Genomic DNA, 144,179 nt, shown 5'->3' with positions numbered 1-144,179 from the left:
ATGGATATCCCGCCCACTTTATTACAGATGTTCTAGGCAGGGTCATACAGGGATAGAAAATAGGTCGAGGCACCTAAATAAATCTGGCACCCATTGGTGAATCAGATAACTAAGAAGCAGCCCGTATTTGTAAACTGGGGCCGTTGTGAACTTTTAAAGACACTCTACATAGTTGTTTTGTAAGTTAGGAGAGTGTACATGCAATTGTGCTTGCTGCAGGCAATGGTTTTGGTAATTTTCGGGAAGCCAACAGTGAAAACAGGCCCACCAGATCATAAAACAGGCCCATAAATAGACAAATAACCAGCCCAAACACACTGACCTGTTAGACCAGTCCATCTGGCAATGCCTATTGGCCAGTCTGATACTGGCTATAGGATATAAAGCACTGTTAACAGAGCTAACGGAGCAGATGGGTTTTATGTGACATTTGTGATGAAATAACTCATCTGAAAAGCTCTAAATCAGTTCTTTATTACATTCAAATCAGGAGACACCTGTAAATGAGACTTTTCACCAGTATGTATGAAATGATTATGTTTTGTCTTTTTGTGTTTGCATATTTTATGTGCTTTTTTTGTTATATGTTATGTCACTGTTGTGTTTGCTCATTATTGTGAAGCTGTTTCGTTGTATTGGGTTGTGGTGTGTAGCTGAGTTGAAGATGCTGTGTTGTTCATGTGTCGTTTTGTAGATGAGTTGAGTTGCTCTGTTTTCTACTTATGCTGAATTTGTGTTACATTGTGTGTTGACCAGGTGTGTTGTCTTTTGTTGGTATGTTGTATTGTGTTGTTGTATATTTAGTGTTGTGTTATGTTATACTGACATGCTATAAATGCTATATTATGTTGGTGTATTATGTCATGTTTTGTGTTTGCTTTTGTGTTATCGCTTTGTGTTTTTTTTATTCAATTGATGTGCTGCTGTGTTTTGTGTAAAGAACTTGATACAATAATGTGACTTTTTTGTTGGTGTGTTATTGTGTCATTATTGTATGTCAGCTGCATTATAGTGGTAAAAACAGCTTGCACCATGAATTGTTCTATTTAAAATCAAGCCAATCTAACAGGGCTTGCATTGATAAAGTTGACCTATACAACAGATGTGTGACAATATTGAGCAATATTCAACATACTTCTGTTTTTTTTGTTCGTCTGTCTGTCTGTCTGTCTGTCTGTCTGTCTGTCTGTCTGTCTGTCTGTCTGTCTGTCTGTCTGTCTGTCTATCTATCTATCTATCTATCTATCTATCTATCTATCTATCTATCTATATATCTATCTAAATAGCTAGCTATGTGAGTGTGTCTCTGTCAGGAATTGGGATATTAATTTGTAAAGGGGTTGCCCTTACCAACTCAATAAACCCACTATGGTTAGGGCAAGTCACAGTTCTGAGAGAATCACTCCTCAAACACTGGTAGCTATAGCACAAGCAGCTGGCAGTTCCCCGAGAAGTGTGTGTTTAGTTAAAGCAATGACAACAAGTCTGAAGGAAAGAACACAACATATTAGAATTCCCAAAATTAAATTAAAAAAATGGAGAAAAATGTAATGAGCAAACGCCAGGCAAGGCTCTACCAGGCTGGGGTCCTTCACTGCGAAGTCCAGCAGAACCAATTTTCAGCATAGCATAATGGTCCTAGTGAGACAAGATTTGTTTTCTAGTCCACTTTTGCCTACCCTGGATGCAATCTCCGTGGGCAAGCTTCAGCTCCATGTCCTGGTCCTCCAGAGGCAGGTAAAAGTGATGGAAAAGCTTTCCAGCTCAGTTTTACAGCCTCTAGTTCCTCAAGGCAGGTTTCTAGGTACTAGACCTCTCTCTAGTGAGGTATCCTGCTAGAGTCTATGGTTAGCTGTGCTTTCTTGGAATCAGGAGTCATACTGCTATTTGTGTCCATAATAAAGCAGGCACAGAGAAGGCCAACCACTTGACGCTTGAGGAGCACTTCTGGTCCTTAGGTTCCAGCAGGATCTAGGAGCTCCTGAGACCATCAGCTCTTGAATGAGTCATACTAAAATATCATGTTCACTAATTTTATAAGTCTTGTTTCTTAAAGGGTCTGATAGGAATCCCTTGTACCTGGTTACAAATTAGGCTCAATTTGTATTTACCACTCTAATCAGAATTTCAGAACCTAAGTGATTTTCAATAATTTTGTGAAGAGAACATGGCAACACCGGTTTAAGAAGTAGGATTCCTGGGCCAATGCTATAATGTCAAGTAGGGTTTGAGGAAGGCAATCCGATTTCCTATAGAGGAAGTTAATACCAAACGAGAGTCTGAAATGAAATGCAATGTTTATTTAAACATATTAAAATCTAACTTCAGAATAGGGAGAGGCAATAAAGTGGGATTAACTTGTTGTGGTGCAATTAAACACGGTTAACACATTTTCCTGAATCATCCTAAAGATATTTACATATCTTGAAACATTTTTTCAAATCAAACAAATTGTTGTTTATTATTAACTTTAATTAATTGCTGTGTATTTCGTGTAATCCTTATACCTAAAATATTGATCACGTCTGTTATTCAGATTCAGCGTGTGCTTATGGTTTCTTTGTTGGTGTTTAGGAGATTTAAGAAGACAGTAAAATAGTGACAGAAAGGTTTTGGTAATCATTCATTATTCGCTGAAAATGCTTCTAAACTTATATGCAATTATATGGTAGCTAGTCCAACTGATAAAAAAAATAGACCAACAATCCTAGATCTGCTTGGGATTATTAGTAATTATTGGCTAAGTGGCCCTAATGTATGTCCAATGCTAGCCCCAACCATGGACCCGCTCATCCCACCTACATATCCTTATTTAAACAACAGAAATGCATATACAAGGTTAATCACAATCTTCTTTGTGGTACTCAGTCAAAATATCGAATCTTTAATTTCGACTTACACTTATATCGAGTTGCTAATATCGAAGGGATAGAATATCGATGTCCAGAATATCGATGGACAGAATATCGACCCTAAGGTAAGTAATATCGAGATTATTTATATCGATAGCATATATATCGATGTAAGTAATATCGACATTACTTATATCGATAGCAAATATATATATGTAAGTAATTTCGATTTACTAATATGTGTTAGAAATTTTAGTTAAGTATTTAAATTAATTGTTAAAATATGTGTTTAATATTTTTTATATAAAAAATATATATAAAAGTACATTATATGTTTTACTACCAGAGCGGGTTGTGGGTTTTTAGGGGAATAGGGTGGGAAGTAATTTATTTGTAATTAATTAATTATTTTTTAATGATTAATTTAATTTGTAATTAAATATTAATTGGCAATGAATTATTTTAATTGATTAATTGATTAATAATTGATAATTAATGTATATTTATAAGTAAATTATATGTTTTACTACTGGAGCGGGTTGTGGGTTTATAGGGGAATAGGGTCGGAAGTAATTTAATTGTAATTAATTAAATAATATATAAGCATATTTTAATTTGTAATGAATAATTAATTGGTAATTAATTTTATTAATTGATAAATTAATTATTTAATTGGTAATTAATTTTTTTAATTGATAAATTAATTCTTTAATTGGTAAATAATATTTTTAATTGATAAAGTATTTATTTAATTTGTAATTAATGTAATTTTAAATTAAATGTTATGTGTTACTACTGGAGCGGGTTGTCGGTTTATAGGGGAATAGGGTGGGAACTGATTTAATTACAAATAACTTATTATATTTTTATGTATATTTAATTTTTTTATAAAAAAATTAATTGCAATTAATTATTTCAATTGTTTAAGTAATTATTTAATTGATCATTCATTTTCAATTAAATGTTATGTGATAGTACTGGAGCGTGTTGTGTGTTTATAGGGGAATAGGGTGAGGTTGGAATAGTAATATTTACCCTTACGCTATCCAACACTTTCCCTACTGTTGCACCCTCTGGAGTGGGAATAGTAATTTTTACCCCTACGCTATCCAACACTTTCCCTACTGTTGCACCCTTTGGAGTGAGAATAGTAATTTTTACCCACCCGCTATCCAACGCTTTCCCTACTGTTGCACCCTCTGGAGTGGGAATAGTAATTTTTACCCCTACGCTATCCAACACTTTCCCTATTGTTGCACCCTCTGGAGTGGGAATAGTAATTTTTACCCATACGCTATCCAACACTTTCCCTACTGTTGCACCCTCTGGAGTGGGAATAGTAATTTTTACCCCTACGCTATCCAACACTTTCCCTACTGTTGCACCCTTTGGAGTGAGAATAGTAATTTCTACCCACCCGCTATCCAACGCTTTCCCTACTGTTGCACCCTCTGGAGTGGGAATTGTAATTTTTACCCTTACGCTATCCAACACTTTCCCTACTGTTGCACCCTCTGGAGTGGGAATAGTAATTTTTACCCCTACGCTATCCAACACTTTCCCTACTGTTGCACCCTTTGGAGTGGGAATAGTAATTTTTACCCACCCGCTATCCAACGTTTTCCCTACTGTTGCACCCTCAGGAGTGGAATAGTAATTATTGTTAAGTAAGTTTATATTATATATGATTTGTTAAATTGAATTTTTTATTTAATTAAATATGTTTATTATTTTTAACAATGTAAGTATTATTTACAGTATTTTTCATGTTTTTTTAAACCCAAAAAAAACCCGATATATTTAACAACGTTATTTTTAACATCGATATTAATGTTTCGATATTTTGGTACTTACCATGTTGTACATAGGGCGTCAATATTCTTGCAATCGATATAATTGCGCCGATATTTGTGTAAGTCGAAATTCTGTCTGTCGAAATTCTGTCATAGATCCCTTCTTTGTCTCTCAAGATTCTTGTTGGTAGTAATAGTTGTTTCAAAGCAGAAGAGGGGGAACCATTTTGAAATTAGTCCAGGCCTCACAGAAAGGTATGTGTCCATCTTAAAATTAGTGGCCACATAGCCACTGCCCTGCAACACAATTAACCATTTTAAAAGAATTGTAGCCGCACTCCTTTGAGCATATTCAAGTCTCAAAGATGAAGCTGGTTGAAAATAATATACGTTTTGCACTTTTATCTAACAAAAATCACCATTCAAGGGTGCCGAGCACCATAAACCACTGGCACAAATTAAGCACCGAGCTTATCATTCAGAAACCCTAAGTAGGTACTAGCCCTGTATTCAGAGAGCATAACATCTCCATGTGATATGATTCATCACCCTCCAACATCCCCTTTAATTGCAAACGATCCCAACTCATATCAAAAACAGCGGCTATTGATATAGCCTGCAGAAATTACACTTTGGTCCAGCCACGGTCCGTGCAGGTAACAGTGGTGGGCAATGGGGCAGCGGGGGGATTTTGAGGGATGATGCAGAGGGAAAATTAAATAAATAATGAATTCTCCCTTGGCATCGTCGCTCGAAATCCCCCCAACGCGGCCCCACCACTGTTACCTGCACGGACCGCGGCTGCTTGGATCTTTATCCTCAGGGAATATATTGAAGATCTTTACCACAAGTTGCATGGAACTGGAGGGGTGGTAAATCTGCATGCAACATGTACATTACTGTGTGGTAACACCATGCCAGTACTGTGCACTTATTGTATGTTTGAATGCCATGGAATGGGGAATTACCATGTGGAATCAGATTTACCAGTCATAAAACCACATGAAATTCCTAGTGCTGTGGGATGTAAAATATATTTACAGGTGGAAAATGTATGTAGAGGCATCTGTGTGGGATGGGGGTAGACGGATAAAGGGAAGAAATGAGCTTGGGGCACATATGGCCTAGCAATGGAAAGCAATGACTTTTCCCTCCTTCCTGAAAGAAAATCAGGGAATGCGACTAGGTTACTGTAGAAGCTGAATACTCATATGATTACCACCTGCTAAAGTCAGGCCCAGTGTTACAACACCCAGGAAAACCGCTAATGATCAGGCAGGGTGGAATTCCACAGGGTAATTCCAATCCTCCCGACTCATAATAAGGGTCTAAGTGGCTTTAGATATATAGTAGGGAAGAAAACGTAAATAGCGGTATTTGTCAACTTAGTTTGCAAGTGAAAATTATTTGACTAAAGAAAAATGTAGGCATCATTTAGACCAAACAAAAATCCTCGGTATGAATAGGATGAACAAGTGATGTGCGTTTAATATGTACACAGCAGAACTCTCGTAATACTGAAAAGGTATAAATGCAAAACTCTTGCCTAAACACCTAAAGCCTTTCGATTCTTATGACGTCCTTTCCCTTGCCAAAGCCCTCCATTATTTAGCAAAACTATAAAGAAACAGAAAAACTTTCGCTACTTTTATGCCAATGTCGGCTGCTGAGAGAACAGATTGGAAAAGTGTTGCCTAGGCTACTAGAAAATATGCGTTTGGTCAAACGCTCTGAAGCGAGAGTGTGTAACACGCTGGAACTTACATACATTGGCAAGGTTGTAATAAGAGGCTATTGAGTTCCCATTACAGCCTCGCATTTCTGCAAGTCGGAGTCGTCAAACAGATGCTTTTTCTGCCAAAGAGCAACTATAAGGGGATAATCAAGGACACAAGTGAAACATGAATATCATCATCATCCAAAAACTTTATTTCGGCTATTACAGCCATAAAAGCACATTTAAATTTACAGCACAATAAAATCTCAAAAATGAATATCACAAGACGCAAAGGATTAAAGTTGAATTATTTTTCCTGTAACAAACATCATTAGCGAATTCTCAAGAACATGTTGTCCCTCTTCAAGTTGTCATTTACTATGCATTACTTCTGTAGGGTACTGGATAAAAGTATGACAGGGTATTTTCACACATTTGCATAAGTAACACGTGTTCTCACTCATCAGTATGTCCCAAGACAATAATGTCCAGATATTTCAATAAACAATCAAGAGTGAAACGTGTTAGGAATGCAAAATACAAATCTATTGATTGAGAGTGTAGACAAATGTTTTAGTGATTAAAGAAGACAGTTAGTATGTTAGAGCAGGAAAGTAGACGATAGTTAATAGTAGTCTAGAGATTTCCATATGCCACCCTAAGAAGATTAAAGTCTTACAGCAAAAGCTAGCAGTGAGTTAATATGTGTACATTTCTCTGTAAATATGATTATCATCCGGAATGGAATGCTGGGAGATGACCAGCCAATGAAAATGTAGCTTTGTGGGTTATAACTTCCATTATTGGCCCATCAGAATGCTTTCTGTGTCTCCTAGATCTCGTCGCTCCGTTGTGCATTGTCCCCGTGGTCCATGGTACCGCTGCCCCAGATTACCCTGCCCCTGCGTTCAATGTCAAATTACTTTGCCTCATCTTTTAACCCTTTCGATGCTGATGACGAGCTCAGCTCGTCATCACCCACGGGTGGCGTGTGCTGATGAAGAGCTGAGCTCGTCATGTAACGCGGTTATTTTAAAAAAGACGCACAGCGCAAAAATCGCCGCAGCAGCGATGCGGTTAAAAGGATCAAGGGTCATTTTTATGAGAAATGTGGCGCAGGGCAGCACAATGAGTCACCTTGTTGCGCTGCCCTGCGCCACAGGGAAAGTGCAGGAATGCACCTTATTTATCCAATACAGTGCGTTCCTGTCCTTTACCCCTGTGCAGGTGCCGTTTCGGCAGCCTAGTGCCAATGCAGTCAAGCTTGCACCATGGTTCAAGGGTGCCTGGGTTTCAGATAGGATTGTTGTTGTGCAGGAAGGGGGACCTTCCCGCACAACACAAAAGTGGAGAAATAAAGATATTTCTCCTTGTTACGCCTCACTGGGAAGGTGTATCTTTTTGGTGCATTCCCAGATTTACCAGGTTTGATAAATATGGCAATGTATTAAAAAACATGGGATTTGAATCGGAACGTCCACAACAGCACCCATGGAACTCCCCTCTTGCGCAGAGTAATGCAACGTAGCAAATTGTGCTGAGTTGCATTACTCCATTTTATGAAGCTATTCAAAGACCTGCAAAGTGGCTTTGCACGGCTTCATAAATATGACTTGGAGCTTTGTGTCGGGCATGTTCCACATTGCATGGTGCAAGCATGATGCAAGGCCCTTGTAAATCTGCCCTCAAGTGAGTGGCGCACCCGCAAAACATATGTGCAGGGAAAAGAAGCTCCTCTACCCTGCAGCACCCAGAGGCTCTCTCTCGGACACAGTGTACACACCAACCCTCTGCTTTTCTAATGGGAATGTAAGCTTCAAATCCTCGGATTAGTTGCAAATCATAAACAAACATGGCCATTTGGCTTTTTTCTTTGTGCCTTGCTGGGGGCTGTTTGGGCTTATTTTCCCTCTTAGCGCAACAAGGAGTGGAGCCAGAAACCTCTGCCCAGATTTACTAACTCTTAATGCAGTGCAGCAGCCAAAAATCCTGCACTGCCTGAGAAAGAGAGAGCACCACGGGTAGCGTGGTGCAGAGCGGGCGGGCCAAACTCCCGAGGAAATGTGTAAATTATCCACGCAGCACACACAGGCGACACACAGGTTAGGTGAAAAACAGTATGTGTATTGTAAAATAAACACATCAAAAGAGAATCACAGGTGAAGATAAACTGTGCCAGCCTGCACGGGGAATAATTCACAGGTGGACTATATACAGGGCAGCGCCAATCGGGCCGCTGTCAGAACCATCACAAGTCCAAGGGTAACTGAGAGTCCATAAGCAATAACGTCTTACCAGCCGTACCTACTGGTGAGTAGACATGCACTTGGCATAAATCACTTTAGACATTTGTCAAGGTAGGCCTAAACATGAAACCAACCAAGTAGGCATTAGGGAAAAACAGTAGCATAAAGGCATTAATCATGAAAACACATTATGCATAACTTCAGACATAATTCATTGTTGCCGTAGACTGGAAAGGTTAGGCATAGTATGCAGAACACCAGCATTGCAGCCTTAGGGAAAATAAACCATTGGCACTAGGCATAAAACACACAGTGGTCAGGCATAAAGCCTGAATCAACACCTTAGGCTTACCGTCAAAGTGGACCTGAAAAGACGAATACATTAGGCATTACGGGTGAGCATATTCTGCATATCATTAGGCACACCATACTCAGCTGAGACCTTAACCATGGGAGAATTAAATCACCTTAGATTAGGCTCTTTATGCAGGACCCCCACAAGGTAGCATTAGTGTAAAAGTATTGCCAGCATTAATGCATTAGGCATACAAACAGTATGAATAACCTATTAGGCGGGAAAAGCATTATGCATCAACCTGTGGGCATAAACATAGTAGGCATGAAGCATTCTCTTTAGGGTAAAAACGCTAGGCAACATCACCTTAGGCATTAGCAGATGCATAAGGCACCTCCTGTGGTACATGGGGCCTAATCATATTAGAATGGGGCATACACATGAGGCATTTCATCATTGTGCACGTTAGGACAGAACATTAGCATAATGGTGCATCCCTTGTAACCCCCAAACATCCTGTAAGCATAAGGGGGGAAAGAAACCATTAGCGATATAATCACATGCATTAGGCATAAGCAACATTAACAGTACACTTTATGTAAATACACCTGGAATAGCTGCCCCAAGGTTCCAGATTCGCTTCTGGCGCTACTGCGCCTTGGGAGCCCCTACTTGGGGGCTCTCAAATTACCAATGGCCCAAAATCAGCACTGTAAACCAGGGAAAAGCATTAGGTATCATCCTAGGTACAAATGCATTATGCAACAATATTATGCAAGAAATCATTTGGGGCAATAGGCCTCACCAGCATAAAAACAGTTTGCCCCAATCAGAGGTACAACACTCTGAAACTGGCCCCAGGCCAACTGACCTCTCTCCGCAGCTCAAATGCCCTATGTCCCTCAAAGTCAGGGCTGGCTGCAAAAATAGCAAAAGCAAAGTGTGCAAAGCACTGGGGCAGGGCAGGAGTGTCTCTCACTCCTCTCTCTCTTCTCCTGAGGAATACAATGCCCCCTAATACGTTGCAGCTGCCTACTGTCAACCAAGCAGGCAGAGGGGAATCCCACACGCAGGGATCCCCTCGTAACACTTTAGAATCCCGGTGCTGCAGACATCCGCTCCTCTTCTCCTGGGCACAGTTGTAGAGCCTTGGCAGCAAGCAGAGCACAGTCAATGCAAATATGGCACTCTGGCAGCACCCCAATGCAGCACACACACAGGGTAATTGAAATATAGCACTTGTGAGGCACTAGGTCCCACTAGAAGCGTCAGGGACAGAAGATAGCGTACCTCTTCCGGTAATCAGGAAAACAGTGCCCACCAGGCGCTAGAGTGTAGGCAGAGTAGCACAGTCACTTCAAATATGGTGCTCATCAGGCGCTAGGTGACTCACAGTTCCCGGGGTCAAACCCGTGGGAGTAGCGCCTACACTCCACACCTCCTTGGAGTTCAGGCAGTCAAAGTATAGCACTCACAAGGCACTAGGGCAGCAGAGCAGGCGGGCCAGGCTGGGCAAGATCAGCAGACAGTGGGCACTCATCAGTACAGGACAGCAGCTCCTAGAAGCAGTCATCTCCCATAAAGTGGCACTCCTCCTGACACAGCAGTCTTCACTCCAGCAAAGGCTCTCACTGGCCCTGTGGACAGAAGAGGGGTACAGATGGGCTCTGGGGCCAGCACACAGGCTCATGCGGTGCTACCTCCTGGCAGAGTGTCCCCTCTCATTCCAGTTCACCCTCAGTCTGCGCACATGGCATCTCTACTGCTCTACATATACACCCCTCCTCCCACCTACCAGAAAGAGTTAGAAGCTTCTAAAAGGTCCCTGGAAGTTCCAGCCTCACTGTCACTGGGGGAAGTGTAGAGCACCTTTTCACTTCAAACACTAGACCGCCAACCCACCTCAGGCAGGTGGCACAAGCAGACAGAAATGGTGTCCATTTTAAAAGTGACATTTCTGCAATGGGGAAAATAAAGGTGTTTACACCCTTACACAGCATTTATTATGTTCTTCTCACACCACACATGGCACATACATTTCCTACCATGGGGGAGATGTCCCCTAAAGGAAGGGTTCCTAATATACCTATGTAAGGCAGAAAAAACACATTTTGCACTACTAACAAGCGCCAAAGTGTCCACCATCCTAAACCCACCAATTCCATCACAGCAAAAGGACTAGAGGAAAGGCAAAAAGTTTCAGGATGACCCTGCAAGCAGGGCCAAGCCCAACAACCATGTTTACAGAGATATGGTACTCTCCTCCCTTCTCCCTAGTGCTGGTGCAGAAATGTGCTGCCATGCGTCATGCACACACCTCTACACGATAGTGTAGGGTGTAGTGCCTTTTGAGTAAGCAATGACCAACCCTTTTGGCTCCTGATAAACTCTGAAGAGCTGTGACGTACTGGCTAGCGTTTGTTACAGTGAAGGTTGATTTAGAATGTTTAGTCAGTGGATACACGCACACGAATAATACAAATCTCCATGTGTGGCATAGTCTTTGGTGGGTACCCCGGCTAGGAAGATGGTACAAGTGGTGACAAGGTAGGGGATAAGTAACCCGTAGTCCAGACAAAGTGCTCGTGCAATTGACGTTTAATGCATGTGGAGTCATAGTGCAATACCAGCTGCTGTGAAGCAGTACAAAAATTAAAGTAATTACAGAGAATCTACAGGTCATTGGTCGAGAACCTGTTGGACAGGCCATACATAAAGGCACTGTGCTACTAAGCAAAATAGAGCAATGCAGAGTACAGAGTGCTAACACTGCCATTACAAGTGCTGCCAGGCAGAGATCAACCCAGATGTCAAAAAGTACAAAGCAACAGCCAAGTGCACAAGAACACTGTGGTTGGAAGCAGATAATCACATACTGTCAATATACTTACCAGAGCCTTGAAATGAAAGAGCTCAACGACCTCAGAGATGGACAAAGTGACCCAAGTAGAAGCACAGGATTGTGTTCACTGAGCTGTCCAATACCTGAAGTGGCACACCATCAAAACTGCAGGGTGGCAACTCAGAACAACTCCAAAGGTCTCAAAGAAAGTGAAAGGCTTCAATGGAGACCAAGAGAGAGATCACCATTCCACAGACTGTCCATGACAACCCAAAGGCCAGCAAATCACAGGGTCTCAGAGATGGTATAGGTTGCAGACAGAGTTGGGGAGAACGCCGCTCTCAGTGTCAGCCACTCCCACAAATAGTTACAATGCTGCCACCTTCTTGAAATCACCATCATCATTCGACCCTGCCAAAAAGCAAAATATTGGCTATCAATGGACTACATGGATTGAGACATTTTGAGATTTAATTGATGCACATGAAGAGAATGGTAACAAAAAGATTATCAAATACCTCAAAAATCTTGCTGATGATGGCATAAAGGAAGTCATAAAGAAAATGCCATGAACCGACGAAGAAATCACATACCGCCAGATTAAAGGAACTCTGAATCTCAATGCCCACTGTTGACTACAAAGATATATTGTCAGTCAAGAACAACAGAAAGTTGGTGAAACCATTCATGAATTTTTACAAAGACCTGACACACTCATCCAACACTGTAAGTTCAATTAATGTAATGACCAATTAGCCATATGACTCATTGTCATTGATGGATGCTTGTCCAATTCATTCAGACTGCGAATGCTGAGAGAAACCCTGAGTCTGGAACAAGTGTTAATGGATGCTAGAGCAGAAGAGCATGCTGATTGAAAAGCTGCTGACATGGAGTCTGGAGGCACCCAATATGAATCAGTCATGAGTGTGAAAAGCAAGTCAAAGCAAAAGACTTAAGGACACAAGGTGATGCCTACACATAAAAACAAGTTATGTTTTAGATGTGCATTCTCATTTTCACTTGAAGACTAATGTCCCACCATTGGACAGGTATGTAAGGGCTGTGGGAAAGAGTATCAATTCATGAGAGCTTTCAAGGCAAGAGGAAAAACAAGTGCATCATGACACGACGTCAGAATGGCTGACCAAACGTTCCAGAAGCAACGTTTGATGTGTACCCACAAGGTCCAGCGAACACGTCAGGTATGACAAATTGAAACTGAACTAAGTTGATTGTCATCTGAATAATTGTTAAACAGTTCTTCTAATTCAGTATCAAATGAAAGTAAAGAAGATAGTAGTGCCATGTCGATGTTTACCTCAGAAAAGTGTGTGCATGTTGGACAGGCTGCATGTGGAGAAAAATGTCAGTCGAAGCACCAAGGTCCTTCAAACATTGTCCAAAAATTATTCTGAAAGTAAATGGTTGTTCGATACCTATCATCATCAACAGTGGTGTGTCAGTAAACATTATGTAGAGGATAAATATAACTAATTGTATCCTGAACTGCAACTTGTACCATCGAAAGCCAAAGTGTATACTGGGCTGCAGCGACATCCTTAAAAAGTCAAGGTTCATTTGTAGCAAAGATCAAACACAACAAAACAAAGGTGCGAGCACACATCCATGCTCTTCAAGAGACAGCATCAAGTGCCTGTCTACTCTGCTTCAGCACAGCTGCTGATGTGGCACTGATTTCAATGACCTACAACATGAAGGCTCACCATGAAATGGTAAGTCATTTCCCTTCATTGTTTATGGTTTGGGAAAGCTTATGACTATGAAAGTACAGTTGCATAATAATGAGGATGTCCTCCTGTTGCTCAAAGACATAGGCAAATTGCTTTTCATTTACAACATACTGTAAAAAAGGAACTTGAATCTTTAGTTAAGCATAATATAATTGAGCGTTCTACTGGTCCAATGCCATGAGTTTCTCCCATCATGGTAGTGTCAAAAAATGACAGTGAACGAGAGCTGACATGTGTTGACATGCGTCAGCCAAATAAGGCGATTGAACAAGAATGACATCCAGATTCACACATTGCTGATATGATAACAAAAGGTTCCTTTTTACCAGCATTACTATATGCTGATGATGGCGCATTGATGGCCAGCACCCCAAAGGCGCTCTCTCTCTTACTGAGTGGCTTTGTAAAGCTTATGGCATCATTAGATCTGTGAACAAATTTCAATAAACCCTTTATTATGTCTTGCGACCCCAAAAAACATAACATGTCATCCCTAAAAGTAGGTGACTCAAGTTTATATTGCACTTGCACTTTATCTTATCTTGACATGACCTTAGCGATGATGGCGCCTGGAAAGCACACATAGCAAATAGTGGAAGTAAACTCTCCAGAGCCATAGGCTTGTTACTTAGCTTACACCGACCCAGGAAGGGGAGTGCCCTAGCACCCATACTTTAGATTTACAAGTCACAATGCCTTCCCATTGCCACCCATGGAGCTAAAGTCTGGAAAATCGAGAACTGCCACCAAATCCAAATTTAGGAGCACAGATTCTGTAGGAAGATCCTAGGGGAGCCAATCCCTACCTATAGCTTTGTGTGTCCTAGTGAGTGTGAGTAGGGCATCCCCTATGTTGAGGACTATATTGGTGCCCGCCTATTGCTTTCCTGGTATGCAATTTGGAACAACATGGAGGGAGCCCTCACAAAAGATATAATAACAGATGACCTCTCCTTTGACAAAGGCAGAAAAATCCCGTGGCTGATGTTTATTTAATATTGCATGCACAAGATGCATGGCTATAAACCATTGTTTGAGAATCTAGGGAGCTTTCACGCCACTTATAAAAAACAGCTGCAGACGTGCGGGTTTATATTTTCTCATGAGGAGAGGCTGAAGAGGGAGTGTGAAAAGTCGGCCTGGTATATGCTGTCCACTAATTAAAGTGGACACCCTGTACCAGTCCAAACAACCCTTATGGTGATTTAAGAGGTCAAAGATACCCTTAGAAAGCTATCCCAGTGGTAGCTTTGGAGAGCAGCCTCCAGGCTTAGTCTTGAGGGATTGTTAAGCAGCTTCTTTTACCAGAATGCCATCTTATTGTTTTGATTAACTGAAAGGAGAACCACACAATAGTTATAAAGATATGTATTTATTATTATAACTCACTCTAAAATTGTCACAGTATCTGCTACACGCAGATAAACACAAAACAAACAATACTGTACCACAGAAACAATCACAAGTAGCACTAATACACAGTGGACTCCAGGGAGAGACCAGACCACATACTACAATAGTGGTATAAGAACCACAACTCGAGTGAAGACAGTGTCTAGAGGATGTAGAATCATTGGGACCCCAAGGTGAGTAAGTCGGGACCCCACAGAAGATGGGTGCGTGTGAGAACATGAACGCGTGTTCCATACAATTCTACGGGAGAGTCGCGGTTGTAGTTTTAAAGTTTAAGGACCCTTCCCAGTGGATTACAAGGAAGCCCTTTGGATCATAGGACATTGAAGAGCCATCCCACCCATGGATACTGTAGTACTAGAGTTACCTATCCCAGGGAAGCTGGGTGCATAGGGCTGAAGTTTTGTCAGAAACAACTGTCGATCGCAATGGAGGACTCCAAGGAAGAGCCACTGCTGGGCAGAATAAAACTGTCCGTTGGAACCCAAAGATGGATTTGGGATGAAGAGTACCCAAAAGCAAAGGGGACAGAGTCTGGATCACTCAGGAGTGTCCAGGGGCTTGGCAGACGAATGCCCACTGATGTCGGGTGTTTAAGGTGCATTGAGGGGGTTGTTGACTCTGCAGCCACCTCGTCCTGGAGACATCGAGGACAACCAGAAACTGGACACTAACTGTCCCATGAAGGATGTCGAGTGCTGAGGGGGTCGGTGTCTGGCTGGAGCACCAACAAGCCTTGGCAGCGGCAACCCACGAAGGTGGACAAGAAAGGTTAATGTTCAGACCAGCAAGGTCCAGGAGACTCACCAAACACAGGGGAGTCGGGGCAAGCCTGGAGCAACCAGTGTTGACCTTTAAAAAGGACCCACTGGCTGGAGGCACAGGATTTGCAAGGGGACCTCGAGCAGATTTACAAAGCAACAGACCATGGAGCATTCGGTGTGAGGAGGCCGGAGTTCTTTGGTGGAAAGGATGCCAGAGGTTGGGGCTACACCGAGCCCAGTGCACTTGTTTTGGTAATGCCAAAAAACATTTGCACTTGTAAAAGTACATGGTGCTCAGGAGAAAGGGTATTGCAGCCCCCACAAGGGATTCCAGCCATGCTGGGAGCTGCACCGACCACGCACACAACCTCGGGTTCATCCTGGACTCAATACTTTCTATGACCCAGCACGTCAACGCCGTCTCCGGCTCCTGCTTCAACACACTCTGCATGCTTCGCAAGATCTACAGATGAATCCCCACCAGAACCAGAAGGACGCTCACCCAAGCCCAAGTCAGCAGCAGGTTGGACTATGGCAAGGCCCTCTATGCAAGAAACACGGCCAAACTCCAGAGAATACTTCAACGCATGCAGATCGCCTCCACTTTCCTCATCCTTGACATGCCCCGTCACAGCCACATCACCGCCCATCTGAGAGACCTGCACTGGCTCCCCATCAACAAGAGGATCACCTTCCAGCTCCTCACCCACACTCACAAAGCACTCCATAACCCTGCACCGGCATACCTCAACAAACGACTCACCTTCTACACCCCGAGCCGACGGCTCGCTCCGCTGATCTTGCCCTCGCCACCCTGCCTCGCAGATCATTCTCCCACCTCGCTGCCAAGACATGGAACACCCTCTCCATCTACCTGCAACAGACCCAGGACCTGCTGACGTTCAGAATACTCAAGACCTGGCTGTTCGATCAGTAGATTTACTCAGCCCTTTGGCGCCTTGAGACTCTCACGGGTGAGTAGTGCACTCTATAAATGCTTTGATTGATTGATTGATTGACTATGCTTTGGATGGAGAGGGAGATGAAGTCAGGCCCAAACGAAGTTCAGCGAAGTCAAGAGTGTTCGGACGGTCGAAGATCAGTGGTTTCTTGATCAGAATCTTGTCCACATCGAATCTAGGGTCCTACAGCCAGGAAAGCCCTTTTGTACCCAGGAGAGAGGGCTGGACAGATTTAGGGGGCCCTCTCAGGGCAGCGTCAGGACAGTAGGGAGGCTACTCCCATGTCCTTTGTCCAGTTTTGCACCAGAGCAGGAGCCAACATAGGACTGGTTTGAACTGAACTATGCACAGGGACACCAAATGTGACCCTCATGCAGACTTACGGTACCTGGCAAAAGCACCCACCCAGGCCTAATACACTAAATCCTGTCTGGGAGGAGGTCACACCTCCCCGTGACAGGATGCCTATTGGTCTGCCTTTCTCTGCTCGAGCTTGGCTCAGCAGCAGAAGGGCAGAAAAGTGTCTCTGGCTGGCAGCAACCATTTTGGACTGCCAAGGACTAGAAGGCAGGTACCAGGAACACAAGGGACCTCAAGAAGCTCGTTTCTGAGGGGCGTAATCATACCTCCCACACCGGTTACCAGTATGGGGGTATGATTTCCCAATATTTGATACCAAACATGATAGGGTTACTTTCATCCGTTTTAGAGTTGGTCATTATGCGGTCACATAATGCCACTCTATATCTCGTAAATGGCTGATACACTGACAACCTGGGAGAATGGACTCCATAGGCTGCAGGGGTGTCCTGCTCATGCAGGGGCACCCTCTCACTTAGAAGCAAGCACTCTGCCTTCAGGATTGTTAAGGAGTGCTATAGGGGTGACTGGTTATAAGTGCAGTGACCCTTAGATATAGGAATCCGATATCTAAAGTAAGAGGTGCATGCACCATCTTACACAGACTGCAATGGCAGGCTTGTTGTTACATTTTGCATGACCTCCCATGGGTGGCTAATACATGCTTCAGGCTATGGGAGGCCTTTGTGGTACCTATGCCCTGGGTACATGGGTACCATATACTAGGGACTGCAATGGGTACCCCAGTATCCAATCTGGAGTGTACCTAAGTACATGCAATAACATTGTGAGGAGAAAGCAGATAGACTAGGGTCCTTATTAGCAGGATCCCAGTCAGACTAGTGAAAAACAGTGTAACATGAAGCAAAAAAAGGGGGTTAACCATAAGAAACAGGTCCTACATTCCTACAGGGAGTCTGACAAATCCAGAGTGACAGCCTATCTGGGCAGAAACCCGGAAGGACATTTCCCACCCCGATGCTACTTGACTAGCCCCATGGGTCTCTGGGAGTGCAGTCTGTTGTTCTGATTCAGGCAAGGCACAATCAAGTACCTGCTACGCTTCACTCTTGGTTTTCAAGTAAATCTAGATTCTCGCCCCTGTCCATGTAATGGGAGGTCAGGCCCATTAACTCTACAGTTTTTATTGTTCTATAATTTTTATTTACTGTATACCAAAATTGTTTTATTAAAATGAGTTAGGAGGCTACACATTACTGATTTTAGAGAATTATTTTATAATGTATTGCTCCAGTTGAATACAGAGGATATTTCTCATTGTGTCAGACTGTTCTTGAAAACTGCAGTTCGGGCATGGCAATAAATGTGTGGCTTAGAGTTTTAACAGCACACTGTCTAGAGATTTTTAGATTGTTCTATTTAGGTAGATAATGACTGACACAAAAGAATTTGCCTGTTTTTGTATTATTTATTTATTTTTTCATGAGTGTACTTTTATAGTTGCTTATGTAGCCGAAAAAAGATATGGTGCAAAAGTCTTCTCTCGCCCTGAAGAAGGGTTTACATATCTCTCAGTCACTTGTCATTGTGGATCTTGGTGGAGAGGAGCAGGGGTAGGATAGCACAGATGGTGTTGTTGAAGGTAGGTGGCCAGTGTTTGATTTAATAATGGTGGAACATGATGGGGTGACAGCTGCAAAGCGGGATAAGGGAAAGTGGCTCAACACCAATTGTTGAACCTTAATTAATTATTGCAATGGGGTGAGTGAGATTTTAGGGAGAGGTAGGAGGTACTTTTTTAAATGATCTCAATTGGGTGGCAGCACTCCAGATTAAAGATTTTTTTAGAGATCATCTAGGGGAGGGGCTGAAAGTAGTAAGGCCAATACTATGTATGACTTTTTGACTTTGTGACTGTTAAAAACAGTTTGTTGGAGAGTAACCAGTGTTTCACTGTCAGCTTTTAAAGAAACAACAACAAAGTAGTCTTTTGTTTTTAAAGCTAATCCCATTTCCTTTAAGGAAAACTGACTGTTTTAAAAAATAAAATAATAGTTGAGGTTATTGAAAGACAATCAGACATACATGGTGGTCTTCTGGCCAGCAGGCCGCCATTCCTTTGATGACCTCTAATTGTAGTGAGTCTTAATTTGAGACGTACCTCTTTGATATTCACGAGGTAGGTTGGATTGTGGCCCACAATGATTCGGATTTTAAAAACCGACATATTTGTACATAGGCCAGTTTCTGCAAATCATTACAGGTCGCAATTTACAACCAGTATTTTACCACCATATATTTATACATCTGGTCCTATGTCTGTATTTTACAAACAAGCAGCCACATGCATCAACAGAAGGAATTGCGATTTCTAAATAGCGATTGTTAAGGAATCGCTATTTAGGAATCGCAAAAGCCTATGCATGTAGGAATCTCTATAAAAATAGCGATTCCTACACATTCCCTAATTGCGTCTCGCAAATTGCGAGTCGCAATTAATGAATGCTGTCCCATTCATTCCTATGGGCCTCCAGGCCCATAGGAATGAATTGGAGATTGCATGAGCAATTTGCGAGGACCAGTAGGTACTCGCAAATTGCTCATGCAATTTCAAGGGTACAAGGGTGTCAAAATGACACCGTGTAGCACCCCTGAAATTGATCTGTGCACATATGTTGCACGCACACAGGCCCTCAGGGCATGTGTGTGTGTGCAACATGAAACTTTGAAAAATGCACAAAAGTGCATTTTTCAAAGTTTTTGCAAATTACCATGAAGTTCAACTTCATGGTAATTTGCTACTCCTATTAGCGAATTCGCTAATTGTTTTTACTTTGATGCATTGCATTTAAGGAATCTCAATTTGGGATTCCTTAAATGCAATCGCAATTTATGGAATCTCAATTTAGAGATTCCTTAAATTGCGATTTTTGCATTTGGGCTGATGCATCCCAAATGCAAAAATACTGGCCGCAAAGGGGCAGATTCTAACCGCCTGATTCATCAACAAACCGTTTTGCGAGTCTCTAATAGAGAATCATAAGGAATCTCTATTAGAGACTAGCAAAACGGTATTCATGTAGGAATCGCAAAAGAAAATGCGATTCCTACAAATTCCTTATTTGAGATTAGCAAATTGCTAATCGCAAATAAGGAAAAACTCCCCATTCATTCCTATGGGCCAAAAGGCCCATAGGAATGAATAGGGAGTATTCCTTATTTGCGATTAGCAATTTGCTAATCTCTAATAAGATAGCGATTTGAAGGGTGCCAGGGGTGTCCAAAGGACACCCTGTAGCACCCCTTAAATGCACATTTGAACAGGTGTTGCGCACACACATGTCCAAAGGACATGTGTGTGTGTAACATGCAAAAGAAAAAAATGCACTAAAGTGCCTTTTACTCTTTTTTCGCAATTTACCACCAAGTCAGACTTGGTGGTAAATTGCGACCAAATATTGCTATTTTGCATTTTCAAATTGGTTGATGAATTGGATTTAAGGAATCTCTATTAGAGATTCCTTAAATCCAATTCCTCGCAAACATGCAATTTCTTAAATAGAGACTTTTGCTTTTGGGATGATGAATCCCAAAAGCAAAAATTGCACTTGCAAAGGGCCAGATTCTCAGAATCTGGCCCTTTGCGAGCGCAATTATGCTTGATGAATCAGGCTGTAAGAATCTGCCCGTTTGCGACCGGTTTTTAGCTTGATACATGTGGCTGAAGGAGTATTGGGGCATTTTCCTTATTTGCAAAAAGGCCAGTGGCACGCTTGCTATGCCACTGATTTCTGGTAAGTCTTTTCAAAAGTTTCTTAAGAGTGATGAGGGGGCCTTTAGTGCTCAGAGGTTTACGCACTTAATAAAATTCTGTTGCCACAATGCTTCTACGTTTCTTCCCAGAGCTACATTTCCGTACAAATCGGACCGCATAATACTTGTTTTAACAAAGGGGAATTTCATATGCTTTCATGAAAGTCAGGCACCCACTGAGTGCAATTAGCATCATTCTCCATTTGCCTTTCTTCGTTTCATCTGTTTACAATGTTAAGCTTTACTAATCTTGAAGTTTTCATCTGAAAAATGTGATAGGAATACCACACAGGAGAATGGCGGTGAGGTCACTTTTTTTCTTTTTTTTAATCACAGATCAATAAATTAATATTGCCAGCAATTTGCTTGATTTGCTGCCTTGATTTCTGCACAGTAACCTCAAGTGAACTGATATCTAACTTTGCTCTCCATGTTGTCTGCCACTGACTGAGAAGAAAACAAAAGCTGCATTAAGGCTGAATGGTGTGGTGCTCCACAGACCAGTCTGGCTTGGATGACTCGGCCTATGTGGCTTTTCTTTTGCAAATGCCTCCATGAATGGCCTCCTTGTTGTCTGACGGGGCCCCCATGGGGTTACATGAGTACCATCTCAGTTCAATAGCTGTTCTCTCCGCCGTTGTCTTTAATATAGGTTAGTGGTCCCAAGGATATATGCTGCATTACAATGAGTCATAATGTCCTGCCTGGCTGAAGCCTGTTTGCAGGGACGGGTTCATTGCCCTGCGCGAGGCGGACAAAGGGAACCTTGTTTGGAGTTGTATACAGCAGGGCAAGCACAATGCATGGCTTCTGAATAATGTAAAGAAGTAGCATAATAGTGGGATTGCAATGGCGATGATGTTGTCTAAACAGCTGAGTCCTGTTCCCACTGGCCCAAGGATTTATTGAGGCCTTCGAAGGAAACATACTGCAGAGAACCTTGCTGTTTCTGAGGGAGCCTTGTTATTGTTTCACTCTATTTATGCGTGACAGCGATTGACTATAAGATATAATACATAGACATGATGGACGTATTTTAGCAACAGATATATATATATATATAACATTATATCATGTTGTCATGGTTTTATGTATGTGCGTATATATATATATATATATATATATATATATGTGTGTGTGTGTGTGTGTGTTATGTGTTCTTTGTCATCTTATGTTACATTATATGACCGTGAGCTCCTACAGAGTCAAATCCCACTTAAATGCAGCTTTAAGTTGCTTGTAGCGGTTTCTACAGGCAATAAGAGTGACAGGCACACAGGGCTGACTGCAGTGCTATCTCAAAGGCTTTAATGAGGTAGGTATAGAGAGGCTTCCCAACCTTAACGGATGATGATTTCTGAGAGGACTGAGGCTTATCGGTAGAGGGAAAACAGAATGTGACCTGTTTGGCATAAAATGTGATATGTCAAAATGAGGCTTTGGAACCCAGTATAACATTTTCACTGGGCAATTGCCTTGGGGGCATATTTATGTAATTGTAACGCAGTGCAGGAAGTCACCTTGCTCTGCTGCATTACAGGGAAAGGACATGAATGTGCTGCATTTATTACAATATGGTGCATTACAGTCATTTCCCCAGGACTGGTGTACAAAGGGCTACTTAGCGCCAAGGCAGGCACCCTTACACCACGGTGCAAGGGTGCATGCATTGCATGGAGGATTGTTTTTGTGCAAGAAGGGGGTCCTTCCTGCACAAAACCAATCCTGAGAGGCATATTCCTCTTTCTATGTATGCTGCAGAATGCAGTATACAGAGAAAGTGGAACTAACGAGGAGAAATGAAGATATTGCTCCTTCTTGCCCCTCCCCTGAGAAGGTGCAACTTTTTGGCACATTCCCAGGTCTACCAGTGATGGTAAGTATGGGGATGCGTCAAAATCCATCGGAGTTTGTGGAAACACTTATGCAACGCCCATGGAAAGCCTTCCAAGGGCAAAGTAATGCACACCAGCACTTTGCACTACATTACTCCTGACTTAAAAAGCCATGCGGGGCCACATAAAGTAGCCTTGTGTGACTTGATGAATAGCATTTTAGGGTTTACGACGTGCATGCACCATGTTGCATTTTACAAATGCGATGCCAACCCTTAATAAATAGGGCCCTCGGTATTGATGGTGTGGTGAATAACTCAATGTAAAAGAAGGTATCCTCCGTGTGCGTACCATGCATAAGATATTAGACTTAATTATGTGTTTACTCCAAGGGAGTGACAAAATGTGGCCCATTCACAGGCTATTTAAAGAAACTGTACTAATACATGCACTTTCGCATATTTTTTGCTAAAGTACAAAGGTCGAATTCTATGTTATTACCACAATACTTAGAAAGACTGCATGTATAATGTACAAAGCCCTTAACTCTCATACACCTAACTACTTAGAAAACAAGCTGACCAAAGCAGGAACCACTAGATCATTGAGAAGCTCCAATGCTCTTCTGCTCCTACCTCCCATTCTAAAAATGACAGCAACCAAGTTGTGCTCTTTTTCTGGAAATACTCCAAGCATATGGAACTCACTACCATGTGACCTTCGATGCAACCCTTCCTTCCCTTGCTTCAAGAAAAACCTGAAACTCCTACTCCTCAACAAATACTTTAACTCCTAGTCTACGGTTCTTAGCAAAGTATTGCTTGATCAGATCTAGACCATCTGTCTGAAGCAGCGGTTCTCTTTTTCTTTTTGTGCTTCTCTGACTTTTAGATCCTCTCGAATTGTGTCTCTGGTGTTGGTCACTCAACTTGCACCTTTGATGGGTACCATTTGTCTATTGAACTACTGTCTCATATGTTCATTGCATGCCTGCATTACTGTTTGCTATCATGACCATATAAAGCGCTCTGACACCTACGGGTCTAGCTAGTGCTATATAAAACTTATAAATACATAAAGTGACATGACACAAATGCTGTTTAATGCCTCACAGATTGCTTGTTACTATAACTTTACACTGGAAAACAACTCTCCAAATAATTGCAATGCCACTTCAATATAATTTTACCTTACTTCACAAATCTAACCCTTTGCATAAATGTTTTGGCTAAATACCTTCTGTGAGAAATGTATTGTTGGTTTAGGGGGATGATATCTTGCTCAAGCACAGCCACAATCCTTGTCAGGGTAAATCACAAAAAGTCAATAAATTAACTTGTGCTTAACCCTTTGGTAGCTTGGTACAAAAGCACTCCAGTTTAACTTAGAGGCAATGTGTAAAATATTTATGCAGCACACAAGCAAAAACAATGTGAATATGCAACAAAAGAAAAACTCCACACCAATTGAGAAAATACAGTATAACTGTATAATTTATTTGACACCAAGAAAAACAAACATCCAATCAGTAGAACCATAGTTATGACATTTCAAAGATTTAATCTTAAGTATTGTGCCTAAAAGCACAATGCACAACTCGCAGTCATCTGGCTGTGCACGATCGGCTGAAAGTCTCAAGTTCAGGCCGATAACTATGGAGCGTGTGCCAGGTATAGGGACCAGGTTAGTCCTGCTGATAAAATTACCTTCTCAAAGTCCAGCGTAAAGAATCCAGTTCACAGTGGAAGAGGCTGCAAAGAGCAGAGAGAGCATTGAGGATGGTAGTTGATATAACGTGAAAAGTAGGCGGGGTGTTGTGGATGATTGTTGTTGTAGCGCAAAGATCCAGTTGAGCAATGCGGATGGTCGTTCTTGGGTCTTCGTATTGGCGGATACCACTCTGATGCTCCAGCACGAAGTGCAGATCTTGCATTGCTAATTGTTGCAGGTGGTTACTGTAGCGTGATGAGTCGGGTTCACCCGAGCTTCGCACTGATCTTCACCAAAGGTGGTCAGGATCGTGGCACGAAAAAGCACACTTGGGGTCCCAAATTGCCCAAAATTTCTGGATTTCTCCATTTTTTCCAGGCAGAAGTCAAATGATGTCAAACCAAAGGTCCAGGTACTGGGAGGCATGGCTTGGGGATTAGAAACTCACTCCAGCAGAGGCCAGCAGGAATAAGGCAGGTCCAGTTGCAGGTCCAGGCATGCCCAGTTGCAGCAGGCCGACTGGACAGTTGCAGCGAGACCTCTAGCTCTTGTTATGTCCCTGCAGCACAGAACAGGCTCTTGAAGGTATTTCTTCCTGGGATAAAAGGAGCAGGTCCAGTCCTCCTTCCTAGTTAGCAGGACAGACCTTCAGTATATCTAGTTGCAGAACTAGTGCAGCAGATCAGCTGGCCATTCCTTCTTTTGTAGTATCCATAGGTGCAGTAGTGTACTGAACGGTGGGTCTTTGGGTCCTAGTTTCATACCTTGTGCCAGCATTAAAGTGGAAAAATCTCTTGGAGTTTTTGCCCAACAGAAATTTATGGAATTCCATGCCTGCCTGTCCTGGTCCCAAGATGTCTGGTCGACTATAGTCATATCTGAAGTTCTTTGTGGGGAAGCTGAGGAAATGTGTTTGAAGTGCAAGTGTGACAGGTGAGAGCAATTCCCCCCCAATCAAGTTAGCATGGACCATCCTGCAAACTCCCAGTCCCTCTTTTGTGTGGTTGTCTGGGATGAATAAATACATAAAGGCCAATTGCCAACTACACCAAGTCATGCGACCCAGGAAACAGACTGCAGGCACCAAATTGTTAGGAAGCATATGGCATTTTCAGAATTCTGACTTAAAATCCGGCTTTTCCATTAAACAAGATTTTGAATTACAATTCCTTAGACACAAAATATGACATTTCTTCCTGACCCCAAACAAAAGTTATCACTAATTAAATGTAATAAAGTAACTCAATGTTATCTTTTGGGGGTGGGAGGCCTCACAGTAGTGAAAAGAAAATTGAGAGTTTTTCACTACTAGGATACGTAAAACATAAAAGTACATGTACAACCTTTTAACGCACCTCGCTCTATCGGCTGTTTAGGACCCCCCTTACTGTGACTTATATGAATGAAAAGGGACTTAAAGGACTGGCAAGGGATTCATTTTGCCCAGTAAAATTGGCAGTTTAAAACTGCAGTCAGGCAGCAATGGCAGGTCTGAGACATGTTTTAAGGGACTACGTAAATGTGTGGCCCAACAAGTGCTGCAGGCTCATTAATAACATTTAATTTATCAGCCAAACGTACATGGCAGACCACTTTAATGGGGTAAATTCAATATGCCAATTAGGAATAAGCTAATTTTACCATGTTTTAGGGAGTGGTCAAATACACTTAAGCACTCTTTTGCAGTGGTAAAGTGAGCAAAGTACTAAAATCCAACAGAAGTGGGCAAAAGGTTTGGGGTGACCCTGCAGGGAGGATCGGGCCCTGCACCTTCTTTTTTGAAATTAAATAGGCTTCACAAATTCTATGGCAGAAAGCATATATGCAGATGCACAGAATTTGAAATGGTGTTTATTATCATTGTTTCAGCAGGAGAAGAGAAAGAAGACCGACTTAAGGCTTCGTATCTCATGAATCATAACCCTTCCACACACTCAACAATAAATAGCCTATTTCAAAGACAAATAGCATAGGATATTCAGCGTATCTCCACAGGTCTCTGTGAAGTATGGAAAATTGTAATGACTTGAAAGCCTCAAACCACTCTTAAGCAGCTTTACTATTGATTATTTCTAAATCAACCTGTCTTCATTAAGCAATCTAATTCCAATCAATGCCCAAAATAACCTGGACCTTACAGTGAACAGTTTGAAAATATCTACATTCTTGTCTTCATCTCCCTTTCTCTCAAAGACCAACTAAAGGCCGCAGAGGTCATTGCCACGGACCACGGGGACCATAATCCTATCAAAATAGTACTTAGCTCTGCTCCTAGACCCGAGTTTCAGTTAACGCAGGGCCATGAATCTGATACCCTCAACTGACAACTTAAGATTAAAATGGAAGGGTGTCGATAGTGGCGGAGTTTAAAAAAAATGAATCAAGGGCCATATGCATCTTATCAACTCCTGCTTGTCACCGCAACCTATATATACTGAGGTAATCCAGGATTTTAGCAAACTTTGTCAGGCTACGAAAACCCTCCTGTCAAAACCTGCACTGCCAGCAGGAAGCACCCCTTGATTGTTTGATCCAGAATGTACATTGGCCAATAGGAACTTGTCAGCCAATCCGAGGTGTGCTTTAGATGTTCAGCTGGCAAGGAGGGAATATAATACTTTGATTTCTAATAGGAAGAAAGTTCTCTTTACCGAACGCTGGGAAACCCTTTCTGAGGCGGCTAGTATAAAAAAGGGCAATATCTTTTGGTCCTCTGTAAGGGACCTTCATTCAATGGGTCAGCTATCAACCCCAATTAGCTGTAACATCTCCAGCGAATCCTGGGAAAATCATTTCTCAAAATGTTATGACACCCCCCAATCTGAGACAGATTATTATGAGCCTAGTCCATTAGCTACCATAGAGCTAACTATTATAGAAGTGGAAGAGGCCATCCACCAGAGCATAGGGAACAAGGCACCTATGCCAGATGGGTTGCCAATCGATCTAATCAAATAGAACCCAGATTTTTGGGCTAAGAGCATTATAGTCCCAATTTTTAAAAAAGGAGACCGGTCTCAGCCGAGTAATTACAGACCAATATCATTGATTGATAATACCCTAAAAATATTGGGGAGCGTTCTGTACAACAACATTTTAACCTGGACAGAAGAAAATGGCATTTTAGAGCCATGCCAGCTAGGCTTCCAAAGCAAGGTGGGTACAATTGAACAATGCCTTAACCTTAATTTGGTATTGAGAAATACACCATTGCACTGATGTCTCTGGTCTATTTGGCCTTTATGGATCTGTCCACAGCTTTTGACCTTGTCAATAGGTCAATGCTGTGGACAATCCTCTTGGCATATGGGCTGGACGAGCCTTTGGTACATTTATTAGCGTACCTTCATAAAGATCTCCAGGCACAGGTGAGGATTGGCATGGGTTGAGAGGTCTTGGGCCTTATCAAGGTAGGAAAGGGGTCAGACAGGGTTATGTCTTGGCCCCCCTTCTCTTCATTATTTACATCAATGGGTTGAATAGCTCTCTGAAAACTGCAACTTATAATGTCCCCATAATTAATGGGAAACCTCTTCTTGTTTTATTATACGCAGATGATGTAGTCCGCATAGGCTGCACTCCAAATTCTCTGCGTATTTTACTACAAAAGTTTGTAAGATATGTAGACGGCTTGGACTTTTGTGTTAATTTAAAAAAAAATGTTTTTAATGTACTGTGGTCCTGGGAAGCGAGAGATGAGCTCCACCGCAGTGGACAGCCAAAAACTGACATGCATTTGAACATTCCCTTATTTTGGGTTGGTCTTTGCTGCGAACAGTTCCTGGAATGAGCATCTCACCTATTCCAGGAGCAAGTTCTCAAAGGCCACCAACTTAATTCTTGCTGTTCCCCGTCCCAGGACCACCGGAGCCATTTTAGCTCTTCAAAAAATCTATAAATTACAGTGCACTCCTGTGGCCACATATGGGGCTGAGATTTGGGGTAGTGTAAATAGTTTATACATCCAGCAAGAAGAAAACAGGTTTTGTAGAAAACTGCTGGGTATTCCAATCTCTACCCCACAATATATATATTACAGAGAACTTAACCTCAATTTTATATCCGACTTCATACGTGCTCAACCTGCTCTTTTTTGGCTAACAGTATGGAAGAACCAGGCAGCCTCCCTCACTCGAGAGATTATCAACGACTGTATTATGTGTGAGAAAGGGATGGATATCCCTTGGTTGAGTGGAGTGCAAAAAAGTCTGTGCAGTATCAATAGGGAATCCATTTTCTTAGACCCAAGTGTTGGACCCGGGGTCACCGGTACACCTAGGGTAGCTTGGCACCAAGTGGAAAGGCCTAACTCCAAGACTTTGGTGTTGTACTTGCGACACACTTAACACAGCAACTCCGTGCACCCCACTCCAAAAATTACACCACACCGTCTTTAGAGAAGTAGAAAAGCTTTATCTTTTCCTTAAGTTTGATTTCATTTGCATCAGCAGTAACAGTTCATCATTTTACATTCCGTGTTCCAGACCCTCTGAACACATGACATGACATTAAATCCTGTGTTACATGTATTACTAGTATACCTTAGTTAGACATAGTTCTGTTCAACAGGATAGATGCAAGAATACAGTTTAGGTCATAACTCATTTACTTATTAAAATAATTAGAGAAGGGCCTAGAACGAATCAGTTGTGAGTCACTTCAGTAAAAATCAAGTCGATAGTGACATTAATTATCAAGCAAAGTAATGCCTAGGATGGAGAAGGCAGGTAATTTCATGAAGACATATCAGCACAAAACAATTATAATATTCTTCCACCTGGTTCTTGGAGAACTCAGCTGAATCAACAGTTGCCTCTTTGTTCGTGGATTTCTGTCACCAGGAAACCTCCCCAGTATGATTCTACTGTTTATTGTTTCCATGCCCCCACCCCTTTCTTCATCTCTTTCTTCATGGAGCAGGAGTAACTTATAACCACACCAGTAGACCCAGCAGAAGTCTTTGTGAAGTGCTCCTCCCTCCAGCCCCAATTCCCTGCTTACTTCAGGGCTGGTCGTTCTGTCAGTCGAACCGGCACGGCAATCTGGAAAGGGTTTAGTCTTCCCCACTGGGGTCCCTGACTGCCATTGCCCAAATCAGCATAACTAGTCCTCTGGAGGCAGGACCCACACTGGAGACCGGACGCACCTCAGACACGGCTTTTCTGGCCGCGCCCGCGCTACTCAATCACCCACCCACAAGGAGGGCAACTCCACCCTCGGCCTCCTCCAATCCCGCGTCACCCCTTCCGTGCTCTCCTCATCAACGCCGGGGCGGGCTCTATCCTGCCGGGAAACTGTCTTCCTGACGCAGCGCTCTCCCTGGCGATGCCGGCTGCCCCAGGTTCTTCTCAGCAGGGGACCGGCACAGCAGCAAGGCCAGCTCACGCTCCCGCCTCACGCTCTCTTCACCGGGGACCAGACTGGAGGGCGCTGCCGATCCCGTTCTATGACAGCAGCGCTCCCCCGCCCCAGGAACTCCAGCAGCAGCAGCAGCGAGGCCACACAATTACAGCGAGCGCTGAACGGCTCAAAGTCTGAGGAGGTGACACTGTAAGTTTCCTGTCACAGGAAGCCGATTCAGGTAGGACACATCAGGCAGCTGGGAGTGGGGTCGCGCCGGGGCACTGGGTGACAGCCGGGGTTAGAATTTATCTGGCAAAGGTGTTAGCCTCACGCAGGAGGCAGTCCCACTCACCCTCACCTGTCGAATACCCACAGTCTACGTCCTGGCCGCCCCACCACAGGTAGCCTAGGGTCTCTTCCACATTGCCAAAGGAGACGGTTCTGGCTGGGTCATGTCAATGGGCATGGGTGGCATCAGCAAGTAGAGATAGCAGCCCCTAGAGGCAATCAAACACTCCACAGTGCACCAACCTCCTCACTCCACAGCCTTTACTCCAGTTGGATCACTCTCCTCACACAATAATAAAATCGCCGCCCAACATTCCACCTTTAATAGCCTGGGCCCAGAGTTTCTAGAGTGGATCAGAAGGTTCTGGAACCCCTCATGACAACCCTATGGCCCCAGGCTATGAGGTAATCTGGACAGGCCACCATTTTGTGAAGAGCTCCTACTCTTCCTCCATTTTAGAGGAGCACCTCCGCTTCATTGTTAATTAGTAACAATGAAGTGCCCAGAGGTCAACACCCAAAAAATGTAGTGGACAAAAATTCAGAAGGCCAAAAGGGTAAAAAAAAATAAGGAGGGACCACCCAAAGGATTGTCAGGTCTAACACGCGCCCCCCCCAGCTGATAGTGGGGAGAGCTACCCAACCCCTTGGGAGGTCTCATCACTAAGGCGGAAATACCTTGAGAGACCGTCAGCGTTGGCGTGGTCCACTCCCGGTCGATGTTCCACCCTTAAGTCCATTCCCTGTAGAGAGATGGACCACCTTAGCAACTTGGGATTCTCACCCCTCACTTGCATTAGCCAACGAGGGGGTCGGTGGTCAGTCTGAACAAGGAACTGTGAGCCAAACAGATATGGCCGCAACTTCTTCAGAGCCCAAACCACTGCAAAGGCCTCCCGCTCAACAGCACTCCACCTCTGTTCCAGGGGGAGCAGTCTCCTAGAAAGGTAAACCACAGGTTGGTCCAGACCCTCCTCATTGAATTGCGACAGCACTGCCCCAATGCCATGCTCCGATGCATCTGTTTGGACGATAAACTCCTTGGAGAAGTCATGGGCCCTTAGGACAAGAGCCACGCACATAGCTTGTTTTAGGGTGTCAAAAGCTCATCCAGACTACCCGTCGAGGTTGTTTCTTGGATGTGAACTCAGTCAAGGGAGCCACCATAGTACCATACCCTTTGACAAAGCGGCGGTAGTATCCTGTGAGGCCAAGAAAAGCTCGGACCTCAGTTTGGGTCTTGGGGGGTACCCAGGCCATGATAGTCTCAATCTTAGCCTGTAGGGGCTGCACCTTACCCCGGCCCACCAAGTGGCCTAGGTACACCACCAACCCCTGCCCGATATGGCATTTGCTGGCCTTGATCGTCAAGCCAGCCTGCTTCAGGGATTGATGGACAGCCTGAAGGTGCCACAAATGGTCCTCCCAGCTGCTGCTGAAGACAACAATGTCATCAAGATAGGCAGCAGAGAAAGCCTCCATACCGGCAAAGACCTGATTCACCAACCGCTGAAAAGTGGCAGAGGCGTTCATGCGCCCGAAGGGCATCACACAGAACTGGTAGTGGCCCTCAGGAGTGGAGAAGCCTGAACTTTCCTTTGCTCCATCTGTAAGGGAGATCTGCCAGTACCCTGATGTAAGGTCAAAGGTACTTAGATATTGGGCAGCACCCAGCCGGTCAATGAGCTCATCCGCCCTTGGGATAGGATGGGCAACAGTCTTCGTCACAGAGTTCAGTCCCCTGTAATCTACACAGAACCTCAGTTCTGGAGTGGTGCCCGGCGGGTCAGCTTTTGGTACCAGAACTACCGGACTGGACCAGGGGCTGCTTGAAGGTTCAATCACTCCCAGCTCCAGCATCTTAGTGACTTCACTGTGGATGCTGGTCTTCACCTTATCTGACGGCCGGTAGGACTTGGACTTCACAGGTGGGCTGTCCCCTGTGTCCACATCATGGGTACACAGGTGAGTCCTTCCCGGGATAAGGGAGAGCAGTGAGGAATACTGCTCCAGGACTTGATGGCAGTCTCTCTGCTATTCGGGAGTCAGGGATGGTGAGAGGATCACCTCCTCCACTGACCCATCCTTCTCTTGGGACGCAAAGAGATCAGGGAGAGGCTTACTTTCCTCTTCCTCTGTCCCATCAGTCACCATCATCAAGATGACCTCGGGGCTCTCATGGTGGGGCTTGAGGCGGTTGGCATGGAGCACCCGATGGGGCTGCCTGGGGGTCTTGAGATCCACTAAATAAGTGACCTTGCCCTTCTTTTCAACCATTCAAAGGGGCCTGTCCAGCTTCCTGGAGGGCACTAAGCTCTCCAGGCTCCATGACCCACACCTTCTGCCCAGGCTCCAACTCCACAGGGTGAGCATTGTGGTCATACCACTCTTTCATGACTCCCTGGCTGGCTTCAAGGTTGTCAGAAGCTTGCTTCCACAACTTAGCCATTTGGCTACGGAAAGCCAGCATGTAACTCACCACATCCTGGGGAAGCCTCCTGGGAGTCTTTTCCCATCCATCTTTCACCAGGCTGAGAGGTCTTCTAACAGAGTGCCCGTGCAGAAGCTCAAAGGGGCTGAAACCCACTCCCTTCTGTGACACTTCCCTGTGTGAGAACAACAAACAGGGTAGGAGGATGTCCCATTTCCTAGGTAGGCTCTCAGGCAGACTCCTGATCATGCCCTTCAAGGTTTTGTTAAACCTTTCCACCAGACCATTGGTCTGGGGGTGGTAAGGGGTGGAGAACCTGTAAGTAACTCCACATTCCAAACACATAGCCCGCATGTATGCTGACATGAAGTTAGCCCCTCTGTCAGACAACTTCCTTGGGGAAACCCACTTGGTAAAAATCCCCATCAGGGCCCGAGCCACCGCAGGTGCGGTAACTGTCCTCAAAGGAATAGCCTCTGGGTACCGGGTGGCATGATCCACCGGAACCAGGATAAACCTGTGACCGGCTGAAGTAGGTGGATTTAAGGGCCCAACAATGTCGATGCCCACCCTTTCAAAGGGGGTGCTAACGATGGGTGGTGGTTCCAGGGGAGCCTTCAGCTTAACCCCTGTTTTCCCACTGGCATGACAGGACACACACGTCCTACAAAAAGTGTCAGACGCAACCCTCTTCTGAGGCCAATAGAAATGGGGGACAAGCCGGGCAAAGGTCTTGTCCTGTCCCAGGTGTCCTGCCAAGGGAATCTCATGAGCCAACTCCAAGAGGAAGGCTCGGTATCGCTGGGGAACTACCAAGGCCTGTGACGAAGCGTGCACCGGAACCTTGGGTTCGCTGTAGAGGATGCCATCTTCCCAGTAAATATGAAAGTTCCTGGAAATGTTACCTGCAGCCTGGGCTTCGGCCTGTCGCCTCAGACCCTTAAGGGTAGGGCACCCCTTCTTCCCTTGACAAAACTCCTCCCTGGTAGGTCCTTTCTCCACGTGCCACTCCGCAGGGAAAGGCAAGTCCTCCAGGGAGACAACTTCCCACTCCGTGGACTCCGGGACAACCATTTCAGGTGCCCCATCCATCTCACGGGGTATGGACGCCGAGGCAGGTTTTCCCCATCCCCGGATCTTCCCCTTGTTAGCAGCTGGCTGTACCTTTGTTCGAGGCTCCAGCCCTTGCGAACTCCCCCTATGGGCAGTCGTGGACTGTGTGCTTGCACAGGTCCAATCAGGTGAACCCAGCATTTCTGTATGTTTCCGGAATTTCACCTCTTTCCAAGCATTGTGCTCCAGGTCATTTCCCAACAGACAATCGACCGGCACGGCAGAGCTCACCGCAACTCGTAGAAGACCCGGGACCCCTCCCCACTCAAAGGGAACTTCGGCCACAGGATAGTGACCTATTCTGCCGTCAACCATCACAGCTGGGTGGAGTACGTCTGGAATCACATGCTCTGGGGACACCAGCTGACTCCTTACCATGGTCATACTTTCACCTGTGTCCCTAAGAGCTTCCCCTCTATGTCCGTGGATGGTGACCCACTGCCCATACTTGGTGGTATTTGGGGGCACCTGGAACCATCTCACTGTCTCCCAGGGACACTAGGGTTATCCCTGCCCACTCACCTCCCTTGTCTAAGGGCAGTTCCTCCCCGAGCACTACACTTGCCAACCCAGGGATTTGTTCCTCCAGTGAGAGGGTGTGGTCTCTTTAGGGACTTGGTATCCCCCTTATAGTGCCCAATCTCACCACACTCATAACAGTGGACAACCCTAGGCTGCTGACTACGGTCAGGATAAGGGGGTTTTTGTTGGTTAACCTTAGGAGTGAAACCTGACCCCTTCCCCTGCAAGCAATGTTGGGGGCCTTTCGAGAACCCCTTCTTTTTGTCTCCCCCCCCCTCTTTCTTCTGGGGAGTGCCCTGGCCAGTCCTTTGGGAATCCCCTCCAGTCCCCTTTGAGGACACCCGGGTACTAGCCCAGATGTCCGCCTCCTCTGCAAGCTTCCTAGGGCTAGTCAGCTTGCTGTCCACCAGGTGTTGGCGCAGTTCGGGAAAACATTTCTCGAGGAGGTGCTCCTTCAGGAACAGATTGTACAACCCCTCATATTCGATAACCTCACTGCCTTGCACCCAACCCTCCAAGGCCTTCTTAGCGTAGTCCAGAAAATCCACCCAGTTTTGTGTAGTTAGTTTGTGGCTGTTCTGAAATTTCTGCCGATACTTTTCAGGGGTCAGCCCAAACTTCCTGATCAAGGCAAACTTCATTGTAGGGTAATTGGTCTGTTCCTCCTGTTCTAAAGTTAAAAGAGCATCCCTCCCCACTGGAGGCATGTACTTATACAGGCCACCCCCCAATGACTCTCTGAAATCCCATGGGCTCTTGATGAGACCTCATAGGCAGCCAACCATTTGGCAATCTCATCGCCTACACTAAAACTGGTGACTACATCTTTGGGCAAGTAGGGTCTGGACTCCCTAGTAACTTCCTTAGGTACGCTGCCACCAATAGGATTACTGGGGGTCCCTATCTGTAGGGCTTTGAGGTCGAACTCCCTTAAGTTAAGCTCATGGGTGAGCATCTTCTCCTCCCTCTCTTTTTCCAACTGGGCTAACTCCCATTTTAGTTGTCTCTCCTGCCAGCTACCTCTGCTGAGGACAGGCTTCATCCAGACACACTACTGCCTGCCCTCGAAGGTGTCCCGGGACCTGGTAACAGATTCCCCCCTTCGGTTTGGTACAGCATGTCCACTTCTGTGATGGTGTCAGGGTCCCCTTCTTCCTCCCCCCTTTCCCCATCTGGGTGAGCTGTTACCCATGCTCTCAAGCTGGTTTGGAGTTCTGCTTTCTTCGCACCACGCTTAAAGAACACCCCTTTTTCCTGGCAAAATTCCCTAAGTTGCACCACTGAGTAAGTCTCTAACTCATTCAGCTCAAACTCCATTTTGCCAGACGGGTCCTCAGACATTTGTTTGGGTTACTCAATAGAGAGGAGTCAAATAAGAACTATTTATAACCACCACCAGAAAGGATTTTGGAAAAACCAAAAATATCCAATTAGGGAGACCAACTAGGAGAAAACTCCAATCAGAAAAAACTAAACTTCAGGTGTAGGGTGCGTGGTGCACACAGGGCCACTGTCAAGTGAACGCAAGCACAAGCCCTGATCCCACCACTGAACACCAATATGTGGGACCTGGGGTCACCGGTCCACCTGGGGTAGCTTGGCACCAAGTGGAAAGGCCTAACTCCAAGGCTTTGGTGTTGTACTTGCGGCACACTTAACACAGCAACTCAGAGCACCCCCACTCCAAAAAATGACACCACACCGTCTTTAGAAAAGTAGAAAAGCTTTATCTTTTCCTTAAGTTTGATTTCATTTGCATCAGCATAATCAGTTCATCTTTTTACATTCCGTCTGTCCCTCTGAACACATGACATGACATTAAATCCTGTGTTACATGTATTACTAGTATACCTTAGTCAGCCATAGTTCTGTTCAACAGGACAGATGCGAGAATCCAGTTCAGGTCATAACTCATTTACCCATTAAAATAATTAGAGAAGGGTCTAGAACGAATCAGTTGTGTGTCACTTCAGTAAAAATCAAGTAGATGGTGACATTAATTATCAAGCAAAGTAATGCCTAGGATGGAGAAGGCAGGTAATTTCATTAAGACATATCAGCACAAAACAGTTATAATGTTTTTCCACCTGGTTCTTGGAGAACTCAGCTGAATCAACAGTTGCCCCTTTGTTCATAGATTTCTGTCACCAGGAAACCTCCCCAGTATGATTCTTCTGTTTATTGTTTCCACGCAACCACCCCTTTCTTCATCTCTTTCTCCGTGGAGCAGGAGTAACTTATAACCACACCAGTAGACCCAGCAGAAGTCTTTGTGAAGTTCTCCTCCCTCCAGCCCCAATTCCCTGCGTACTTCGGGGCTGGTAGTTCTGTCAGTCGAACCGGCACGGCAGTCTGCAAAGGGTTAAGTCTTCCCCACTGGGGTCCCTGACTGCTGTTGCCCAAATCAGCACAAATAGTCCTCTGGAGGCAGGACCCACACTGGAGACCGGGTGCGCCTCAGTCACAGCTTTTCAGGCCGCGCCCAAGCTACTCAATCACCCGCACACAAGGAGGGACAACTCCACCCTCGGCCTCCTCTAATCCCGCCTCACCCCTTCTGGCGCTCTCCTCATCAATGCCGGGGCTGGCTCTATCCTGCCGGGAAACTGTCTTCTTGACGCAGCGCTCTCCCTGGCGATGCCGGCTCCCCCAGGTTCTTCTCAGCAGGGGACCGGCACAGCAGCAAGGCCAGCTCACGCTCCCGCCTCAAGCTCTCTTAACCGGGGACCAGACTGGAGGGTGCTGCCGATCCCGTTCTATGAGAGCAGCGCTCCCCCAACCCCAGGAACTGCAGCAGCAGCAGCGAGGCCACACAATTACAGCAAGCGCTGAACGGCTCAGAGTCTGCGGTGGTGACACAACAAGTTCCCTGTCACAGGAAGCCGATTCAGGTAGGACACATCAGGCAGCTGGGAGTGGGGTTGCACCGGGGCACTGGGTGACAGCCGAGGTGAGAATTCATCTGGCAAAGGTGTTAGCCTTACGCAGGAGGCAGTCCCACTTACCCTCACCTGTCGAATACCCACAGTCTACGTCCTGGCCGCTGGCACAGCAGCAAGGCCAGCTCATGCTTCCACCTCACGCTCTCTTCACCGGGGACCAGACTGGAGGGCGCTGCCGATCCCGTTCTATGAGAGCAGCGCTCCCATAACCCCAGGAACTGCAGCAGCAGCAGCAAGGCCACCCAAGTACAGCGAGCGCTGAACGGCTCAGAGTCTGCGACGGTGACACAACAAGTTCCCTGTCACAGGAAGCCGATTCAGGTAGGACACATCAGGCAGCTGGGAGTGGGGTTGCACTGGGGCACTGGGTGACAGCTGAGGTGAGAATTTATCTGGCAAAGGTGTTAGCCTTATGCGGGGGGCAGTCCCACTCAACCTCACCTGTCGAATACCCACAGTCTACGTCCTGGCCGCCCCACCACAGGTAGTCTAGGGCCTCTTCCACGTTGCCAAAGGAGACGGCTCTGGCTGGGTCATGTCAATTGGCGGAGACTGGCATTAGCAATTAGGGATAGCAGTCCCTAGAGGCAATCAAACCCCCACAGTGCGCCAACCTCCTCGCTCCACAGCTTTTACTCCAGTTGGATCACTCTCCTCACACAATAAAAAAATGGCCACCCAAAATTCCACCTTTTATAGCCCGGGCCCAGAGTGTCTAGAGTGGACCAGAAGGTTCTGGAATCCCTCATGACAACCCTATGGCCCAGGCTAAGAGGTAATCTGGACAGGCCACCATTTTGTGAGAAGCTCCTACTCTTCCTCCATTTTATAGGAGCACCTACGCTTCATTGTTAATTAGTAACAATGAAGTGCCCAGAGACCTAAGGTCAACACCAAAAAAATGTAGTGGACAAAAATTCAGAAGGCCAAAAGGGTAAAAAAAAATAAGGAGGGACCACCCAAAGGACTGTCAGCCGTTTAGTAGTTTCCATTTTCTTAGACCCAAGTACAGCTGAAACTGCGTCCAAAAAGGAATTTAGAGATGCCCTCTATTCTTTATATAACACAGAAAGGATTGTTCTGGAATCCACGAAATCTTCTGTTCTTAGTTATATGTCCATCGAACAGTATTAACACCCTTTACCTATATATCTCATGTTGGGATCTGGTTCTCCCTTCTGGGAACCTTAGTGCATGAGTGTTCCCTGCGTGGAACACTCTGCGGGGAATGTTCTCTCATCGGCAGTTGCTGCTGGGGAGCTCCTGTGTCTGGCTGGAATAAAGTGTCTTCCTTCCTACCTTTCTGTGTGGAGTCTCACCTCCTTTCACTGGCGACGATTGATGCGGTCCTGCTCCAAAAAAAAAGTGATGGTCGCGAAGAAACAATCGCCTTTGCTTCTAGAACACTGAGGGGTGCTGAAAGCACTTATTCAACTATTGAAAAGGAAGCTTTGGGTTTGTGGTGGGGCGTGCAGCATTTTAAGAACTTCTTATGGGGTAATGAATTCATTTTGAGGACCGACCACAAGCCTTTAGTTGACTTATTCACCACAAGGGGCGGTGGCAGGGCTACACCACGTGTCGCCAAATGGCAGTTCAGGCTGCAAGAAATCCGCTATCGTCTTGAGTACGTGCCCGGTGTTAAGAATCATGTGGCTGATTGTCTGTCTAGATTGCCCCTTTGTTCTGAGAATGACATTCTTGAGCGGGATGATTTGGAAATGGTGTGTGCTGTGTGTTCTTTGTCCGACACTGTTGGTTGTGCTCTTTCTGAGCGCGAGTGGTTGGATGGAGTAGCTGAAGATAACGTGGTTTTGAAGGTAATTGATTGTTTATCGGGGGTGTGGCCATGTGATAAGGATTGTCCTTCTGAATTGGTTCCTTTTAAAAGGGTCAAAGATGAGTTGTCTGTTATGGATGGCATATTACGTAGGTGTGGTTTGCTTGTGGTTCCTTTTTCGATTCGGAGCAGAATTCTTGATTTGGCTCACGAAGGCCATCCTGGCATTCGTGCCATGAAGCGTAGGGTTAGACAAGATTTTTGGTGGCCAGCGCTCGATAGAGATGTGGAACATTTTGTGCGTGATTGTTGTACGTGTGTCACTAGTGACAAGTCTCAAGTGACAAGACCTTCCCCTGTTGAACCTATTGTGGTGAAGAATTTACCTTGGTCAAAATTGGCTTTTTATATTTCTGGTCCCTTTGGTCTCATTGGTTGTTCTCCCAAGTATGCCCTTGTTCTCGTTGATTACATGTCTAAGTGGCCCGAGGTGAGGTTTGTTGACAATGCCAACTCGTCATCCATCATTGATTTCTTTCTTGATGTTTTTCTTAGGGAGGGTTTTCCGGAAGAGCTGGTCTCTGATAACGGCACTCAGTTAACCTCTTTTGAGATGCAGGGTTTTTTTAGGGATGCGGGCATCAAGCATGTTTGTACGTCACTTTATCACCCACGTAGTAATGGTTTAGTCGAGCGCTTCAACCGGGTTGTCAAGGAACAGGTGCAACTTGCTTTGGTGAATGGGTTGCATTGGCGTGAAGCTCTTTGTGATATGTTGTGGGCTGTGAGAACTACTCCTCATATTAGCACTGGTGTTGCCCCATTCACTTTGCTTCGTGGAAGGGTGGCTGGTTCCAAACTGAACAAGGAATGGATGTCTAGAAGGGTGGTCGATTCTTGTAAATTGTCTGGTGTAACGGATGTCAGAGCTGCTGTACAAGTGAAGTATGATACCAGGCCTGGTGCGAGTCATCCTTTGGATATTATGGTGGGTGATTGGGTGCGACTTAGGAAACCTGGTTTTCTCCGCAAAGGTGAATCTCGGTTTTCATCCCCTAAAAGGGTGTCTGTGGTGAAAGAACGTGTGGTGGTACTGACGTACGGTAGAGTGTGGAACAAGTCTTGCATTTCCATTGTTCCTAAGTCTATGGTTGGCGAGGTCAACAAAAGATTGGGCACACATTCTCCTCCCGTTGAGGCGTCTTCTGATGTTCTTGGTAGGGATGGTGTTGTTCCTCCTGGTCGTGCTTCTCCTTTCCGTGTGTCATCCAGGCCCTCCACGACAAAACATTTACCTGCTAAATTTCATGATTACAATATGTAGCTGACTGTGTGTCATCCAGGTTTTTCTGGACGAAGCGTTTACCTGCTAGTTTCATGATTATAATGTGTTGTAGTCTGGGGTTCTGCCATCACTGTCCTTTTCATGGCTTTTGTTCTTTCTGGATATGTTCTCTTCCTGGAGTTGTGCGTGTGCCTCTTTTTCTTGTTTCTCTCTATTCCGTTTCGCTTCTCTCTTTTCCTTTTCCTCTTCACTCTTCTTTCCTTGTCATTTTGGTTCTGTTTTATTTTCTGTTGAAGGAGGGGAGGTGTGTTGGGATCTGGTTCTCCCTTCTGGGAACCTTAGTGCATGAGTGTTCCCTGCGTGGAACACTCTGCGGGGAATGTTCTCTCATCGGCAGTTGCTGCCGGGGAGCTCCTGTGTCTGGCTGGAATAAAGTGTCCTCCTTCCTACCTTTCTGTGTGGAGTCTCACTTCCTTTCATCTCAATTTGCCTATGAGTAGTTCGGAAAGGAGCCTATTATATCCTCTAAGAGCAGGAACTGTCAGATTTGCACTGTGTTTTCCTTTTGGTTACGACCCTAACCTCAACCACACGCGATGGGAGGAGTGGTCAATCAATTATACATTTTTTATTCTTTTGTAAGTACTATATCATATTAAAATTCTGGGGAAAGTAATATTGGCACGAATTGATGAGTGGGCTGCTAACAACAATATTTTATCTAATGCCCAATATGGGTTTCAAAGGGGAAGAGGGACTGAGGATCAGTGCCTCAACCTACACCTGATCCTAGGTAAATATACAGTGGCATCCAGTGGATCAGTCTACTTAGGGTTCATGAATTTGTCCACAGCCTTCGACCTGGTCAACAGGTCCAGGCTGTGGGAAATTCTCTTGGACCTGGGGATGGACCATTCCTTGGTACACTTTCTGGCTGAAGCACACCGGGACCTGGAAGCCTCTATTAAGATGACACAGGGGGGAGCTTGCACTGCTGGTTTCAAGTCCACCAGAGTGGTGCGACAGGGGTGCATCCTCGCCCCAGTGTTATTTACACTATATATAAACCATCTTGAATCCACACTGGATCTGGCGACATTAGACGTCCCGCGTTTTGGAGGACTGTCCACCCCGGTCCTCCTTTAAGCGGATGACGCCGTGCTTGTGGCACGTACTCCCCTTGGGCTACAAAGATTATTGGCGGCCTTTGACGCCTTTATGACCTCCCTTGATCTAAAAATTAATACAGACAAGTCACACGTTATGTCAGTGGGCGGGAGAAAGAACAAAAACCTGAAGTCCTTTTTTTGTGCCAATACACCAATTTCCAGTGTAAAAACTTTTACCTATTTGGGGGTGGTTTACGACGACAATGGCACCTGGGTACCCCAAATAACGGTAAAAGTTAATGCCATGAAAAGATCTGCAGCTGCTATCGCCGGTTTTGCGAAACGACTGGGCGGCAAACCTACGGAAGCAATGCTTGCACTCTACAGAGCTAAATCTGTTGCAGTAGCAAGGTACGGGCGTCCATTTGGGGCTACACCAACAACGCAGAAGCGATCCAGGTAGAAGAAAACAGATTTCTACGTATATGCTTTTAGGTTTGCCACAATCCACGGCTACCTTCTCCGTTCATACGGAACTAGGCCAGGGGTACATAAGTGACATTATTAAACAGTCCCCAATTCTGATGTGGCTAAGAACGTGGTTGAACCCTAACTTAACCTTGAATCATACAATCTTAAGGGACTGCTTAGGCATGGACAACATGAAAAATATCCCGTGGCTTGCATACATTAAAAATACCCTAAGCTCCCTGGGCCGCCCTGATTTATTCTGCAAACCGGAATGTATCGTTAGAGCTGACCTGGAATGGTTCAAAACGACTTTTACCAAACAAAGAGAATTAGAGCGGGAGAGCAGCGAGCTTGTGAAACCCACAGTGAGGGAGCACTACATTTCCAAGACAACCATGGCCATTGAACCTTATTTAACGGTTGTGTCAATCCCGCTACACCGCTGGTTACTAACCAAACTAAGACTTAACCAGATTCATCTCCTGTTAAATGATTCTAAGGTGTGGGCTAAGCCTGAGGATTTACCCATATGCAATTGTGATAGTTATTCCTTGCAGGATACTTTACATTTCATGTTTTTTTGTAGTATTTATGCCTTGCCTAGGAAAAAATATATTATTCCGTTGCTTAAAAACAAGGGGTTTGTCCAAGCCAAACCAGCTCTCCTTTACTTAAAAAGGCTAGACTCCCCACTAATAATGTTTAGTGTCGCAAATTTTTTGGTGGCTGCTTTTCGCCTTAAAAAACGTACCGGAAACAGACAACATAACATCACTGGCGATAACCTATGAAATTACTGAAAAACTGTTTTACTTTTTAAAATTTGTAAATATTTTAATTGCTCAATTTTAATAGTGACATCAATTCAACGTATCTGTATTCCCTTGATTATGTATTTGTGTCTGTGTGCTTTTTATGATTTGTTATTAATCGAAATAAAGTTGTTTTGAACTTGAAGTACTATATCAAATAAGTGGCTTTTAAGCCCATTTTTTAAAAAGAGAAGGCCCATTAGTTTGGATAAGGCTTATTTTTGCATAGTAACTATGGATGATCAAGATCTGATTTTTCATATAAGCACCTTCCTCAGAATTGCTGTTAGAGCACGCAAGTCCATGTCTAATCCCTAGGACTCTATTTCTGTATAATTGTAGGATGATTTAATGTTTTACATATTAGTAATGTATTTATGTATTTTTTACCAATGAAGTCATTCCTGATCTGTAAATTCGACTTATCAAAACTTTCTGTAATATCATTGTAAACTTTTACATTGCTGTGTGTTCTCAAAGTCTCTGACTGTTATTTTAACTTGTTATAATATTGTGCTTTTATGGGTATCAAGGTACCCGAATAAAGTTCTGAACTGAACATAATATCTACATTCTAAAGACAGAATTTCTTTTACCAAAACAAAGGGTGTTCTTTCAAAAAAAGTTAACGTGTTAATGCATAAGTATTTCCCCTCTTTTTAGTTATCGCCCATAGACTGCTTTAGCTGTCTTTTTTTTAAAGAAGTAATTCTTATGTTACAATACATAGAGTAGGCTTTGGCCCTTGTTCATTATTGGATGGCTTTCTTGCTTTACCTCAATTCGTTGCTCCTAATTCAATAGCATTTCTTCCTTATCCTGTGTTTGCTCGTTCCACCCCTGGAGCATTGCAGTTGGATATTGCTTCTGATTGTATGCGTTGTGTCATTCCACTTCCGACTTCAGGCCATTTTATTTAATTTTTCAATCAGTACTCCCAGCATGTGCATGTTTTTCCTTGCTTTTTCTCCTCCAGCCTATTCCCAGTAAGATATCTGTGCTATTCTCGTTTCCTTCCCTCCTGCTTGAATGTTGATCCACATCCACTTCACATCTTTTTTTTTAAGTTTAACAAGCTTTATTGAATAAATGTTACACATAGAACATAGGCTGAAGGGCAACACGTTAATAATTAACATATGAGATACAAAACATAGCAGAAAGCTGTTCACATTTTAAGGATTATATTGGAAGGGTTGAGAGGAAGGAAGGCAGAAAGGGAAGATAAAATATACTTTGCAACTAGGAGTTGAACAATAATAATACTCTAAAGAACATGAAGGGTATAATAACCTATTACATATGATAGGAGGCGAAAGCAATATCCAATCGATGATAGTGGCATACAGTGTTCCACCAAGATTTGATTGAGAGCTTTGTTGAACATTTACAATGTACTGTAATTTGTTGAAAGGCTAAGGCTAACATCAGATCAAACAATCCTTTTTCGTGAGATAATCAACCCAAAGAATCTTACAAACGTCACACAAAAACAAGATCATTTGATATAGGAATATGTAGATTAAAAATGGTTGAAAGACTGGACCAAAGGGGCAGATGTATCAAGAATCCATTTTGCGAGTCCGTAATTGCGATTTATTGCGAATCGCAATTTCGGAATCGCAAAATGGTATGTAAGAAGAATTCTGTGAGAAATGTGCAATTTCTTAAAAATTGCAGAATTTATTGCGATATTTTTGCGATTTCTTATTTAGCGAATTTTGCAATTTAAGTAATCGCAAAAACGTGAATCATGCAATGCAGGAACAGCCTGATGACATCACAACCAGGAAGTTCCAGTGATTGCTTGCACCTGCTACCCAGAGCCACACCCAGTGGCAGTTGGAAGAGTGTGCTGAGGCAGAGCTGACCTGTTTGGAGAGCAATGGAGTCACGGAAGGCACAGGAGGAAATGACATTGGAAAAGAGGAAAAGAAAGCAGAAGTTTTCTGAAAAGGAGCAAGAAGTGCTCATTGAAGAAATGGCGTGTAACCATGAGGACCTGTTTGGCAAAAAAGCATTGAAAGTACCTGACTCCAGGAAAAGAAAAATCTGGCTGGAGATCCAGGAGAAAGTTAACTTTGTAGGAGTCACCACTCGCTCCATTGAGGAAATAAAAAAAGGTGGTATGACATGAGACTCAGATCCAAAGAAAGACTTGCTGAGAGAATCAAAGAGGCAAACCAAACAGGAGGTGGAACTTCAGCGGTGGACCAACCCACACCCCATGAGGAACTTATTGAATCCACACTGTTACCTGAAAAAGTGAGTGAAGTGGCTACCATTGATAGCTCTGAACCCACAGCAACTACACAAGTAAGATGAATGCAAATTGCATCCATGTATGTGTACACAGAATGTGTGTGTGTGTGCTGTGCATAATCTCATAGTCAGATAAATAGTAGTCCACTTACACTGTAAAACAAGAAGTGAGGAATCCATTATGGTAGTGGTAGTCCTATCGAGATAGTAACGCTCATAATCATAGTAACTCATGTTACTTTACAAAGTAGTACTTTGGCATGCTGAAGCAGTGTAGTACAAGTAGTAGTCTGCTATGAAATTATTTAATTTTACATGAACACAAATTCATATTTAACACTCTACATCCACAGAACATACAAGTGAGTCCAGGACAGAGAATGATTTTGAAATTTCTCCCCCTCATGTGACTTCAGAAAATGAAGAAGAAGTCACTAATGCCCCTGTACAACATCTGAACATACACAGGAAGCGCAGACGTGTTGCACCTCTGGAACCAATGGGACAGGAAGAAAATTCTGAAGTTGAATCAGTCCCCAATGAGACAGTTATAGTGTCCTCTCAGGACGCAAAACAGCAATCCCAAACTCCAAGGAGGGCACGCTCATTCCGTCTGGAGGCATGTGGGAGCAACACAGGACAAAGTGAAGGAGGCACAGTGTTCGCAGGCCTTGAGCAGAACATGCTTCAGGTGCAGCGCCTACAACACAAGGCACTGTGATCAATTAATAGGCAGCTACTAAAATCAAACAAAAACCAGGAAAGCATGGCTGCTTCAATTGACAAACTCTGCGTGACACTTGTTAAAACTGAAAAAGCACAAAACAGGGCTGCACAGGCTGCGCAGGATATAATGCATGCATACACCAAGGCCATCAACAGGCTATGTGCAGTCACCAGCAATTTCACACGTCGCAGTATCAACATGCAGCGAGAATTAAGTGACTGCACACATGCAGTTGCAAAGAGTGTGGACAAAAGGACATTGGTCTTGGAAAGCATGCAAACCACCAACTCAGGTGCAAGCGCTCTCCTCTGCTCTGGAGAGAGTGAGGACAACTCCATTAGGAGTAGAAGCAACCCCACCCCAACTAACATAATGGTACAACGCAGAAGTGGAAGGCGTTCCACTACCGGACATGAGCATGAGGCCATGCCTCCACAGGAGCAACATGCTTCCACCCGCCAGCGTAAAAAATGACTCTGTGTTCAATAACCTATGCAGCAGAAATGCATTGAGACAGTTTTTTCTTTTCTTTACCACGTATGGATATTTCATTTTACTAAAATTCAAAGAAATGAGTCAAACATATAGTACAACAGTTTGCATGTTGTGAATTAAAAGAACAATAGCAAACTTCTATTGGTGTATAGTTTTTTCTTACCTAAAAATAATTACGTGTAATCTCTGTCCTTCTTTGACGGCCAGCCATGGATCCTACTCCTGCCACTGCCATTCTTGGTGGAGGGTTATCATCATCATCAGATGAGTCAGAGTCACTCACTTCAATTTCTGTGCCTTTGCGAATTGCCATGTTATGCAGCACTGCACATGCTGTCACAATTTTGCAACATGTCTCTGGATTGTATTGCAATGCACCTCAACTTTTGTGTATGCATCTGAAATGGCTTTTCATGATTCCAAAAGTACGTTAAATTACCCCACATGTGGATCGGTGTGCCCTGTTGTACCGTCTTTCACTTGCATTTTTAGGATTTAAGTATGGGGTAAGTATGAAATCACACACTGCGTAGGCACTATCACCTGCAAGTTAGAGAGAAAAAAGTAACTGTATTTTCCATTCCATATTGATGGATGGATGGATGGATGGCTGTTTGCATGTGTCTTACTTACCTAGAAGGTATCCATCTCCAAACTGATCAGCACTGCGACGTCTATGAATTGCGCTATGTCTGAAGAGTTAAGAGTCATGTGTACTCCCTGGAAACTTTGCTACAATGCCATTGATAATGTTTTTGGCATTGCATATGATCTGCATGTTTAGCGAGTGGTAGCTTTTTCTATTCCGAAAAACATATTCAATGGCTGCAGGTGGAGTGATGGCAATATGGGTTCTGTCTATGCATCCAATCACATGTGGGAATCTTGCAATTTGATAGAAATCCAACTTTGTTTCCTGTATGGCTTGCTGTATATTTGAGAAATATATATGATGTTGGAGTCTACTTAGCATTGCGTCCAGGAAGACATGAAAAAAACGTGATAGGGCACTCTGTGACACTCCACCAACCTCTGCAATTACAGTTTGAAAGGAGCCAGAAGCCAAAAGGTGCAGTGAGCACAATACCTGCACATGTGTTGGTATTGATTGTGTTCTGCCTGTTGGGTGTGCCAAAAAAGGTTCCAATTCATTTATCAGGTCAACAATGGTGTGAGGATGTAGTCTGTATTTTTCATAGATCTCCTCCTGAGTCTGCAGGAACAGTGTAATGCGTATACTAAAGATTCTCTCCTGTCTTTGTCTTCTCTGGGCAAGAGCTTGAATGCGCAGCCTCCTGCAATCAGGTACAGTCCAGCCATTTTGGAAAGAAAGAAAATGCATTCTGGGAGACTTTTTTATATAATTTTTTTTTTACCACCTGCTTCTACTTGGTGTTAATAGCGATTTCTTAAATTGCGATTTTAGAGAAATCGCAATTTGCGAATTTTTCTTACATATTGATGCGATTTCTTGCCTTGCGATTTCTTATTTGCCATTTTCGCTAACTTAGCGAAATGCAAAATTAGAAATCGCTATTTATTCTGCGACAAATCACTTCTCGCACATTAAGAATTCTCAAAAATGTGAATTCTTAATATGAGATGCGATTTCTTTGATACATGCCAATCGCACTTTTTCATGTCGCAAACGCTGCGAAATTGCGATTCGCAGCATTTGCGACATGCAAAATACTTGATACATCTGCCCCCGAATCTGTAACCAAAAAGAAGCTGCTGGAGGGCATAAAAACAAAAGGTGGGACAAGTCAGCCACGGGAAAATCACAGGACCAACAAGTCTTATTATCAGTGTGTTCAAATTTAGCTATGGAGATGGGAGTGAAAAACAATCTGTGATAGAGAAAAAACATAGATTGAGTGGTGGATGCAGATCTAGAGATTCTTAATGACCTAGCCCAGATCCTGTTCCATAGATCATTGCTCCATTCACAACCCAAATCTGTCTACCAAGCAAGTTCCATCTTAGTCTTAAAATGCTCTGGATCGGCGGAGTAAACGTATTTATAAACCAAGGAGGCTATTAGAAGTAACAGCAGAATTCTAAGGAGTGGATCTGTGTAGACAAGGAGTCATTACGAGAAAGAGAATAAAAAATATCCAGAAATTGCTTCTATAAATATCGAAAACTTTTGTAAAACCGAGCGAGGACATTTAATTGTGGCTTGGAATTGAGGAAAGGAACAAGGAGATATACAGTCAAACATATCCTGAACCCAGATAATACCTCTAGTCCTCTACGAATTCCAAAACAAAGGTCTATTATTGATAGTAATAAGACAGTTATACCAAAGAGGAGAGCGTAAAAAAGTGTTTCTAGATTTTATTTTTGGTTGACAATGAGGCCTTAATAATGAGCATGTATGTTTAAATAGTGGAAGAGATGTGAGAGCGGTCTTGGCTGTAAATGTTAGAATCTCTTTGATAGAAAAAGGGGCTAATAAACATCGTTCAATAGTGACCCATAAAGGAGTAAAGGGAGAAGCATCTGTAAGAAGCCAGAGAGAAGCTTGTTTAAGACAAAAAAGCTTTATGTATGATATAAGCGAAAGTCTGGAAAGTTTACACCTCTGGCAGATTTTGGCTTTCTCAGACGAGACAAAGAAATTCTACGTTTTTTATTGTTCCACAAATATTTGGAGAGAAGGGAATCTATTTTTTTTAAATAGATGAAAGGAACCACTTCACATGTTTTAATTTTTTTAATTTTTGCATTTGTTTAAGAGGGCCCTGTTGCTGCAAGGTGCTACCAGAATGCTTGCTTCTTATTTGTTACATCTGGCAGTTTATTTAAAAAAAATTAAATTATAACTCTAAAATGGTAAATTAAATATGGGAAATGGGTATACCTCATGTATCAAAATGTTTGTGAATGGATGCAAAGTCATGGCATTCATCTTGCAGTGATATTTACATTTCTTCAAGGAAATAACCATTCTAAGAAGCCCAACCATGCATGGTGGTGTACCAGTAGCCATCTATGTTATTTTCTCATACAGAAAAAGAAAGACCATTCCATGGTAATCTTCATGTGTGCTGAGGCATGCACATACATCGTGAGGCAACAACTGAAATTGACACATTTTTTTATTTACTATTTCAAGATAGTCCAGGGCCATGTTAAAACAGTGAATTATAACAAAAAAATTCAAGAGCACCCATGCAATACAAACAAGCATCGCCAAAGACAATTGGTTGGTGCTTGCCTTTTAAAGCGGTGATCTATTGGATTTGACAATGCTTGTTTTTGTAGAACTCAAACTGCATGGTCCAGTATATATTTATTTATTAACCATTTACCTTTATTAAAAAACATTGCTTACATGATAACTACAAACAAATAGATATTTAATACCATATGTAATATAGTCCTATGTTGCCATTTCATGGTTCTAGTGCTTTCTGGCAGTTCTCATACCCAATGTCATTGAGAGCAAAACCCCTTCATTTGTTGTTTTTGGATTTGTTAACAAGTCCTCTATTGCTCGCAATCCTGATACAATTTATTTTCTGGTGATAAAGGGCAAGCCCATCCTTTCTGCCACATACACTTTTCACTCAAGTTCCTGTTTACTCTCTTTCCCTCACATTGCCCTTCCAAATTTTTGCTATGGAGTTGCGTTATTTAACCCAATTCTGATGTTTGTGAAGATAACAATGGAAATTGTATTGTAAAATTCTATCCCTTCCATAGCAATTCAGGAGCCTACCGGCTCACAAACCAGCAGGCTCAGATTTACAAAAATGTGGCATCAGGTTTGCTTTACTTTTTTAACACAAACCTGAAGCAAAGTTACTTCTCTAGCTACAATGTCACAAGTGCTATTATATATGGGAAACAATAGTCTTAATACATTTTTGCTTTGAAAATCTAATGCAGTAAAAAGTGCAGGTAGACATGGCGGGGAAGGTATGTGGGTAGGAGCCAAATCAAAGCTCATTTAGGGCCAGATGTACAGCACATTTTACTGATCGCAAATGGCCCATTGTGCTGTTTTTTTGACTGGTAAAATGCATTTTTCTATGTACAAACCCTATTTTTCGAGTTGATGACCTATTACTGACTTGCATAATAGCGTTTGTGAGTCGCTAATAGGAAGGCGTTTGCCAGGGGCGTCCCTTCTTAATAGCGACTCACAGAGGGATGTACAATTGTTTTGCGACCCAAATGCGTCGCGAAACATTCAGAGTTTGCCACCTACTTCAAATAGGTGGTAAGCCAGTCACAAACGAGAAGGAGTCCCCAGGGGACACTTTCCCCTTTGTAAATGGTAGCAAAAACGTTTTTTTAAGAGCAGGTAGTGGCCTAGGGCCAGATGTAGGTAGCCCTTTACCGATCGGAATCGGCCGAAAATACCGATATTCGCCCGTTTCCGATCGGTAAAGGGCTATCGAGATGTAGGGGCACATTTTCGGTAATTTTACCGAATCGTTATCATTACCGAATCGGTAAATTTACCGAATCGGTAATATTTACCGATTCGGTAATGATAACGATTCGGTAAAATTACCGAAAATGCAATGTAGGTAGCCAATGTTCCATCAGCACATGGCTTACAGAATCGGTATTTTACCATGGAATACAAATCCATGGTAAAATACCGATTCCTGTGTACATGCACATCTGTGCATGTACACATGTGCCATGTTACAGACAGACGTGCCCTTAGGGCATGTCTGTGTGCCACATTGCACACATGCCCGTTTTGGGGGTGCTAGAGGGTGTCAAAGTGACACCCCCTGCACCCTTGCCAAATTCGGTATTTACCGATTCAGTAAATACCGATTTGGTATTTGACTTTAATCCTATGGGCTTCAAAGGCCCATAGGATTCAATAGCAAATACCGATTCGGTATTTACCGAATCGGTAAATACCGAATTTGTAAGGAATCGGTAACGATTCCAGATGTTGGGACCTACATCCCATTTACCGATTTTGAAATACAGAATCGGTAAAATTCGGTATTTCAAATTCGGTAAATGGGATTTACCTACATTGGGCCCCTAATGTGGCACTGCCTACCCTTAAAAAATTGAACAGAAACATTTAATTTTTCTTTATGAAAAGCATCCCATATGTGTTTAAGGAAGACGGACCGCATTTAAAAAAGAGAAAGTTGCTTTGTTGAAAAGCAAACACAGAAATGGTGATCTGTTGTCCCCTGCAGGCGACCATCCCTGTGTTATGGCCCATTCCTAAAGGTCGCAATTTACGACCTTCCTATTGATGAGGTAGGATGATTTCTAGCACTGTGGGAATCGCTAATGTGTCTGAGACATATTAGTACATTTCCTTTTGAAAGTCTCTAATTGCGAGTGGCAAAAAATCGCAATTAGAGCCCCGCAAAATGAAATGGTTGTGCATCTGGCCCTAAGTTACCACGACTAGGGTATAACAAACGGTAGCATCTCTGGCCGATATCTCTGCCCTGTTGGAAACTTGTGATTTCAATTCTCAAAATCACACTTTTTGTGCCCTCCTCCTTACAGTATGTTTGGTTGTTGTGCCATAATTTCCATGCCATTTTTGGAAGCTACACATGTATAATTCCACCTGTGACATTTGCGATAGTGGCATATGTTGCAACTTTATGAAAATGGGATATCTGTCACATTCATAATACTTTGCGGACAGAGAGCAAATATTTTTGTAAAAAGTCTGTTCCAATAGAACTTCAGCACAATGCAGAATATTTTCAAAGATTTAACAAAATAATCTTGACAAAGCTGTCAAGGGTCACTCCTATCTTATTTTTTTTGTGTACTTGTATGGTTTTCATCCCTCTATTTGGTTAGAAATCGTATATGGGTGTATTTGATGGCATCTAAACTTGACTTAAAAAAAAACCTAAGCTAATCTTTGATTTGTGTGGTTGGTATAAAAACTGGCCATACGAAAACTACTATCTATGTAAGGCTAGGCCAGAACAGCATTGCGCTGCTCCCAGTGCAATGCTTTGTTTAACCCTTTCTATGCTGATGACGGAGCCGCTCCGTCATCAGCTGCAGTGGCGCTGTGCTGATGACGGAGCGATTCCGTCATGGCCCTGCCGCCGCGCCTACGCGGCGCTGATTTCGCGCCTGCGCTGCGCGTTCTATTGAGCGGGCGGGGCCATGACGGAACCGCTCCGTCATGAGCACAGCCCAACCGCGGCTGGTGACGGAGCGGTTCCGGCATCAGCATGCGGCCGCCGAGCGGCCGCCCCGCCCACTGAGCGCTGCGGTGGAATTCCCGCTGCAGCGATGTGGTTAACACTGTTAGCGACCTAACCCTTTGCGCAGCAAAGAATTGTTGATTCCTTTCCATTGTCAAGTGAATTTGTTGGAGTGAGGTGTAACCCCCAACTTAATTAATATTAACGAGGGCGGACTCAGGTTTGCACTTCTGTGTGAACAGTAATGAGCATGAGTCGGAGGCGGAAGCTTTCCACCCCAGCCCTAGCATCGGTATATATTTAAGGCTTCTGTCCCGACACAGGGGCATATTATAAAGAACGGCGATAAAATTATCGTCGCTTTAGCGGCAGGAAACTGACGCTAAAGTGGCGATAATGGGCTTAGTATTATGTCCTTGTGAATTCCCATAGCAGCCCAGGTTCTGGTGTTAACCTGGGCCTCTATGGGAATTCACAGGGGCATATTATCAAGCTGGTTCTCGCCGCTTTAGCAGCAGTTTCCTGACGCTAATGCGGGGATAATTTTATCGCCGTTCTTGATAATATGCCCCTCAGGTTTCACAACACCTCAATAATGATGACTGCTCGTCGCGATTTCTGGATTCTGGGAAAAGACAGGAATGCGCTGTATTAATAAATAAATACTGCTGCGTATTCCTGCCACTTTCCCGTAACGCGGCGTAGCACAGCAAGGTGGTGACTTCCGGCTCTGCCGTGGGTTACAGTCTCATAAATATTATCCCTTTGCACATTGCATTCTAGGACTTTGCTACCCTCTCTTTGCAAACGCATAAGCTTTTTATTCATCACGTCCTAAAAATCTAATTCGACTAGAAGTGAAGATCGGTATCTCTTTTGTATTCACTGCCTGCAAAATGTTTTTCCGTATGCACAACACTTTTCTTAGATGTTTTATTAGCAAACTTATTTATTTATTTGATTCTGTAAATTATCTAATTAGCGGTCTCCGTAGTTGACGGAAGAGACGCCGTGAATATTTACTGCGCACTTGTTTGCACATTCATCTAAGGAGGTGGCATGCCTGGGCTGTGTAATAAGGGATAATGAATCCTCAGATGATTTGCGCAAAATTATACATGGAAGAGAGTTGTTCATGGAAGGCTCTAGCTTGTGAAGCTACCCGAGATTGAGGTATTGGTCGTAATGACACCAAATTTACTGTAAGAAGTAAATCTAGGCTTGTTCGACTGTGGGGTGAGATACTGCTTTTATAGGCCTTCCTGTGTCTGATATAAATCCGGAGGAGCTGCAACTGCCAGTGTGTTAAATGCCAACTGCTAGAAAAATGTGCCAACTCTCCACAACGTTGTGCACTGCATGTTATCCATTCACATCACTGCACCGACAGAGAAGAGCTGCTAAAAGTGATGGGATAGGTAGCACAATGAATGACTGTATTACAATGAAACCTTATGCGGTAGTCTTTGCCAAGTCGCTCAAATTATGTGGCTGTTTTTCCTTTCATCATACATTTTTAAAGAGTCCTGTACATGAGTTAAAATGACATTTTATCTGATTGCATTTTTGTCCACCTAACCTCCTCTGCTTATTGTGTGCCAGTGATTGCAGCTGGTAGGCGCAGCACTCATTTTTCAGGGAAGGGACTTATTTGTAATCATCAGACTTTGACTAAGAGCAAGAGAAAGGGAGAAAAATGTAACTAAAGTAAAAAGAGAACAATGGGAAAACTGTGGCAAAGAGGGAAAACAGGGATGAAAAACCACCTGCAAGTAAAACCTATAGAGACAGGAAATAACGGGTGGTGAAAAAGGGGCTATGAAGTGAATTTAAAACTAGGCAGCCTCAGTACAAAGCTGTAACACAGGCCCATGTAGCCCCTACAGTGCAGGGGTGCATCCTTCAAGGGTCACCCATTGGCTTTAAAGCTTATGGTTATTGGTGAGATGTGGGTTTCAGTAGTCCCTATTCACTTTCTGCACGGGGGCCCAATTGTTTTTCATTCTGCCACTTGTGAGGATCTGGGTGTACTATATGATATGGCTGTGGGGCCTTATTGTGGTGTACACTGACAGATACCGTCTTGGGTCCAGTCAGTATTGTTTACTTAATCTTAGCTCAACCCTGGGTAGCTATGGCTTCAGGCAGTAAGGCATTGCAAAGGAACTTAGCGTAAAGCATTTAACAGCACAAAAAAACGTAAGAAATTCACATACCAATGAAAAGACACAATAACAATTTATGAGGATAGAGAGTGTTTTTAAAAAAAAAGTTTAACTTTACAGGACAACCACCATAGAAGTCAATAGAGTGGTGTTGATGCTGAAGGATGCATGCAAAGGTGCTCAAAAGTAGGCAACTGGGGGTGTCTCGGTGGTTGTTCCTTGGACAACAGGTGATGTGGGGCATCTTTTGCCACAGAGATTGAAGTCCCTTGAAGTCCTCTACATTGCAGTAGTTGGACAGCTGATGCTACACTACTCATCTTGCTGCACTGTGGTTGGATGCAAACTCTTTGGTGGGGGCTGGAGTCCCTTGTGAATAACACATACAAACTTGGACAGCACTACCAGGTCCGCCAGACTCGGGTGCAGGCATATGCTATGTGAGATTTGTCCTTTGGTGTGGCTGGCGACTGGTAGCAGCAAAGCATCTGCAGTGCATGCAAGTTGGTCTGTTTGGGCTCTTTCTGCTCTTGTTCTCCCGGAGCTGGTTCCAGGATATCAACAAATTAATCCTCTGAGTCACTGGTCGTGTTGGAGCTGGGAAATCTACTTTTCTCAAGAGTAGGAGGGGTATGCACAGTCCCAGTCTCACTAACCTAAGTGTGCAGCATGTGCAGTCATCTCGATGTTGCAGCCTTTCTTTGCCTGGTTCAAAAGCAGCAGGGCAGTCCTTGTTCAGTCCTCCGTTCTTCTCCAATGTGAAATGAGGGGCAGGGTGCAAGGGGTGCCCTCTTATCCCAGGAAAGTGCTCCTGGGGGTCATGTGGACACTAGTCAATGGGCTACTGGGTCTTCTCCTCTCTAGTAATGAAGTTTCCCTGAGTTGTGGTATCTGGCTATCCCCGAGTTCTCCATTCTTGCTCTCTTCATGATGGCATGATCCTGACCAAGCCGTCTGGAGCAGGATAGCCCACCCTAGAGGTGTGGCTACCAGTGGGCTACATATCCACAGGAAAACCGGCTTTGTTCCAGGTTTTCTTTCCTTAGCTCTGTCTCCTAGTTATCTGCAGGGACAAACAGCACCCTGCTCGGGATGTTGTCAAAAGTGGCCCTTCAAATATGACTTCACCTTTGAAGCTTGCTTTTTTGCCCTAAGACCCTGAGTGGTGATCTCTGTGGCAACTGTCTTTGTTCCTGGGCCTGGGATTCATTTACATGTCTCCCAGGTGGTCAGAAACCTGTCTCTGTGTCAGTTTCTTTTGAGGCTATTGGACTAGCTGGACTGAAGAGTCGTGACTTTCTAAAAGTTGATTAACGTTTATTGTTACTTTAAATTTTGCCAGGGCATCTGGTCCGGTTTAATTTCAAAATTAATTTGATACTTACTTCACTTTATTAGGTGGTCCCATTCAGAAGTTAGCCAGGCTGGGTTGCTAGCCAGTAATCCTGTGTTAGCCAATGTGGCTCCTAACCTTTCTACCGATACACCTAACAATAGGTTCAGGAGAGCATCACAATTTAAACAGAAAAGAAAATAAACGTGAAATAAATCAAGACAAAGGAAGCAACAGAATGAAGAAGCCTTTCAATCCAAAAGAACTGTAGAAAATTATTAGTATTTATTATATCTGGTAAAAAAAAAAATTTTTTGTAAAAAAAGAGGAAGAGCAATTATGCTCAAGACAAGGTGCTGGTATACAAAAACATGTCACAAACCAGACAGGTGGCAAACAAAACCTTATATGTTACAATAAAGGAACAACATACAGACAAATATAATGTGTCCTCCTACAATTTTAGGCCACAAGAAGCGTCAACGGCGTTTCGACCGTTATGTTACTCTACGGTCATCTTCAGGACTCATAATTTGCTTGAGCGTTTAACAGTCTGTGAAAAACCTATAGGCCACTCGCAAAATAGTGGTCATCTACACAGCCAAGAAAATTATGTGCCACAATAGTAATTCAGGCACTATATCAAAGGACCCAATTCAATCAGTCCTGGGTGGCAAAGAATCCAATTAGCGTTTGCCCATTTAATCGGCGGCCATTCAGGAGGTCTGTGCACGGACCAAAAACTGGTGCTTTCTACAGCAAAACAACAGTTTGGAACTTTTGCCGCTAAGACATATAAAAAATCATGTCTTACTTAGTAATATATAGCTCCATGCCATTGGACTGTAGAGGCCTTCCTTAAGGGAGACTTGCATATATATTTACAAAAACCTGATCATACACTAGTATAACTTTTCATCACTTACTAAAAAATATAGAGTACCACTTTTAAAAGAATGACACACCAACATAACTTTCTAAAAACCCACTCACTGCTTTGTAGATCTACACACACATCTAAAAACTTACATATATATTTACTCATACATGCTGACAAAGATCAATATAACACTATGAAATATACTTGCAAACTTATATTGACATTACCCATCAGCACACATTTTATTAATTTATATAGTCATCCTACTCACTTATGCAAATAATTCATTATACTTACATTTACTCAGCTACACACTCTTACAAACACCACTTTATTTATTCATATAGATAATAACTCATACTTAGTGTGTTATAACATAAGTATTACAAGTATACAGTTTTCCATACAGTCACTCAGACAATGTCTGTCTGTTATATATACTCATTTATGTAGAACAACTGTCACATACACTGCATTTATGTTTCTACTCTCTTGGACATGTATCATTGAGAAATGTATTTAATTATCAACACATCCATAAAGAGACTCACTCACCCAAACAACTGTTTCCACATACAGTCCTAACCTCATATATCTACTAAATCAACTATTTACACATCTTTGAACAGTCACACATACCTCCCACCCAACCACACACACATTTACTATCCCATACAAATACTCACTTAACTAATAATTAACTAATATAAAGTTTACATAGCTAGTGATCAACTTATACAATAGTGTACACAACTAGAGACAGAGTGATACAGATATTCACACAGTTTAATCACTATTGCTTATATTTAGTGAGACACTTTAAATTAGGGACTTAGACAGTCAATTCAAGTGCTACTAAATTCTTCACCCAGTCAGTTATACATTCACTCAACCTTTAATGCAGATTCCTATGTATATGATACTTATTTATTATGGAAGCAAACCACATTCACTGGATGATGTCATCAGTGATGTCATTTGAGATGTCATCAGTGATGTCATCAGTGATGTCACTATGTCATGAATGATGTAATATGTGACATTATCAGCAGTGGATTGCAGGTGCGCGAGTTACAGTTAGTACAACTAACTATAACAGAGGAATTTCAATGGTTTTGTATGAGTGAAATGTCCAGCTAACTATAACAGCCCTGAAACCTATGTTTTTCAGTAAATTTCTAAGGTTTTTTAAATGTTAATTCCAAATTATAACATATGTGAAACCTATGGTTTTTTCAGTGAATTTCAAAGGTTTTTTTAATGCTAATTTCTTAATATAATGTTCATTAAGCATATCTGCTTTTTCAATCTTTTTTAATTATCAAGCCATTTTCAACCTAGTAAAAACTGCAAATATCACCACTCTTCAGTTGATTCCTTCCGCCAATAAAATCGCCACAAATAAAACCACATCTAACGTTAATGATATAGAAACTAGGCGTTCCCGTAGAAAAAAAACACAAAAACACCACTTCCCCATATTTTCAACAACAAACCAAATCTGCAATACTACCTAAAAAAACAGGCGATAGCTCCGCTTAGCACTAACAAATTAACATAAACATTTATCTGGTGTAAGGAGGTCGACTATGTACTGCGTGAATTACATCTAACTCACACCGATATTTAAAAACAAATATGTGACAGAGGTACTAATTATGCACGTCCGACACCCAACAAAATCACAACACCCAGCGCCACCATCACTACAACCACCCCTCCTGACCCCTCTCCCCCTACTATCTCAGAGGCAGCGCAAAACAGGACAACAAACCTTCCCAAAATAATATATCCCCTCAACAGCACACTTGCTGAATGTTCAGGGATATGGCAACCAAATATGTATAAGGGAGGGCACTCGCATATCAACAATAATTTACACAATCCCAAGACTACCGTTGATATGCTATACACAACTCACTATACAAACCAAAAAACTTTTCCGTGTGTAGATATACTATTGATACGTGTAGTATACTGCACAGTGGGCGCAACCATATTATCTCAGACACTGGGGAATATCTCGGTCATGTAGCTGTGTTGTCCCCCCCCCTTGAAGCAGAAGCGGAGTGGGCTGGTCCAACGCACGCAACTCCAGGGTAAGAGTATAAATACATAGGCTACCTCTTGGGCATGGTTCCCTTGTGCCAAAGCAAAGGTCCTCACCCTGCCACATGGCTGCCGCCATGAGCACGTACCTCCTCAATACAGGCCCATTGCAAACTCAGCGCCACAGCACCGCAGACTTATGTCTATATCGACTATTGCCTTCGATCTACTAGCGGACATCGGGGTTCACAACTTGAATTCAGATTTGGATCTAAACTACGGACAGCATGAAATTCAGCCTTGCTTTATTTAATGCAGACAAGTGTACTATATGTCTTCAGATTTTGTTAAAGGATGTGACAAAAAGCATTCCTCGATGTCTGTCTTGACTACTGACTTTGATCTACACTGTGGACAGCAGGGTTCACAACTTGAATTCAGCTTTGGATCTACACTACGGACAGCATGACATTCAGCCTTGCTTTATTTAATCAAAAACCACCACTGGGTCTGGGCCCCCAACAGTAAGGCTGAGCCACGAAATACCAATGAACAACAGAGTGCCAATACCGTCACAATTCTCCCTTATAAATCACAAAACCATAGGAATTCTTCACTACGGTAGAATACCATACTGATGTCAAAAATCAATCTTTTTATTTTATTTTGAATTTTTCTTTTTCAAGGATTATTGGTTATTATTTTACCAATTTGTTAAACATTACAAGACCTCAACATATATGTATATATACAATATTCACAAAACTCTTTTGTACAATATCAACAATGTGACAATTAACACAAACTATTCATAAACACTCATACCCTCACTCATTCACATCCATACATATCATCATGTATTTACACAAAACCTGGAATCAGAAATATTCACAGTAAGCCATATACAAAAAAATGTTTTAAATGATAAGACATTTTCATGAAAGTTTTTACTATTCCTCCTTTTTAGATGGCAAAAAGTTGTCTACGCGTTTCGAACTCACACCATTCGCGGAGTTCTCATCAGGACAAATAACTGTGAAGAAAGGAGAACAGAAACCTTCCTTTAGGGTCATATCAAGAAATGATGGTAATTGTAGCAGGGGCACGGGTTCTCGCCCTACAGGGGGGCCTCCTTTAACGATGTGCGACCCCCCCCCTTGTCTCCACAGGCTCACCTTCCCCTTGGTTGGACACCGACAGAACGTTACAGCTGTGATGAGGAGGAAGAAGAAGGATGGGGTCCCTTTAAGTGGACGACGGACCTGATGGAGGAGGAGGAGCCTGCGGACGTTCAAAAAGGCGATCACAACAGCCCACAGGTGTGTCTATTCACCGGAGGAGCGGACAGAGTGAAGGAGAGCGGAGTGGCGGGAAGCAGCGAGGCGGAGAGGAGCGAAGGAGAGAGTTGGCGGAGCGGAGCGGAGCAGGACGACGGATCAAGCGGATTTACGGAAGCGGACTGGAGAGGCTACACCAGGTGGATCAGCGAAGAGGACGTACAGGAAGGACGAGAGCCGGCAGGAGCCACGCAAGAAGCGGACTGCCCAAGACAGGAGACAGCGTCAACCGAAACGGAGAACGACGAGACGGGAGCTGTGAAGCCAGGAGGCCAACCCCACGAGCCGCCCAGCCGTGCGCCAGGAGGTGTACGGCTAGCTGAGGTACGTGCCAGGGTCCTGGGGTGGTGGAGGAAGAAGGGTAGAAGAATCAAGTAAAGTTAACTCGCCCTGTTAGTAGTAAAACAACACGATCCGGCACAGAGCACTTTCCCTACCTAGTCGAGCACCGTTTGTAAACTCGCACTTCTCCCCCACGCCTTTCCCTTTACACTCGAAGACAGCGGCCATAATCGCTGACTGTGTCCTCTCTTCTGTTTTACTTCTTGGTGGCCGGCGAGGGTGTGCAATACGGAGCCTCCGGAGGAGCCCAGCTGTAGGAGGAGGAGCCCCGTCAGGAGGAAAGAGGAGGGAGTACGCAGGAGGAACCGACAGGACCGAAGCAGGTCCCCCAGAAAGACATTCTTAAGAAAGAAATGTACTGATGACCTACTGTCTAGAATAAACACCACTGCTACGAAAACACGTTTGCTTCCAATTCCTGGTCCCGCCGTCACAGTGGTGGAGAATGCGGGCACTCCGTCCGTCTGCATAGAGAAGATGGAAGCAGTGGTGCAAGCCCTCGTGCATGGGCAGGAAAGACTGGAGAAAATAGCGGAACAACAACTAAGAGCCGCCGAAGCCGATAGAGAGCTCATCAAGGCAGCCGTAACAGCCCGTACCCTGGACCCTCCTGTTACCATCGCCCCAGCAGCAGTGGGAGGAACACCACACTCCATAGGAGGGGTCTCTCTTCAGAAATACCAACCTGGGGAGGACCCGGATGCGTTCCTCCTAAATTTCGAGAGAGCAGCACGGGCCTGTGGCTGGCCTGTAGTCAAATGGCCGTTCTTTTTGGCCCCCTTACTGGTAGGAGAGGCTCAGGCGGCCTACCAGGTGGCCAACCCGAGGGGGGACACAACTTACTCCGACATTAAAAAAATAATACTGGACCATCTTGGCTTAGATAAAGAGGCCTATAGACTGAGGTTCCGCAAGGAGAGGGGCATACCAGGCGAGACCCCTAAGACTCTATTTGTACGGCTTAAGATGGCAGCGGACAAATGGCTTCAACCGACCGAGAGTACAAAAGAAGAAATCATGGATAGGATTTATCTGGAGCAATTCCTGGAGGCTCTACCCTTTGCCACTCAGCGGTGGCTGAAGCAACATCCTAACCTGACCACCGAGCAAGCTGTCGATATGGCCAATACCTTTGCCAGAGCTCCCCAGAGGACTCCCTTTATAGTGGAGTCAGACAAACAAAAGTCAGTGGTTAAACCCGATAGGAGATCCACCCGGGTGCCGGAACAGGGGAGGCCCAGAGTGTGGAAACCTGAGGCACTGCCCCACAGCGGACCCCAGTGCTTTGACTGTGGAACCTGGGGGCACATCGCTAGACACTGTCCTCGCAGAAAACAAGAGGAGGAACCCATGGAGGTCGGGTACCTGCCCCGGACTGTACTATACTCGGCCGAGATGGGACAAGCTTACAGAGTGAGTATCAGTATTAACGACCATCCTGTAAAGGCGCTTCTTGACTCAGGATGTAGACAGTCCGTAGTCCAAGCACAACATGTACAACCCCAACAGATTGTTCCCCGAGAATCGGTATACATAAGATGTGTCCATGGGGATGTAAAGACATATCCAGTAGCAGTGATCCCCTTGGTACCCCAGAATGGCCGGCCCTCTAGAGTCAAGGTGGGGGTCTTGTCATCACTCCCCGAGGACTTGATAATCGGAACAGACAACCCTGCCTTTCTTGAGATGTTCAAGCAGAGTCTAAAACCCTCTCCTCCAAGCAAACTCCCCTCGACAAAACATGTCCCCGCGCCTGCCCTGGTGTCCTCCGAACCTTGGGTTTTAGATAGGAGTTTTCAATTCGCCCAAGCGAATGACGCAACTTTGATGAATGCATGGGAGAGGGCACACCAGACACAAGACCAACTCCCCATCACGTATCCCCGCCTCTACATAAAGAATGATCTGCTCTATAGACAGGGGAAGGAAGGTGACCCCGAACAATTGCTAGTCCCTTTGGCCTTCAGGGACCAAGTACTATTCTATTCACATTCACATTTAGTGGCAGGACATACCGGTGCGGAAAAAACGACCCAGAACTTGTTACAATGCTTCTACTGGCCAGGAATATACAAAGATGCCATGGTATACTGCCAGGAGTGCGACATATGCCAAAAACGCAACATGACTCGTCCCCCTGCTGTCCCCCTACAACCCCTTCCAATCATCGGAGTGCCCTTCGAAAGAGTAGGGATGGACATCATTGGCCCTCTCCCAAAGACCAGGAAAGGCTACCAATACGTCCTGGTCCTCGTGGATTATTCCACCCGTTTTCCAGAGGCCTTCCCGCTGACGACTACTACCACAAAGAACGTGGCGGACAGGATGTTGGAGTTGTTTTCCCGGGTAGGATTCCCAAAAGAGATCCTAACCGATCAAGGGACCCCCTTTGTGTCAAGACTCATGAAGGAAGTGTGTAACCTGCTCAACATACACCAGATAAGAACAGCCGTATACCACCCTCAAACCGATGGCTTAGTTGAACGATATAACCGTACGTTGAAAACCACTCTTCGCAAGATGTTAGAGGTGAATGGGTCTGAGTGGGATCAGAATCTCCCCCTTGCACTGTATGTTATTAGGGGACAAAAGCAAAGTAGCCTGGGCTTCTCATCTTTTGAGCTATTATACGGCCGGCAACCGAGGTCCCTCCTAGATATGACCAAGGAGGCATGGGAAAGGGAAACCCACGACGATGTGTTGAATACCCTCGAGTATGCCCGAAATCTTAAATCTAAATTGGGCAAATTACGGGACTTGGCATTCGCAAATTTAGAGAAAAGTCAAATCAGACAAAAGACAGCCCACGACAAAGGAAAGAGATGGAGAAAACTCTCGGTGGGGGATTGGGCCCTGGTGTTATTGCCGTCCTCAACGCACAAATTCAAAGCCGAGTGGAGTGGGCCCTACAAAGTCATTGAAACCATTGGGAACACAAGCTACAAACTGAAGATACGTGCACATTCCACTCAAGTGTATCACATAAACATTCTGAAGAAATGGCTAGGTAAACCCCCGGCGGAGGTTCATTTGACGAAACCTGTTTGTTCTAACCCACTCAACACCATGCAGAGTCTGGTGATCAACGAGGACTTGACTGAGACCGAGAGAAAAGAGTTAGGAGTGACTCTACAAAAACATTCACATGTCTTCTCAGACATACCGGGAAAAACCAGCCTGGCAGAACACTGCATCAACACCATCCCCGGGCGGATAGTGAAGATCAAACCCTATAGGATTCCTGAGGCAAGGAGGAAGGGCATACAGCAGGAAGTGGAGGAGATGTTGAAGCTCGGCGTGATCAGACCTTCCCACAGCGAGTGGTCCAGTCCCATAGTACTGATCCCAAAGCCTGATGGATCAAAGAGGTTTTGTATGGATTTCCGTGCCCTAAACGAAATCTCCACTTTTGACGCATACCCCATTCCACGAATAGATGAACTAATTGAAAAATTGGGAGAAGCAAAGTACATAAGCACAATAGATCTCACAAAAGGGTATTGGCAGGTGCCATTGAAAGAGGAGGACAGACATAAGACAGCATTCACTACGGTCAACGGGAGATACGAATTCACAGTCCTACCATTCGGACTCCATGGGGCCCCTGCGACCTTTCAAAGATTGATGAACACTGTACTGAAGAACCTTTCATCGTTCACATCCGCATACCTGGATGACATAGTCGTCTTCAGCCCGGATTGGAACACTCACCTGACCCATCTGAATAGGGTATTCGAAACCCTTACCATGGCCGGGTTAAAGATCAACTCCAAGAAATCCAGGATAGGGTTTCACAAGGTCAAATACCTGGGTTATGTACTCGGTCATGGTATGATAGAACCACAAATTGAAAAGGTCAGAGCCATCATGGAAACCCCTTTTCCGCAAAACAAAAGAGAACTAAGAGCGTTTCTGGGCCTCATCGGTTATTACCGACGCTTTATCCCGGGATTCGCGGACTTGGCGTCCCCACTCACGGATGCCCTACAGACCAAGGTGAAATTGTGCGACTTGAGAACTCCCTCACCTGCCATGTTGAACGCATTCGTTTCACTGAAAAGAGCGATAACCTCGGCCCCGGTGCTCACTTCTCCGGACTTCTCGCGGCCCTTTTCTCTACATACCGATGCCTCCGACTACGGCATAGGTGCAGTACTATCACAGGAGAGTCCGGACGGTGGCGACCATCCGATCGTGTTCATCAGCAGGAAATTGTTCCCCCGTGAACTCAAATACCCTACTGTTGAGAAGGAGTGCTTGGCCATAAGATGGGCCGTGGACAAGCTGGCCTATTATCTGGAGGGGCGACGATTCCGGTTATACACAGACCATGCTCCCCTTCTCTGGATGGTTCGCAATAGATCGTCCAACGCGAGGGTCATGAGGTGGTTCCTCGCTCTGCAACCCTTTGTATTCACAATATGCCACAAACGAGGGGTTGACAATACCGGGGCAGACTTCCTGTCCCGCAATCCACTTCCCGAGCGGAAGTGTTCAGGGGGGGAGGTGTGTAGCAGGGGCACGGGTTCTCGCCCTACAGGGGGGCCTCCTTTAACGATGTGCGACCCCCCCCCTCTTGTCTCCACAGGCTCACCTTCCCCTTGGTTGGACACCGACAGAACGTTACAGCTGTGATGAGGAGGAAGAAGAAGGATGGGGTCCCTTTAAGTGGACGACGGACCTGATGGAGGAGGAGGAGCCTGCGGACGTTCAAAAAGGCGATCACAACAGCCCACAGGTGTGTCTATTCACCGGAGGAGCGGACAGAGTGAAGGAGAGCGGAGTGGCGGGAAGCAGCGAGGCGGAGAGGAGCGAAGGAGAGAGTTGGCGGAGCGGAGCGGAGCAGGACGACGGATCAAGCGGATTTACGGTAGCGGACTGGAGAGGCTACACCAGGTGGATCAGCGAAGAGGACGTACAGGAAGGACGAGAGCCGGCAGGAGCCACGCAAGAAGCGGACTGCCCAAGACAGGAGACAGCGTCAACCGAAACGGAGAACGACGAGACGGGAGCTGTGAAGCCAGGAGGCCAACCCCACGAGCCGCCCAGCCGTGCGCCAGGAGGTGTACGGCTAGCTGAGGTACGTGCCAGGGTCCTGGGGTGGTGGAGGAAGAAGGGTAGAAGAATCAAGTAAAGTTAACTCGCCCTGTTAGTAGTAAAACAACACGATCCGGCACAGAGCACTTTCCCTACCTAGTCGAGCACCGTTTGTAAACTAGCACTTCTCCCCCACGCCTTTCCCTTTACACTCGAAGACAGCGGCCATAATCGCTGACTGTGTCCTCTCTTCTGTTTTACTTCTTGGTGGCCGGCGAGGGTGTGCAATACGGAGCCTCCGGAGGAGCCCAGCTGTAGGAGGAGGAGCCCCGTCAGGAGGAAAGAGGAGGGAGTACGCAGGAGGAACCGACAGGACCGAAGCAGGTCCCCCAGAAAGACATTCTTAAGAAAGAAATGTACTGATGACCTACTGTCTAGAATAAACACCACTGCTACGAAAACACGTTTGCTTCCAATTCCTGGTCCCGCCGTCACAGTAATCTTACTTGCAAACTCCATTACTCTAGCCACCTTGTCTTACCTCTAAGTTTTATGGAGTTGACTGGGGTTGACTGGGGTTGGAAAAATCACCAGTCGAAGACACTAATCCAATATAACCATCAATCTATGTGGGAAAAGGAGACTCAATCAGCGATCTGTGCAACTGTCATTCTTTTTCTAATTCTAAACAGACACTATTGTGTGCGCACTTACTTTTATCTATAGTGGAGGTCAAGTGTGTGATGTACCCCAAATATGCAGTTCCCTTGGGATATTCACAAGACGCGGGTTGTCCCTGGAAGAAGGAGAGGTGGGCAACCAGTTAGTTCTATCTGATCACTGCTGGTAATGTGGCCAGATGAGTGGATGTCTCCTTTGTTTGTATCAAGGATCCCACCTGATAGCAACGTGTTTGCAAAATTCCCGCTTGGTTTATCAGTGCTGTGTTAAATACCAGCGCTGGTCCCATGATCTGTACGGCCGCTGGAGGGGACCACCGGTCTCTGCAAGTGAGAGTGCAACAGAGCAGTTAGTGCGCCTACTCTTGTATTCTTGTCAAATCTCCTCGTTCCCGCGATTCTCCACAAATTGGGCAGACTTACCCGTTTGTTTCGGAGCGTGTTGCTGTTGTCGGTTTAAGCGTCGGGAATCAATTGCCGCCATACTTCCGGTTCTGCAAAGGTTCCTGGGAGTGGTAGTACTACTGCCGTTTTGGATCCTTATATTCTCACCTAATGATACGAGTTTTATGATTCCAACGCGTTATTTCAACGCGTTTTTTGGAGATAACACAACCACTTAGCCAATGGTACAATGTAATTCGTGTGATTCTTTCGTTTTCCATTCTATGTGGAATGTCTAATGGGTCAGCCATGATGGAGTGTATTCCTGATGGGTTTATATTTGATGTTTTCTCAGAAAAAGGAAGAAGAACTGCTGATAGCACACATTTACTAAGGCTAATTGGCCTAAGACGGGAACATATGTGGATTCTCCTTGAAAAAGAAAAATTCAAAATAAAATAAAAAGATTGATTTTTGACATCAGTATGGTATTCTACCATAGTGAAGAATTCTTATGGTTTTGTGATTTATAAGGGAGAATTGTGACGGTATTGGCACTCTGTTGTTCATTGCTTTATTTAATGCAGAGACAATTGTACTATATGTCTTCAGATTTTGTTAAAGGATGTGACAAAAAACATTCCTCAATGTGTGTGCCAACTACTGCTTTCGATCTACATTGTGAGGGCTCATGATTCAGGTGGAATGGCGATTGCACATGATGCATTCCAGTAGGCAAGAGACATTGACCCAGTGCGACCCACCCAAACAACGAATCATCGCAGGGTGCGGACACACTGAGTTCTTCAGGTACCTCTAACTCACTGCACCACAAGTCATCTTCATGTGGCCTTATTAAGACAGAATTCACTAGGCAAAAAACATTGCTCCCAGTGCGGCCTGCCCGGATCTCGCATCATCGCAGGTTACGTACGCGCTCAGTGTCAAAAGTACTACTAACTCAGTGCACCATAAATCATTGCCACGTAGCCTTATTAAGGCAGAATTCAGTAGGCAAAAGACATTGCTACCAGTGTGGCTTGGCTGGAGCATGCATCATTGCAGGCTCCACAGAACCTTGTTGCTCCATTTGCCAATTACTCAGTGCATCACTTATCATCACTGGTTGCAGACATGCTAAATTACCAATACTGTACAGCTCTACTCAATGCCACATGGCCGTGGGCTCTTGCTAACTGCTGCCTCCTGCCTAGACTACGGTCATCTGAGCTCCCAATTAAATTGACTCTTTATTCATTACTTGTAGAGTGCAGTACCAAACTAAGTATAACGTCCCTCAACCCTACACAATATCCCTTTAGTATCCTCCTTTCAAGAACTTCTTTTATATCAGTTATGAGTTTAGTTCAATAACAAAATTCTCCCTGCAAGTCTAAGGAACACTGAATACCAGTCTACACTGCGGAAAGCACAGGTCACAATTTGAACTATAATGTCCCTGAAACCTACATACTTCAACAATGTATTCCATATATGTTTCGTCTTTTATTTGAATCATGTTTACAGATGATGCAGTCCAGTAGGCAACAGACAATGCTTCCAGTGCAACCCGTTCGGACCATGCATCATCACAGGGTGAGCACACGCTGAGCACCAGAATACCACTAACTTAATACACCATAAATAATCACCATGTAGCCTTATTAAGGCAAAATTCAGTTGGTAAAATACATTCTTACCAGTGCGGTCTGCCTGGACCACGCATAATCGCAGGCTCCACACAAACTGCCCCTGCCTCAGTGCACCACAACTCATGAACCCTTTACGATAGAATCTTCTGTGTATTATTTCACATGTAGTGTTCCTACCTTTGTACAGCAGAAGTCATAAACCATTTATGATGAAATATCTGTGTATGATATGATGATTACTATTGTACTTGTTACCAACAACAACGTAATAAAATGGAGTTGAGCGCATGTGCCCGCACCCACTTCAACTATCTATCTGTGTCTGTGTATTCATTATGTTTGTAAAATGCTGCCCCTGGGTCTTAACACATTATATTCTGCTGTAAACAGTGTATGCAACCATCTTACCTCTGGCAGAAACAAAAACTTTGGTTATACAACTTTCTCTTGCTCATTCTACAAATACGAACGTAGAAACTGTATTATTACAATACTGCAAGCAAAGTGTATATTACATTTATAAGTGTGTGCGATTGCTCAAGTTTTAAAGTTTTTTTGTAGCATATTTATGTAGCGTGAAGTCGACCCAAAACTATTTCAGCGGTTTACATGAGCACCGTATTTACAGTACATTTTCAGGCACTTGTACATTACATGATTAGTCTACAATAACAAGATGGGGACGCAACTCCGAGTCTCGAACACTGATTTCCAGCACCAAGTTCGACAGCATACCCGAATGACCACATAAGACTATATATTAGCTGCCCTTCATGTGCCAAAAACTGCAACCTAAAGCTTTCATAACCCTGTATTTCTACAGCTACAACACTCCACTGAATGTACAACAAACATTCATATTCACAGAAATGCGTCATGTCCACCATCTACTATGTATGGAACTATGGATGAATATAGGGTCAGTGATACCCCGTACTTTCCATGTTGTGGGACTTCACAGACATAATGACACATTTGCGTTTAAGACCCGGGTGACGGCAGCACTACAACACAGACACCTGAATCAGTTGATTTCTCATATAGCTCATGACGGAGCCACGCCCATAGCTCCGGAGTCATTGTTCACAGCCTCGAGCAGCACTGGCATATGTCAGGCCAGACGACTCCGCTGATGCTTACAGGAAAACACAACAACGCTACATGGCCCAGATTTTCATGGTAGTGATTTGCTAGTTCCAGGTCTAGTTGTCAGAACGGCACACACACACTCCCTCATGGCTGGTATACACCCACAAAACACCAATCCAGCACCGGCATCACAAGACACGTGACTCTACCAATAAAAACGACCGGGCGCATGTGCCCTACGCCATTTTAGAGTTGCTCCCATCGCAAGAGCTGTGATGGCCCATCCTCGTAGTTAGGACGCCTCATATAGGCCTGAACCACCGAACAGGGGGCCCCACTACCACGTGCTGTGTTTTCTCACGCATTCCAACTTCTCTTTGAACCACGAATATTACTAACGATTAATCGTACTTCAAAAACGAAGGATGAACTCAACTCCTATTTTCTACCAAGCATTAAATAAACATTCATTTACCTGAAAACGTTTCCACCATTAAATTACTTCTCTCTTTACAGAGATTAATTGATTGGCTGACAGGGGCTGAGAGGGAACCCTCTCCAGCAATGATACCCTGAGCATTCTAACACCTTCCATGGCAGTTTCAAGACCGTTCCATTGTGGAGACCTGCTCTTCCATACAAATGTATCCCGGACTCGAAGCTTGCACCAACACATCGTGGGACACACCAAGGGTTGCAGGTGAGCTGTGAAGCTTCAGTGTACAAGACCTGCAATTGAGCACATTGCGGGCAGGGAATGAGGTGCATCACTCTAGGTGCACAGGTGCATACAAGCGATTTTTCAGTAAGTAATAATGTAGGACTATATTATCAAACAACGGCGATCTCTGGCTTCATGTATTTAATTTTAAGGACTTCTTAAACCACACTCTATCTTGCAGATCCCTTCGTCCTAGACAAACAAGTGACGAACATTAAACAATAAAGACTGAGTGCAATAAGCCGATGCTCTATCTCCTCCTGCCTCTCTACTTTTACCTCTCCCTCCCCTTCTCACTTTCACCCACTACCCTCCCTTCCATTTTCACTATGATCCTTTAATTCAAACTATCTTTTTTACCTCTTCATCATAGCTCACATACTTATGTTTCATTTTTGTCTTGCAGGTTACCTACACTGCTACCACTGGAGTTGATCCAATTTTTTGTTTATTACACTGTTCTATTAAAGTTAAATTTCTATTTATTTATTTATGTTTTAATAAAGGATAATTAAAAAAGAAAATAGCTGAGTGTATAAGTCTTCTTTATCTGACAACATTTGACTATTATTTACTCTGATAATCATCTGCTTAGAGAAGTTTTAAAGTCAAAACTATTTAACATTACATTGCACCTACAACAAATAATGTAAGTAACTCCTAGGCACATAAATCATGAGTAATTATACAACTACAAGAGTTCTATGAGTGTATCACTGTATAACACCATAAGTACTCCCGTGTGATTACAATACAAATGAGACACTGCCTAGCACCACTGAGGCTTCAGAGATTGCCCAGGCACACCCTGCATATTACAATAAAAATCCTGAGTATGACAATGCCCGGACTTAAGTTGCCTCGAACTCCTCGAACAATTAGTAAATAATTCTCGGGATAGTGGCCGTCTCCTAGACAACAAAACATCTCTGTACCCTTCCGTGCCCAATTCACATGTGACACTAATACAGTACTTGGAGGCATATTTACAAGGAAGCCATTAAAATTATACCCCTTAATTTGTAAAAGAATAACTGACGGGGCTCAAAGTTTTAATCAGGAAAGAATGATGTTTATAACCAGAAGTGTAATACCGGGGCTAACTCTTTACCAGCTCCTTTCCAGAGGCTGTAGCTGCAATTAACAGTTCCTATGGAAAACATTTTTAAGTCAAGCACAATTGATGTTTTGATTGGCAACATGTGTGCGGAACTTGTGACCTGTTTGCTCAATTGAGTGTTCCATGAACTGATACTATGGTAACAGGCAGTAAGCAGTTTGGGGGTAGGGTTCAAAGGTGGTAGGGTTCAAAGGTGCTGGCTGTACCATCATATTTACCCAAAATCCTCTACATGACAGAGGAGAAAGCAAACAGAGATGACAGAACACTGTGTACATTAGTGGCAAAAGAAGTACACAACTCTTTGAATTAACCTCAAGAGAGGGCGCAAGCAATAGCCACTGGCATTACAAAACGCCAGGTACAATTTGCCTTCTCTGTACTCAACAATGGGCAATTCTTTATCAATCCCAATCAGACACTACTGCTTCACTGTCACAGAGTGCACTTCACTAAATACTTTGTGGCTATTTAAATGGGGGACGTGATTGTTGACATTCCAAAACTTAAGAGCATATTTACAAGGACGGTGTTAAAATTATTGCCGCTTTAGCGGCTGCTAACTGCTGCTTAAATAGCGATAATGGACTTGAAAATCCTTTGTTGTCTTACCAGAAGATTTTTTCTACACTGCTGTTTGCTACGGCAGGGTGTGAGCCGAAGCTCCCGCTCTGCCATAGCAAACTTGATTTGGATTTTGAAAGAGAGAACAGGGAAACCTGCTCACTCTTTCAAAATGCAAAGCAGATTGCTTATCCCCACGGGGAGCTGCATATTAGCAGGTCCCCGTGTGAAAAAGTATTGGCAGCTTTAGAAGGACGAGGGGACCTGACTAGGACCATAGAGCCAATGGGGCTCCACACACGGTCCCCAACATTGTATATACGCCTAAACAGTAAACATGGCGATAACATTTTCAGCACATTTTTGCCTTTTTTTTAAAAAATGCTGCGAAATGGCCCTTGTTAATATGTCCTCAAGTTTGATATGACAGAGCAGGAACCTCGACTCCGGCCCTACCATACCAAACAGCAGTGTCCCGGGGGTAGGCACCCAGAGACACAGCAGAAGCCGATCCTGGGGAGTGGTGTTCCCCAGGGCCCTCAACTGCTCCAGAATGGGGGCCACACGACCCCCTCCCACAATTTAAAAACTCCGGAGGGTGGTGATCCCCGGAGCTTAGAGGGACCTTTGAGCCCCCGCACCCATTTTTTTGAAAGCCCCAAAGAATATCGGTCCCCGAAGCTGGGGGAGTACCTTTGAGCCCCCCCTACCCATTTATTTTGTTGCACCGAGGAATGGCTGTCACCGGGCCACAGGGCCCCTCTGGACCCCCATCAAATTTAATATTTTAGACCCCGGGATTTGGCCCTCCAGGTAGCAAATTTTTAAACAAGCACAGTGTTGTACCTCCCAATAGGAGCCTGCGCCTCTTTTGTATTTATTTTTTTATGGCGGATCTATGCACCCAGTGCACATTTCTCAGTTTTTAAAAGTGGGTCCTTGTGGGACCCCCTAAGCAGGTCTAGAGGGTCAAGATATTTTTAACCTGCCCCCTTTATACATTTTGAACACTTGTTCCACTGATAACTAGACCCTCACTTCTACTGAGGCACAAAATGGCTGCCAACACTTCCTGGTTTCGAATGCTGACAACCACTTGTCAGTCAATTAGCATTCAGCGCGTGATCGGGCGGTGCGTTTAGGGTGTGCTCAGGATGCACGGATCCACGGCGGCCATATATATATTTGTACTTTTAATTGTGATTTTCCCAGGAACTACTGAACGGATTTCCACCATTTAAGCAAAAGGCGCGAGTCTGAACCAAGGACTACCTCTTTGCCAACTTTGGTGTAATTCCGTTCAGCAGTTCGGGCTGTAGCCACGATGAACTGTTCCTATGGAAAATTGCATGGGGAAAACATGTTTTGGGACCCCCCTTTTTTCTCGGCCCCCGCTTCATGAATCATCCCCAAGACTTTCAGGATAGGAGCGGACCGGGGCACCCCACTAGTTTTGAAAATTTCACAAAGATTGGTCAACCGGTACCAAAGGTATTCCAAATAGAATGTTGCGGATTTCTTATGGAAAATGGGTACTAACTATAACTACCTACTGGTGACCGCCAGTAGGTAGTAATAGTTAGGACCTAGTTTACATAGGAAATCCGCAACATTCTATTTGGAATAACTTTGGTGTTGGTTGACGAATCTTCGCGAAATTCTCCAAGAGGATCGGGTGCTCCGCTCCGCTCCAATCCTGGACATTTCATGGTGATTCGTCACGCGAGGGCCGACATAAAAGGTGGGGTCCCAAAACATGTTTTCCCCATGTAATTTTCCATAGGGACATTTAGCTGCGGCTACAGCCCGAACTGCTGAACGGAATTACACCAAATTTGGCAAAAAGGTAAAGTTTGTTTCACAGTTCACACTTTTTGTTAAATGGTGTAAATCCGTGCAGTAGTTCCTGAGAAAATCAAAAGTAAAATCATAGATATATCTATGGGCGCGTAGGTTACGCGTATCCTCCGCATACCCTTACGAGCACCAGCTACATGCTAATTAGCTGTCAACTGTCTGTCTGTAGAACTGAGACACAAGAAAACTGAAAAACAAGTGCGCAAAAGAAGCAAAGGGGGCAGGGTAGAAATACCCTGACCCCCTAGGCCTGCTCAGGGGGTCCCAAAAGGACCCCCAAGGCCCAAAAAAATGATTCAAAAAAATATTCGCGGGATGCACGCAGGGTGCGCAGATCCTGCGTGGGCTCCAGCGCTTTAATGCTAATTAGCCCCTGGGGCCCAAATTCCGGGGGCTTTGTAAAAATAAAGTGTGGGGGGGCCCAATCCACCCCCACACTGCCCGGGGACCGCCACCCCAGGGAAAAGTATGTATAATAGCGGGGGGCACACGGCCCCCACGCAGCCCCGGGGACCGCCACCCCGGGGCTTAAAAGTATAATGATGGGGGTTCTCTAAGGCCCCCCAGCCCCGGGGACCACCACCCATAGGGGCTCTACTAAATTGAAATTGCGGGGGGCACACTGACCCCCACAGCCCCGGGGACCGCCACCCCCGGGGCTTGCTTTTTTTTAAAAATCCTGTGTGGGGGGGCTTCGGGTTGAAATCCCCACATGTGCCTGGGACTGCCACCTCCCCGGGGCTCTAAAAATGTAAATGGGGGGTCCATAACAGACCCCCCCAGCCCCAGGGACCACCACCCCTGGGGTTTTAAAGAAGGTGGGAGGAGGACCACGCGGCCCACTCCTGGGGCCTTGTCTAGGCCCTGGGGACCACCACCCCCCAGGGCCGGCTCCTGCAGTGTCCCGGGGTGCCCACCCCGGGACACTGTAGTTTGCTATGGTAGGGCGGGAGCCTTGTGACTCCCACCCTACCATAGCAAACTGCTTTGGTTTTTGGAAGAGAGAGCAGGTGGCTCTATATTCACTCAATTTGAAGGAATACATAATTGGGACACTGCAGTTGCCACAAAGATCAGAAACCCGCCTTTCCTCAAAGCCCGATTGGCTTGTGTCCAATCAATTAATCCAAGCAGGTCTAGGGGTGTAAGGGTAACGGGTGTACCAATAATATATATTGGTTGAAACTGTTACATCCCCCCTACCAACTGTCTTAATTTATAACACATGAAAAATACATGAAGAATTTCTACCTGTTCAGCCCCAAAGTGCTTTGATATACCGTCAGCTGCCCCTCCCCACTTCGATATTTTTGCTGAAGTATAGTACGGATTAAAAATAGTTTTATAAAGCTGTGCACAGAGATTGGATGAGAGTAAAACCTTCTCGCCCATTTCAATAGATTCCTGCAACAATTCTCCCTGCTGACTAAGTCTTATATTCTATTTATGATTCTAGATCTCCAAATCATCCGACTGAGTTTCAAGGAGCCCACCATATAAAACACTAATTCTGTTTCTCCATCTAATTGCCTCGATTAGGGAGTTCTTAGTCATTATACTAAACACATTTTTCTTTCTACTCAAAAAGTCTTGAACCTGTAAAAACTTTAAAAAATCTGTCCTTAACATAAGAACATTTCTTGTAATTCGGAAAAGGAGCTGATCTGAGAATCAGTATAGAAGACTCCTAGTTTACTTATCCCCTTTTGCCTACAATTTTCCATTCCTGTATCCCAAGAAATGGAGGGTAGTAATAATGAAGCAGACATAGGTGTATGATAACATATCCTACCAGCCTGAAGATGTTGTCTAACCTGTTTCTAAACTTTATAGGCAGTTGTCAAAATCGTAAATCTATTTTTTTTATAGTAACTAGGGTCCAGATTCTTCAGTAGGCACCCTTTTGCTTCAGAACCGATTAGCATTTGATAAATCGATAGAGCTTCAGCATCATCTGTGATTTCCTCACCTGTTAACAAAATTCTTATATTTTGAAGAAGATAGGCCCAGTAATAAAATGCGAAATTGGGTATTGCTCATCTCCCGAGTTCTAGGGAGGGTCATATATTTCACTGTCTTCCGAGGTTTCTTCTGGTTCTACATAAAACTAGAACAGAGTACTTGTAATTTTTTTAGCTGAATTTTGTGAGCTCCAAAGGTATGCTCCACAGAAATATAATACTTTTGGCAAAATGCTAAGTTTTAAGACATTTCATCTACCCAGAAGGGAGAGATGTGAAGATTCAACTCTATTGAGCTCACTTTTAATCATCCCAAGGAGAGTGAGTCAGCTTGCTGCTAACTATTGATCCAAACAAGGTCACATTTAAACCTCAAAGTATACTTCTTCATCTGCAGTCCTTAGATCATTAAAAAAATTCTGCTCAGTACAGATGATGTGGGTTTTGGCTGCATTTAACTTATAGCCCGAAAATCACCTAAACTGTTTAGCCACCTTCTTAATTTCAGCCACTGACTGTTCTGGAGTGACGATGGCTATATCGTTTACATATGCAAACACCATATATTCTTCCTGTCTAAATACATTTAGTAACCGTGTTACATTCCAGCATAGTTAAGAATGGGCCAATATACAAAGCATAAAGTAAGGGCGAACAGGAACACCCCTGTCTTGTATCTCTGAAAATAGGCACAGAGTCTAATTCAAGACCCATTGTACAAATTTTGGGGGTAGGTGTTCCATACATAGCCCTTACTGCCATTATAAAACCCATTCTGACTCCTTTCCAGCACATAACTGCTCAAACAAAATCCCAAGAGACTTGGGCAAACGCCTTTTTGGCATCAAGTAAAATCAATGCAAGTGGGTACTTTAACTGTATAATTGACCGCGTCTCCTTCAGGAATGAAACTGTGTTGTCTGTGTGATACTAGGGGAGTGATGACCCTGCCTAGGTGAGCGGGCAGTCTAATGGCCATTTTTCACTCTCCTTTACCGTAACGGAAAAACTAGCAATCAGGGACAGTGAAAACGTTTAAATGACCCCTACACCATGGGAGATGCTCATTAGTTTTTGTTTGTTTGTGATTTTGTTTTTTGAAAACCAAGTTAAAAGACTGACAGGCCACCATCTTTTTTGATGGAGCCATCCATCAAACTTTTAACACATTGCCAGGATCCTTCGGAACTGCGGATCCTGCTACTGTTAATTGATGTTTGCAGGGACGGCGCACATTCTAAATGTGGAGGATGGGTATTCTGTCAGGACAATTGAGTATTTTACTCTATGGCACATATGGAATAAAGCCTGTTCTCTGCACTCTGAATAAGGTCCTAAGTGTTTAAGGGTATGGTCAAGAAATTGGGAAAAAAATATTTGTCAAAATAAATCACAAGGGAAAGATGCATCTGTGGCAATCAAGGAAATAACTGGATGCCATTCAAATTCCAACTAAATATAGAAATAGCATACCAGAGTTCCACAAATACAGCAGTCCCACACTAATCCCTCACATTACATTACAGGGTGACATGCCCCTTGGCACGCCACCAAAAAGGTAATCAGTGCTTAACCATACATCGTCAGAGCAGGATTACAAAATTAACAACTATGGACAGAATAGAGACACCAGAAGAAAGACGACAGTGAATATGGGGTGCACAAAGTAAATCATCCAAACGATGCACGGAAAGCACTAAATATGTCCTCTCGTTATAGGATATTTTAACCCAGGCACTGCAATGTTTGGCTTTATGTGCATGTAAAGTAATGCAACTAGAAGTAGTGGCAGCTGTATGTCCCATTCCACGTATGCCACATGCATCATTGCATACCTACAAAGCATTGTCAAACAACCACAAAGACCCTAAGGAATATGCAAAACATAGTGTGCCCCCAGAATATCGAGGTAGGTATATCGATGACACCAAAACACATGTACACAATATTGAAAGACAAAATTTTGGAAGGTAAGTAGGTACTGATATTCTATATCTAGATCCACATATATGTGCCATGACAATATATAGCTAAAAGGTGCACATATGTGGAGTTTAGAATAGTAAATATATACTTCATATATAGCACTAACTTTCAACATTTTGTCCCTCGCTATTCTGGCAACAATATTAGTGTATCTTAATAATCCTAGCCTCAATATTCTGTTTAACAATCACAAAATATGATAATAATTCATGGGAGAATTCCACCATGGTGCATTAATCAAGGGGACCAAAGCACATAAGGCACAGTACACACAGAGAGCAACATTAGATATTTGCAGGCTAAAGCAAGAGGGAAACAGATAATCACCAAAATCACATAAGGCCTACCATGCTCTTAGGGTGAAATAGGAGTTCTAATTAAAATATTGTTATTGATCCTTCTGCCAAATGTACAAATAATAAGGACCACATTCATGCAGGTAGACATAATGCCATCTTACCTGCAAGAAGTGGCCATTGCAGATTCATTCAAACTAACAGCTGGATCAGAACAAATGAAATACTGTAAGCACATCTGACAATCTCATGCTAGTGGGGCCCCCTAATATATAGCATGACGGCTGCTTCATCATACCTGCAGATAGATGCCAAAGGCAGTATGAAATCTAAATGTACTAGCACAATGGAGAAGTGACTAAGACACCCAATGAAAAATAATCATAACTATGAGGTGACATGATGAGGCAAGACCAATTGTCGCCATCCTTAAACCCAGTCACCAATGAACACACTGAAAGGCCTAAAATGCACAAAGGGGAGACACAGAAATGCACACTAAACCTCTTATTGATGACACAGATAGCCTAGAGTGGAGGGTCAAGATATAGTGCTTTCTTGTTATAGTGGAATTAGGATCAAATGGGCAAATATCGATAAAAGAGTGTTTATGCATGAGCTCATTCAGGATAATCAGATTATTATTTCTTCCTTAGCTTAACATGATGAAGCCCTTATAAAATTCTAAAGGCCCTTTATTCCCTTTTTGCTTCTATTTCTTCCAGGTTGTCAATACAAAAATCTTCTAGCAGTAAAGCCCCTAATGGGTGGTTTAACCACGCTTGTAATGTGGCCCATAAACAGCTCTAAAAGGCTCATTCTCAATTACCGAGGACTAGGGAAGAAACTTTAATTTGAGAAGGGCATGCAAAGAAATAATAGATCTGTGGAAAGAGGAGCTTAGGAAGGAAGCTTGGGAGGATTTAAGGAGAGCAGGTCACTTTAAGGATAATGCTACTTTTCAGGATATTGTGAATACCACCTTTTTTTCTGGTTACAATAAACCCATGATTGAATCAAATATTAAAGTATATTCTTGGGTTGAACATTTCTCTGGTATCTTTGACCCATTAAATGGCATCCCCCCAATGGCAAATGTAGAAGCCTTATCTCTCAATCAGGATACTGCATTTTTACTCCTCAAATTGATTTAAGTTAAGGATGGTATTTCAGCAATCAACATATGTCCTTCTGGGAAAGCCCCAGGTCTTGATGGACTCATGGACCATTTTGAGGAAAATAGTTCAATCTGGCCCCCTGCCATAACGAATGTGATCAGGGCTGCCATAATAGACCAGTTAATTCCATCTTGGAAGGATGCAGTTGTGGTACCCATTGTCAACAAGCAGCAAGTTCAAATGTATTCTCTTAAAAGACGACCAGCACACACTCAAACAGCTCTAATAAACAAGGTAGATGTTGCACCATTATATTGGCAAGTTAATTAACCGTGACTATCCCGCAAGTGCCAATGAAGGAAGTGGGTGGCAAATGGTGAGCAATTTCGCGGCCGCTTTGATGTTCTCAGTGGCGGCGCGGCTCACTGAGAACATCAAAGCGGCCGTGAAAATGCTCCCAAAGCCTGCAGGCGGACAGATGGTGCGCGCGCCCGACGCACATGCACTGTGTCCGATCTGCAGACTTTGGGATCATTTTTTAATGCCCCTTACTATAACTCTCGCAGAACAACGCATGCGCGTTGGTTCTCCGAGACCTAAAAAAGGAAATATGAACTTCTGCGTTGCTACTATACAATTTCTTTGTTGGACAGTTCATGTGGAATATTGCACAGAATCTTAGTTGCCAAAATGGAAGCTAGGTAGAAGAAAAGCAGATTCTTTCTAGGGTGAATATGGGATTCGCCATGGGTTAGGCACTGTAGACCATTGTCTTAATCTGCCACTCATAGGGAAATATGTCAAAACCAAAGGGGGTTCCATTCATCTATCCCTTATGGAACTTTCCTGGCAATTTGACATGGTAAATCAATCTAAATTATAGACAAAAATTGTGGGGTTAGGGTTTGATCGTGCCCTGATTGGTTTGCTACGTAGGATGCTTTGGGATACAGTGGCGAACATCCGCTATGGAATGAATGGGAAACTCTTTACTGAAATTAGACCTACCCTTGGTGTTTGCCAAGATTGTGCAATTGCCCCTTTTCTTTTTTTGATATATATTAATGGTTTAGCATGATATTTATGCACAGTAATAAAAGATTTGCCATAGGTAAGGAACTGGTCGATTCTGGTATTGTTATGTAAAGATGACGCACTTTTAATTTCTAGAACTGTAAATGGCCTACACATACTTTTGGATGGTTTTAATGTATTTATGAATGACTTTGCTATTAAAACAAATTTTTGGGAAGTCTTTTTTGTATTAAAGTGGGGCCTAAACATGCCAGAACGGTGAAATTTCAAGTAAGCGGTGTGGAAATAGCTACGGTGAAATGTTTTACCTACCTAGGGATTCGGTTTGACTCAAACCTGAACTGGGAAGTTTTATGCACATTGAGAATCCTTCAACGTTAGAGATGTATTGAATCTGTTTTTAATTTTGCTAGAAATATTGGCCACAAAATAGTAAGAGAAATTGTTGCCATTTATAATAGTAAGTGTGATACACTAGCATGTTATAATGCTGGGTTTTGGGGATATAAGGATGCGAAACTTCTTCAAAGAGCGGAAAAAAATGTTTGCGCATATTGTTGGCTGTGCCACAATCATTGTCCCCCTTTGTATGCCACTCTGAGGAAGGTCTGGATTTTATGAAGGACAAAATTTGACTTAACCCTTTGTTGCTTTGGATAAGGATTGGGGGGGGGAGAGCTGAAGTTAGTGTTTCAAGGGAGTTGATTCAAGACTGTCTCTCGCTGAATAATGCCTTAGCTATCTCCTGGTTGAGTTGAATATATGTGGTTGCAATGCATACGTTTACAACGCATGCACTTACAACGCTGTTTTTACATCGCAACATCCACTACAACTCATTCCATTACTTCGCATCACACTACATCGCATATTAAAAAAAATACCTTTACAATGCATTCCATTACATCGCATACTACCTTTACAACGCATACCATTACTACGCATACCATTACATTGCATTTAAGGTAAGTATTGGATAGTATAGGGGTAAAAATTACTATTCTAACTCCAGGGGGTGCAACAGTAGGGTAAGTGTTGAGGTTCTGTGACAATTATAAGTGGTGTTTTCGACTCGTTCGAATATGGACGAGTTTGGTATCTATGAACCGCAAATGACGAGTTTAGTGGGTGTACCCGTTTTCGCTTTGCTGGCCTGAACCGTTCGTCTTATTCGTGGGTTTCTTCATCTGAACCCACGGGTTCCATTTTAGATACAGCATCCATTTTGTCTCTTGCCCTCAAGTAGCCAGCGAACGGACACTGTCCGCTTCGTGACCCTGGGATTCCCAAACTCTTACCGAAGACACGTGTTCCTTTGAGGGTGTCTTTATGACGAGGGGGATGATACTGCAAAGGCAGATGGCCCCGCTCAAGGCTCATCTTGCCGTGCCGGTCTATTGTTTCAGCCGTGCATTCATTAGGCACGACTCCTTTGATCCTGCAATCATGTTTCCGATATCGCCCCCTTACACTCTTTTCAATCTGTTGTCTATCTTTGTCTTCCCTTGCACCTGTTTCTGTCTCCTCCTTAAACTCGTTTACAGCCGGAATAGAATGCACTTAATGATGGGATAATGTACTTTTACAGTTGGGAACTGGCGATGCTTCTGTAATTATGTTCCGGGATCCTGAATACATGAAAGCAGCCCTTGTGAAGTTTACTGTGGGAACTGAGTTGTAACCTTTTTGTTCGCCATGTTGTGTTATGACAGAAATATGTATAAAAGGAGCGATCCACTGTTGAAATTTGAAGCAGTCTCCTAGAACCTACATTCGTTGTACTTCTTGTGACTTCTGTGTTCCCTGCAGTAAATAAACCTCGATCTTTGACGCCGAAGGAAGTGTCCCGTGTCTCTGTCATTTGTACGCCGGAACAGGTAACCCACGAAGGTTTCAGGTGTTGTCCCCTGGCACCGCTGGGCCTTAAGAATAGCCCAGTCCTTCAGTGTTGGATAGTGTAGGGGTAAAAAATTACTATTCTAACTCCAGGGGGTGCAACAGTAGGGTAAGTGTTGGATAGTGTAGGGGTTAAAATTACTATTCTAACTCCAGGGGGGCAACAGTAGGGTAAGTGTTGGATAGTGTAAGGGTACTATTTGTTGTAATGGTATGCGTTATAATGCCTGCGTTGTAGTGACAAGCGATGTAGTGTCATGCGCTGTTATGCCTGTGTTGTAGTGACATGCACTGTAAAGAATGTTGACATGTAAGGACTGCATTGTAAGTGTAGTGCGATGTATTGACTGCGTTGTAAAGGTTGTTTCCCGGTTGAGGTATGTGAAATTAGTTATTAGAATCCTGGAGATCCCTGAGGTAGTTTCTAATCTTGAAAAGATGGCACCAAAGGTTTTATCAGGGAATCCTTTTTTAAATGATAAGAAAAGAGCCGTTTGAGGGATGTTTATAATTTACAAATAGCCCCAAATTACAAACTCATTGAGTCAGCAGCATGCAAGGGGTTTTATTTGTCCTTTATTCAAAACAACGAATATAGATGCTATCTTACCAGGTTGCATTTTAATATTATCCACTTTTTTGTGGTTTTTCCGGGGCAGGGTTCCTGGTTTTCCAATCTCTCAAACTGTCCCTTGGATTATGCCTTGGAGCAAAGCACTATGCAGGTTATGTTGTTTTGCACTCTGCATTCTTCGCATAGGAAGCGTTTTTTGGTTCCGATATTATGTGCTGCATATTTCAGATATCACAAGGCAGCTTTGGTATATCTACAAAAATTAGAAACCTTAGACTCTTGTCATGCAGTGATTCATTTTATCTGAAGTTCCTTAGCAACTAGGAAGAGGTATGCCTGCATTAGATTATTAATATGCAAGGAAGTCTTTTCGTGTATCAATGAAGTTTTGTTTTATATTTATATATGATGATCTGCTTTACTGAGTTTTATATGTTTTGCGCTCCTATGGCTTGACTGACATCTAAAACTACTAAACTCAAACTAAGTTAACCAGTCTCAATTACATATTCCCTCTCCACCCAAAACGCATCTAGTTGGCCCAGCATAGGCTGAGGTGTGAACAACTGGATACCATTCTTTCAATAAATATGTAAGAAAATCTAGATGTAACCTGCTGTTGCTGCTTTCCAGAATGCCTCCTCAAGTATCCAGAGTTGAAGTAAGATGCTTTAATGTTCATGCATTTTTTAATTTGTAACTGTGGGTAATATATTAAACGCTATGCAAATTTAGATTGCCTGGTGCTGAATTACCTGAACTCTGCATTTGGCATGACATTTCTGAATGCACATAGGTGATGAATGGCAAAGTGGGCATACCAGAGTGCATCTTTTTTTTCCACATTTTAATTCATTAAGCAAATGAGGTCCTAAAATCACTTACCTACTTCCGAGTGTACTGATAGATTGGAATAGGCTGGAACAGCCATTCATCTGATGAAAGCAATGAAGCGAGATTGCTTCCTCCATTGTTTTATGGGGATGATTTCGTCCACCATTCTCATTACTTAGTTAAACGCACTTTTATTTCCTTTGGTGCATTTTTTCGTTCTGTTCAGCGGTGGTTTTTAGAGGCACTGCTTCTGTCCTGCAGCTGTTAATGATTCGGCCAGGATTGGACAATACAAGCAGTGTTACAGTACGAGACAGGCAGATGCAACAGGACGAGGACGAGGAGATATACACTCCCTTGTGTCCGGCCTCGCCTTCGAATTCTCCCTTCAGTGAGACATGCAAACTTGCTAGGAGAAGAAACAGCTCAACTGTTCGCAGAGTATTGCTCTGTCAGTTGTAACGCCCTACAACTCACACAGAGCATTTTCTTTGTTGCTTTCTTTGCCCAGGACGGCAAATGTTGGGTGTACCTTGATGCGATATTAATCTGATTTGCCAATGTGTGGCACATATTTAAATAGGATTATTCCCCCTTGAAATCTCAGTTTTGAACACAGGTTTTAGGGCTTCATATACCTTGATATACCATTGGAGAACAGACCACCAATCCACGCTCGTGACAGAAGTACAGTCTACATCTCAATGGAAGAGGATGATTTGTTCAGTTTCACTGTTCCCCCTGGAAGTAAGTAGTTTTGCCCGAAGTGGCTTCCACCGTCAAGAAGGGAGCCCTTTCTGAAGGCAGCCAAGTCCTACCCTCTCCTCTCCACCCTTCTCGAGTCCAGTCCCATGCCATTGGCTCCCACGATTGGTGCTTAAGTCATTGCTTCCACCCAACTGCAGCCCTTTTCATTGTCCTCCTCTGACTAACCCCATATCATCAGCTGCCTTCGTTGACCTCACGTCTTTCGATTCTGTCTTCCCGATACTGCCAGCCAGTGATTCACACCTGAAACTTCTATGACAAACCAGGTGCCTTCTCACTGCACATCAAGGACATTTCACTGTCTTGTACATAAGTGACATCACTGAGATGGTGGCCCGCCATGTGCGCTAATGCGGGCAGCCGCTCCCACACCATTTCTGACTGAGTCATGGCCCCAAGATGAGTATCCCCAGTGGCAGAGTTGGCAGTGATTCACCTTTGTGAAGGGCAACTTCCATCAACCTCTCAGGGCCTGATTCTGGCTCATGCAGGGATAACACTCTGACCAATGCCAGTTTTTACCTGGTGCAGGAACACATCCTGTAAAGCCAAATGTTTCTGACAACTGGAAGTAGTATAGAAAAACATGCAGAAATAGGTCTGAAATCAGGTAAAATGTGTGGTACCACATTCAATATTTCCAGGTCCAGCATGGTATTCCCCATTCCAGGATCTACATCTCACAATAGCACGTGACTGGGGTAGAGATAACTCCTGGAAATGGCAACTACGAGCTGGTATTTCTTCCTCTGGTTACTGGCCACCTCAGAATTGGCCAATAAAGCCCTGATTGCAAGTGCATGCAGGGCTAAATTCCGATCCCTTTAAAACATTTGTTTGCACGGGGTTCGGAATTAAGAGTTGTGTGATAATTGCGTTCCCAGCCTTGCACTCATTATGAGCGCCAAAGTGGTTAAATTAAGAGCTGGGCTCAAGATGCATCTGCCTTTTTAGGCAGATTTGCTACTATCTTGCGCGAACTGATTCCCTTAGATTCAAATAAATCACCCATGAAATGAAATATTTTGCACTACCTACCTGTAAGGATAAGACATTCTTAGGTACCAGCCTACCTGACAGCGCAGCTGTCTGGTTTGCTATAGCCACAGTGGGGACTTTCAGCAAGTTGGCCTAGGACTGCATTCCACCCTTCGCTTATATTGGTTGGGGTTTGTAACTCACATGTTCTTGCTTTCGATTTGCTGGCTTCATTTGCTTTAGACAGTCCAGGTTCAGTTTGTCCCTCCTTATCTAAAACATGTTTACGGTATTGTTCCACAAACTTGTTTCCTGCACCACTCCACTCCACACCATGCCACTGTACTCTGTGCCACTGCACTCTAATCCACTCTGGACCACTGCACTCTATGCCACTGCAGTCTACTCCATTCTGCACCACTGCACTACATACCACTGCACTCTACTCTGCACCATTCCACTTTACACCACTCTGCACCACTGCTCTCTTTGCCACTCGCTGTACTCAATGCCACTGTATTCTACTCCACCACTTCACTCTACTCCACTTCATGCTATGCCACTTAACTCTATACCTCTCTATTCCAACCTGTACCTCTCTACTCGATACCAATGCTCTCTTTGCCACTCTACTCTACACCACTGCACTATTTTCCACTGCACTCTACACCACTCCAATCTAGGCCACATCTGCCTACTCTGCTCAAATCCTCTCCTATGCCACTGCACTCTATGCCATTCTGTAACACTGCACTCTATGCCAATACACTCTATGCCAATGCACCTTACTGTGTAAAACTCAACTCTATGCCCCTGCACTCTACACCACTCTTATCTACTCCACACAACTGCACTCTATGCCATTCCACTCTGCAATGGCATTGTACACCACTACTCTATGCAGTCACACTCCATGCCACTCTATGTAAATGCACTCTGTGCCACTTCACTCTATCCCACTTCACTCTACTCTGAAACAATCTACTCTTCACCACTATACTCAATGCTACTATACACCAATCTGCACCACTCCACTCAATGCCACTTCAATCTATGCAAATCATCCTGAACGACTGCACTCTGCACTGCTGTGGCCTACATAGCTGCACTCTGTCACTGCATTCTACTCCACTGTACCACTGCTTTCTATGCTACTCTATTCCACTCTACACCACTGCACTCTGATACTCTACTCTGCACCACTGCACTCCCTGCTACTGACCTCTACTTCACTCTATTCTGCACTACTCCACCCTTGGCTACGCAACTGCACACTATGCCACGGCACTCTATGGCACAATACTCTAGTCTGCACCACTTTGTGCTACTCTAATCTCAACCACTCTTCACTACTGCACTTCATGCCACTCTAGTCTACTCATCACCACTGCCCTCTGCATCACTCAACTCTGTGCCACATTACTCTTCGCCACTCTACTCTGTGCCACTCAAGTTCAAAAAGTACTTTATTTGGTTAAAAAACAATAACCATGAAAGCAACAGCATGAATTTACAATTTACACAGGGAAATATAAAAAGTGAAAAATCTATTATATTTCATCAACACCAATTGTTTTCCGTAATTTAAAAGCATGTTTAAAATAGCTTAAAACTACAGCAACAGTTAAAACAGTGTCCATTCTCTGAAATTCTAAAAAAGCTGGGCGCCATCTATTAAAATAATTTCTTTGAGGAATGGGATAATGAATTTCCTGCGTGGTAAGATATAAAATTTACAAAAAAATAAAATATGGATGTCGGATTGGGAGGAGGAATCATCACACGGGCAAATAGGCACATTTTGCAACCATGAGTTCATTTCTGGAAAGGACAAGAGTCTAAAAACAATATTTAATCTAAAACGGGTCAAGAGAAATCGATCATAATTAGACATCGGCAGGGTTAAATATGGCTGTACTTTATCGCCAGTTAATAACAAGAGATGCAAGGTAACTGTCTTTTTATTCATTTCCTCTCGCCTTCTCTTTTCCTCGAGGTATTCAATACACGGTTTTTTCAACAATTTTCTGGATATATTACCCATTGAAAGTGGGTCATCATAATATTGTTGTCAACCAATTTCAATAAGAAAACGTTTACCGTAATTTAGCCAATCAAGTCTACCCACATTTTCCAATTTTAATACATCCTGCAACATAGCCCGGCTCATGACGCACTCATTTGTTGTCCATACCCTATGCCACAAGAGGATGGGTTGTGTTCTAATTATATCTGAAATGTGAGGTTGTCCAAGTTCAGTATGGCAGATGTAGGTCGCAACACTTTGTGGTACTGTTAGGACATCCCTCATAAACATATTTTTGGCTATTTGAATTGATTCTACGTTCGAATACCCCCAAAGACCCGAGCCATACAAGGCTACCGATGTACACGTGGCATTATATATAGTTAAGATTTCTCTTATTTATTTTTTCCCAACTTTTTGATAAAAATCTTCAAGGCCATTATTGTTTTTAGGAACAAAAGAGTTCTGGCCTTTACAGCACTTGTCCAAACCCCAGATTCATGGAACAAAATACCAAGATAAGGGAAAGTAGAAGTGTTTTCCAAAGGAACATTATTTATAAACATTCTTTTCATCTGCTTTCCGGATCTTGTGCCACAGTTCATGGAGAAAGTTTTACTACAATTGATTTTTAGATCTAGACTCGACATGAACTTCTCAAAAGATAATATCAAATTTTGTAGGGCCAAGGGAGTACGTGCCATTAGGACTGCATCATCCGCATACAAGAGTGAAGGGATAGATCTCTTACCATCCCTAGGCATATCCCTGCACTCCTGCAGCAGACGATGCTCAAGTCCATTTATGTAAACCAGAAATAAGAATGGGGCCAGGACGCACCCCTGGCGTACTCCGCGTCCCACGCCAAATTTTCTGGTACATTCGCCCCCCCTACCATAGCAGACTGATGCGATGTGAGTATAATTCTCTCAGAAAGCAAATGATGGAATCTTCCATGCCCAGCCCTTTCAAGATTGCCCACAATTTGACATGTGACACGCAATCGAATGGCGACGTAAGGTCGACAAGCGTAAGGTACAGACGTTCACCTTTTACCCTAGTATACTTTTGTTGAATGATCATCAAATTTAAACATTGTTCAACTGTTCAAATGCCCTTCTGAAATCCATACTGTAGGTCACTCATTATCTCATTCTCCTCAGCCCAGCTTTGAAGTCTTGCCAAGATGATTCTCCCAAGGATTTTTATAGATGAGTCTAGAAGGGAGATTGGTCTGTAACATGCGCAGTTTTGTCTATCTCCCTTCTTATATATCGGCACAATGACCGAGGTGAACCAAGACGATTTAAACCCCTTGCTAGTGCTGCTTTAAAAAGTTATACCAGCGTAGGGCCCCAGATCTCAATATTTGCTTTATATAGGTCTGCTGGGATACCATCAGAACCTGCGGCCTTGCCACCCTTCATTGCTTTCAAACCCATTGTGACTTCCTCCAGAGTTATCACCAATTATTCAGCCCCTGCTCCACTATTACCCAATATGATAGGATCTATAATGTGGCTTTCATCATGGGACCTATAAAGGTTTGAGAAATGCTCCACCCAATCCTCCTCAGTAATTGGTATCTCCATACGCGCCTTGACATTGTCATAGAGGAAAGGGGTATTAACGGCCCTCCAAAATGCAGATGCATCCTTGGACTGTGATGCATCGCATGGGGTTTCTAGGGCCTCCTTTTTTATGGCATTTTTTCTATTTTTTAAAGCCTCATTATATGTTTTCCTAAAACCTCTTATTTCTAACGGGTCTCGGGGTGTCCTATGAATAGCATGTTTCAAATCAGTCAATACCCTTGTACATGCTTTATCAAACCAACTTTTATTACCCTTTGCCCATTTCTTTACCTCCACCCGCAGACTATTTTTAATTGTGGAAGCTATTATATTAAAGTGCTCTATTATCTGCTCACTATTAGACTTCTCTGCCAGGCAAATCGCGAAACTATCCGAACAAACATTCAGCAGTTTACCTAGGAATATTTCTGGGACGACCTTACCCCATTTTAGAGTAGACCTTACCCCATTTTAGAGTATACCTATTCTGTCTCCCAAGAACCACATCAGGGACTGTACATAGGGAGAGCACATCGTCATGCTGTTCAAAAAAAGGGTTTTCAACCTCCATTATTTGGGGCAGATGGTCACTTAATGGTAACTCTATAGTCTTTATCCTATTAATCTTATGGCTATAACTATTTGAGGAAATGATGAAGTCAATAGTGGTCGATGCTCCTCTGCCAATAAATGTGGGCCCAAAGGGAGTAGGTTTTTGTGCTATTTCATTTGCATATCCCAGGTCGTACATAAACAATATTTCATTTAGTAAATCCCCGGTCAAGGAGTGGTCAAAATGTGTTAGATTGATCTCTTGCTCTAACATTAGGCCGCAGATACCCTGTTTGCCCTTTGTACAGAGTGGACAATTAAAATCCCCCCCCATAAAATTATCAATTCCCTGTCGTTTTTATCTATTTCATGTTGTATATCCTCCCTCAGCATTTTTAAAGTGCTAGGAATTTCATTTTTCAGGATATTATTATAAAAGTTTATAACAACAACATCAATTCCCTTGTTAGTGCTTAAGGTTATTACTTGATAATAACTAGATTTTGGCGTAAAACAAACCTGCTCATACTTGAGCTGGTTTGAGAGGAACGTAATTAGGCCTCCCTTTGCTCTCCCATATTAACCCCCCACGGCCGGGGTGAAGAAGCTTCTATAGCCGCTTACATGCACTGGATCAATAGACCGAGTTTCTTGGAGGGCCAAAATATCGCGACCGTTTATAACAGTTTCCCAGGATGGATTTTTAATTTTCTGCCTTAATCCCGCCACATTCCAAAATAGAAGTGTACAGGATTTCCTATTCTCATTTACTACAAAATCACCCAAGGAGGCATTACCCAGAGCCTTTTCATTTAACGGGGAACTAACTCCTCCACAGTTAGCCCCCTCTTTTAAAACAAGGTTACTCAAGGTCTTGTCGCAATACTCTTCAATATCACCATAAGTCACTATTGGGACAATTTTTGCCTGAGTGATATCCTCATTACCCTCCCATAGCTTCTGATCTTTTGTATTCCCCTTGAGTTCATCAGTGTGCTCCCCTAATCCTAATATGTTAATATGGCGAGTATCCTTCTTGTGTCAATCAACATATTCAAGGCCTGAGAAAGCGTCAAACCGATTGTGGGTTGGTATATTATAAGCAGGTAAAGCTATGCCTCTATTGGCGCAGAAGTAATTATTTCCAAAATTAGGACCTGGGGTTGGTGGATAAAACTGCCTAGGATGGAAATTGAATGATCTCTGTGGTTGGGAAAAAGGAGTCTGACTGTATCCATGATGGTTAAAGCCAAACCTGTTTTTAGTCTGCCTTTCTGCATCCCTATTTTTAGAATGTTGAACTGGAAAATATGGATAGAAGTAGCTAAGGTAATGAGTGGAGATGGAATCACTACTTCTCGAATCATACCAATCCCCAATATGCCTGACAGCTCTATGATCTTTAAAGTTTACAATGATTACATCCCCTTTCTTATCTTTAGGTCGTGGGCCCACCCAAATTGAACGCCTTACATTTAAAATGTCCCCATTAATGTGGGCAGGCAAAGTACTATTATTACATAGCCAGTAGGTGACTTTATTTATTAAGGCTCGGTGATCTTCCCTAGTGCCTAAAGGGAGCTCAGGGACACCCGCCATGACAATCCCATAAGGAGTAGCTTCTGGCTGTAAATCTACTATTCTGTTCGATTGCCAGTTTGTATTATGCTAGTTCCCTGTCCCATTATCCTTAATACCCTTATTTTGCGGGTGTTCTGCCCTTTCTTCTAAGATCCAATTATCCCCCCTTTGGTCGCCTACTTTACTTGGTATTTGAATTTTAGGAACGGGCTTCTTCTTCAGCAAAGGGGGTGTCTGTACTTTTGTCGGAGAAGGACAAGTTGGCTTTTTCCCGACTTGATTCGATTTTATAGAGGGAGTGGGATATAGCGGGGCTTGTTTTGTTGACATCTTTTATACAGGTATTACTCTAGGGTTTATATTAATCAACCCCTTCGCCAAATCCGATAATGAAAGTGTATTTTTTCTACCTTTTTATCGATCAAGTCTAGGTGCGTGTTAATCCTACTAGTCTTTACTAAAAGAGGCTGCATTAATGATATAACCAAAATTTCAATTTTTTCCAACAGGTCACCCTCACTGATAGAACAGTGGGTTGTCATTAAGGGGACCGTGGGAGGAGTCAATGAATCGACCACATCCAACAATGTTGAAGTTGAACTCCTCTTTTGGATTTTGGCTTGCCGGATCTTTAATGGACCACCCCCTCTTTTTTTAATTTTGGCCTTGGGTGGTGACATATAGTTTATATTAGGAGGAGATGCAATAGAGAATCTAGGGGAATTTGATAGCCCTTCATCATCATTACTATTATACAAACTCAGTGAAGACACGTGGGTACTGATAGGCGTACTCAGCAGAGAAACATCAGTGCTAAGATTTTCTGACACTTCCCCTTTATCCTCTGTATCTCCAATATTTACTAACCCAGTATTTTCTACAATAGTGTTTGTTGGGTTTGGTGATGGCACAGTCCCTATTTGACCCAGGGAGGATCGTTTTCCAGCCGTTAAATCCAGGGAAAGGCCTCATTTGGGATTAGCTGTATCTACTCTTTTTTGATAATGCTTCCCCCTTCGTCTCGGTTGTGCTTTTTTATATTTTCTAACTGATCTTGGGGGTGACGGGGCATGCTCTATTTCCTCGATAGAGATATCTGGCCGATCATCATGCCTCTCAGCATGCACCTGGGCTATGGCCGTCACAGCTTTCCAAGACCAATAGGGGGATTATTGGGCATGAGTGAATCCGCCACTAAGAGGGACGCCTCTTCCTGTATCGTTCTAGGAATCCCCTGGCCTAGGTAAGCCCTTCTATCGTTATTAATCTGATTAATCTTCATGATCAGGTAATTATCCATGGGACCCAGCCCAGAAGCCATTTTATCACTTTTGCCTTTAAACATCAAAATAACTTAATGCTATACAGAGTCTAAGAATTAATGTAGCGGTACAGCCCTCTTTACCCGCTTCCCTGCAAGACCAAAGTCTGTGGCCCAGCTCAGTCTCCTCAGGCCTCTGCCCTTTGCCCAGACTTAGCCCGGTGCTCCCGCGCGCACCCGCGACGTGGGAGGACCCTCTGGTCTTTTTGTGCGCCTCCGGGCGTGGCTACCAGCGTCAATGAGCGGGGCCTGGGAGGCTTGTGGGGGCTGTAGTCCCCCCGCTCGGCGGCCGCGGATTGTAGGTGGCGGCGGGGGGGACCAAATGCCCAGATGCAGCTCTCCCGGCAATCTCCCCACACGGACAGCAGATTTGGCGGCAAGGCACTTAAATCCCTCAGGGTCGGCAGGTTCTATAAGGATCTCTTTGCCACTTCACTCTGCGCCACTCCACTCTACTATGCACCACTCTAATCTACACCATCGCATTCTACGATGCTGCATTGTTCGCCTCTGAATTCAATGCCATTACACTCAATGCCACTGCACTCAACGTCACTGTACTCTGCAACACTCTATGCCAATGCCATCTACACCAGTCCACTCTACTCTTTGGCACTAAACTGTACACCACTCTATGCAACTCCACACTATGCCACTCCAATTCACAACACTCTCTGCCACTCCACTCTCCAACACTCTACTCCACTCTTTGCCTTGGCACTTTACAACTCTCCCCAACACTCTCCTCAAAGCCACTAATGTTTAGCCATGCTGAATAGCAGCAACGCTGGTGTACAATGTGGCTTGAACATGTTTGAAAAGCTAATAGCTCTTGCATAGGTGAGACTTATTGTCTTTGCCAATGCTTGTTATTTCTATTGTGTGGCAGGGAGTCTACAAACGTTAATTTCAGATGTAGAACTCTAGGGATTACTTCGGAATGATCTAGCCAAGGACTTATTTATATATATAAAACATACTTCCGGCTTGGTGGGGGAAAGAAGAACATATTAAAACACTTAAAACAGTTAATCTGCATTAGCATTTCTTTCACTTGATATTCATTAGACCATACTCTCTTTTGTACCATGGTATTAGTAATGGATTAAATGAGTGTTTTCCTGGGTCAGCTACGGCACTAAGGCCCTGATTTACTAACATTTTGAATCAGGGTTGCGTCACTTTTGTGGAGCAGCCCCAACACACAAAATCCATTTTGGCATTTACTAAGCCACGAAAAGCTGACTTGCATAGCTTTGTGTAGTTTAGTAAATATAAACTAAAGCAGTGTATAACTCTGACTTGCATTACTTTGTGTTGGGTAGGTGTTAAATGGGTGTAGTGTGGACATTCCCATGCATTCACCCATACCGTTTGACTCAAACCCAAATTTACAATGACTTGCAAACTTGTGTATGCAATTGATTAGTGCACCTACCTGACGGGCATAATGAGGAGAAATATTTTCCCTTTGTTAATATTGGAAAATACAATATCAATGAATGTCATGATATATGTTAAGCCCGGGCGATGAACTCTGCTTCATTCATGGAGTTTGTGGAGTTTTACACACTCCACGGAGCACGCTGATTTCCGAAAAACTCTGCAGAGCAGAGGTTTTTCCTCGCTTGCGCTCCCAATGTCAAGTTGGCCGAGCGAGAATAATCCACTTCCCAGTGAGATTTCTCAACAAAGAAGTTTGTATTTTTCACTCCAAGTGGTCGTGTGTGGCTGCGACCACTCACGTTGAGAAACCTTCTGAAAAATTATTTCCGGGGAGTAGGTACCTTTCTCAGGTAGTGGCCACAATTATTGTTAGGGTGGATCACTAAAATCACTATATTAATCTTAGATCAACCCTCTGGTAGCTTGGTGCAGAGTAGGCAGGCTGAATTTAGAGGAAATGTGTAAAGTATCTAAGCATTACTAAAACAAGAATAAAGTTGATTTGCAATCTGCTAACAATACCAAAATGAATAAAAGAAACGAAGTGAAAATGAATAAACAAAATGACACTAAAATAACAAATTCCAAAAAGGCCTACTGGAGATATGAATAGTTAAAGTTATAAGGAGGAATAGCACCAAGAAGTGTAAAGTGCCAATAATAGTCAATGTTTATGGTAGAAAAGGACCTAGTTGCAATTTGACATTTACTGTGATGGAGCATGGGTCGGATACAATAACTAGGTTGATATTTTTTTTTTTACTTGTTTTTATTGGAAGCACTGCATCAGAGAACAACACAATCATTTGTCATGTATGTAATACATCATACCAATCCTATTGCTGTGATTAATTGATCACACAACTTTACATTACCATCACCACTCAGTTTTTCAGTTCAAAGCTTTATTCAAATTGAATTTACAATTCATAAAAGTATACATATAAAATCACAGTTAAAATTCCATCTTTTTCACTCAAGCTTTAAACAACACTAAAAATAGTTTTTTTTAAAAAATATTAAAAGGGTTAAAAGAGAGATATAAAACAATACAATCGGGTCACAAACATATTGATTATTTATAATTAATTGGCTATTGCTATTCCATAGTTATGGTCCTTCTCACTCTTAAGATTGCATTCAAATAGGAGCTCACTGTGCTAATGGTAAGGCAATCGTCTAAAATCCTTAATCTATTATAGGCATCTCTGGCTTTTCTTAAGGCCCAGACTAATAGGAGAGGTTTCAAAATTTGTCGCCTGGGGTGGCTGTATAAAGTACAAAAAAGAATGCAATGAATATTTGATTGGTATGATTTATCATCACAAGGACAGCGTCTTTTTTCTCTCGCCCAATCGTTACATATCGGGAATGTTACAAGTCTGTAAAAAGTTTCCAGGCGGAAGTACGTCAGGAGCCTACGATGATGCAGGGGTTGATCTAATTCAAGATACAGCTGAGTGCCCCTTTGGGAGGTCACCTCATCGTGGCTCATGACAGTTATTTTAGTCTTTTCACCCTTCCATCTTTGTAATTCCAAATGTTCTAAAAGAGTCTTTTTTAGCGTGGATCGCGAGAGCTGTTCTAGTGAGGCCGGATTGGAGAAATATTCAGGATGACCAATCTCACTGACAAAATTCATGATGTACCTGAACCATTTAATGTTTTTTGCCCCATCGCGGGCTAAACAGTCCTCTATGATGGATCTGTTCAGTTCTGTGGCTGGGTTAGTGCAGACATTATGCCAATGTAAAACAGGGGCTAATTTTATAGTATCTGTGATATGAAGGAGGGCAACTTCAGCGTGTACCACATATATGGCGGTACACTTTGGTGTGGCTGTTAGGAATCGCAGAAACCTGTTCTCGATTTGCTGTATTGCATCTACTTACTGCCAACCCCAAATACCCGTCCCATAAGTACCAGTGGCCACACATTTAGATTTGAATATTTGGGGGAGCTCCCTGACTGGCCTAGTCCCTATTTTTTTTGCAAAATTCACAAGAGCACCAGTTGCTCTATTGAATGCTATGGCCCTTGCATTCACAGCGGGCTTCCACGTGCCCCGCCTATCAAAGTGCACGCCTAGACAGCAAAAAATATCGGCTAACTCCACCCGCCTATCGTCTAAGATCATTGAACATGGTGTTTTTTGTTTGTTTGGGCCGTATGACATGGTAAATGTCTTAGAGACATTACACCTAGACCCCTGAGCTTCATAAAATTTGAGAAGCACTGTACTGCTTTTTGGAGGCCCACCTTTGTCTGCGAGAGGATAGCCGCATCGTCGGCATACAGGAGGATGGGGATGGGTTTGCCCTTGATTACAGGATAATCATAATACTGTTGTGCTAAGCAAGAACCCACCCCGTTGATATAGAGTTTAAATAGCAAAGGGGCTAGTATGCACCCCTGCCTTACCCCTCTACTGATCTTAAAAGACTGTGCATTTCCCCCTCCTGCCGTATCTTACGCGTGCACCTGCCCCAGCATAGAGTTCTCTGATATAGACAATTATTTGGCTATCCAATCCAATGTCCCTTAAAGTTTGCCAGAGACTGTCATTCAGGACGCAATCAAATGCAGAGCTGAGGTCCACAAATGTCACGTATAGGTTGTTTTTTTTGCGTGTATGTATTTGGAAACAATTAGGGAAAGATTTAACCCTTCCTCAATTGTCCCCCGCCCTCCCCTTTTTTTTTACTTGTTTTTATTGAAAGCACTGCATCAGAGCACAACACAATCATTTGTCATGTATGTAATGCATCATACCAATCCTATTGTTGTGATTAATTGATCACATGACTTTACATTACCATAACCACTCACGTGGTGGATTACTATGCACTGCAGTGTGCTTGGAGTTTATTAACAGCAGTGGAACATAAGCAAAAAGCAAAAGAGCAAATTAAGGCGAAAGATACCCCCACCCCCACCCCCTCCCGGCAGCTAGGTTGATCTTAATCAAATATTGAATGTTCTGACTTAGAGCCTGATTATGAGTTTGGAAGATGAGATACCACAAACTTGACAGATATCCTGCCTACCAAATTACAAGTTCCATAGGAGATAATAGAATTGCAATTTGGAGGACGATATATCCATCACATTTGTCACAGGGTAACCTTGTCTGCAAAACTCGTATTTGGGTCCTTAGTCATTTAAGTCACAATCCTCCACAGGACAACACTTCTAAATCCCCAGGAACTCAGTAAAGTCACTAAAAGACTCACAGGGTGTTGGCCATAGGCCAGCAGCAGGGCCCAGTCCAGGTCCAGTAGCCATTAGTCAGTGGAGCAGTTGCAGGAAAAGGCTTCTTGTAGCATCTTTTGTATTGGTAGCTTTAACAGGAGGTCATCTTATGTCCCCATGGAGTCGACTTCTTTGTCTTGGGTATAAGAGAGAGAGCAGGTGCAGTCTTCTAGGCTCTTCTCAAGGGTTATATGATAGAACCACAAGTGGATACACCATGCATGCCTCCACCGCGCAACTTAAACAATGAATGTGTCTTAACCACGCATTACTTTACCACGCATGCCTTTACCAAATAATTTCTTGGTAAAGACATGAATGGTAAAGGGGTATGCGTGGCTGAGGCCACAACCCCCCTCCCCCACACTAAGCCACAAACTCCCCCCTGCCCTCAGGTCCAAATATCTAACCAACGAGATCAACATTCCCAATGCCAACACTACCCATTTTAGGTATTTTCAAGATGGCAAAAGTATTTGGCCACACTAACCATGGACATTGAGGTCTGGGGATATGTGTGCAAAGTATACAATGGTAATCCTAGTGTCCTCCAGTATCTAACACCAAAATCCAGTTTGAAGCATCCACTGTCCCCCATTAAACCCAGAGACAAAAGTCTGGTAGTAAAAAGTAGGTTTTTCAGCCACCAGACTGTGGATACACAAGCATGGTTTTGCCATCTGTCTTCATCTTTTGAGGTGTACCCCAACTGTTATATGTAAAACTCCAGCAATCCTCTCAAGCAAGATTTGACCTTCAAGCAGAATCTGACACTGTAATCTCAAAATGAGGCTCATCATGATTTGAACCTGGGAGTAGGAGATTGTTTTTTATTACTAGTTTTTCCCTTCATAGTAGTCAGTTCATTTATATACGTTTTCAACATAAAAGTTTACAGTAAGGTTACATTCTGATATTTGTTATACCTTGTTGGTATGTAGTAGACAGCCAACACATGTTTCCTCGCCTATGTGGCTATATAGCTAGGGCCTTTTCAAGGCTTGTCAAATAAACTTCAGTTCTGGTAAGTAATTTTTCTTTGGAATTTAAATACTCTAAGTTATACAGGCCCTTACAGTTCTGACAATATTCTCCATCATGGGTTTAATCCCTGCATGGAGTGCGTCCTTTGGTGTGCACACTTACTGTGACATTTTGTAGTGAAAACGTATATAATAGAACTGATTACCACAAAGGAAAAAACTAATAATAAAAATCAAAATAAGACAACACTGACTCTGAGTCTTCTTGCATCTTAGTAGACACTTTCAATTTCCTATTCCTATCATGCCTACATAGAGGTCAAGTAGGTCCGAACCTCAAGGAGTGGACTACCCCGATAAAATGGATATTTCATAACTTGAAGGGAGTGCTGGACCTTGATGCACATTGAAAATGTGATTGAACTTGCCTGGCTGTGGGGACAAAGGTAGAGCCCTGCCCAGGTGTCATCCAACATGAGTCTGTGACAAGGTAAGCTTGTTTGAAGTTTCTCAAGTTCCTGGCCACCATCTAGATGGTCACCCAACCAAAGAAGCAGAACACCTCCCCAGACAGAAGGCGCTGGTCTCAGCTATGGAAGCAAATTCACACCTGATAAAAGGGGCTATTTAGTTCCCAAGTGACAGTTTAAGCTGATGAAAATGGGCCTCCAAAGACACACAGAGGGAAAAGGTACATTTCTGAAATTACCTTTTCCAAAATATTTATTACAAATCTGATTTCACAAGTGGATCATGCCTGTAATATATATTTTAACAAGTCCAAGAATTACATTTGTAACTGTTACCTAGCTGGTGATAACATTATTACATTTTATATTGTTTCCTGATGCTTTCCTATAGAACAACCAGCCCTTCTACACTTAACAAACTGTTTTTGCCATTTTTTAACTTTAAAGACATGTTTAACATTAAACATTTACATATCCTACATTTAAATGCCATGCACCTTCCCTTATAGGCACCCCTACTTAGTGGAGATTTCTAACTTTTTAAAAAGAGGTTTTGACCTATCAAAGAGGGTTCGTTTTACAGGTCAAATTTGCAGTTTAAAATGGCAAGAGCCAGGCTACAAATGGTAGGCCTGCCACCAGGTTTACACCACAACAGTAGTAGATGGCACAAGGGGTCCTGCAGTCCACTAGTGGTATGTAATGTACAGGCCCTTGGTACTCATTGTGCCAAACAGTAGGGACGTATAGGGCAGTTTAATATGCCAGTTAGGTGTATACCAATGTCATCATGTTAAAAAATAAAGCACATGCACTTTATCACTGGTTAGCAGGGGTAAAGTGCAGAGTGCTACAGGCAGCAAAATGATAGGGTCCAGAAAAAGGTGAAAAGTCTAGGTTGACCTTGCAGAAAGGGGACATTTCCTACTGTACAGATTTGCATGAGTGTAACATGAGCATTGCTTACACTACGCAATTAAAACTGCAAGTCTGTAAATTGCTCTTATTCGCTTCATTATGAGTTCACTCTTATTTTCAGTGGGGCACGTAATGGCAGTTACCAGCCCAACTGGAATAGAACATTTTTGTGGAAACACTTTTTATCCAGAACATTTGATACAGAGGCACCATCTGCTGAAAGTAGGTAGAGCCTCCAGGTGAGATACTGTGGGGGATGAGAAATAACCAGAGTAATTGGGATTGAAGTTACCTATTCTCTCAGTAATACATCATTTTCAGGAGACAATATGGATCCCATAAGCCATAACCAATAAGTCTGCCCCACTGGAGCTGCCAATGCCCCCATGCGTCAGTAACTCTGCAGGATGCAGTTACCGGATATAGCTACAAGGCACCCTGAATAAAGCTGTTTACTTGTGCCGGTGAAAGTGAAGCCATGGTACTGATTATGTGCCTATAGTTAATAGATCAAGTCAAATCATCAATGAAAGAGGAACATCTGTGGCATAAACAACAGGCTTACATGGGGCCCAAGAGATATTATACTCTGTCAAATAGATAGTAAAGGGTATAACATGGAGTATGAGTATTGAGAAAGTCTGGATTTTGTATTGATGCAGTTGGCTTTTGAGGTTAATAATCTGGTCCAGTTTAAAAAGTAATAGATGTAAATAGCTGGCTTCCAATTCTATAAAACATTTCCCCTCTGTGAACCTCGTTGTGAGGTTCCTGTATGCGGAGTCTCATTAGCATTGGTGGTTGACTCTTAACAGGGAGTCTGAGTTGAAACCCAAACATTATCCTGAGTAATTAGATAATACCAGGGATATTGAGAATTCTGAGCCCAAATCCCTTGTTAATTCCTCATTGTACTCTGCAGTAAATACAAGAGGTCGCCAGTAAGTGCTCAAATATTAAAATTCCTGATGGTGCCAGTAACTAGGTTTTCTGGAGAGTAATGTCCTACCTTCCACTTGCCAAAGAGCCAGGGGAAACCCTTCAGAACATACATTGGCAGCTGTTGGCTTAATTGAGCAAGTAGGTAGAAAAGTAGGATAATGTCTGATTTCTAGGCAGAATCTTATTTCTATAACCATTGGCATAAGGCAGCAATCCATACACAACAAAGGATGCCTTTTAATATCCTGTTAAAATGTCATTACACAGGGACCCCACTTTTATGGACACCAATACAGCAAGGAGTGGGCATTTGGTTTCTTTGATATGCATATAATTTAGCTTAATTGTGATTTACAATTTATTCTGATGTACCAACTGATTTGTTCTTCGGTAAGCTAGGTACCACTATAGACGCTATTTTGTAATCATCGTGGGGTTGTCATTCTTTACAGAAGCTATCTTCATGGTGTGGTGTCAAACAAATAAATCCCTAGTGCTTTACAGCATTATGTAAACTATGAAAACGTAAACAAAGTGGTCAATTGCCAAAAGTGGATACAAATAAAGAGATACATTATACATGTGAATGCTCATAACATGGTGGAAGAACATGAATGCTGGACCATAACAAAATCCAGCCAAGAAGAAATTGAGAATTTAGACTTTAGCAAGACAACTTGACAATGGTGTTTGACTTCAACAGTATCATGCATCATGAAGTGGTAAGGAAGGGATATCTAGACATTGGATTAATCAGGTGAGGTTTACAGTACTCCCACAGATGCTTTCTTAGAACAACATTGCAAAAGTGATCTTTCAAACATTCTTCAAAAACATCATTATTATCCTCATAGTTTCTGGTGCTGAGAATCTCTTTTAGAGTAGCCATGCATTCTAGGAATGGACTATTGATTGATTGCCAAATAGAAGTCCATTTAGACCTTCAATTTGCTGATTTAAACCCTGACCACTAAATATTATCATTTCTATGACAACAATAACAAGAGTTCAGAGATCATGGTAATGGTGGCTCACATTGTGATTGAGAACCTATGTATATACTTTGATAGTCAAAAATGATGGACTTCATTAGGAGTTAGCCCTTTGTTCCCATAAAGAAGTAATTCCTACTGCGCACCATAAAAGAATTACAAGGTCTGTAGACAAGGTATTTTTTCCCAGAGTTTTAGAATCCAAGGTTTCCCCTTCTCCAAGAAGGCTAAATCTTCATGAGAAAAACCAAAGGAAAATGAGGATATACCTGGGTTACCGGGTGCAATAACCAGGATCCAATTCATGAAGGGCTGAAGTTTCTGCATTGGTCACTCTGGCACCAGTAACGCAAAGGGACCTATTTCGATGTCAGCCTCCGACCTCATTTGAAACCAGATGGTCAATCCGGCTGAATTCTGACAAGCTCAAAGAGCCCATTGGCCAGTGGGAACCAGCTCATAATAAAAATCTGGACAGAGTTTTACGCTGTCTGGATTATGATGCACGGTTGCCTGCAGGGTTTCCAACGCGGCCTTTCCGACATGGAAACCCTGTCGGAAAGTGTGTTTGGGGGCCCCTTTCATTTGCGGCCTCATGTTGGTGGCAGAGGGGGCACCATAATCCCGGCACCCCATGGCAGGCATCTTCAGGTGCCTGCCACAGGGTGCATGGCTTGACACCACCTCACATTTCCCTATAGGAGCATGTGTTACAGCTTTAGCACATGCTCACATAGGAAAATGTCCGAATGTGACTGCACATGAGGCGGGCGGTCCCGTTTCTGAGAGGGTTTCAGGAGGATCTAAGTTGGCCAGACATTGTTATAGGCCCCCAAGTGTGAGAAATGCCAGCCCATTTTGTAAACGACTTGTAATGAGAGCATGTGTTTAATGTACTTCGTTATTCGTTGCAATGCCAGTATATTGTAGTGTTCCCCCCAAATATCAATGTAATAATACTATTCAGTAATAAAATAATTGTCAAAATACAGTTACCACATTAACATAATTCGCGAAAGTGTTAAAAGTAAATATATTTAAAAATATTTAGGCTTAAACTATAGTTTACTACATTATTATTATTATTATTGTTATGTTATGCTTTTAGTTATTGATTTATGTTATTCCTTCATTTGGATTCTTCTGGGAGAATTGGTGGAAATTTTTTCTTGAAATGATATCTTAATTAGCTTGGATGAGTAGAGTTCTTCAAACGGATTTATTAATTATTGCTAATTGATACATTATTTCACCGTTATTTACTTTTTAATACATTGCTTAATGCATGTTTAAATTAATTTATAAACTTTTAACTATGTAGAATTTTTGAGGGATTTGGTGGGTAGGGTTTAAATAATATATTCATTAAATTATTTGTAGTTTACAGAAATAATCAATATCATTTGGTAAAATTCTTATTCAATATTTTTATGGACATTGTGTATTGGGTTTGGGTAGATATTGATATTTTTAAAGTGTTTGTTTATTATTATGACTTTTAAACTTTAAGTTTAATGATTTCAAAATTATTTTATAATAGCCTTTTTTATTTGATGTATATTAGGAGATCTGTTCAAGTTGTCTATTATAAAACATTGTATAATTTGAACTAAATAAAAATACAAATATTTTGCCTATTATAAATCACTTTATTATTTTTAATTAATGTTTATGAGTTATGCTGAGGGTATGGTTGAGCGGTACTTCTTTTTTAAATCATTTGTTATTAAAATGAAAACAAATATTTAGACATTTTAAAATATATGTTATTTGTAAGATTTATAATAATTCTTTTTTAAATGTAATTATACTTAGGATGATTTAACATTCATGAAATATTGTTAAATGTTTTTTTTAAATGTACCAAATTGTAAGCACTTTCCCTAATCTTTGCTAGAATGATGTTTAGACCCTAAAACGTATACCCCTTATGTATGCATGCTCCCCAATATTTGTCAGACTGGAGTTAGATTGTTAAATCTGACCTCTTCCGCCCATGTGTGCAGTTTCCTCACTGCTTGTTAGACTGAAGTTGGAATACTATATCTGAGCCTTCCAATGTGTGCACTTAACCCATTGGGTTAGATTGAATAGTAAATTTGACTACCCAATGCATGTGCTTTCCCTATTATTTCTCAGACTAGAGTAAAAATAGTATGTCTGACCTCTGCAATGTATGCACTTTCACCAGTTTTTAGTTTGGAGATAAATAATTAAATCTGCCCCAACTCCAGAGTCTGCACATTCTCCTACGCTTTTAGACTGGCGATAGAATTGTAAATCTGACCCTCCCAGTGTATTTACAACTGTATATGAATTGTTGTATTTGTTACTTTTGACTGACTGACTGTTTTGTAATATATGCGGAGCGGAGTTAGGTTAGGATATTTTGAGCACATTTAATTTATAATTATCTAGCTATATTGAGAGATCTATATTTATATCTATCTATATATATGTATATATCTTACCAGGTATCTCTGCAGAAAGCAGAGGTCTTTGAAAAACGCACTCACTCGGGATCGATAATTATATAATTTATTCAAATGCAAAAGGCGCTAGGTATCACCTTTTGCATTTGAATAAATTATATTATTATTGAACCCGAGTGAGTGTGTTTTTCAAAGATCTCTGCTTCCTGTAGAAATACGTGGTGAGATATTGACCGGTGGCCCTGCCGGAGAAGATACGCACTGCCCCACACTAACAGCGCTGGCATTCTGAAGGAGGGCGTTCAAAGAAACATATAAGTATATATGTATATCTTTTTTATTTATTACATTTGGTTTAGGGTTTTTTGTTATATACTCTAAATGTTATGTGTAATGGTTGAAAATGAGCTTTAATACTTGTGTTAAGTATTAAGAATGATATGTCTATATGATGTTTTATTCTATAATGTACATTACAACTATTATATATTTATTTCAAAATTAATTTTATGTGCATATTATAAAATGTATAATTTTGTGAATGTTTTTGTGAAACGTTATGAATATTTATAAACAATAGTTATAAAGTTCGAAAAGTCATATTTAGACATTGTTTTATGTTACATTTATTTTTATATACATTCAAGTTTTATTGTTTAACTATATTAATGGAAATTTCAGTTAGATGTGCACTTTCTACTATATTGATGTTTTGGTCCATAACCTTGTTGAACTCTACTTAATAAGTATATAAATTCAATGGGTTTTTTTGTAAAAAATGATACCCCAATAATTTTGCATCAGAATATTTTTGGTGTTGATATTTTGTGAAACGACCATAAAGCACATTTTGGTCCTCAGTGAAACGTTCAAGAGGAACACAGGGTTTGATATGCTTTAACAGATATTGTCTACTGAAGGAATCCAACCCATAGCCTAAAATAGAAGCCAGTTTCAATTGTAATTTCTCCTTCCCATTCAAGCTCACATGACGTTCCACATCTTGGTAGGTCCTTCTACAAAAATGTTTGACATGTGTGCTCAGTCACCAAACAGAGTCAGGCATGCCTGCAATCTATACTCTCATCTAGCCTGGTATTGAAAGTTATTGGGGAATGCTTTTCTTCTTCCATATTTTTGTGCCAGCAATCCTTAATGCTGCTCATCTGCTTCCTACTGGCAGGGCAAATAAAAAACAGCTTACATTTCTTGAGACCATAAGGTAATGCTACCAGTCTATGAGACTTAAGGCCAGCCTTAAGGAATAGTGGGGAACTTCTGCCTGGACTAGAAAGGGGAGACTAAAGACATCACTGTGTGCAAAGCAAAGCAAAGTAAGAAGTATTTTTCAAAGTTCTTGCACAACTGCAGTTGTAGTAATATCTTTGACTCAGACCTTCAAGGTCACATTGCAAAGACATGTTTTTGTAGCTGTGATGTTTCTTCCATATTTTAATCAGGGTTCTCCAAAGTCGGTCCTGGAGAGCCGGATCCATGCCAGATTTTTAAGATAAATACTTTTATCTAAATGGGGATATGCTAAAAATCTGGCATTGATCTGGTCCACCCTGTTTTAACATATTACTCAAGCTTTTCAAAGGTGCCTGCTGTCCAATCTTGCAAACATCCTCTTCATGCTCTTTGACCTCTTACTTAGGTTGTTTCTTTGCATTCCCATTTTTTATGGCTTTAGAGTCATCACCAGATTTATTATTCCATCCCTCCCAGAAAGATGTAACTGCTTGCTAATTATATGTATACCATCACAGCCTTTTCAGGCCTTTTAAATTCCCCGTCTTTCCGTAGCTAAACCTTTTCTTTTACCATTTCATCATCACCATCTCATAGGTTGTTCATTTACTTTGTGATTTTAACCTTACCCCATTTGAGTAAATAATGAATCCTCTAAAACCCTAAAATCATTTACCATTAACCTAACCCTTACCTTTACACCTTTATCTTCTCACCCTTTACATTAAAATCTTTACCCCCAACCTTACCTATAAACCATTCTCTTACCCGCTTATATTTGAATGCTTATCCTCATAACCCCTTGACCCTTAAACCTTTATCTTTTCCCTAAATATCTTACCTCTAAATCTTTACCCTTAAACCCCTACCCCAAAACGAATCAACCTAGCCTTACATTACCTGTTACTTTAAACCACACATACTTACCACCTTTGCCTTAACCCTTTGCTTTTACATGCCTAACTTTTTACCCTGTGCCCTTAACCTCTCAACCCCGTCACCCCTTAACCCAATTCCTTATCTCCTTTACCCTAATCCAATACTCTTACATTAACCCCTTTATCCTTTTTCTAACCCATAACCCCTTGCACTTACGCCTTTACATTGACTTTAAACTACTAAAACCTTACACTTACAACCTTGCCTTTTATCTCATTCCCTCAACTCATTACCCATAATCACTTGCCGCTGACTCTCACCCTCAGCCCCCTAATCTTACATTTAACATCTTTTCTTTACCCAATTACCTTTAACTTATTACCCATAAACCATTACCATTAACCTTACCTCATCTTAAAAAATATTATTCATATAATATTACTTATGTATTGTTCATTATTTTGTTTACAATTAAATACCAAGAAATGAGATGATCAACAATGAAATTGTACTACAGGAGGAAATGATAATGATGAAATGATATAACACTGAAATAGATGCAAACTAATTGTGTGTTTCTCTCTCTCAGAATTTTCTTTGCATTTCCCCTGTTTTAATGGTTTCTGTTCACTCACCGTGCAACTGCTTTCTTATTCTTGCCCCTTCAGACTGGTCTTGTATTTTCCCCAGTATGCCCATGGTTTCTGCACTTTTTGCACTTGAATTGTTTCCCAAGGTCTCAGACAGTGTTAGATGTGCCCATATGCTCTCATGTGACCTTCACAGACTCAGTCAATTGTCACTCACTGTTACTCATCTTCTATACCTCACCTCCTTCAAAGGACATTGACTTCCACTTCTAGACATCTCAACTTTTTTCCATTAACACTAACCTAATGCCCACGTGTACTTTTATGATCCGGAACCTACATTTCTCCTCATCACTTTATGGCCTCTCATGTGACCCCACTGTGCTTTTTATGGTGCAGTCTAACATGTCTGCTTCTCTGAATACCTCACCCATGTGCACCACACAATTATGCTCCACTCCACATGATATGTATAGGAGCTCACAACGGACAGGCACAGGCAATTGCACTTTTTCATTGGGGCAGCTGGGGACTACGCCCCCATCATCCCTTGCGCCAGGAGGTGCCAGCACCATCACCAACGCGCCGTTAGTGCTTAAAAGTTATTCCCATGCTCCTGCGGAGGGGGAGCTCGCGACAGACAGGCACAGTACCTGCACTTCTTTTCATTGGGGCAGCTAGGGACTACGACCCCTACCATCCCTTGCACCAGGAGGCACCAGCGCTGTCACCAATGAGCCGGAGGCACTTAAAAGCTATTCCCGGGCTATGTCGGCGGGGGAGCTCGCATTGGACAGGTACCGACAGTTGCAATTTTTTATTGGGGCAGCTAGAGACTACGTCCCCTAGGAGGCGCCAGTGCCGTCACCAAAGCACCACAGATACTTAAGAGCTATTCCTGGGCTCCTGCGGCATGGGACGCTGTCCGTGCCTGGGCCAAGGGCGGGCCCGTCCACGCCCGTTAAGCCCAGAAGAGACTGGACTAGGCCCACCCTCTGTCATCTATGATTTGGTGCCCTACAATACATCAGACAAGGTACTGTCAAGTGATCCCTAGTTCATTGTTGTCAGCCTAGATTGCGTGTATTTTTTATTTTCTTGTTTATATTCACTCCTAAAAAGTTCTAATTGATGGCTACAAAGAAAACCCATGCTGATCAAACAGTGGGAAGTGCGGCAGGTACACTGGATGCTTTTTTTAACAAGGGAAGGATCAGTATTGGCCCACGAGATTGCTTTAACAGAGAAACGCATTTCTCTAGATTCTTTGACCGCCTAGAAGCGCTCTTCACTTGGTACCAATATCCCACTAATCAACTCACTAGCCTCTCCCCATAAAGCAATAGTACCATTGCCATTACCCCTACTTACAGCTGCACCAGTGAGCTCCAACCCCCCCTGACAAGTCTATAACTAGATCCAAGCTATCAATAGTGGGCCGGGGTTCAACATGGGTGCCCAATAGGAACAGTGAGCCCAAGAGAAACACAGAAGGGGTGGTGGACCGGCAAAGCAGTCAGTAAAGCAGAAATCCCAACTGAAAAGATGCAAAGGGAAGGAAGGATCTGAAAGTACTGAGTTTGGCCCAAGTTTGAATGTGTCACCGGTGATAACCAATGACTTTGCTTCCCTCCCACTAACTGAGGGTTACTGTTGAACCCATTGCAAACACAACTAATAAGAATTGAAGAGTGAATGTCGCATATTGAGGGTTTGGTCACATCAATTTGCCATCACTTTACTGGGCCTCCCTACCAATCTAAGGGGACTCCGCATCAACACGCTCGCCCTCATCCGCTCCCTCGCAATGGTAATGTACATGGGAACCAACCTACCAGGGGGTAGAAAGAGGGTTAGAGATCCCCAATTTAAATGAGGGGAATATAAATAGACCCCCCACTATGAGTAGTTTGCCAACTAATGTTCAAAATGAGCCCCAAGCACAAATGGTTCAAACAGTACATGCAGAACAACGACCTAGACAATAATACCTGTCTAACTTTATTGGAATATGGGGGGGTGGCCCTCACCCCAGTAAATATAGCTCAATTAGGGGGCACCCACTAAAATCTATCAGTCTTTGCATGTCCCTCGGGCTTCAGACCCTCTTGTCCTGATTTTGGCGAGTCTTCCAATTCTAAGGAAAGATCAGACAGAAAATACTACCCAACTGATGAAGACATCTCCTGACTGGTTGCCGCGTCAGGTGCCTAGAGGGGTTATCGGATCTTTTCCACTCACAAAACAAATCATATCATGGCGAGAAGAGTGGAGTGGCTAGGCTCAACAAATAAATCAGTGGATGTGGATTGTGTTATCCTGAACTTCAATAATCATTATAGCCCTAGAGCTCTCTTGGACCATCTGTGGAGGGACTCCCCAAGGGGTACACAGATAAAAGTCGTACCCTAAGATTTTTTCTTCTCTAGATACCCCTCGATATTGGTTAATGAATGCAGATCACTGTCGGGGGGAGGGACAAACAAGAACCATTATTTGGTCGAAGGTATTAATAGAGAGGTTGCCCTCCATAACAGATTTACCCCGCTCAGCGATTTGGAACAATATCATTGACTGACACCACTGCTAAATTTAGAGCTGAGAGGGTTGCCTACTCTGCCACTAATCGATTGCCACTTAAGTATATTAGGGCTTAGGGATGGCCCACATACAACAAAGGTCCCTCATACGGATGGACAGGCTGAAATCACGGTGTTTGTAGTAGGGGAGGCATTAGAGAAACCAGAAAAAGATCACTCTAGAACCAGAGCAACAGGTATAGGGCTAACAAGCCACCCACGTGGGGAAGGGTTTGATTTTGCAACTTAGAATGTGAATGGGCTGATAAACATGTTTGAGAATATTGCCTGGGCAAACTTTATCTCCAGTCACAAAATTGTATGTTTACAGGAAACCTGGTGCATAAATCCCTTACATATTGATGGCTATTCTTCCTATTTCCTTCCAGCAAATGCTTCACATTCAGGTCGAGCAAATGTGGGCTTACAAACACTCATCTCTAACAAAATTTCTGTAAGGGTTAAAAAAGTTGTACTAGTGGAACCTCATGCCCAGATTTTATGGCTAAGCAATAAGGGAGGAAAAGATCTTATCTTTACAAAAACATTTTTGACTCGAGTCGTACTAACAGCCCTTGAACAGCAACTAGAAATATTTTTAGTTCAAATTAGAACAGATTATGTCCTGTTGTGGGCAGGAGATTTTAATATACAGACATGCAATATGTCAAACTTTCAAGCATGCAGGCCCATCCTCGGCGACTGGGATGGAACTGACCACTTTTGTCATAATGAGTATAGGGAAGCCCTAAACCAGATGATATCCAAGTATGATCTTCTCCTATTTAGAAGAGGTTGCGGTCAAAATGGGGTCATATTACCAACCTTTATAGGGAGAAATATGTACTTGGGTATTTATCATATACTAGTGTCAACCCCGGATATTTTAAGGTGTGGCAATCCGATTGTTTTTCCCTCCATTCTGAGTGACCATAATTGAATCGCCTTGTCATTTTTTTAGAGTCCCAGGAGCGAAGTTTTGAATTTGAATTTGAATTTGAATTTAAAAACATTTGTATAGCGCGCTTATACCACGTGGTTTCTTGGCGCTTTTTAGATTGCGAGGAGACAGCAGGAGCAGAGGGAGTTAGGCAGCGAGAGCTCGGGAGAAGAGCAGGGTTTTAAGACCTTTCCGGAACTCTGTGTAAGAAGGTGTCATGCGGAGTTCCACAGGGAGGGAGTTCCAAAACACAGGAGCGAGAACCGCAAATTTTGTTCCGCCAGCCTTTTTCTTTCTTAATCGGGGGGTGGTTAGGAGTGCCAGATGGGTGGAGCGAAGCTCTCTACCCGGTGTGTAAGGCTTAATGGCGGAGCAAATGAACTCCGGAGCGGTGCCCATTTTGGCCTGAAAAGTGAGGCAGCCAAGCTTGAACAAGGCTCGCTCTTTCACCGGCAGCCAGTGCAGTGCCTGCAGTAGAGGAGTGGCACAATGGAATTTGGGCAGGCCATGGATCAGGCGGGCAGCCTGGTTCTGCACTAGCTGCAGACGGTGAATGGCATAGGCCGGTGCGCCGTTATAGATAATGTTGCCATAATCAAGGCGCGAGAGCACCATTGCCATCACTATAATCTTTAGGGCAGGAAGGGAAAAGAAGCGAGAGATCTTCCTAATGGTTCTGAGGGAGAAAAAACAAGAGGATACAACAGAATTAACCTGTGAGTGGACAGAGAGTGAGGGATTAAGAAAGATACCGAGAGTTTTGACTTTGGGAGCAGGGAGCGGGGGGACACCAAGTGAAAGAGGCCAGTGAACGGGGACCAAGGACTGCAACCACCTCCGGTCAGGACTAGCTCCGTCTTGTCCGGATTGATTTTGAGGTGGTTGCAGTTCATCCGATCCCGGATGAACAACATAACAGATTGAACGTTCTGGAAGGATGAGGGGGAGTGAGAAAGGTTGAAAATTAGCTGGAGGTCATCGGCGTAATTAAACACCGTGACCTCAAGCTGCTGCAACATAAAAATGAGGGGGTAGATGTATAAATTAAACAGAAGAGGGGAAAGTGAAGAACCTTGGGGGACCCCGCACACAACCTTACTGGGGGGAGCAGTGAGACCAGCGAGGTGGACCGCCTGAGCCCTGTCACTCAGGAAGGACTCAAGCCAAGCGAAGGCTAGGCCCTCTATGCCTGCCGCCCTGACATGGGTGAGAAGGGTGGAGTGGTCCACCGTGTCAAAAGCGGCGGACAGATCTAAAAGGATGAGGGCCTGCGGGAGACTGATATCAATGCCCTCGCGTAGGCTGTCCATCACTGAGATCACCACCTTCTCCGTGGAGTGGAGGGGGCGAAAGCTGATCATATTACCCCTTTTAGGAAAAATGGAATTAGAATTAAGTGGACAGGCTTTGATCCAAGTCACATTATCAGCGTGAAATGGCCTACTGCCTCCAGGATGAGGTTTCCCTAATCATAGGAATTAGAAATGTTAACTGCATTATAATTTCATTAAAACACTTTTAACCTGGCAGATCTATAAAACACCCAAAAACAAAAAGGGATGGTTCGACAGTACTTGCACCAAAGCACTTCAGGTGCTTAAATATGCACTGTCCAAGTCCCTGCGAGACGTACTAGCGATTAAAACCCTATGACAAGAGTATAAGATAGCTCTAGTAGCCTGGCAAAAGGTATCACAAGAGGAAGGGTGTGAAAATCTGATCATATCCTCAGAAACTGGGAACAATAACTTCTTCTGGGATACAGTAAATGCCCTATTTCTAAAGCATGATGATTTATCACAGTTTGGTTCATTTATCATGGCTGACAAATGGTTGACACATTTTATACTGGAATTTTTAATAATACTGAGGAGACGTGGGGGGATTAGACCAGGAAACCCACGCAGAAAGGCCCTGCTCCTTAAACATCACATGTGAAGAGGTCCTCCAGGCAATCCAGGAGAGTGCTGGGGGCAGGCAGCAGTTCCCGATGGAGTCCCAGTTGACATTTTTAAATCTGAACTGGAACTGTAGGGACCTATTCTAACAAGATTGTTTAATTCAGCGGCAATGGAGAAAAACACCACAAACATAGGGCGAGTCTATCATTGTCCCAGTATATAAAAAAGGGGATAAAACTGACCCTAAAAATGACCGCCTGATCTCCCTTTTGGATACTTCTTTAAAAGTTATGAGTCGGGTTTTACTCAAAAGGTTGGAGGAATGGGTTGAGGAGTACCACATTTTAACGCCTGTGCAGTATGGGTTTAGGAAACGGCTGGGGACAATTGAACAATTCCTTAATTTGAAACTACTTATCGGCAAATATACTAGGGCAAAGACGGGTACCTTATATTTATGTTTTGCTGATTTGAGTAGTGCTTTGGATTTAGTTGACTATAATCTACTTGGCAAACTTTAATTGACCTGGGAGCCCTTCTGGTGATTATTAGTTTTCTTTCCTGTTTATATGAAAAATTAACCTGCGCAGTTCGTTTTGGTCCTCAGGCCGAATGTACACTTAAATTTAAAGTAGGACGGGGTATATGACAGGCCGCGTGCTAGCTCCAATTTTATTTTCTCTTTTTATTATGAGGTTGATATGTATTTACAAAAAAAACAGGCTGATGCACCGAGGGTGGCTGGTCGTCTGATACTTGTATTACTATATTCGGATGACGCAGTACTATTGGCACTGACCACAGTAGGCCTCCAAAGATTGATGGATGGGTTTTCGGGCTTTATAAAACAGAGGAGGATGGTAATTAATAAACTGAAAACCTTCAACATGATATGTGGGTTTTCAAGGAAACCCTGTTGAAACTTTTTTATAGATAGTACTCCAATAAGTACAGTAAACCCATTCTTGTATCTTGGTATACTATTTTTAGGCAATGGCACATGGTCCCGACATATCGTAAATAGAAGAGCAAAAATTAGTAGGGCCAATCAAGGGATTTTTAAATTTGCTGTTAAATTGGGTAACCGACCAATCAAGGAAATGGTAACCATCCATAAAGCTAAAGGAGTAAGTACTGCTATATATGGGGCAGGACTTTGGGGTTACACAAATAGTGTGGCCCTACAAACAGAAGAAAATCATTTCCTAAAACGCTTGTTGTGTTTACCATCATCCATATCGAATACTATCATATACCACGAGGTGGGTTTGCAATTCTTGGGTGACACCTTGATGGTATGGCCTTTGTTATTACGGGCATCAATCTGGAGACGTAAAGAGACTGTTTTTACTAAGTCTATTATTTTAGATTGTCCAAAATTGAATGATGCTCTAAAAATTCCTTGATTGTTTTATATTAATACCACATTGGGGAATCTGTTTAATATGTTTGTATGGTCGAATTCCGGAAAAATGATAACTATTACCAAGAAAAAGATCAATGTCTCCTTCATGTCATTGAGACAGAACCTCATAGCTAAATTGGACCTGTTCAAACCCAACTGTGGTATTATATAAATCTTTTATGTTAGAAGAGGGCCAAATAGTTATTTGCTGCATATGACTCATGGACATCACCTATTTGTTTTGCGAAGGTTAAGATGTGGTATGTATTATTGTGTTGCCTTTCCAAAAATGAATGTTTGCGTAGCACTTTTCGCCCTAAGAGAGATGGGTATGCCCAGACGTGGGTCCCTTGCCCACTGTGCCACTGGATTCAAGCTAGCCTGGTTGATGAAGGGTAATACCCAGAAACCCGTCCCAGGATGCTTGTTTCCAGTCCAGGGAGGCCTTGGCTTGGCAGTTCGGTCCGGACTGCTCCCATGAGGCACAGGGTCAAGACTGATTTGCATATGGCTGGGTCTAAACTAGTGTGGCATGATGAGAAAAGAACAATGAATTTAATCCAGATCTATTGACTGGGGGTGAATGTATGATTTATTCAGCATTCAGTTCATCATTTGTTTGTGTAGCACTTTCCAAAAATGAAGACACGTCCCCCAGACATGACACCATGTCCGTGCGACAATAAGAGTAAACAAAGCACACTGAGCTTTCCATTATTTTGTAAATTTTACTGTAATTTTAGATGTTGTTATCTAAAATCCCTGTTTGTTACCCATGGAAGTAGGTCTCATAAAAATGCAATAAAATTTCTTGTAACTCTAGAGGACCCACTGACATGCTATAATACTGCCCTGTTAGTTTTGAAATCGATCAATGCACGGAAAAGTATTGTGTTATAAATGAGAAACGAATTTAACTTAATGTTGGTACTTTTTAAATTCTTCAAAGCTTTTATTGTATTATATTGTGTGTACTTTTATGGCTGTTTGTTTTTAATAGCCAAATAAAGATTTTGAAATAAAACAATATGTATCCTACATGCCTCTTACCTTTTTTCTCTCACTCATCTTCGAGATCTATTAGCTCTGCTATCTCCAGGTCAAAGGTTCTCACCCAAGCTCAATGGGGAAATCTCTGTTCTTTTTCTTGTTTCCTTTTCTATTGTCTGTCACCTGCCCAAATTTGTCACAAATCAAATGTCTCATTTTCTCTCCCATATGTTGATCTTGAGCAGGCTCCTTCTCACACACTAGCACAGGTAGTCTGGACATCATTCTTCCCCCCTCCTTCCGATGTAATTCCCGATCCTTGTGATGCAATTGCACTGCTCCTGTCTTTTCTCCTTTCCCTTCTTCTTTGTCCTTAATGCTCATGCTGGTACCATGTCCCCTCAACTACAGACCTCTCACCTCTTACAATCTCTCTTGGATAGACACTGTCTCTTCCTCATCTTTTACCCCATTCAATCCAGTGTCTATCGGTATGGGTTCTTGCTGGAAATGACAACCATGTGTGTGGTATTCCCATAGATGTGTGCCTTCTTTAACTGAACCCATTATTGTTGGCCATAGTTTCCTCCTGATAACCAGTGGTAAAGTGCTTGTGCTCTATAATTAGCATATTTAATTTACCCTCGAAAATGGTACTATATGTACCCAGGGCCTGTAATTCAAATGCTACTAGTGTGCTTGCAGCACTCATTATGCTACCCACTAAAGGATCCGTTTAAAGCACAAGCCTGCCACTACAGCCTGCAAAATAAAACTTTTGCCAAGCCTAAACCTTCCTTTATAATATTAATAAGGATATATGGGTTTAAGACGTATTTGTCCTAGCAGTGAACAACTCCTAAATTTGTTTTTCACTACTGTAAGGCCTGCTTCTCGCATAGGATAACATAGAGTTATCGTGTTACATTTAGTACATTCCAACTTTTAATTGTGAACTGGTGGAAATGTCATGTTTGGTCTCAAATAAATTGTAATTTAAAATCCTCTTTAATGATGACATTGGATCTTAAGTCACAATTCTGGGAATGCTACTTTTAGAAAATTGGCATTTTCCCTTGCCCTAACCATTCTAGAGTCTCTGAAGGTGTCCTGGGTCGCATGATTGTGAATGGTTCTGCTGTTGGGGTTTGTGTATTCCTGTCAGAGAGTGAGACAAAGGGGATTAGATGTAGGCAGGGTGGGACATTCTGCCTAGGTTCATGGAGATGGAGATGGAGCTGTTCCCTTCTACACAACATTTTCAAAGGTCTGCTTCCAGCACCCACACAAAGGAACTTTTTCACCCCTGAATTCTTTGAAGCCTTGACAGGAGAAAGGAAGAGCTTTCCAGAACAAGGTATGGGGGTGACATAGAAGATTCATGACACCAGGGACAAATATTGGACTCTAAGAGTACTTCTTCATTACACTCCTGGACCTGGGAAAGCCTTCAAAAGGACTACCTTGACCCCCGAAGGCCTGCCCTAATGCTTGATGCTTGTCTAGTTCCCCAGAGAACTGCCCCGCTGCTTGAGGCCTTTCCTGAAGAATGGACCTGCTCTCTTAATCCCAGATTACCGGAGTGACTCCAAGGGTCAGTTGGTTGACCTCCTGTTCTGAGCTACAGGGAAATAAAAATCTCCTGAGGCCTCCCTGCAACTGCCCATCTAACCTGCTGCACTGGACTTGCCTTGACCTGCAACAGGACCTGCCTGAGCCCTGCTGGCCTCTTCTAGAGAGAGTCCTTGATCCTAAAGTGTGCCTCTCCAGGTACTGTACCCTTTGACTAGCATCAGTGTGCACTCTTTTTCAGCAAAAAGAGAAGTCCTGAAGTTGTTGGCGCTTCGCACATACGAAGAGGCTCATTTGCACCAAGACTCTGCAGTCTATAACAACTGCCAACTCGTAGCTCTGGTGAACTCAACTGTTTGTGCTAAAGTTACTGCCAGTGATGATCACCAATGTGAGATCTGCACTTTGCACAACAGATACGACTGTCAATGTGAATCTCCAGCAACGACAATCTATGATACCTGACAGATCTTCATGCTGCAGTGATGGCTATCTGCAAAGTCCAGCCTGCTCTTTGCACTACAGCGATGACCAACCGCGACCCTTCATGTGCTCCTCACAGCTTCTCCACCGCGACCAGAGCTCTTTGCATTCAACTTTGAGAAGGTAACTTTTTTGGCTTGACTACTCTGGTCCCTGTATCCGGTCCATGGTCCATCGCATTCAGCCTGATCTTGTGACTTTTTCCCGGTCTAGCACAACTAGATGACTACGAGTGGCACTTTGTCCTTTTAGACACTATATCTACTTAAACATTTAACCTTGCTTATCTTCGGTTTTACTGATTGGAGTTTAGTCATTCTGGTATAATTTTATTATTAAAATTGTCTTTACATTTCACTGTTGCTTTTGGATTTTTCTTGTGATATGTTTTCACTTTATTACTCTTTGTGCGAGGCATACATTTTTTACACATTGCCACTAAGTTAAGCCTGACTGCTTTTGTTCCAAGCTACTAGAGGGCTAAATGCAGGTTAATTCAGTAACTTCTGTGGTTCACTTTGACAAGCATTGTGGTTTTTGCTTGACGACAGGTCTCACCCACCTCAATCAATAACAAAGTTTCTTACACTCTGTGTCACGCTTCCTGGAACAGATGGAGTGATGTCGACAAGCTAACAAGTAGAACATACAGATGTAGGTGGACATTTAATGAGACAGAACTTAACTAATTATATCTTATTCTAATGAAGCACAATCTTGCAGCATGGGACCATCATGGTCTAGGTATATCATCTCTGAAAGGTGAGGTGTAACTCTGCTATCTGTTATGTTGAGATTTTGAAGATAGTGAGTGAGAATGCAGCCAGATAAACAAAGAGTTTGATCTATCAAAAATGGGAAATAGTTTGGTCTGTGGTACGTGAGGGATAGTTGTGCTGTCTATGACAAGGTAAGGTTAGTTCTGACCAATTGCAGTAATGGAAAATCACTGGTCCTTAAAAGAACCATAGTTGGTCTAACCATTAGTCACACAGTTTTACTATTGACTCATATCTAAGTTCCCTTTTGCAGCCAATATGAATGTAGGAAGGATTGACATAGCACTAGTTATTCTTGTTATGTCAGGTGCAATAATAAAGTTTCACATTGTGGTGTACAAATGTCAATGTTTGGGGGTGACCTAGCATGGCCTTTCAGGTCATATTCCTTAGTCCTAGACAAACAAAGCTGAATAGGCATTTGTTATAACCAGCATTTCCCTTTTAGTCAGCATGGTAGTCGGCTAATGTATGATCTGGAAGGGCTGACAGATTCCGATTATGCCAATGTGGGCCATTTCCACATAGATATCCTGCATTGTGTCACTGGAATAGGTATTTCATTTAATGGCTTCTGTTGGTTTCCACTTTTGGCCTTCAAAAAAACACGGGACTTATTTTCAAACCCCTTGTGCTACTGGTATGTCACGGTTTCCCATATTAAAAGTGGCGCACTGTAAATAAGCCACCCACTGTGAAAAGTGTAAATTATACAATTACATGATAAAGGGTAGTAGAGTGCATGGTAATGTCAATATTTTTCACGTTTACTGTAAATATATACTTAAGACATTGAATGTACATGATATATACTTACTCATCATTGTGGTACCATGAGAGGAGGATAAACGATAAAGTTCATAATGCATGCCTCATGATAAACAGACACCAGCAGGGAGAGTGCATCAGTGTGGATCCTCAGTTGCTCAGCTGAAAATAAATTTGTATGAAGACTGTTGAACCCATGGGGTGCAGATGCACACCACATCCCAGTAGGTATTGGAAAATTGGGCACCTCCCTCACCAAAGACATATAAAATGGAGGAGGACCAGCTTTGTCTGTCCAAGGCCTATGCAGACTATCACACCATAGGTCCCCACTACTACGATGCCTCCAGCAGAACATCCTTCTTTACCTCCACCTCCAAGTGCCCACTACAAAGAAGAGTGGACAAGAGAAGCATTCACCACAAGCACCCTTCGCCCCCACACTGAAAATGTCACCATGGCAGCTTCAAACAGTCCATGAAACAGAGAGTTACTAATCATCTAGTGATCTCTTGGGATATCAAGGAAATGACAGGAAAAAGAGATGGTTTAAGAGATGATAGCTGACCAGCAAAAGCAACTATGGCTCCTTTTGACCTCCTCGATTGCAGGCACTTCTCCTAATGCCTTTGATGGCACACCTTTAATTTCATTTGCTTTGCAACCCCTCCCCTCATGCAGTTGTATTGTCACCCAGTGGGCCCTTATAGGTTTTTTCCCAACCCCAATGTGTTCAGTTCTGAAGGGTGCATCATATGCTGCAATTCAGAGCCACCTTTTGCATCTGAGGAAGAATTTGTTATCCTGGTTATGTCAGAGGGTGAGACTAGTTAGAACATTTTGTCTCCAACTGAAGACAGCTACTTGGATAATTCATCTGGCTTGGGGGAGTAACCTTAGATTTCTGTTGGAAATTTGACTTTTACTTCATCAGTCAACTTTAATCAAGATATTTCTGCTGTCTTTATGGACTATTTTGTTAGACTATTAAATGGTCACATATTTTCCCTTTTGCCCATGTAAATAGTGTCAGAACCCTTTTCGGAGAGCCACGGGGCATGGAGGGGCTACTGGGCCCATCCATGGTGTTTTAGGCCTTTTACTGGACCATATATTCAAATAAATGCTACAGGTATGCTTTCCCCATGCTCTAGAGCACTTGTGGCTGCCTACCATGGATGCAGGCACCCTGGCGCCACAGTGCAAGGGAGACTGCATTAAGGTCAGGATAGTTTTTTGCACGAAGGGGTACCTTGAAGTACAAAAAAATATTATTTGACTGTAAAGAGAGAGTCCCAGGCCAAATTGAGGTATGAATAGAGCAACATTAAATTAAATACAGTACAAGTCTAGCAATGGTGGAAATGGTCTAAATGCCTGAGGTTTAAATACATCAACAAAGAGGCGAATAATTCCATCTCAGCTTCATAAGGTGAAATATGGCATCCGCCTTGGTAAGTCAACTGCCTCAAGAAGCAATCAATTCTTTCCTCTGGGCCCTCTTAAAAGGGGGGAATAGCTGTCCTTATGGAATACACCTTTGAGGTAGCTAATTAATGTACACCAAATGAATGACAAGAAGAATATTTAAAACAAACCATCACCAAAATGTACCAGATACCTGTCAGGTACGCTCCGCAGGATCCAGGCGTTGCTCTATGGGGGTCCACCTCTTGAAGTTACCAACACCCTGAAGTATAAACACAGGGTGTGTGAACCATCAAGCAAGGGAAACAAGGGAAGGGAAGGGGACAGCAGGGAGAAAGGATCTGAAATGAGAGAACACAAAGATATAAACACTTTCTCATATAACAGTCTACACTCATTAATTCTCACTAATGTTTGTAATACCTGTTAGAGAGAAGAAAACACTCTCAATGCTTTAGTTCCTCCTCTTTACTTTCTTCCCATGCAAAAGCTGAAAATACATAAACACTCATGTATAATCAAATCTCTTATCAACACCCTCACTCCCTTTGTTTGTATTAGGTGCTCATGCATACCATATTAAACTATTGCAAATCCTTCTGTGTCTCCAACAAGGGAATCCTCCCAATGTTAAGTAAGTGACAGAAAGGAAACCAAGAATCCCTTCCTTCCTTATGAGGACCAGTGTTCTATTACTCCATAGCATAGAGTCTGGTTTCGGATATCAATGGAAAACAACTTCCTCAGCCTTATGACACTGTCGTTAAGTATGTAGCTTGTAGTTCTAGTCACTACAAGATCCACAACGACATAATCCTAGAACACGGTAATGCGTTGCAGGAATACCACCGCGCTCTGCTTCCTATGATCCTCTGTAGAATGCCCAAAGTACAATGCCAAGAAGGAACACGGTAACGCGTGGCAGGAATTACCATCGCGCTCCGCTTCCTATAATCCTCTGTGGAATGCCCAAAGTATAATGCCAAGAAGGAACACGGTAACGCGTGGCAGGAATTACCACCGCTCTCCGCTTCCTGTAATCCTCTGTAGAATGCCAAAAGTACAATGCCAAGTAGGAACACGGTAACGCGTGGTAGGGATTACCACCGCGCTCCGCTTCCCATAATCCCAGAATGTTATGCCAAGAGGGAACACAGTAATGAGTGGTGGAATTACCACTGCCCTCCGCTTCCCTGTATCTCCAAATACCAAGGTTGAACAGTAGCGTGCAGATAGGCAACTCGCTACGCTCCGCTTCACTAACCTGGACGCAGTGTCCTCAGCGAGCAAAGAAAGGCCTCTGGCTGCCCTCGAACACTCAACCCGGAGAAGCTGGTTCCGCGACCAAGCCCTTCCAGAAACAAACAGGAAACGGATACCGGCTCCCGGCGCGTCGCTGCCTCAAATACTTCCCCTCCCATTGCATCATTGGAGTTGAAGTTCTCATCATGCTCGGTAGGCGCGGCTCGACCGATCCTGACAATACCAGAGAAACTGATCCTCATAAAAGGGGACTTAAATATAGCAATGCTTAGTACCAAAGATTGGGACAGACAGACGCAATCATGAAAGAATTCAAAGAATAGTTAGCTAATAATTAACTAAAAGGTACACGGAGACGACTCCATCTCCAACTAAATATACTTTACCTTTTACCCAGTAGCTCACCCAATCTAAGCAAGGTTTGACCTTAGTATTTTCTAAGCTCATCCATGATAGCAATGAGAATCTCTAGGTCAGAGATAGGTAATGTCCCAATTTAAGATCATGAACCAAACTACTTTAGGGTAGATGTTCTTTCTGCCTTTACTCCAAAAAATAGCTAGAGAGTGTGAGATAATTTGCTGTATATAAAACAAATTGCTGAAATAAACAGCTCACAGTATATAGAAAATAATGATAATTACAAGATACCGGTGAGTGTACTCTGGGATGTCCTCAAAGTAGTCACTAGGGTCACTCTATTGAGAGTTGCTGCTCAAATAAGCAAAGATAAGAAAGAAAAGAATAAAGAACTGAACACAAAATTAAAACAAGTGAAAGAATTCTACAAAAGGACAGGAATAGTAGAAATCTTGTGTCAATTAACAGCCATCAATGTGCACGTCAAAAACGCTACTTACTGACAAAGCTGGATTTGCCCTACTTTGTATTAAACAAAAATACTACCCAGGTAACAAGGAAAGGATACTGCTCACATGAAAAATTAGGGCCAAAGCACCATGGAATAGAGTGATGCACAGAAAGGCAAAACCTGGCTCATCTCTTAAAGAGGGCAAGGATACAAACATTCTATCCTCTAGTTGCACTCATTTTATCACGTGTACCACTCTTTCATTTACGAACGTACCTTAACAAAAACCACGCTGGAGTTGTCTACTTTAGTTATACTGAAACCTGGGTGCATCTTTCTCTGTGTGCTTCATAAGAGTCTATTTCATTACTAAAACTAGATGCCAACACATTTACAGGAATATTAGCCTTTAGACACCCATTCATACCTAGCCTGATCGATCCAGATCCATCAGCTTTTAACCAAGGTAGATGTTGCTGAGATAATGCACAGGAACACATATATTTGGCAATATCAAACAAAATAAAAGAATGTTTCGTTCTTAACCATAGAGGCTAAGAAGGCATTTGCTAAGATAGACTGGCCATAGTTGAAGGAGACCCTTAAAAGAGTTGGTTGCAAGCCCAATTTCTGAGCCCACATATTTAGTGGTTACAAGGATCAAGATAAAGAATCAGACCAAATGGTACCTACTTTAGAAATATCTATCCATAGAGGCACGAGGCTGGGGTGCACTCTTTTGCCCTGCTTTTTGGCCTATATAATGAACAAAGGACAGAATGGGTAAGGCATAATCAAAACATAAAGCAAGTAAAAATAAGGTAGCAAAGGAAAAATGTAATAATTTACTCAGAAAAATTGCTGCCTTCCTTAACCAACCAAGTTCGCTCTATACTGACACCGATACAGGATATAAGAGACTTCGTAAAAGTGTCTGGCTTTAGCATGAATGTACAACTATCAATAATACTGAACATTAGTATCCCACATGACCAACACAAAAGTATTCAGAGGCAGTTCTCCATTGTATGGGTCACTGAAATCATTACATATTAAGCAGTGCATTCAGCAGTCTCCTTAACCTCAAAGTACATATAGATTATGCAAACTCTTTTAGAGTTATGAACAAGGATGTCCAGTCTTGGAACCCCTCAGACCTCTCTTGGCTAGTTTGAATAGTGGCCACAAAAATGATCCTTTTATCAAAAGGTCTCTTTGTGTTCCAGACATTTCATAATGGCCACAACCAGAAACCCTAGAAAAGATACAAGATGCTGAAGATCAGTTCATGTGAAGATATAAATGACCTAGAATGTCCGAACGCCTAGGCCAACAATATATTGACGAAGGCACACTGGGAATCTCAAACAAGAACAAAAGTGGCATAATAGTGATACATGGTTGAATGGAGAAGAACGGAATCAGAAATGATTTGGTCAATTATCGACCAATTAAAAGTGGGCATATACATTTGGCAAGGGTTCCTCAAAATCCATTGAGCATGGGTCTTCTATTCTGTATCAGTAATTAGGGCTGCCACTGTGGCGTCAAATATGGTGGGAGAGGGGAGTACAAGGACAAAGTTTCACTCATTTCTGACTCCTATCCAGAAAAATTCAGAATTTTATCCAGAATATAAAGGAGATGAACGATCAGAGGTGCAAACCAGTATTAGAATTCTTTGGGGCCTCTAGGGCCCAAACCTTTGATTAAACTAAAATCAACTACAGGTTACCCAAAAAGGAAAGAATTCACTACCTAAGAATTATCCTATTTATCAAAAGAGGGGGACTCTAGGAGATATTCATAAGGTCCAGTGACCCGTGCTCCCGAAGTTAAACTTATACTAAAAGGTAGTCAATGTTCCTAAGTAGAGAGAGTGACGAAGCGCCCTGATTCTCCCCCTGAGACCATTAAAGCGCGAAACATGTTAACCAGATCATATGCTCACAAGGGACATATAGTTACCCTGCTATCAAGGGTCGTAATACCCCTTAAAGCAGCACCATACACTTTGTTTTAATAATGACAGAGGGATCACCTTAATAAAAATTAATCTCTCTCCCTCTAGCCATTTTTAATACACCTTCTAGGACTTCACTTCCACTTACACCCACACACCGATACGGCTTCATCCAAAGATCTCTGAAAAAGAGGCCTTTCGGGGGACCGGTAGGGCATTGCAGTGCCGGTCCGATGAGGAGCAAAAGCCCCATAATGAAGCATGACATCCTTTGGGGTATGTGAGGGCATCAAGATGGGGACACTGTGCCTCCCACAAATAGAGTGCCACACGAAGAGAGTACATTTTAGTTCCCTTCTTTTTCTCTCTCTAGTCAACTCCTTGGACGCTCATGACAAGCTCAGCTCGTCATGGTGTACACCTCCATACACTCATGACGAGCTGAGCTCGTCATGAACAATGGGAATGAAGCAAAGTCAGCACAGGAGGAAAATAACACTAGCATCGATGTGGTTAAGAATGGTGACTCCTTTTTACTATAAGTCTACCTAAAAATTAGGCACTGGGTCTTACGTAATACAGTCAAACCACACGCTGTTCATCCAGATGTGAAGAATGGGTATCACTAAGGATGGAGATAAACATCTTTTCTCTGATATATATCTGCAATGCATAAATACACATCCTTCCTGCTTCCTTTAATAATCTGCCACAAAGGGAATTACAGGGTTTGTCTCCTCCTCAGTCAAGTTTCTCTTCCTCTTGGTTGGTGCTGGTGGCATCCTAGTGGAAGCAAAGTCACACATTACAAGGGGAAAAGAGCTGAGTCTAGGGTGTGGTATCTTCAAGAGTTTAGTAGAAGCAGAGATATCTTCCCCATCCGTAGAGACTGGGATAGCAGAAATCCAACCATAGAATTACTTATAGTAGTTCTGTGTTCGTAAATTCAGTGATAGGAGAATTTACCCCCACAATTGAAGGGTGGAATCTGGCAATTCTACTTTTAGATGGATTTGCCAACCGGCATTGGTAAATTCAACACAGGTTGAGATTTCTGACTAAATATTTGAGGAATCTCTGCACATGGACATAGGAGTAGGAACACGTATCTCTGTGAATGTGGGCCATCGTCTTTCCTAAATGACCAAGTGTGATGCTGTGACGGTTGCTGGAGTGTTTATTATATACTTTTTTCCTGTGTAACTGTGATGATTTGTGAGGTTTGGAATGCACACCCGGTCTTAACAAGATTTACACATCTCTTCCTTAAACCGATGACACTGTCATTTACTATAAACTCCAAACGTATCTAATATAGATAGTTGGAATATATGACCTTAAATCATTTCTTTCATTTTTTTTTCAGAATTAAAAATATTGAGGTTGCGGAAAGGAAATGTAAATGTATCTTTAAATGCTCCTTGGATGGGAATCACATTGAGAGACTGGACAACTATGGTGTCTATGGTATTATGTTTTCTACAATGGCAAGTTGCTCGAACATCTTGCCTACCAATATAATATCAAATACATTGGGGTCCAAGAACTATTAAACCCCCTTAAAGTGCACATAAAAAGTGTTTTTGAGAGAACGCAGTAGTGGATGTAGCACTCCAGTGAAGGAAGTTCAGTATGATTTAAAAAAATAGGCTCTGACGCTTTCAAGATAAATGCCTTGAGGTACCCTGCTCCTTGATATTGGCCTAGAAAGTATTGTCCTGCTGTCTAAGTTTTGGTAATTGAGCAATAGTTCAAGATATTATATGGGCAATGCTCTAACAATACCATTATATTTGTGCTAAATGTAATTCATAAACATTCAGCATGCACTATACAGTCTAGGTTTAAATCTGATTTGGTGCTTTTGACCAATTGGGTCATGGATGCCTTGGGCCCATTTCATGGCTTAAGTCCACTTGACGGAGTGTAGTCCCATCTGTGGGAATAACTATTTGTCCAACATTTGCGTAAGTTTAGCTTAATATAAATATGTTGATGTTACTCATGTGCATATTAAAGTTATTGCAAATATGGAATGGTATATTGAGTCAGTGCTCGTCCCAGTGACCTGTTCTGTACTCAGTCGCCTGCAAAACAGAACCAGGTACAAGTGTTATGAAAAATATGAATAATTTGGCCCTTTCAGTACATCTCCTACCACTGGAGGCCTAATCAACTCTGACTCTGAACTTGATAAAAAATGTAATAACTTTCTTCAAATGAATCACCTGTTTTAGTACATGATACCTTATCCTTCTGCAGAAAGATGAAAACTATAGTGCAGTATTAATCACATCCACAGATATTCTCTTACAATCAGTTTGCATACTACAATGATATTCTCATAACTTTAGCGCAAACTAAATATCCCTGCTAAATAATGGTACCTCATTATTACATGGGAGCTCTGGTTTGGTAAACAGATTCAACACAACAAATATACACTGAATGCAACAAATCTGTAATGAAATTTGTCAAAACAAACTTTGGCCTGTGACTTTTGAGAAATGGAATAGTGTTTATGTAATTCAACTGCAAGGGGCTTAACAGAAGGCATACTTGACATCCTTTTCACAGCGTGGGACTGCTCCGGTAAGATAAGCCCATTTCACCAGACAGTGATTGATGAACTTTCTGAAGACCTTCTTTCCACATTTCAAAATGAGTTGCCCAAAGATTTCTACCCGGGCATCTGTTACTGACCACACTTGGATATATTATTAAGTGAAAGTCTCTAGCAGAAAGTGGTTGCAGAAGGTGTTGGAATATTTTTGAATTAGACTGAAACAACTATTTCTTAGTGGGTGTAATTGTGAGAGCAAATAATTCCTTGTTTTCAAATCTATAGTCACCCCTCTTAAAAACCCAAAGTGGCTCTGGGAGAATTGTGGGGCCTAATGTTCATGTAGTACATTACTCTGAGGGAAATGGGGGATGTATGTGCTTTTAATACATTTGTTTTGGACCACTCACCAATCATAACGCTGGTTCCTTTTTTAATAACTCCTTCTTGGCCTTTTGGCACATAAGAACCAGCTTCAACCAAGGCTGATGGGTTCCAGGAATTTGTAATATTACATGGTGCTACCTCCAAGGGTTACAGTGGAGGAGTTAGTTATTCCTCCTAACTCTGATTTATACATCCAGGAATATACTCCAGAACTGGATGAGCAACATTCCTGACCTCCTCTAGAATATTCAGATGTGCGTAGGTTGCAAAGACAGCCTATTGACTGAACCTGCTTTGGGGAGCTGTGGGATGTGCACCTGCAAAAACCCGTTATCCAGATGGAATGCTAATGGCAGCCTCACAGTTGATAATTTGCAGTAAGATCGGTTTCTGGTACAACTACATAAGCCGTTCTAAATGTTCAAATCATCACCAAGTTACTTCCTGAGTCGAATATTGAGTTGAAAGGCCTACCATCAAGCCATATTTGTGTCACCATTTCAGAAAAGATCCTTTGTTTGGCTAGAATTTACTTGCCACAGCTGTGTCAACAGCCTCACAATATTGAATCCATGGGTTAAACAACTTTGAGTCAGAGATCTAGAGAAGTTATTGGCTAGACCCTCAAATGACTTTGCCATTTTCTGTCCTTTCCTCATTCTGTGATTCTACATGCTGGTTTGCTACTGCTTCGCCATCTTCTGATCATTAATGTTTGTTTGAGCTGAAAATTTGACAACATTGAGCCAGAGATGCAATCTCCTGTGAACCTGTGTCATGTTAGCTTGGAGACACCAATAACCAAGTTCAGTGCTGACTCCGGAGGTATCATGAGTTAACTCCACCTACTGGATTTGTGATTGGAATTGATTTGAAAGACATTGCAAGATATAATAGCTATAACCACACTTAAATAATGGTGAGTTTTAGGAACAGCCGTTTCAAGAATTTCAGACTTCTTTTTATCACATTTCCATATTTGTTTTTATACTTTTAAACATATTCCACTCAACATTTTCAGGCCCTTGGTTAGTCTTTTTCATCTTTTTTCTTTGTCTTGTTACTTTTTTTTGTGCAAACTTTCAAGTTCAATATTTTTTGGGCAGAGCAAAGGGTCGTCTAGTCTGAGGCCAACAGTATTGAGAAAATGGAATGTTTAGCCCTGATGCACCCAATTCACTGGATGGAAGTTAGGGACATCAATGGTAGTGGAATATAAAATCGGATTCAGGAATTTGAGTTTGGCTGGTCCACGAACTCATCTGGTAGTAGAAAACTGGGGAGCCTTGGCTTATGAAAATATTTTGCTAGAGAGTACTAAGGGAAATGGATAGCCCCTGCACTGCCGACTTTTTCCAAGATAGGGTTTTCAGAAACCTGAAAGCATTCTTTTCATCCATTGACCAGGGCAACTTTCTGGGGCAGTTGTACAAGAAAGTGCCACAGCACTGCGCCGCAAGCCCTTTGGATGCGCCACGCCGCTGCACATTCATATCACAGGAATGCAACATATTTACAATGAAATATCGCATTCCTGTGCTCTCTCCTGTGCTGGCGCACAAACTGCAGCCATGTGCTGGCACAGGCACTCTTCCACCATTGTGCAAGGATGTTTGCGTCATGGGGAGATTGTTTTTGTGTAGGAAGAGGCACCTTCCTGCACAGAAACAATCACTACAGGCATTTTCCTCTTTCAATGCGTGGTGTAAAATGCAGCATGCATTCAAAGAGGAAAAAAAGGGGAGAAATTACAACATTTATCCTTGTTGCGCCTGGCTACGGCATACTGATGCATTTCCAGGTTTATGATTCCTCGTAAATCTGGAAATGTGTCTGGTTCTTTGGGTGTTGCATGGGAACATCCAAAGCAACACCCATAGAATGCCCCTTTCACACAAAGTGCTGCATGTAAAGGGGCCGTATTTACAAGGACAGGAAATGACACGAAGGATGGTTTTTCCTGTCCTTGTAAATCTGGGCCAGAGAAATGCACTGCCAGTGCGTCACATAAAGGGACGTACAGGCAGAGCAAGGGGCTTGTAAATCTGCCCCTGAGTGTTTATACATTGGCAAAATTTAGCTTTGGTTGCTTTTAAGCTGATAAGTGAGGTTCGATGAGGAGCCAATGAGGGGGTTTTCTTTCCAATCTCAGCCAACCAGAATCCAGTAACTTTGTTTTTCTCTAACGTAATGTGAGCATATCAACATGGGTAGCACTAACATATTTTTTAATCTGATTTAATGGATGTCCCACATCCCAAATTCTAAAAACCTCACAGAGTGTCAGAGTTTTTCTTCCTACCATTCAAACGCGGTGTAATGAAGCACGTTGTCACGTTGCCTGATGCTTGGTGGTTGCCATTTTGAGAGTGCAGAAAGTATAGTACAAAGGTTTCCATACTTTCTAGACAGCCCCAGAGTTGCATGATACTGTTTCTTCATGCAATGTGGCGGGCATCCTCTCTAGCATAGCTGGAGTCCACTATTGGCTTTGCCAATGCCAGCACATTATAGAGCATCAGACATTGGCAAAGCCTGGAACATAAGTTAACATTTTTTAGGGTGGATGTGTACGTCATCAGATTATACACTGTCATTCACAGTGCGGAAGTGGATTGACACATTGACCAATGCTACGTTGTGGTGGTTTGAAGAAAAATCTTAATGGCATCTGATAAATATAGGAAGAGGGCTCACCTAAAGCGAATTTATGCACCGATATATTATGCAGTTTCTAAGTATGTATATTTTGAATACACAAGGGGTCAAGACAGCTAAAATTGTCTCTAGGCCAAACAATAAAACCTACTTTTACCAAATGCAGCTCATGGGGGCATATTATCTAGAACAGCGATAAAATGATTGCCGCTTTAGCGGTGCCGCTAAAGCGGCGATAATGGGCTTGATAATATTTCCTTGTGAATTCCCATAGCAGCCAAGGTTCTGGTGTTAGCCTGGGCTTCTATGGGAATTCACAAGGGCATATTATTAAACCCATTATCGCCGCTTTAGCAGCAGTTTCCTGCCACTAAAGGTTATTGCTGTTCCTGATAATATGCCCCATAGTTCTTTCAAAAGTTCAAGGGCAGCTACTGGTGCTTCTTTCACATTATCAGAGCTGTTTGCATGTTTGCCTTCATGGTGCCTGCAGAGGCATTTTAATGTAAAAAATTAACATTTTGAAAGTTTGGGTGCTCCCCTTTTAAAATCCTTCGACCTACCTGGGATTGTTTCTTCTCTGCCAGTGGATTATTTGACGCGCTCTGGGGTTCTGACGGGGAGCTAGGACGCGCAACGCTAGTACCGCTGGACTCCCCCGCCACCGCTGCCTGTTGTAACCTTGTGCGCGGCCGCTGTGTGGGGAGACTACATCTCCCAGGGCCCCTTGCGGCTGGACGCCGCCCCCACGCTGATTTTGCGCCAGGTGGCGTACAAAAGGACGCCGGAGTTGTGGTGGAGCGGGTGCTCTCCGTTTAAAATCCTTCGACCTACCTGGGATTGTTTCTTCTCTGCCAGTGGATTATTTGAGGTGCTCTGGGGCTCTGACGGGGCGCAAGGATGCACAACGCTAGTACCGCTGGTCTCCCCCGACGCTGCTGCCTGTTGTAACCTTGTGCGCAGCTGCTGTGTAGGGAGACTACATCTCCCAGGGCCCCTTGCGGCTGGACGCTACCCCCACGCTGATTTCGCGCCAGGTGGCGCACAAAAGGATGCCGGAGTTGCTGTGGAGGGGGTGCTCTCCGTTTTAAAATCCTTCAACCTACCTTGGATTGTTTCTTCTCTGCCAGTGGATTATTTAAGGCGCTCTGGGGCTCTGACGGGGCGCGAGTACGCGCAACGCTAGTACCGCTAGTCTCCCCTGCCACCGCTGCCTGTTGTAACCTTGTGCGTGGCCCCTGTGTGGGGAGACTACATCTCCCAGGGCCCCTTGCGGCTGGATGCCCCCCCACGCTTATTTCGCACCAGGTGGTGCACAAAAGGACGCCGGAGTTATGGTGGAGCGGGTGCTCTCCTTTTAAAATCCTTTGACCTACCTAGGATGGTTTCTTCTCTGCCAGTGGATTATTTGAGGTGCTCTGGGGCTCTGATGGGGCGCGAGAACGCGCAACGCTAGTACCGCTGGTCTCCCCCGCCGCTGCTGCCTGTTGTAACCTTGTGCGCGGCTGCTGTGTGGGGAGATTACATCTCCCAGGGCGCCTTGCGGCTGGACGCTACCCCCACGCTGATTTCGCGCCAGGTGGCGCACAAAAGGACACCGGAGTTGCAGTGGAGCGGGTTCTCTCCGTTTTAAAATCCTTCGACCTACCTGGGATTGTTTCTTCTCTGCCAGTGGATTATTTGAGGAGCTCTGGGGCTCTGACGGGGCGCAAGGATGCGCAACGCTAGTACCGCTGGTCTCTCCTGCCGCCGCTGCCTGTTGTAACCTTGTGAGCGGCCCCTGTGTGGGGAGACTACATCTCCCAGGGCCCCTTGCGGCTGGACGTCCCCCCCACGCTGATTTCGCACCAGGTGGTGCACAAAAGGACGCCGGAGTTACGGTGGAGCGGGTGCTCTCCTTTTAAAATCCTTTGACCGACCTGGGATGTTTATTCTCTGTCAGTGGATTATTTGAGGTGCTCTGGGGCTCTGACGAGGCGCTAGGACGCGCAACGCTAGTACCGCTGGTCTCACCCACCACCGATGCCTGTTGTAACCTTGTGCGCGGTCGCTGTGTGGGGAGACAACATCTCCCAGGAACGCTTGCGGCTGGATGCTGCCCCCTCGCTGATTTCGTGCCAGGTGGCGCACAAAAGGACGCCGGAGTTCCCACGTCACAGGACGCACGCGGGCCAAGCCGGGTTAAGCCCGGGCAAGGGGCGGGCCATCTGTGGCTGCCTGGGGCCGGAAGAGGCCGGGCAGGGCCCCATAATTGACATTCTCTACTAAGAACAGTAAGCGTTATATCAATATTGGAGTGCAGCGCTGGCTGCTGCGGACTGATACACAGTAGGCTCTACCCGAACCCTCACTGCATTTAATTAATTGTCATGAGTAAAAGGAAGGGTGGGGATAGGGTGGTGGGGATCCTTGATGCTTTTTTATTGAGGGCTGAATCGGTCTTAATTCATGAAATTGAGGCAACCGAGCGTAGACTTTCATTTGAACCGATTCTATTAAGGGGGGTCGTTGCCTAGTGCTCAGTTGCCTACTATCCAGCCTAACCCTGATGCTGTTTCTACAGATGAACTGTCTCCATTAAGCCCATCATGTATGCCACCTATCAGCCCTAACCTCGTCTCCCCACAGTCCCTGAGTAGTGTTGGGAGCCCGGTTATGGTAACAACTAGAGGGAAGAAGGCCCTTTCTCATACTTGCATGGAGCCTCCAACTAAAAAATGGAAGGGGCGTGGTATAAACAAGCAAAAGCCACTGCCAGGTACTAGCAAACCAAGTGGGGCTTTTGTATTTGGCAACCCAAGCACTAACAATGTAGACATTACCTCCAAGGCCAGTATTAATCCTTTATCGAACCAATGTGACTTTCGCTCTCTATTAAGGGAACAACTAGCCGCTTTTATAGACCCTATAATGAAAAGATTAGACTCCGTTGATAATAGGCTTAAAAAGATTGAAGAAACCCTGTCACGTTCCCCCCCAAGAGATTCTTGCACAGCCAAGCCCCCGGGAAACTGGAGGGGTTGTCCCTATCAGAGTGGGGGAAATTCATAAGGAACAAGGAGGTACAATGGTGAATGCACAGATAATAGTGGACAAGGTGCAACCAGCAGGGAGGGTTACAGGCGCAACACACATTGGTGTTAGTAATGCTAAGCCTGTGCCCCCGCAGCAGCCTGCTAGGGTTGAAGGAAATTGGAGGCAGGTGGAACTTAGTAATGATGGCAGGTTATATAAGATCAGCTCCCTCCACCTCCCACCAGAAGCAACCCCATATTCGGTCATCCTAGCGAATGTCCCCCCCTCTTACCCCGGGGTCACGCGAGCACTGGTCCACTCTTAAAAATAAGGCACTCCACTTCTTGAGTAAGAAAACTGGTATTGGGGTTGACGTATTCTATGAGTTCAAAATGGTTAGACGCATAAAATGGTTCGGACACTCAATTAAATCTATGCCAGGCGATTGTGTGGTTCTGGGCTTTAGGTCACCTGCTTTGGTTCGCCACATTTTCGAGATTGCTGGGCACTCACCATTCACTGCAGATGGGATTAGACTCCTCCCCCTTGGTTTCTTTTATAAACAGCACACAAGGCCTCGAAATAGGGATCTTCGTGTACCACAGGATTCTGATATCTGGAATGACCATTCCATACAGATCAATAATCGGTATGAGGTTTTATCCTAACTCGAAGATATTGACTGACTGGGAATGGATGAACAGTCGGGATTAGCTAGAGGGGCTGAGACGAGGGGGGACATAGACCCCCGACAGTAGGGCGTCCGAACGGAACTATAATGGAGATCCATTTACCTACTGTTTCCTCTATGTCACCAGACCGCCCAACTTGAATCCCTGCTTAAATGCTGTTGAGGCATCTACTAGGTGTGGTGGCCCGGCCATGTTGAGAGCCTCAATGACTATATCCTCTTGGAATATAGCAGGGTTGGAATCAAAAGTATTGTCTGCTGATTGGATAGGCTACATAGGAGACTCCGATATCTGGGCATTCCAGGAAACGTGGTCCACTGATGGGGTCTTTCATGTCGGCTTTCTGAACTTTTTTAAACCAGCAATAAGGGGACATAGGGGCAGAGCAGTGGGTGGTCTGACCTGCTGGGTGAGCCAATCTGAGGGGATAAGTGTGGAGGAGGTTAGTATTGATAGCCCAGACATTTTGGCCATAAGGGTCAGATCAGTGAGTGGCCTTGATTTAATTTTGTATAATGTCTATGCTAGGGGACAACCTGGTGGGAGGTGTTCTCAGGTCATAATGGCTTTAGAGAGTCATTTGTCCCGAGTGCCCCCTAATGATGATTTAATTATCGCAGGGAATTTTAATACCTGCTTTTAACCACTAGACTCAGAAGATGGCAGGCTTAGTGAAGAGATTGATGGACTCTGGGGGGTCCCACAATTGGATGTTGAGCCTATCAGAAAATGGACTGAGGCTGCACTTCAAATGAAAGGGTTTTGCCTGGAACGAGGCTTAAGGGCAGTTAATGGTAGGACTAAGTCTGACGCCAAGGGTGCTGTGACTTTTGATAATGGTAGATCCAAAAGCCGCATCGACTATATCCTTGTGAATGTGGCGAAATGGTTCCTAGTTCTAGACATGGAAGTGCAATGTCGCCCTGAAAGTGACCACAACCCTTTGGTTCTCAAATTTAACTACAGGAGTTTCTGTGGCCCCGTATTGATGGAAGGCGACACCTGTCCTAATATAGTAACTATTGCGAATGATTTAAGAAGGGCACAGTGGGCCAAAGTAGTAATAGATGAAAGGAACATGGCAGAGATTAGGGCGCTAGTATCAGGTTCTCTAAGGGAACTATCTGAATGCGGCTCCCAAGAGGTCCTAAATGTTAAATTAGCGGGAATTCACATTGACCTTTTTAGTGGCCTAAAAAGGTTTTTTATAAATGACAAACCTGCTAAAAAGATTAGTATGTACAAGCCTAACTCGTGGTATAATAATACGTGTAGGCTAGCACACAAAGCTCTAGTGGTAGCCATTAAATCTAGGATCCATGGTAACATCAAGCAGTGTAGAGTAACAATTAAAACGGCTATTAGACATGCTAAGAAAGAATGGGATGAGGAACGCTGGCGTTGCCTGCTGTCAGCATGTAGAGGAAGGAATATAACCCAATTCTGGGACCTCATTAAATGGGGGAATGGGCAGCGGTCAATAACCCCGAAAATTAATGTCGAACCGCAGCAATGGGTTGCCTTCTTCGAAACACAATTCCAACAGGTTTCGGGGAGGTTATGGGTTGTCCCACAAATCCAAATTGATGTCCCCCTGTTGTTTAACACAAAAGAGGTAGAGACAGTTCTTAAGTCTATCCCAAGTGGTAAGGCACTTGGGCCTGACTGCATCCCATCCGATTTATTTAAACAGGATTTTGATTTATGAGTACTCTATATTACAAATTTAATCAATTCGATAGCTGGTGGGGCCCCAATTCCTACATCATGGTCCAGAGCGGAAATCATCCCTATCTATAAGAAGGGTGATCGTTCCGCTCCGGCCAACTATAGGACCATCAGCTTAATTGATGCAATACAAAAGATTTCAGCACGTGTGATATTGGGTAGGATCCAGGCTTGGATGTCTGAAAAGGACATTTTAACTCCCCTACAGGCGGGTTTTCGGTCTCACATGGGGACTTTGGACCAGGCCTTTAGATTTGTCCTACTATATTGGAAGGAGGTCCTTTGGATAGAGGAATGCTCTTCGCTGCCTTTGTGGATTTAAAATCTGCCTTTGACCTCGTCCCAAGAGTAAAACTGTGGGAAGTCCTATTGAGATTGGGGATGCTAAAAGAGATAGTCTCTCTCGTGGTAAGACTCCACAAATCAACGTATGCTCAGGTTCGTTGGGGGAAGCCGGGCGAGGTTACAGAGAAATTCAAATTAGGAAAGGGCGTCTGGCAAGGGTGTGTGCTGGCACCTTTCCTGTTCTCTTTATTCATCAACGGGGTGGTGCAGTATTTTGTCGACCATCCAACAGATGCGCCTATGCTGGCCGGCCAAAAGGTGCCCCTGCTCATGTTCTCGGATGACACGTTGATACTATCCAATACGAGACAGGGGTTGCAGGTAGCACTGTCTCGTTTTGAGGAGTTTTGCCACAAACATGAGCTTGAGGGTAACATAGGGAAGACTAAGTTCATGGTACTTCATGGGTCAAAGCCCGTCAAAGCACGTGTCTTTATGGGTGGAAAACCCCTGGAGCAGACAAATGTCTTCACCTACCTGGGTGTCACTTTTGGCGATAAGTTGAGTTGGGACCCCCAAGTTAAGATACTTGCGCTGAAACACACCCAATTAGCGGGAGCATTGATCAAGGAACACAGGCTATCACTAACTAAGCTCATAGCTCCTGTGGTTAAAATTTATTCAACTAAAATAATTCCCGCTATCTTATCTGGTGCGGAAATCTGGGGTTTCTCTAACCTGACCCTACTGTCCACAGCCCAGAACAAATGTATGAGATTGGTTGTGGGCCTGCCCCAATCTTCCCCCCGTATTCCTCTCCTGTTTGACCTAGGCAGTCAGAGTATTGAGGATATTGCCCGCTTTAGGCCGTTGGCCTTCTGGAGGCGTCTCTGGATTACTCCAGAGCTCCATCTCTTTGCTAGGGCTTTGTCCGAAGTAAGGGGATTGGATCGCCTGCATTGGATCCAATGGTTGATTGGTATAAAGTCCCTCCATATTGACATGAGGAAGATGGAACTCTGGGAGAGCCCTGAATCAGTGGAATTTCCCTCAAAAGAATCTTATCGAGCAGCATATTGGGAGTTAACTAAAATTAGGAAGTTCTTCTCTCTCAATAGCCCTACTCTGTCTAGAGATTTTCTAGAGCTAATAGATGAACCCTGCCTGAAAAGCTATTGGGCCCTCACATCAAAGGCATTAGACCTCAAGCTTTATCACCAGTTCAGAGCTGGGACACTACTGCTCCGGAAGTTAACTTGCAAGTGGCAACCAAGAACTGGTGATAAGTGCCGATTTTGCCCGGATCATTCTGAAGATACTAATCACCTCCTATTCGTTCGGTCTACCATAAACCCCGTAGCTTGTGGCTAAAACCAGTATGTCGGTTCTTAGGAACTAGCTCTGCGATGGCGGCTAAGAGGCTATTGAAATCTGGCTTAAATGAGATCGCAGTAATAGGAGTAGCTAAATTCCTGAGCTGGGCATGAGTATTACGCATAAAAAATGGGGGGCGCTAACAGCCACGACACCCCCTGGGGTTATTTAACGCGCTACGTGGAATTGGGAATTTGTAGTTTTTTTTATGATGTGTTCAAAGTCTTGTGCGTGGGATATATTTAATTTTGTATTAGGAATTGAATTTAAAAAGGAATAATAGGTTTTTTTTTTTAAAACCTTATTGAGAAACTCGTAAGCCAGTTTTATGCTTTGGTGTGGTATATCCATGGTTGTATCTATATTTTAATTTACTGACTGTCCCGTCTTCTAAAATGAATAATCGCAATAAAGACTTTTTTAATTGAATTGAATTGAAAGTTTGTAAAACTGAACAAATTATAATACTGATTGTAAACTGTGCATTTCTTTTCCTTACCTTTAGAGTAATTAAATTGAAAACAAATATGTAAAAAACGATTCAGTCTCTGCATTTGTAGCACTCTGTTCGAGAAGTGGTACCTACAGTACGGCTGATCAACTAAGTAGTCTTCATCAATTAAGAAAGTGTTTTTAAAAGTTTGGATTGGCATGATATCATTCTGCTTAATGTGAACACTAACATCAAGTGAATTGCTCTGTATAAGGTTAAAGCAGTACTTACTGTATGCCAACAGCCAGCCTCACATTAGTCAGAGTCAAGAGGCTCGTAAACATAGGTGGTGATTTCAAGGCTTTATTTCAGAATAGCAATCTCCAGTTGCGTGTTCACAATTAAACATTATAACGCAATTTGGACCACTATAATTATAGCCAGACTAAATAGTATTTTGCTCTTTTATCTACCCTAATGTATGTAAAGGCAGCTTAACCTGCACTACTTCGTGCGTACATAAATTGATGAAGAATCTTCCCTGTTGACAAAAAACACAAAAGGCTACAATATAGTATCTGCTTAGGATGCAAATTTCAATAATATGATTTTTGAAGGCCTCCATCGCAAAGCCATTTACTAAAACCTAAGCTTACAGGAGAAAATGGGCTCTTTATTATTACACATTAGTAAATTCCGCACAAGAGGTTGGGGAATCGAAGGTTCAAGGGGCCAGCTATACAAAGCATTTTACCACTCGCTAACGGCCCGACCGGTAAAATGCTTTTTGGGAGGTACCAACCCTATTTTGAGCGTCAGTAACCAATTTACGACTTGCAAAATAGGGTTTGTGAGTTCACTATTAGGAAGGGGCATGTTACGGGTAGTGCATTTTAATAGAGAGGAATGGTTTGCAACTGGGAATGCAGTCATAAAACATTTGCAGTTATCCTCAACTTCAAGTTGGTGGTAATCCATTCGCAAATGGGAAGGTCCCTTTCGCGAATGTGGGCACCAACATTTTTTACGAGCAGGCCATGATCCTATGGGCGCCAATATTTTTTAAGAGCAGGCAGTGATTCCAAGGACCACTGCCCCCATCTTAAAATATGAAAAGGTAACTTTTAATTTTTATTTTTGAAATGCATCCTGTTTTATTTTAAGGAAAATGGGCTGCATTGCAAAAAAAAGGTTTATTTAAAAAGCAATCACAGACATGGTGGTCTGTTGTCCCCAGCAGGCCACCATCCCTGTGAGAGCACGCCATTTCTAATGGCTCGCAAAGCGAGACCTACTTGATGAATATTAATGAGGTAGGTCTATTTGTGACCCACTGGGAATTGCAAAATGTGCCTAAGACACAATTGTACATGAGTGTTTCCGATTTCCTAATTGAAGTTGCAAAAATAAGCAAGTAGCAAATAGCAAACTGATGTCTATTTCACATCTGGCCCTAGGTGTTTTCTGCCTTGAGAATTTCTGAGCGCCTATATACTTGTGAGCCTGTTGTTATTCACAAATTCCTTTTCAACCATTTCCCACCCTAGCAATGGTTGGAGAGATACACCAGAACATGTCTGGAGGAACTGCACTTTACAGCAATCATGAAAAGGGAAAGGGACATTCCAAAGCTTTGTAGCAGAGTAGGGGAAACAGTGTCTACATAGCAAACATTTAAAAAAAAAAACGGCGGCAGCTAGACCCATATGTGACATAGTGACGCATTTCGATCTGGTTGATGTTTTGATAGCTAGACACTCATGGGTGGGGGGTTCACACACTACTCTTCCCCGTGATATACATACCATAATAGATTACATGCTTATTTCAAGTTCACTATTACCACATGTCTGTGAATGCACAGTGCTGCCACTGTCATTTTCAGATCACTCTCCAATCATATTAGAGGTGGATATCCTCCTGCGCACTTGGCCCGTTCACATTGACATTCCCTCCATATGCATTATAAGATTTGGTATTCAAAGCAGAGATGGCGACATCAATATCGAATCGGTGGAGCACTTCTCCCCAGTCTGGGAGGCATTGAAACTGTACATCAGCGGTGTAGCTATTAGTAAGCATGCAGGCGTTCTTCCCTCCATCAGGGGAAGGCTCTCGACACTCGAAAGCCAACTGGGGAGACTGGAGAAAGAGGCACTCAATGGGAAGGATCCACAGATCACTGTGGCATTGAAAAAAACACTGGAAGAATATGACAAGGAAGCTGATAATGAATTAAAACATATTGTGAAGTATGCAGTGGCTAAATCTTATGGGGATAGAGACAGACCAGGGCCAGTTCTGGCGGCACCAGCTCGGCGCCAAAGAGAATTTGGCGTGGTAACAGTATTGTTCGAGGAGGATGGTATTATGCTGAGCGACCCCTCAGACATAGCACAGACATTCTCCAGATACTATGAAGATTTGTACAGCTCTAAGATAGAAGCCGACGATAAAGCCATATTAGATATTTAGAACATGTACAATTACCCTGGCTCACCAACGGGCATAGAGAATACCTGATGAGACTGCTGCATTTCACCGACATTGAGGTAGCTTTGAACTCTATGTGGGAGGGCAGTGCCCCTGGTCAAGATTGGGCTTACAGTTTCCTTTTATAAGGCTTATAAAGAATTATTGATCCCCCGATTAAATAGGCTATTCGAGGAAATTGGTGATAAAGGTATAATGCTGCACACGATGAGGAAGGCTCTTATTGTCACTCTGCTCAAGCCAGGGACACCCCCACAGGCATGCTCTTCCTATAGGCCACTATCACTCCTTAATGTCGACATGAAAATATTTGACAAAATACTAGCTAACGGGCTCGCTCCCCTTCTTCTGACTCTAGTGGGGCCTGAGCAGGCTGGATTTGTGCTGGGGCGCATGTTAACGAAAAACGTTAGGACTGTGTTTGGAGTCATACAACATGTTAGGATGGATGTCAAAGCTGCTGCAGTACTCCTGGAAGCGGATAAAGTGTTCTACTCGGTAGATTGGCCATTTATGATGGCTGTATTGCAGAGTGCAGAGTAGGTGAGATTTTTCTTAGACTAGTTTCAGTTCTGTACACCCGCCCGATAGCTAGAGTTCGATCAGGAAACATCTGCACATCACCCTTCTAGAATTTGTATGGAACAAGGCAGAGCTGCCCATTGTCCCCGGTACTGTATGCCATTGTGGAAGAACACTTGGTGTGCGCCCTCAGCGAGTATCATGGGCACCGTGGGATATGCTTTACAAACTATAATCTTATATTGTCGGCATATGAGGATGATATGCTTCTGTACGTTAGGGAACCTGCTACCAATTTGGCGCTGTTAAATCGAGAGGTTATAAGATTTGGTGGGGTCTCTGGGCTAAATATTAATTGGAACAAGTCCATCTTTTTCCATTAACCCCGGTCAAGACACCATTCGACTTAGATTCCCCCTTCAGTGACCACTGACTCAGTGCGATATTTGGGAATACAGGTACATACAAACTCGGAGATTGTTATGTGAGATACTTTTGGTAAAGCAATAGCCAAATTAGAGGAAGACATTGATAAGTGGATAAGGCTATCTCTAGTGGGCTGAATTACCCTGATGAAAATGATCGTGCTGCCTAGATTATTGTTTCTCTTTTTAACAACGTCCCAATGGGTATACCAAAATAGATTTTTAAAAGGTTGGGTGCATTGATGGTATGACTGGTGTGGGTAGGGAAAACCCCTCACGTTAAATGGATATAATCACACTTCCCTATTCTATGGGGGGACTAGGTGCTCCGGATCTCAAATTATATTACAGAGCTGCACAATGCTCACATGCCTACGCCTTGTGTCATGACCCACATACTCTCCCTCATCTTCAAATTGTGAAAATAGCGGTCAACTCCTCTCTGCTCCTTCAGCCGCTTACTAAGCCCCCTAACAGACGCTGTGGTGTACTCAACTCCATAAACTCAACTGTGCATGCCTGGCATGACTTTTTAAATAAACAAGGTGGTACACTATTGTACTACCCCGCTGCCTGTGGAGATGTGTCAAAGGCTCTCAATGATCGTAGAAAGTGCGGTTGTCCAGTCGCTTAAGGCAATCCAAATTCTCTTTTTTGGCAATATTTTCTTAGACAGTGAGGTCTTCCCATGTACGGAAGATGCTACTACTAATGGACAAGATCTGTCTCCGCTCTCATAATTTCACTATTTTAGGGTCCAATATGCCATGCTGGCTCTGGTAGGCGATGATTAGCAGGAGCCCCGGGCTCTCCCTTCTTTCACCTATCTGTTACATGCAAAGTCCCTGAATAAATTGGTGTCTAACATATACGAGATGTCGCAAGAGTTTAGACTTACACATTACTCTAAAGCTAGAAAGCAGTGGCAGACGGACCTAGGTGTTAGACTAGATGACAATAAATGAAGGTATTGCTGTGAGGTCACCCAGAAGGTTTCACTGAATGGTAGACATAGATTAATACATTTCAAACTCTTAACAGGGTATATTACATCCCGGAGCTGTTGCACAGATATGGTTTAAGAGAATCAGACTGCTGCGAATGCTGCGGTGAGATCAGTGCAAATTTATTGCATGTTGGTTGATTAGGCCCACAGATCGCTGTTTTCTGAACACAAATATTTCAGGAATTGGGGGAAATAACAGGAGTGTCACTCTCTCCAGACCCTCTGACTGATACACAAAGCCCCTCCAAAAAGATGTTAAAAAACTAGTTGGTCTGGGTTTGCTTCTTGCAAAGCTCAGAGTGACGGTGCGCTGGTCGAGGAGACCTCCTCCCTCAAAATCCAAAAAGGAAAAAGACAAGGGGCCTCATTTATGAGGCCGTGCGTCACTTTTACGCCGCTGGTGCGTCACTTTTTGTGATGCACCAGTGGCGTAAAAAATGCGCCTTGTTGCGCCACATTTACAAAGTGACGCATCTAGGTAGATGCGTCACTTTGTAAACCCCTGCGCCACATTATATCTGCGCCAGGTATAATGTATGCAAGAGGGGCGTATTGACGCAAGGAAGGGTCGTAGAAGTGATGCAGTGAAATCTATGAGATTTCACTGCGTCTCTTTTAGGACACCATTGCATCAAAATCTTGCGCCTGCCTCACAGCAGGCGTAAGACTGACACAGGCCCTTTCACAAGGGGCTTGCCCCATGTGAAAGTACGCATTGCTGGAGTTTCGTCACTTTTGTGACACACTCCAGCAATGCGTCACTTTTGCGCTTACAGATACGTCAGAAATACTGACGTATCTGTAACTCCTTGCGACATAATGCGTCATACATTAAATAAGACGCATCAGGAATGTCGCAAGGAGAGCGCACTGAGAAGTGACGCATCGCTGCTTTCACTCAGCGATGCGTCATTTCTCATAAATGAGGCCCCTGATATTCTACAATACACAGTCCGAAACATAAACGGCCTGATTCATCATGCCGAAATCGGCTCGCAAAGGGCCAGATTCTGAGAATCTGGCCCTTTGCAAGTGCGATTTTTGCATTTGGGATTCAGCATCTCAAATGCAAAAATCGCTAATTGCGATCTCGCAATTTTGCGAGGAATTACATTTAAGGAATCTCTATTTGAGATTTCTCAAATGCAATTCATCATCCAAATTTTTTTTGCGAATTCGCAATTTCTGGCTGCAATTTACCGCGAGGTCAGACCTCGTGGTAAATTGCGAAAACTCCGAAAAATGCATTTAAATGCATTTTTCTGAGTTGCATGTTACACACACACATGTCCTTTGGACATGTGTGTGTGCAACACCTGTGTAAAATTTCATTTGAAGGGTGCTACAGGGTGTCCTTTGAACACCCCTGGCACCCTTCAAATCGCTATCTCATTTGCGATTAGCAAATTGCTAATCGCAAATAAGGAATACTCCACATTCCTATGGGACTTTTGGCCCATAGGAATGAATGGCGAGTTATTCCTTATTTGCGATTAGCAATTTGCTAATCGCAAATAAGGAATATGTAGGAATCGCATTTCTTTATGCAATTTCTACATGAATCCCGTTTTGCAAGTCCTTAATAGCGATTCGCTATGAATCGCTATTAGGGGCTCGCAAAACGGGAGAATGATGAATCAGGCTGATAGTGACCTAATACCCCCACAGAACCGCCAAAAACGTTTTGGAGATTTGTATAAATAATACTTAGCGTTAAAAAACATGGGCGAGTCGAGTGATGATCCATAGAATGGCGCTGAGATAGTACATTCAGTATTCTGCAGGACAGGTCATACTGACATGCAGTCCAGGGCTAGTTTAGCAGCGTTAAAGTATATAGAAATGACATCTATGCTAATGATGATGCAAGATGTGTAAATCAACATCATGGCTCCTTGATGCTCCAAACTTTGTAAAGTCTCTTGTATGTATTATTTTCACTCAGATTGATAAATATTCATTATAAGTGAAGTATGGTTTACAGCTGTGAAATGTATAATAAAACTTAATTTAAAAAAAAAATATGCATTTGTACATCTGGCTACATTTTCCAAAAAGTGAAGATATACCATATGAATACCTCTGTTTTGGGTAGACGTAGCTGTCACTTGACATTCCTAATGCTCTCCCGGATGTTCTGCACCAGGAGCAGGTGCCAAGTTGTACTCGCCTCTTTCTGGGCAAAATCCCTAGGATTCGTTGTTTCAGAACGGGGGCAGATCCTTTTCATTGGTGGGACCTTTGTTTTGAAACAAACTCCCTTTGGAGTTACCTTGCATTTCAGCTACCCCCTTTAGTTTTGGAAGAAACTGAAAACATGGCTTTTTAAGCAGGATTAGTCTTACTTCTCTTAGTTGCATCTCACTGGAAGTGCAGAGCGCTAGGACACTCCTTGGAGTAGTAGAGCACCTTATGTTTCTGCTAGCAATGTTTATGGATTCTCAAAAGTCATATATGTAAGTCGTGATAAATTCTCAAAAGTCACATATTAAAGTCCATGCATAGACATAAGTGTACAACTCTAAATGTAAACTTGTTCTTTGTGAACAAGACCTCTACAATTTCTATTATGTAGCTACCAGTTTTTACCTCACCATTAAGATTACTTTGTAATATCCTGCCTAAGGAACAGATCTGCTGGACTTTGACTAAATGCATAAAGACCAAATTGAGAGAGCAGGAATGTGCCATATTTGCTAAGGTATGGGGCATTCGTGCTCTCTCTTAGTGCTGGCGCACTAAGTGCAGCTTTGAGCCAGCGCTGGCACCCTTGCGCCATGAGGCAAGGGTACCTGCGTTGTAAGCAGGATTGTTTTTGGGCAGGAAGGGAGGCTTTCTTTGCACAAAAACAATCCTCAGGGGCATTTTCCTCTTTCAACATGTCCTGCAAAATTCAGCACACATAGAAAGAGGAAATAACAAAGAGAAATCAACATTTTTCTCCTCGCTACTCCTCTCGTGGGATGGTTTAGCATTCTTATGCATTCCCAGGTTTAGTACCCTTGATAAGTCTGGGATTGTGTCGAAATCCATGGGTTGATGCCTGAGAACACTCACACCCGACCCGTGGAACGCCTTTCCGAAGCAGAATAACAAAAGACAGCAATTTGTGCTGCATTGCGCTACTCTGGATTCACTAAGCCACAGAGAGCCGTGCAAAGTGGCTTTGCGTGGCTTAGTAAATATCAATTAAGTCCTTGCATTGCCTTGGGTTGCCCTGTGTGACCCAATTTCAGCTCAAGGGCTTAGTAAATCTGGGTGTTAGCTTTAAGTGCTGGAACCCACTAAACCAGTGAACTATACCACCACTAGGCGAGCATACATAGAAAAATAAATATTGACATTTAACCCGTTAAGCGCGCCGCAAATTCTGCCTCAGTGCGGATGTTCCATTGCGCGGGTGGAATCGGAACGTTAAGCGGACGTGCGCAGCACTAGCGAGGTAGTGCACGCGACGTCCGCCGAACGTTCGCAGCACTTAACGGGTTAAACCATACAAAACAAGTACACGGTGGGATTATCATTCCCATTGGCATCATTACTGGGGATCCTTATTTTGCAGGGAAGAATTGTATTTCCTTTTGAAATGGGACTGTTAACAGACCGGGCCATAATATTAAGCCTGCAGCTTTGTATTCCATTTTTGCAGGTGCCTGCCACATATTTTCTTTTTAAAACAAAGTGTACCTGTTTTAACCGTTCCCAAGTCACGTATAAAAATGCCTAATTAACGTTTAAATATTAGTCAAGTAATCTGTAAAATAAACAATATACATCATAT

This window comes from Lissotriton vulgaris, chromosome 12, assembly GCF_964263255.1.
Source record: "Lissotriton vulgaris chromosome 12, aLisVul1.2, whole genome shotgun sequence".
Taxonomy (NCBI): Eukaryota; Metazoa; Chordata; class Amphibia; order Caudata; family Salamandridae; genus Lissotriton; species Lissotriton vulgaris.
The sequence above is the reverse complement of the archived record's forward strand: the minus strand, read 5'-3'. Positions refer to the sequence as shown.